Source organism: Bos taurus, chromosome 8 (genome assembly GCF_002263795.3).
Source record: "Bos taurus isolate L1 Dominette 01449 registration number 42190680 breed Hereford chromosome 8, ARS-UCD2.0, whole genome shotgun sequence".
Lineage (NCBI taxonomy): Eukaryota > Metazoa > Chordata > Mammalia > Artiodactyla > Bovidae > Bos > Bos taurus.
The window spans coordinates 48,888,187-49,032,365 of record NC_037335.1 but is presented as its reverse complement, the minus strand read 5'-3'; the positions used below and the strand labels follow the sequence as shown (position 1 = coordinate 49,032,365).

The 144,179-nt window shown below is 38.3% G+C and overlaps 1 protein-coding gene across 1 annotated transcript; it reads right to left on the bottom strand.

Annotated features, from left to right (window-relative positions):
- Positions 1-25,886: 25,886 nt before the first annotated feature.
- TMC1 (transmembrane channel like 1) lies at positions 25,887-141,861 on the bottom strand. Its single transcript, XM_024996018.1, has 21 exons — positions 141,823-141,861; positions 136,581-136,659; positions 134,346-134,393; positions 128,800-128,968; positions 122,478-122,606; positions 102,051-102,141; positions 100,266-100,347; positions 93,213-93,319; positions 89,209-89,307; positions 73,082-73,224; positions 67,832-67,976; positions 67,033-67,227; positions 63,753-63,932; positions 63,472-63,633; positions 53,973-54,101; positions 44,209-44,276; positions 37,961-38,200; positions 33,085-33,210; positions 29,519-29,597; positions 29,361-29,412; positions 25,887-27,660 (listed from the first exon to the last, which is right to left on the bottom strand). The coding sequence occupies exons 1-21, from the start codon at positions 141,859-141,861 to the stop codon at positions 27,638-27,640; spliced, it is 2,385 nt and encodes a 794-aa protein (XP_024851786.1). The 3' UTR covers positions 25,887-27,637.
- Between the last annotated feature and the right edge of the window lie 2,318 nt (positions 141,862-144,179).

Genomic DNA, 144,179 nt, shown 5'->3' with positions numbered 1-144,179 from the left:
AAATGTCTAACAGAGACTGCAGAGCGATTGGGTCGCTCCTGAGGGGACCTAGGGTGAGGAACACAGTGATGCTATGAACTCCCAGCAAGTGCTGCTCAGAACAGGTTGTCCTAGGTAGACCCCAAAACTGACAGACCTGTTGTGGAGAAGAAGAGAGAAGAAATTCTTTATCTCTATAACAAAGTCATAAATAAAGTCTCCATCATAAAATGAAAGTAATTCTTCCTTGCTCTCTTTTTTCATATATAAGGAAGACTGACCACAATCTCTAAATGTATCTGAGAGCAATTTTGCTTAATAAACTGAAGACCAAACTCCCTCTTTAATATAAATTTGTGAGCCTACAGAACCCAGAACACTTTCAAGGGGCTTAAAAGAGACTTGCAGGCTTTATAGTCATGCACCTTACTCCATTCTTAGAAGTCAAAATTGGGAACAAATTTGAGCTGGGAGGTTTGGAGGACCAAGCTTTTAAGCCAATGGAGGAGGTAACAGCCTGTAACATTCCCAGGTTGTCATCAGTGCGTCATGAAGCCAACTTGGATGACTGCCCTAAAGTGATCTACTCTTGCTGGGAAGGCAAGCAGCCTCTGGAACACTATGTCCAGGGTAGAGAGTATTTGGCAACAGTTCCCAGGGGTTTCTCATGCCCCTCCTATCCTGCTTGATGTCTCCTTGGGAGGTTTCCCATACAAAGAAATGCCTCTGAATCTCCCCCCTCACTCAGTTCCTTCTACTATCTGGGGTACCTGTCAGGGGTGTTCAGCCCTCAAGGACCTCTCTATTGGTCCTGAGACCCCAGGAACTGCTAACACTTCCCTACACTGCCTGCGTGGCTCTTATTTCCCCATGGCCTTAATGAGGCAGCCCTGCGCCCACACAATTGCTTACTGCGTGTGCCTGGCTTCCTATTCCCTGCCCCATTGCAGAGGTCTCCACACCAATAACCAGCTTAATCTGGGACCAATTGAAGGTGACAGCTCACACCATGTGCAACCAGTCTTGCTCTTTTAGTATAATGCCTCTTGCAGCTCAGTTTTGATGTGCTGGCTTCTAACGGATTATCATTCTTTGGCTTAATAGCATGGAGTCTTGTTTTAAAGGGACAATCCCCTTTCTAGTGCATTGGTTCTGGTTTGTGCAAATTGCCCCACAGACCCTCTTGGTGGAGCAGGACAGGAGGTGTTTGTGAGGCAAGACAGGAAATGGCCAGCTTCATTGGTTTGGAGAGCCCCTCCCACCCGCTCCAGCTCCAACAAGAGCATCTCCTTCTGCCTCTGTTCACATAGCATGCAATAGGTTTTTAGTTGAAAAAGGGTTAGAGAAAGGTTGAATACTTTTGGACTGGATTGACTTCCTCCCCCTTTTGAAACGGGCCTAATAGTTTAGGGTGGTGTGACTCAGTGATCACAGGAGCCTTCACATTCCAACCCTGCATCTCAGATTAAAGCTATGACTTCAACTTCACATCATCTTCCTTCATTCAACCAATAACAACTATCAAGAATGTATTCTGTGCAGTGGATCTGAGCAGGACATGATATCTTCTTCAGACCAGAGTTAGGCCCTCTTTTGTGTGAATGTCTTAATTCTGGTTTCCAGGGACTTAATTCTAGGCCCCCAAAGACCTTTTTAAAAGTGTTTCTCTTAGGAAGTTTTCTGGCTCTCATGCCTGCCTGGGTAGCCCAGGGTCCCAGTGGGATGCACTGTGTGTTAGACTCTGAAAGACCCTCAGGGTCACGAAGAGCAACTTCGTGGCATCATTTAGTAAGTTTACCACTAACAGGTGCTTCTCACATGCACCAATAGATTGTTGTTTTTGTTTAGTTTCTAGGTTGAGTCCTACTCTTTTGCAATGCTATGGACTACAGTCCATCAGGCAAGAATACTGGAGTGGGTTGCCATTCCCTTCTCTAGGGGATCCTCTTGACCCAGGGATTGAATCTGCATCTCCTGAATTGGCAGGCGGATTCTTTACCACTGAGCCACCTGGGAAGTCCCCAGTAGATTATGATGTTTTAAAATTTCTCATTTCTTGCAATGATGGATATGTCTCATTGGAGAGATAATAAACTGGGTCTCATACCACAACAAAATTAGAGAAAAAAGAGAAGAAAAGATTAAAAAGGGAAAGATTTGCAGTGGGGCCTGTAATATCCTCTGGGCACGGTGATGAAATCTAGTCTCCTGCCGGAAGGAAAGAAAAAATACTCCATCCTTTTTCCTAGAGATTTCCCCAGGTTTGAACATAAAACTCAATCTAGCCTGAATAGAGTCCATCCCATGGTATGGTTCAGTGAACCAGTAAGTTACTTTTTAAGAGGTATCTCTGACCTGAGAAAAAAATTTTTTAAACATCAAATTCTTACTCTCTCTCACTCTCTTTCTCTCACACTGCCCCTATATACACACGCTCACACCCACCGCGGCTGCTAAGTTGCTTCAGTCGTGTCAGACTCTGTGTGACCCCATAGACGGCAGCCCACCAAGCTCCGCCATCCCTCGGATTCTCCAGGCAAGAACACTGGAGTGGGTTGCCATTTCCTTTTCCAATGCATGAAAGTGAAAAGTGAAAGTGAAATCGCTCAGTCATGTCTGACTCTTCGCAACCCCATCGACTGCAGCCCACCAGGCTCCTCCGTCCATGGGATTTTCCAGGCAAGAGTCCTGGAGTGGGTTGCCATTGCCTTCTCACACCCACACTCACAATCAAATAGGAAACATTCCCATATTATGTTAGTGGCAGTATAGGCTCCAAATTTCCTGCAATATTTCTTCTGCCCTGTACTCCCATATGTTTGATATATACCACTTTTCAAAGTTTTGGCAGCTTCATCTATGCATAATAAAAGAGAGGGGCTGTAGATGATAGTAATCATCACCAATGATTTCTTCTTTTCACATGTCCCAGAAAAGAAAGAAATCATTCTGGGATAACTCAATACTTTGAAGAATGACCCAGAAACACAAGCAAAAGGTCTCAGTGCTTGTCTAATTGCTATTGCTACAAGAACAAGGTGTTCAACTCTTCTTCTGAAGAAGCATTAAATGCACCTCACTATTTTGGAATATGTCAAAAGTATTTTAAAATATCACCCTTTGATTTCCTTGTTTTGGTTTCATCCCGGTGCTTTCGTGGGACAAGAATGAAGGAGATAGAAAAAGTGAAAAGGAAAAGACAGAATTGTTTCTCTTCCTGAGTTCTTGCCACTAGAAGAAAAATGGTATTATAATAATAATAGTTACTGTGTATTAAATTCTGCTAAGCACATCATGGCTTCATCTAATTCCTGAAGCTAGTGCAAAGAAGTTATTATCTCCACTCCAGAGATGAAGACTGTGGCTGGGACGATGAGGATGGAATTAGCCCAAAGTTATGGCATGTTCTAGCTGCTAGGAATTACTATCCTGAACTAGCCACTTCACATTGACTGTCTGGTGAAATCTTCAGAGCATCCCTAGAATAAATATATGACTGAAATTAAAAGATGCTTCCTCCTTGGAAGAAAAGTGATGACAAACCTAGACAGCATATTAAAAAGCAGAGACATCACTTTGCCAACAAAGGTCCATTTAGTCAACGATATGGCTTTTTCAGTAGTTGTGTACGGATGTGAGTTGGATCATAGAGAAGGCTGAGTGCCAAAGAATTGATGCTTTCAAACTGTGGTGCTGGGGAAGACTCTTGAGAGTCCCTTGGACTGCAAGGAGATAAAACCAACCAATACTAAAAGAAATCAACCCTGAATATTCCCTGCAAGGACTGATGCTAAAGCTGAAGCTCCAATACTTTGGCCACTTGATGTGAAGAACTGACTCACTGGAAAAGATCCTGATGCTGGGAAAGATTGAGGAAAGGATGAGAAGGAGGCAACAGAGTATGAGACAGTTGGATGGCATCATCGACTCAATGGACATGAGTTTGAGCAAACTCAAGGAGATGGTGAAGGACAGGGAAGCCTGGCATGCTGCAGTCCACAGGGTCACAAAGAGTCAGACACAACTGAGTGGCTGAACAACAACCAACATTTTTATAACTGGTCAAAGTTGCAGGCTAAGTGGTGAATTCAGGGTAGAATTCAAACCTAGGTCTTTTTCATTCCAAAACATACACTCTATTGTGCCACAAACATTCTCATACCTTGTCAGAATAAATATCCTGAGCTTAGTTTGAAATGTATAGTTACCATGCACAGTCCACAATGAGAGGATTAGCCTTTTGCTACAGAGTTTCTAAACAGCATTTTTAAAAACATCCTTAAACAAGCATTTGCTGAGGAGTCCTTTGGGCCAAGCCTCAGACTGGACAGTGGAGGTTGGGCTGTGATAGAGGTGACCCAGAACTTGACCCCAGGGAGATCATGGTCCAGGAGAATTTGGGGTGGGGGTAGGAGAGGAAGGGAGAAGAAGGAAGTGAGAGCAGAGAACACAATACAATAATAGAGAACACACACAGCATATACTTACACAACAGTAGGTGGCAGAGGTGGAATTTGAATCCTGGCCTGTCATCTTAATCAATGCACTGAGATGAACAACATTTTTAAAGTCTTACTAGGCTCACTCACTTTCTTTGCACATCCATACACTAAATATAGTACTATCAACATAAGAGAATGAATATTTATAAGCTTATATGTAGTATAATCTTTTTGTGGATAGTCTGTCTTATCCATCCTGAAACTAATTAACTAGTTTATTTTGGATGATTCAGTTGGGAGTCATGCCCATACAACCAGGGAAAATAATTTTTAATTTTGAATAATAGAATAAGTTTCATATCTTGGTTTATCTTTTTGGCAGTCCCAACCTCTGTGTGGAGACCAAAACAATCCCTAAAGATAATAAAATACTATTGACTGAGGAGACTAAATATATTGAGTTGTTTTTATTGGAATGACTTAACAACAGGCCAGAAAGCAAACCTGGAAGTCTCCTCTTCTTTAAATAAATACCTGAAAAGATCGTAAATCAGGGTTACTAGAAAGTTTTCATTTACATTGACAATTCTGTCATTCAAATGATGCAAGTAAATTTACATTAGTTATATTGTCTAGGTATTTCTCAGAAAATTCTAAGTGGAATAGTTCCTTTACAGGAAGGGTATTTAAATAGTCCATATGCTTGGCTGAGATACCTAGGAGAGAATACTGACCATTTTATATTCATTCTTTTACTCCAGTAGACACTTAGGATCTGCTTATTGATTATTCAATTTTTTCCTTTGTATCTATGGTCTATTAGTACATTATCCAAGATCTAGTAAGTAGGTGTTCCTAGGAATATCAACATAGGAATTAGAATTGTCACTGAAGCTGTATGAAATCGGTGAGTTTGAGACTCCTGTCTGTGAAATCAGGACTTGAGGAAAAATAACATTCTGGCTCAGGGCAGCCAACCCACTAATTTATAAATGGCCCACTACATGTGAGGAGTCAGAGAGGACCAGGACTGAATGTCAGACCTCTGACAGTCAAGTCCACATTAGTGGATACAGTGATACCAGATGCATGTCAGGTGGTGTCTTGGGATTCTCAACGACTTGATTTCAAAGAAAAATCATCTGCAGGTAGAACACTGTTTATCTACCTGGCTGAAGCTTGCCTTTGTGCCATTTTAGTGGTGAGAAAACGAACCAGATTTGCTAGTTAATGAAATAAAATTCCCCCCAAAAGCAAGGAGTTTGGCCAACTCAAAATGCAAGGCAAGTGATCTTCATGCATTTTAAAATTATTAGGAACAAATGTTAGGGAAAACTGTGCTAATAACAAATTTATGATCTCTACCTTCAATATCCATATAAAGCAAATATAAAGTGAAGACCCAATCTGAATGGACGAGAATTGTTTATTTCACAGATTTCCACAACTAAGGGCTTTCCCTAATTCTGAGAGGATGTCCTCTGTTCACCACAAATGTGTTCACCCATATTAAAATAATCAGCTCTTTAAAGAATAAGCCCAGTGCCCATGTATACATAGGAACTGGTTAAATTTTGCTCAAACACTTTCTAGCTGAGCAAATTTCCTGTTCCACTCCAATTGTGCTGACTGCTAGTTGTCTTTTTAGGTCTATGTTTAAACGTCCCTTAAAAAACATTTTTCCCCAACCTCCTAATTGCTGTTAAGTTTCCATATTACACTCTATCTTAAAAGCTGCATATTTTATTCATAGCATTTATAGTAATTTATAATTGTATGGATGTGTATTTATTTGTTTAATGACTCTCTTCCCATTTAATGTTCATTTAATGCCATATGCATCCTTGTATCTCAAGTCTTCAGCACCAGAGTGGAGACTCGGTGCATATTCAGCAAATGAATAATGAATAAATGAGAAACAGAAATGAGAGTGACCATGTGTTCCCTAAGAGAGGCAAAGAGCAGCCCCTGCTCCCAGTAGGCCTTTGCTATATTTCGTTTCTTTTCCAAAAATGTCTGTGATATTCCTTCTTGTGTATTTATAATAGTATTCTCTTTTCTTGAGCCAGCTGGAATGAGTCTCTATCCCTTGCAACACAAGTATCCCAAGTCACAGCCAGAGAATTGTGCACTTTGACATAACAGACAAAGCAAGTATGATAATAACAAGGTAACATTTTAAAAGGAAATGTCAGAGGAAAGTAGTCCCCTTGGTATTGTTTATCTTTGCTTCATCCAATCTGAAAATGAAAACTCTCAACTTTCTAAATTTAACCCTTTAACAAACTAGCCTCTAACTCCACCTGGTGGAGACATAGAAACCTGGGGAGACGAACCAATCCAAAGCAGGATAAAAAAGCACACCTAGTGGATTTCTCAAAAAGAAAACACATACTCAAAAAGCCAAATAGATGACCTCCTGGGGTGTGTCTTACCCTGAGAAGAAAAAGGTTGTAATGATCATTTTCGCCTTTTACTCTTGGCTCCCATTTTTGCCCTTTTATGTACTGCAAGGTAGTCTAAGAGTCCAGGGACCTGCATATTCCATTTTCCCAGATTATTTGCCAACAAGCTTCTGGTTAGTTTCTACCAATGGGAAGTACTGATGGAAGTTCAAAGGGCGGGAGTAGGGAAAGGGGGTTTGCTTCCTGTTCTAGAATCTGTTGGTATTTTTCAACAACTAGAGCGCTAACCCTCTATCCTCATCTTTCAGCAATCATGCAGCAAAGAGTCTTAGCACTGCTGAATAGCAGCCTCTCAGCTGTCCCAGCACCCTCTTCATTTGTGGTTTCAACAGTGGCTCAGGCAGGCCCCTTTCTCCATGATCTTGTGTCTTGTAAAACCATTGCCCTCATTTATGTCTTCAGAAGGGTTGTTGATGCTCCCAGCAGCTACTTTGCATAGAGTTACTGGGCATAACCAATTCAAAGAGGCTAAATTAATGTTTTCCTACCCCCACCACCCACATGTATCCAGAATCTAAATTTTGGTCTTTAATACTATTGTGGACTATAGGGGAACAGGGTCCCTCGGAGAGTAACTCTTTCCAAGCCATAGAGAAGGAAGATGAAAGTCTATGTAAATCTGGATTACACTGCTTTTGCCAAAAAAAAAAATCTCATAACAACAGGACAATGAATTAGTACTGTTGTCCATTTTAAAGTATACATTATTTCTAGAATTTTAAAAACAAATTTCATAATATTCATAAACTAAACTATCCATAACCAAACAAGAGAAATCCATTATTAGAAAGGATATATCCCAAGTAAGTGACTCGTTTTGTGTCACTTTGGGTTCTGCAAACTACTAAGAATCAACTTATCGAGAGAGTAAACCCTAGACCTTGGCAAGTCTGAGTATTCTTCTGCTTTGGGGTTTGGAAAGATTATTTCCTCCTTAAAGGAGGTATAAAAGTCAACATCTCCCCATGTGCTATTCAGTGAGTTGTTATTGATTATCCATTTTAAATATAGCAGTGTGTACATGTCAATCCCAAACTTCCTAACTGTCCCTCCCTTCCCCACTTAACAATCTAATTGGGAAACGAATTTGAAAAAGAATAGATACATGTAAAACTGAATCACTCTGTTGTACACCTGAAACTAACACAGCATTGTTACTCAACTATGCTGAATGCTAAGTCGCTTCAGTCGTGTCCGACTCTGTGCGACCCCATGAACAGCAGCCCACCAGGTTCCTCTGTCCACGGGATTCTCTAGGCAAGAATACTGGAGTGGGTTGCCATTGCCTACTCCAACATAAAATAAAATGGTTAAAAAATTAGCATCTGGCACGATTACTACGATCTTGGAACAGTAAAGCAGAAGAGCAAAAATAAGAATATAAATGTAAAATGAAATTATTAGTAGTGTAGTTATATGTTTTCATCATCACATTTATAACTATTTCAGTTTTACTGTAATACTTGTAATTAATATATTTTATGTGTAGATTTTCTGCTCTTCAAATTGTTTAAAGCCTTTAAGAGAATTTTGTATTTCATGTTTTGATTTCAACTAAATATTTAGAAGAGTAAAATTAAATGTATTCACGATCATTTAAATATTTGAGATATTTTTAACTGAACTCTGTAAGTACTGATGGATTATCCTTGTAAGTAATATAAAAATATTTAGAGAGATTGTGAGTGTTCAATGTTTAAGTGAATGTTTATAACAAAATGGTTTTAGGTTTAATGAATTAAGCATTAAAAAAAATAAAAGAGAAGGTTGCATTTTCCTTCATGGAGCTAAAGGACCCGTTAACACCTTTAACTCTCTGTAAAATGTCACACAGTTAAAGGAGGATGTATTATTCACTGCGGTTGGGGGAAGGATTTGTCAAAACATTAGTCTCCCCCAGCACCAACACTACGGATACTTAAGAGACCAGGAACCTAGCAGGCACGTGGCTTCAGCTATATTCGGCTTTGAATCTAGCCATGCCTTTTGAATTTCTTATTTTTATATTTTACCTATCATTGTTATATGTGTGAAGTAGATGTGGCATTGCCCTCATATTATCTAGTGCCATCTTAACTGGGAAATTCTCTCTTACTGAACTTTTAAAATTAAACTGGAAATACATACTTTTAAGACATCTGTCTCTCCTACTTAATCACAAACTCCTTTAGACATTGTTCTTCTTTGTATATACAGACTCCGGCACATAGTAAAGTGATCAATAAACATTTTTGAATAAATTATTGAGAGGGTAACATTTTGTGAATCCTGGAAATGCTGGAAAGGGAAGACAGAAGCTATTGCTTATGTATTATTGATGGGAAAGTAAACTGGTGCAACTCTTTGAAACTGAAGTTAGCAATGTCTTATAAACTTGTTCAGATAAGCTTTGACTGCCTTTATAGGAATCTGGCCTTAAGTAATAATGAAAAAGAAGCAAAACAACAACAACAAAATGGGAAACAAGCTGCATGTTCACTTACGTGGAATTGGTTAAATAAATTATAGTTTATTCATTAGATAGAAAATTAGCCCTCCAGTAAAAATACTTTAAAATATGATATAGAAATTAGAAAAGAAAATATTTATGGCATCAGCTCATTTTAAAGGCAGCATTTGGAACAATTATGACATTATAAAACACATGGGTTAAAAATTAAGGGAAAATAACACAAAAATTGTAGCAGTGTTAATCCCATCCCCTTTCTGTTTTTCAAATTATGTAAAATATGGCTCTGTAAATTGGCCTTATATTTACATTATAATTAGCTGAATTTTAAAAATTTTTTCCTCTAACTATATATTCAATTGCAGGAATCAAACAGAATATACATTTTTTAAAATGTGATGTTTAATCTAGGAACAAACTCTACTTTCAGTTTTTAGCTCATAACAAGCATGAATTTCAGGGATCCTATTATATACTTTGATATTTTTTTAAACAATTTTTCTACATATGGTTAAATGTAAGTAGATGTTGCAACAGCCTTTGGGAAAATAAAAAGAAAGAGAAAAATACTAAGTTGAAATCACAATGAAATAAGGCTTAGCGAGACTTAAAAATATTATGAAGCCTTTCAACCAGTGACCACCACCATCACAAGAGTGAGGCCATCTTGGGCCTTCCAGCCTAGCCCAGTTATTACTTGCAAACCATGACTACATTTTCAGTCAACAGCAGTTTCCCTCTGAAGAAGAGTCCCTGTAGTAGTCCACAGTATTTAATGTTCTCATATGATCTTGATAGTAGAGATCGTTTGGCACTGCCTCAACACTACTAGCAACTGAAATTCTTAACACAGGCTCAACAATCCAAGCAATTCCAGGCTCCCTCTAACTTCACCTCTTCTTGGGATTGGGGCAGGGGTTGGGGGTGGGAGCAGTGGAGAACACATTTTTTCCAGGGACCTCATTTTACATCATCCCATTAGTCTAAATAGACAGGAGTAATTGAATGTTTGGGCACAAATGCATCTACAGAGGCCACTAAAAACAGATTTTAGGGCTCCACTCAGCAGAGATTGAAAAACTATAAAGGTAGAGGTATGAAATGTATATATTTAATGAGCATTTTTAATGACAATTCCCACCCTTATCAGTGAATCTGATGAAGATGATGGGAATCATTTGTTGTAAGTGGCCCTCATTTAATCAGTTGAAAGTCTGAATACAAGATGAAGGCTAACCTTCCTGCAAGTAATAGAAATTATGCCTACCTGACTGTCTTGAGCTTGGACCTCAGCTTTTCCTGCCTTCAGGCTAAAAATGAAACACTGGCTTTTCCCAAGTCTCAAGCCTGCCAGCTATTTGACAGAAACTACACCATTGGCTCCCCTAGATCTCCAGCTTGCCAACTAGAGATTTTGGGGATTTTTCACCTCCATAATCATGTAAGTCAAATCCTTATTATAAATGAATAAATACACATGTTTATAGATTCAAGTACACACACATGTACACACATCTAATTGCTACTGCTGCTGCTGCTAAGTCACTTCAGTCATGTCCAACTCTGTGCGACCCCATAGATGGCAGCCCACCAGGTTCCCCCGTCCCTGGGATTCTCCAGGCAAGAACACTGGAGTGGGTTGCCATTGCCTTCTCCAATGCATGAAAGTGAAAAGTGAAAGTGAAGTCGCTCAGTTGTGTCCAACCCTCAGCGATCCCATGGACTGCAGCCCACCAGGCTCCTCCGTCCATGGGATTTTCCAGGCAAGAGTACTGGAATGGGTTGCCATTGCCTTCTCCAACACATTAGTCCTGTTCTTATTAGTCCTGTTCTATTTCTGTTTCTCTGAAAAACACTGATTAATACAGGCAGGACACTTGGATACCAGATACCCACAAATTGACAAATGTCTACTACATTAAAACTTCTCATCATTTTGAACAGATTCTTATCCATCTCAATTCCACACCTCATTGAAGAGCTATGAATAGATTAGGATTTACCACTTAAGTATCTCAATAAGTATCTCAGTACCATTAAAGATCTCAATTTTTATCTCAAGCTTATTGTTACTTGTTCCCTTTCAAATTTGTTTGTAATTTTTAATAAGATAGATAAAAATGCCACAGTTTGCAAAACTGATTTCAACAAAAAAATTCAAAATTGTTTCAAAAGGAAATAAGCTTACAGAAAGCAATATGTATTCTTATACCCAACTTGAAGATGCTTTTGACAAGTGAACAAGTATCAATGTATGTGTTCATTGCATTATCAATGCAAATATCAATGCAAAGAAAACAATTTTTGTCATGAAACAAAATCAAGAGTACTGGATAAGGCAACTAATGCTTTGATCTTAGAGTTCAAGAATTTTAACTGTAAACATTAAGTAGATATGGTATAATCTTTACATTTAAAATAATTTTTATTTGACATTTTTCTTTTTCTGTCTCCTCTTTCAGTGTTTTCTATAACAAAATATAAATATCAGGTAGAGATGAATCTATTACTAGAACATAAAATTTTTTTTCGATATACTGGCTTATAAGAATAATAAAGAAAACCTCTGAACTTTTAGCAAAAACCCTATGAGAAAAAAAAGGGCTTTTGTTTACTATTATGGTCAAACACTACTTCCTAAGGCCCACTTGACTTCTCATTTCAGAACGTCTGGCTCTAAGTGAGTGATCACACCATTGTAGTTATCTGGGTCATTAAGATCTTTTTTGTATAGCTTTTCTGTGTATTCTTGCCACCTCTTTTTAATATCTTCTGCTTCTATTAGGTCCATACCATTTCTGTCCTGTATTGTGCCCATTTTTGCATGAAATGTTTTGCATGAAAGATCTCTAGCTTTTCCCATTCTACAGTTTTCCTCTATTTCTTTGCATTGATCACTGAGAAAGGCTTTCTTATCTCTCCTTGCTATTCTTCGGAACTCTGCATTCAAATGGTTATATCTTTCCTTTTCTCCTTTGCCTTTTGCTTCTCTTCTTTTCTCAGCTATTTGTAAGGCCTCCTCAGACAACCATTTTGCTTTTTTGCATTTCTTTTTTGGGGGGATGGTCTTGATCACTGCCTCCTGTACAATGTCATGAACCTCCATCCATAGTTCCTCAAGCACTCAATCAGACCTAATCCCTTGACTATTTGTCACTTCCACTGTATAATTGTAAGGGATTTAATTTAGGTCATACCTGAATGGTCTAGTGGTTTCCCCTACTTTCTTCAATTTAAGTGAATTTGTCAATAAGGAGTTCATGATCTTAGCCACAATCAGTTCCTGTTCTTGTTTTGCTGACTGTATAGAGCTTCTCTATCTTTGGCTGCAAAGAATATAATAAGTCTGATTTTGGTACAGACCATCTGGTGATGTTCATGTGTAGAGTCTTCTCTAGTGTTGTTGGAAGAGGGTGTTTGCTATGACCAGTTCATTCTCTTGTTAAAACTGTTAGCCTGTGCCCTGTCTCATTCTGTACTCCAAGGCCAAATTTGCCTGTTACACCAGGTATCTCTTGACTTCCTACTTTTGCATTCCAGTCCCCTATAATGAAAAGGACATTTTATTTGGGTATTAGTTCTAGAAGGTCTCGTAGGTCTTCATAGAACCGTTCAACTTCAGCTTCTTCAGCATTACTGGTTGGGGCATAGACTTGGTATGATATTGAATGGTTTGCCTTGGAAATGAACAGCGATCATTCTGTCGTTTTTGAGATTGCATCCAAGTACTGCATTTTGGACTTTTTTGTCGCCTGAGGGCTACTCCATTTCTTCCAAGGGATTCTTCCCCACAGTAGTAGATATAATGGTCATCTGAGTTAAATTCTCCCATTCCAGTCCATTTTTGTTCACTGATTCCTAAAATGTCAATGTTCACTCTTGCCTTCTCTGTTTGACCACTTCCAATTTTCCTTGATTCCAATTTCCCTGAATGGACCTAACATTCCAGGTTCCTATGCAATATTGCTCTTTACAGCATCAAAATTTACTTCCATCACTAGTCATATCCATAACTGGATGTTGTTTTTGCTTTGGCTCTGTCGTTATTTCTCCACTGATCTTCAGTAGCAAATTGGGCACCTACCGACCTGGAGAGTTCATCTTTCAGTGTCCTATCTTCTTGCACTTTCATACTGTTCATTGGGTTCTCAAGGCAAGAATACTGAAGTGGTTTGCCTTTCCCTTCTCCAGTAGACCACATTTTGTCAGAACTCTCCAGCATGACCCATCCATCTTGGGTCGCTCTATACAGCATGGCTTATAGTTTCATTGAGTTAGATAAGGCTGTGGTCCAGTTTGGTTAGCTTTCTGTGATCGAGGTTTTCAGTCTGTCTGCCCTCTGATGGAGAAGGATAAGAGGCTTATGGAAGCTTTCTGATGGGAGAGAGTGACTGAGGGGGAAACTGGGTCTTGTTTTGATGGGTGGGGCCATGCTCAATAAATCTTTAATCCAATTTTCTGTTGATGGCCAAACTATGGTGGAGGTAATGAAGATAATGGCGACCTCCTTCAAAAGGTCCCATCATGTACTGATGCATTCAGTGCCCCCAACCCTGCAGCAGGCCACCTCAGACACACGCCTCTGCCGGAGACTCCTGGACACTCAGGGGCAAGTCTGGGTCAGTCTCTTGTTGGGTCACTGCTCCTTTCTCCTGGGTCCTAGTGTGCACAAGGTTCTATTTGTACCCTCCAAGAGTGTTTCCCCAGTCCTATGTAAGTTCAGGGAGCTCTGTGATGAGATTAATGGCAACCTCCTCCAAGAGGGCTTATGCCATACCCAGGTCTGCTGCACCCAGAGCCCCTGCCCCTGTGGCATGCCACTGCTAACCCATACCTTTTCAGGAGACACTCAAACACAGTTCTAGCTCAGTCTCTGTGGGGTCTCTGAGTCTTGGTGCACACAAGGTTTGTTTGAGCCCACTGAGCATCTCTGGCAGGTAAGGGGTTTAATTCTAAATGCGATTTTTGCCCCTCCTACCGTCTTGCTGGGGCTTCTCCTTTGCACATGGACGTGGGGTATCTTTTTTTGGTGGGATCCAACATTCTCTAGTTGATGGTTGTTTAGCAGCAAATTGTAGTTTTGGAGTTCTCGCAGGAGATGAGTGCAGTCCTTCTACTCTGCCATCTTACACCCCAAATTCACTACTAATTTAAAATATGAAAATAAGAATTTTTAAAAGTACATAATGATATCATTTCAAGAATTCCTGGGAATCCTGATTCTTCTTTCCAGACCCCAGAAATACTAATTTTGAAACCCTATAAGAATCTAAACCCAGAAATGGTGAAAGCCAGGAGGCACACAGTACACGGGAGACCAGATAGACAAGTCCATCACGACTCCTACCCATCTCATGAAGCAGTGCCTGAGGAGATGATGGGCTGCCACCAGGGGGCAGCAGTGAGCACAAGCGCTTAGTTCTGAAACCCGACATGGCCAAAGAGAACTTGAGAGAACCCACATTCAGAAGCCTCTTAGGTTTTTAGTTTTAAACTATCAAGATATTTAACCTGTCAACTGCCTTAATTAACCTATTATGATTATCTTTTCACTTGCTTTTGACTGTTAAACCAAAAAAAAGTATAGTGGTCTCTTGTTTTCAAAGTAGGAAGCATGCCTTAGCTAGAACAGTGGCATATACCTGGCACTCAATAAATAGATGTTAAGAAAATTAAAGTGTGACATTAATTAATGAGAGGAACAGAGAAAATTTTTATTTGGAACTGGCGTTTTTCCCATAAGTCAAAATTATGCAAAACCAAATTACCTGTAAAGAAAATGTAATTGAATGTTAGATTCTCTGACATAATCCTCATATACAAACTTTTATACAATAACTACACACGATTTTTATCTTTTTAAACTTCAACCAATTGGGTGAGTGAAGAATCAGCTTTAATAGGAAGCTTTTAATTTCTTCAGGGATATGGTAAGGATTATCTTAGCTGAAGTTAATAGGAGATGCAGATGTATTGATTAGTTATAAGAAAAGCAGGTTAAAGTAAATAGTCTTGTTTTCTCATCATAAACTTACCTGTTCATCCGAACATAAAATTAGATACAGACTATACTGCATATCTGGCTTCCCTGGTGGCTCATATGGTAGGGAATCTGCCTGCAATGAAGGAGACCTGGGTTCAACACCTGGGTGATGAAGATCCCCTGGAGAAGGGAATGGCTACCCACTCCAGTATTCTTGCCTGGAGAATTCCATGGACAGAGGAGCCTGGCGGGCTACAGTCCTTGGGGTCTCAGAGAGCCAGATGTGACTAAGCGACTTTCACTTTCACACTGCATATACTGTATATAAAAATGGGATCTGGTTATTCAAAACTCTATGTGGTTTTCTTTTTTTGTATGTAAATACATCAGAGTATTTGCCAAGATTAGAAGTATATATCAAAGTCAAGGCCTGTGTTAGCACTGCTAGTCAACGACTAATTCTTAAATTTCATTACGCTAAAGATAATTCAGAACATAATATTAACAATTTAGCTAGGTATTTTTTTTTAAAGTTCTCTTGAACACTGTGAACTATGTCACAGTTTGAATCCCAGGAATGTCACTTCAATAAGATGCACTCCTATCAAATGTCTGCTATAATAATTCCTAGCACATATGGAATTCCATGTGTCAGACCCTGCATGGAGCACTTCACAGACTTCAACTCAACAACCTCTTGTTAAGCCTGTGAAGTATTATTATTCTCCTGGCTTTACTGCGGGGGATGCAGGGGAGGAAACCAAGAAAAGAAACAACAAAGAAATCACACCTCCATTCAGGGCTTGATGTGTGGGCTGATGAGAAGTTCATGGAGACTCCAAGAGAAACAGGGCAGATAAAGCTGGAAACCTATGAAAAGACCACGTTCTAAGCCAGAGTGGCATCTTTGGATACCTCAGCCCATTAGGGCTAACCATTGGTTTTCCTTAACATATTTCCTGTCTCAGAGAATCCTGGGTTGTTGTTGTTGTTGTTGTTTCCCTTTTTTTCTATTTTAAATTTAAATTTGAATTCTAAGTTATAGGACTCTATAGAGTGGTTCCAAACTCTATATTGTTTTTGCTTCTTTACTTCTGCCTTGAGAATATATCATGATATAAAAAAGTTAAATTGAATATATAAAGTAAAAACCATAAAATATAAAATAAAAATTAGACTACTAGGCTTTAAGATGAGTTTTAGGGGGGTTTGTAGTCTGTTTTTATAGCTAGTGAAATAGTTCTTAATAAAATCAAGTCACATAGGCAGTTTTAGCAGGAAGAGGTAACCTAAAATGTAGTATGATAATAGTTTCAGGTTTTGCATGAACTAACGTTGATTTCGGAGAAGGCAATGGCACCCACTCCAGTACTCTTGCCGGGAAAATCCCATGAATGGAGGAACCTGGTAGGCTGTAGTCCATGGGATCGCGAAGAGTCGGACACGACTAAGCGACTTCCCTTTCACTTTTCACTTTCATGCATTGGAGAAGGAAATGGCAACCCACTCCAGTGTTCTTGCCTGGAGAATCCCAGGAACGGGGGAGCCTGGTGGGCTGCCGTCTATGAGGTCGCACAGAGTCGAACACGACTGAAGCGACTTAGCAGCAGCAGCAGCAGCAGCAACGTTGATTTCAGGTAAAACTTTAAAAAAAAAAAAAAAAGAAGTTTGAGCTCCCCCTTGTGGTAGTTGATGAGAGCTAAACTCAAATTTCTGGTTCCTAGTGAAAGAAAGTACAGATATGTCTTAATGAGCCAGGAGAGAAACCTGCATTCTTTTCAAAGGAGAAAAAGACCTGAAAAATATTGACAAATGGTTTCTAAATGTGCAGAAGACGACTCTTTATCTGAGGGACTTCTAGTATAAGAATATCAGAGCGCACCCTTGGACAACATCCTGCCGAGAGATGGAGTGTATGTGTGTATTAATTTGTGCTAATTACTAACATTTAAAATATTTTAGTACCTGCATGAAAGTCCAGGTTTCCAGCTTATCTTTGACAAATCAGAAGATCTGGGAGCCAGAGGTCTGCAATAGTTAGCAAGAACTGAGTATTCACGTTCCCTAAATACAGGACAGAGCTCATTTCTCCACGGTCCCACTGGATAACTGCACTTACTGTACTGTTCTCTTGACTGTTGCTGGCTTCTGGGTTTGAATCCCTGTTAAAGGAGGAAGACGATGACAAAAAGGCTCAGATATGATTGAAAAAGCATAAACCACGAAATAAAAGACCCTTCTGCTTCCCAGCTTTGTCATATGTTGGCTGGATCACTTTGGTGGTGGGGGTGGGGGGTGGGGGGCGGGGAATGGTCTATATCTTTTAGCCTCTACGTTTTCATCACTTTCTATGCTCATCCAATCATGCTGAGCTTTTATTTTTACTAAATAGAGTAGTTTGTAGAGAAGGTATGGATTATTCTCTACAATACTATTTTTAAAGTGATGCTGATTTCTCTAAAACGTGCAAATTATGGTCTTTTCGAACTATCTAAATTCATGGTAATTTAAACACTTTTTGTAGCCCCCCCCCCTTTATCCCCAAGGGATCTTAAGGAGAAAAAAATTCAAAGAATTTTTTTGTTTGTCCCTTTTTCATCAGTTATCTCTCAACTCTAGTGTCATCCTCTCAAACAAGCTTTCCTGGTTACCTTGCTAAAGCAGCCCTCCCAGCCATTTACCTTATTTTACCCTTTTCTTAGGGCTTCCTAGGTGGCGCTAGTGGTAAAGAACCCACCTGCCAATGCAGGAGACCTAAGAGACTTGGATTTGATCTCTTAGGTCAGGAAGATCTCCTGGAGAAGAGAATGGCAACCCGCTCTAGTCTTCTTGCCTGGGAAATCCCGTGGACAGAGGAGCCTGGTGAGCTACAGTTCATAGGGTTGCAAAAAGTCGGAGGTGACTTAGCACAAACAAGCACCTTTTTCTTAGCCATTATCAGCAGAAGCAGTGGCTGAAACCATGAGTAATGAGTAAATTAATAAGTCCATTTCACCTGCCTTCACTAATTAAGGTCGGTTGACAACTTACACATTCTTCAAGCGGCAGGTAACCTAAACAAGAAGTTTGCTTGTATTGTTTTCCAGAAACTGGCAGTCAGCTGTGTCTAGTTAGAGCTAGGCTGGTAACGATTGGACAGGACCACCCAGCCTTCAGCGGGGCATGTGCCTTTTGACCTCAGCAATCAGGAAAACTCCACCCCCCAGCATGGAGAGGCCTGTCGCCCAGTTACGCCTGCGCAGAACAGCGACTCCCACTGCTTTCTCCAATCACCCTTCCCCCGCTTCCCACCTCAGACCACCTGCTTCGTTATTCTTTATTCTGTATCCTCTCAATATACCCTGAGCCCCCTGCCTTCCAGGAGGTGGATGTTTGCCCACCTGTCTGCTTGGCCGCCTGGTGAATAAACCCTCTCATTGCTACAAACCTCGGTATCTCAGTGTTTTGTCTTTCTGAGCATCAGGCAAGCGAGCCTTTCGGGAACCTTGTTCTTGTTTTAATTTAACTCTTTCACTTATTTGGTTCATTAGTTTGTTTTTGTAATGGTTTCTTGTGTGTAATACTTTGGCCACCTCATGCGAAGAGTTGACTCATTGGAAAAGACCCTGATGCTGGGAGGGATTGGAGGCAGGAGGAGAAGGGGACGACAGAGGATGAGATGGCTGGATGGCATCACAGACTCGATGGACATGAGTTTGGGTAAACTCCGGGAGTTGGTGATGGACAGGGAGGCCTGGCGTGCTGCGATTCACGGGGTCGCAAAGAGTCGGACAAGACTGAGCGACTCAACTGAACTGAACTGAACTTGTGTATTTCCTCCCTATGGAAAGAGATCTGCTATGTTCAGTGCTGTGTTCTAGAACCTATTCCAGTGCCTGATACTAACTGCCCACAGATGCATCAGTGTCTTATGAGGTAGTGTTTCCCAAGCTATACTGAAGACTCGTTGGTTGTACAGTCTCACATGCTGTCTCCAAAGAAATTAGAAGAGGAGGGACAAATGAGTATGTCAGAAGTCAAGCTGATGTTCTCAAGGAAGGCAAAGAGACATCACCTAGAATCAAGGTGAGGATTCATCTTGCTGGGCAGTGCACAAGCAGGTGGGGTTCACATCTCAGCAGTCAGTCTGACCCTGAACCTGACACCAAGATTCCTCCTAAAAAGGCTTATTGGATTCACTTAGGAATACTCGGTATCACTTGTGACTGACTGAGTTGTTACATTTATTGTTGATAATTTTTTGGATCTGGTTCTAAACTTCAAGATGAGTTTTACAATTAAATAACTTGGAAAAATGGGAAGAGAGCTAGTCTCTTCATCCCTAGGGCCAAATCTCTCTTATTAATCTTTTGCAGTATATCACAAATCAGTGTGTATATCAACAACGGTAAGAGGCCAATCAAAAGCCATGTGACCAACGTGCTTAAGAAAAATTAACCACAGATGCTTGTCACAAAATGATAACTTAATTTTTTTTATGAGAGGCTCAGGAAATGGTATGACTTAACATTCAACCTTGTCATTGACTCAAGAATATTACTCTTGTATCCCAGAAAACTCTATGATTCCCCATTTATACTCCACTGGTTATAAAGCAGTAGAAAAGACAGCACAAAAACGACAATGTATGTTTGTCAGATCTTCCTTCACACCCTGGACAAGACATTTCCCTGCCTCCTTCACACCCCAGACAAGACACTAAGCATGCTGCCTTCCCTATGACCTGAAATGTCATTGCTTTTAAGACACTTTGATTTTAAAAGGTTGTTATTGCTACGTAGCTGAAAAATTTCCCTAGACTTTACCAGGCTTAGGTCCAAAGGAGGTATTCATTAACATTAACATCCCTAGTATTATTGTGCCCACTTTGGGGGAAATGAACATTAATACTCTGTAAAGGGACACTTGTTTGTTGAGCTGTAGTCTATGGACTGATCAGTGAGGCTCATTCACTGTGAAGCTTGCTCTGAACTCTTATTTTGCTCCTCCAGTTCTTCAAACCAGTGCCTGAGAAGTGCCTGTCATGGACGTCTGCCTTGAGGACACCAGAATCCCTTCATGTGGACCATCTCCCCATGCTCCAAAAGCTGTCCCTTGATGATGGTTTCGGAGCAGTGACATGCTCTGTGCGCTGTGAGCAGAATGTCTCTCTTCCCTTCTGTACGTTATGTGTGCTTTCCAACAACCAACAGAACGTCAAATGTACCCCAGAATCCTCTCTCTACCAACTGGCCCCATCTGATTGTCTGCAGACTCTGTCTCTACAGGACTCTGATTGCCGTTCTTCTCTCCAGCTTCCTGAAAGGCGGCTTCCCTCCCCCTACCCAACCCCCCAGTGCAAATCGACTACTCCAGGTGAGTAGAGGCCACTAGCTCTTATCAGCTTATCAGAAACATCTTCGTAGCTCTGAAGCCCAGCTCTGTGTACAATTTAATTGAAACCTTCACTAAAATTTATTCTATAAACTCAGGTTTTAGAGCAGCACTGTCCAATAGAAATGGAACACAACCACAAGTGCCAGCTATGTGTCATTTAAAACTCAGTAGCCACATTAAAGAAAAAGAAACAAATGAAAAGAATTTTAGTAACTTTTTTATTTAACCAAATACATGCAAAATAATTTCTCCAATAATCAAAATGAAAAAAATTATTAATGACATATTTTACATTAGTTTTTCATATCATCTTCAAAATCAGTGTGTATTCTATATTTACAGCACAATTTAGTCTCGTGTTTCAAGTCAATAGTCACATGTGGCTAGTGGTTACCATATTGGGTCTCTCAGCTTTATAGCACAGGAAAGAATTTTGAAAATTTTGAAATATTTTGCAAATGAGACTTTACAAGGTTACATGACTTCTAACAAGTCAGACAGCTAACCAGCAGCAGACACATGGCTAGAACCCCGAGATCCTGAAGCTCAATCATATGCATTTTTATTCATTTAATGCTGCTCATCTTAAATTTGTTAAGCCACTCTATTACTAAAACAGTTCTATGTAAAAAATAACTAAGAATGTGGCAAAATAATTTGGACCACTGTTTTTGTTGATCTATAAAAGATTTGGTTTCTCCAACTGAATAAAATCTTCCTTGCAATTGTTTTTTGATATCTCCTTACAGTTAGAACTGGACATGGAACAACAGACTGGTTCCAAATAGGAAAAGGAGGACATCAAGGCTGTATATTGTCACCCTGCTTATTTAACTTATATGCAGAGTACATCATGAGAAATGCTGGGCTGGAAGAAGCACAAGCTTGAATCAAGATTGCTGGGAGAAATATCAATAACCTCAGATATGCAGATGACACCACCCTTATGGCAGAAAGTGAAGAGGAACTCAAAAGCCTCTTGATGAAGGTGAAAGAGGAGAGTGAAAAAGTTGGCTTAAAGCTCAACATTCAGAAAACGAAGATCATGGCACCCGGTCCCACCACTTCATGGGAAATAGATGAGGAAACAGTGGAAACAGTGTCAGATTTTATTTTTTGGGGCTCCAGAATCACTGCAGATGGTGACTGCAGCCATGAAATTAAAAGACACTTACTCCTTGGAAGGAAAGTTATGACCAACCTAGATAGCATATTCAAAAGCAGAGACATTACTTTGCCAATAAAGGTCCGTTAGTCAAGGCTATGGTTTTCCCAGTAGTCATGTATGGATGTGAGAGTTGGTCTGTGAAGAAAGCTGAGTGCCGAAGAATTGATGCTTTTGAACTGTGGTGTTGGAGAAGACTCTTGCAAGTCCCTTGGACTGCAAGGAGATCCAACCAGTCCATTCTAAAGGAGATCAGTCCTGGTTGTTCTTTGGAAGGAATGATGCTAAAGCTAAAACTCCAGTACTTTGGCCACCTCATGTGAATAGTTGACTCATTGGAAAAAACTCTGATGCTGGGAGGGATTGGGAGCAGGAGAAGAAGGGGATGACAGAGGATGAGATGGCTGGATGGCATCACCGACTTGATGGCATCACCGACTCGATGGATGTGAGTTTGAGTGAACTCCAGGATCTGGTGATGGACAGGGAGGCCTGGCATGCTGCAATTCATGGAGTCGCAAAGAGTAGGACACAACTGAGTGACTGAACTGAACTGAACTGAATTAAATCAATTAATATCTCATTTTAAAAATAGAACATTAATAAATTTTTCAAAGGAAAATATTTTACAAAAAAGGAAAATGAGAGGTAATATTTATCCAGCTTTTAACTAGGTACTAAATGATGTGCTACATGCTAAATGGTGCTCAGTGATTTTCAGCTTCATCTCATGTAATCCCTGCAGCAATTTGAGTGGAGACAATTATCTATCTAAAGATGAGATAATTTGAAGGCTAGTAAGGATAAGTGAGTAGCCTGAGTCAGAAAACCAGTAATGACTACAAAAAAATTACATGGACACTGAGTGACACTCTTTAAAACAAAACTTAAGCCTTGGCCCGGAATCCCAGGCCTGTACTCTTTCCCTCCACCACCCAGCACCCACAATTATTTAGTTGTCTGTGGACTTGAAAAACATGGAACCTTTTCTGTGACACAGACCCAAAGGCTGAGTGTTTCCACTGGCCCTTATCTACTGTTTCCCTGTGGAAAAACATTTCCCATGGAATCAATTCATTCCATGTTCCATTGAGATCAGCTGTAATTCCAGCTCTTGACCCCTTTTGCACCGGGTTAATTTTCATCTGCTGTTGGGTTATTCCATCATATTCCACTACAAATGTATTCATTAATTCTGAAGTCAATCCCCTAAGCACCTTACCCTTCAGGCCTGCTAATCTACCATCTTTTTCAGGGTTATCCTCTCATCACTCATAATAATATAAAATGTCATAAAATGTCATCATGCATAAAATGTCTCTTAATTAATGTCATTCAGTTTGACCTGCCTTAACACATAGAGTCATTTCTAAAAATTTATAAATCCACTTCCTCCATTTATTTCCATTATCAAGTCATGTGGGAAATATTTGATCCCAAAAGGAAAAAAAAAAGCACTTTAGGATTTTAAAATTTTAAAATACTCTCTGCTCCTGTTGACTCACAGTCCTTATGTATTTAGCCCATGTATATAATTCCTGAAATACTTGTCATGTCTATAGGCATATAGACATATGCTCTCTAATTTATAATCACATCTGCATTATGTACATGTGTATGTGCTCAGTTGCATCCAACACTTTTGTGATTCCATAGACTGTGGACCGCCAGGCTCCTCTGTCCATAGAAGTTTACAGGCAAGAATACTGTAGTGGGTTCATTTCCTTCTCCAAGGGATCTTCCCAACCCAGGGATCAAACCCATGTCTCTTGTGTCTCCTGCCTTGACAGGTGGATTCTTTACCACTGTGCCACCCGCATTACAGATTGCTAATTCCATGCCTGGGTTGCTTGACAAAACAAGTAAGTGGGTATTTAGAGACCCAACAAAGCGGAATTTTTTTTTTTCCAGAAAGAAGCATCTTCTAAATGACTTTCAGGAGTCAAAAAGCATGACTTCAGTATACTTGAAAGTTTAGAGTTTTAAGAGTAATATTTTTTTTAACTTAAAATTAGATATTGGGGATCACCATTAAAATTTCATTTTCCCATTCATAAAAATAATATGACCTTCACAAATTCTCATTTTAACAGTGTTCTCAATTTTTTCCCAGAGTTCAGAAGTACAGCCTAGCAGAAAAAAGGCATCCGAAATGGTTACCAATAATTAGCAAATTGGTGGCTGTGCTTTCCTCTCTGAAGCATTAAATGATCTCTTAATTACTCTTTACAGTTCATCCTCATCATTCCCTTAGTGTAATGTGTTGGCTGGTGTGGAACATTTTTGTTTACAAATGAAAGCTAACCCATAAGATGGACTGTAATAAGGGGTCTTATACTGTCTAGACCTTTTAAATCCACTTTTATCTACAGATAAGAGACTGCTCTTAATAGTGGCTTTGATGTTGAGAAAGTAATCAATGAACCTAATCAGTTATTTTCAGGCAATTTATGGAGAGTTACCATTTTAGAATCTTACAAGGAGCATGGGTATTTCTAATCCACTCTCAAGATGCTATTTTCCCCCTTAAAATTCTTGGGGAAATCTTCAGAGGGTCAGTTGGGGATTTCAGAACTTAAATCACCTTCTGAATTTAAGCTGGATATATTTGAATGTCATGATCCACTTGACATGATCGACTACTAATCTGCTATGTTGTGGAATATTCTATTACTTCATTTGGATTTAGGGAGTTTCTATTAGTTTACATAGATGCACAATGAGTGATCCAGAAATTAAAAAAATGTCCTGAAGTAATTTTTGTGACATGGGAAAATGTTAAATAAGAAAATAGGATAAAAACTAAATACATCTTGTGACTCAAAATATTTTATCAAGTCTGTGTGTGTGCGCATGAATCTGAGAAAAAAATACACCAAATGTTAACAGAAGTTATTCCAGCTGCTGGAATTAAGGATTCTTTTGCTTTTTACATTTTATTAAAATTCTCTAAATTTGTTTTAATGAAAATGTACCACTACTGTAGGTTTTTAAATGACCAAGGATTTGTATGAAAACTTCTGGGTGTATAGGAAGATGTGTGTTATATGTGTTATATAATATTTAAGTTCCCAGAAGAGGTCAAGTATTTCAGGTCCAGAGTTTCACAGACACATTGTTCCATTATTCATAATTACTAAGTCACCAGGACCCATTCTGATAAAGGCAGCTGTAGCATCCAAGGCAATCCATGACAAGAGAACTTTGAGAAAAACAAATTTTATATAGGAGCTTAAGAACTCCTGTCACGGTCCTATAATGCTGTTTCCTTCTCTTACTGGTTGTAAAAACAGGTTCGGAAGTGGCATTCCCTCTTTTAGATGCTTGTCCATGTCATAGGATGGGAATATTGAATATTTTCAGTAGCTCTCTGGAAACTGAAAGAACTAAAATTTCTAAAAAATGTTTAATTTAAATCAGGTAGATACTTAGGTCGGAGAAGGCGATGGCAACCCATTCCAGTACTCGCCTAGAAAATCCCATGGATAGAGGAGCCTGGTAGGCTGCAGTCGATGGGGTCGCACAGAGTCGGACACGACTGAAGCGACTTAGCAGCAGCAGCAGCAGATACTTAGGTGCTATAAAAACCTAACTTAGTTTTTAATTTATAGAAAGATTGAAAGTTAGCATGTGGTGTCCTAATGCTTCTTACACCACGAGCACTTGTTTGGAAAATACATTGCCTTGAGAAGGGTTTCCCTTGTTGCTCAGACGGTAAAGCATCTGCCTACAATGTGGGATACCTGGGTTCGATTCTTGGGTTGGGAAGATCCCCCGGAGAAGGAAGTGGCAACCCACTCCAGTACTGCCTGAAAAATCCTATGGACCGAGAAGCTTCGTAGGCTACAGTTGGACATGACTGAGTGACTAACAAAATTAGAAGGTGAAGCCCTTTGGGGACAATTTGTCATCTCATATCATCTTCCTTGTGAAGCAGATCAAGACAAGGGAGTTTCATCCATATTGTAAACTTGGCAACATGTGTAAATCAATTATCTAATCTTATTACTACACAGTACAAAAGTAATCCAAGTAGAAATAAGCACTAGCTTTATTTACTCATCTGCATTATAATCTGAGATAATAAATTCAGCCCATCAACAGAATTCCATTTTGTACAGCATAGTAAAGTTTTTCATACAGATAACAGAAGGTTCTTTTCACAGTGTTATTGCTGTAAGTTAAATTGATTCAATTTAATTAACAAGCATTTATTCAGTGCCTACCTGTGCACAGCACTATAACAGGCATACAAAAATTAGAAGATATGATCCCTGCTCATAGGGAGTGTACAATCTGGATAGGAAAGATGATTCATGCATATAATTTTTTTAAATTACAAATTAAAGAAAAATCAGTAGAATAACAAACTCTAAGTTAAAGACAGGCGAGTCCAAAGGGAGCCTATAAAGAGAGTTATATGATTGGTAATGGAGGCTAGTTAGGCAAATTTGACCAGAGGAAGTAATCTTGAATTTGGTTTGATGGAAGTGATGAGCACATGGATTGGCAGAAGAACAGAGTGCTCACTCTATGGCCAGAAAGAAAAACTCAAAGAGAGAGTAATACAAAATTAGTAAATCAATTGTAGGGAATGGCAGGCAAATTGGCTTAGCTGGGGATGGGGTAGGGGTGGTGGTAGAGACACTGAGTTAAGAGATATAACTGAAGTCATGAAACAAAGTTGGCTGAGTGCATTGATTGTTACTAGTCAAAGTCAATTTAAATTTTAACAAGATAATAATGTTTAAACATCGGTATAAATCACCCCCCTATAATAGTATGTATTTTCCTAACCTTAACAAAAAAGCAAAGAAAAGGTATAGAATTTTAGACTCCAAACTCAGGAGATATGATTATTGGAGGTCATGATCAGACTGTGATGGAATAGTACTCACTTAATGGTATCATTTTTCTTTTAACTCACAAAGTTATATTTAAAGTAAGCTGCTGCTACTGCTAAGTCACTTCAGTCGTGTCCAACTCTGTGCGACCCCATAGACGGCAGCCCACCAGGCTCTACTGTCCCTGGGATTCTCCAGGCAAGAACACTGGAGTGGGTTGCCATTTCCTTCTCCAGTATTTAAAGTAAAGTAAGACTTGTATACTTCCTCACAGTGTCAAGACCTTCAACCCAGTGTTGATCAGGCCCCTAATTCACTTGGGATTTTTCTTCTAAAAAACCCATTCCTTCTCATACTGAATCCAGCATAAACAAAAAGGTTTTGGGTATGCATTTGTGGATGAACCATGGATGGGGAGACAGAATGAAAAAGGAAAACAAGATAATTTCAAAAAAGTGAGTTAATGAATGATTACAATGAATACTTTATCAAGATATTTCTGAATTCAGAAGAAAAAAAAGGGTGAAATACCCCCATTTCCAGACTAAGAAAACTAAGGCAGAAGAAATGTATAAAATGTAAGTCCATATGAGCAAAAGGTTTTTAAATTAACCCAGCAAGTAAGCTAGTGATCCATACTGCAGGATCACCACACTTTTAAACTCAATTCATTAAAGAAAATGTCAGGGGAGTGGTTCAGGGGAGAAAGTGGTGGTGGGGGAACAAATCCTTAATTTGGAATAAGGTAGAGATCCTTGTTTTTTAGTTAGGGCAAGTGATGCCTTGATTGATCATCGAGACCGTGATAATCCATCAGGTTTAGAACAGGGTAGAATCAACTCTTCATGCTTTGTCCTCTGGGCCTTCACGAAAGTCACTGACTTAGAAATGCGTGATGAGGAATACTTCTGGGCCTCCAGAATATCCATGAAAATTACTGGCCACCAGCAGCTGCAGCTATTCAAATTAAATAAATAAATAAGAGAGAGGAAGAAACAGAGAAAGAGGAAGAGATAAGGAAAAACTCGTTTCAGTGTGCATAATGGTTCTGAATGAGATGGCTTAAAAACCTGTCTATCTTCTAAATGTGCTCCATGTTGCCATAATATTTTTTGCCAAATATCTCTATATTTCTTATTTTACAAAATCTGCACAAATTCTAAAGACAAGAGAATAAAAGTTCTCTTTTGGTAACATTTATTCATTCATTACTGCTTATGTAATTAATATAGAAATGTATTCCTTTCAAATTTTTCCCAGTAAAAGAATTCCTCATTGTCCAGTAGATATTTAGTAGGTATTTATTGAGTGACTGATATACAAAGTCCTATATTAAGTCCTGAGGAAACAACTATAAATTATATAGTCTCTGTCTTCACAAAGGTTATACACATTTTTAAACAAATTATGGAAAAATATCAGAAAAACAGCATGCAATAACATCATATCACTATTTAAAAGAATAAAAAAAACCAATATGCCTTAGCTAGAATTCAGATCTTAGAAGTCAGAACATTTTGTCAATTATCTCAACAGAGCTAAAAAAAAAATTAATGCAGTTAAGAAACAAGTAGCAGAATGCAAAAAAAAAAAAAAAGCACACAAAACATAAGACAAATATAATCCATGGATATGGCATTGGAAGTTGCTATATCCATTTATGCCGCCATAAAGGTTGGCCAACATAATAGGAATGTAGTATTGAAAGACCCACAGAGAAATGGGGCTCAGTCCTGATTGCTTCTAAACTTGGGGTAAAATGTGACTGGAAGTATTACATACCACACTCCTGTTCATTTGTGTGAGCTAATACTTTTCTTTTCTACTTAAGCTAATTTGGATTGAGGTTTTTTATTATTAACATTATTAATTATGGGGGAATGAGGAGTCCTACTAATATAAAGAGTTTTAGAATTAGAAATGAGGGAAGAGTTAGAAAAGATTTTCAAAAAATTCATCACTTTTCCATGTATAAGGCAAAACATATCAGTAATTTTGGCAAATAGTTTAAAAATTAAGAAAGATAGCACTAAGTCATGTCTGACTCTTTGTGACCCCATGGACTGTAGCCTACCAGGGTCCTCTGTCCATGGGATTCTCCAGGCAAGAATGGGTTGCCATTTCTTGCTCCAGAGTATCTCCCTGACCCAGGAATCAAACCCAGGTCTCCAGCATTGCAGGCAGAGTCTTTACCAACTGAGCTACACAGGAAGTTAAAAATTAAAGAGGTTAATGAATTCGAGAACGCTCTGGGAAATCAATAAGAGGATTCTCTTAGTATCTTCCCAATGTGTCCATCTATGTATAAAAATGGTCAAAATGGGCAGGAGAGATTGTATATCTGTCTCTGCTATTTGCATAACTATATGGATGTTTTCTTAATCTTCCATCAATTAGTAAAAGCCCTTTCCTATCACTAATGCTACTTTTATGTTCCTGAATTTTTCTTTGTCTTTTCTTTCTCCCACTGGAAAATAACTGAACTCTCAGGATATGAAGCCTGAAAGGGCTGAAAAGGTGGACTGTAACAAGTATAAGATGACTTGCTATGGCAATAATGCCTCTCTGCACCAAATGCCCCATTTTGAGAGGGGGAAAAAAAAGGAAGAGCATACTGTTCATAGGGAAAAAGAACGCAAACATGACAGAGCTCAAACCTGCTCGTGCAGCTGCCATTTTCTTGTTTCGCATTTTGTTCTCCAAAGCTTGCTAGCAATAAAAAATAGTAAAAAAGAAGAACATGAGATTTCCTGGTGTTTTCTACAACTTGACATGAATGAAGACAAATATTTCTCTGAAATATATTGTATCCTACCTGTTTCATCTTCTTTTTTAGATCCAAATTTGCTGCCTTCTGGCCCTTTGCAGTAGCATTGAGATAATAGATGGTCAAACTAAATTCAAAAAAATAAAATGTATGGTATTTTTCAGTTCCTCAAGATTCTGCTTAAATTTACATTAATTAAATCATAGAATATTGGCCCTGGAGCGACTTTAGGATATTTTCTACTCTGAACTTCTGTTATGTAGATAAAAGACTGAAGTACAGAGAGGTGAAGAAGCATGTTCAGAACTACACAGTGACTACAGTGGATCTGGGAAGTGGCACCTAAGGCTCCTCCTTCACAGCCCAGGGCATTCTGTCTGATATACCTTACTGCCTAATTTTAGCTGTTCCTTGGAAATGTAGCAATATCATTTTATGTTATAATTGAAAATAGCATTTTAAATCGATACCAATGGCATCCAAGGGAAGAGGAAATCTCTTGAAGCTTAGGGAATGTGTAGAATAAAAAGGAGACTGACTCTCCACTTTAAATTCCCTCCTTGGGCTTTTACAACTAAGACTATAATCCTCAGTCATAGTTAATTAACATGGCCTTTTTATCCATAGGATGTGTTGTTTGCCTTTCTCTCTCCTTCAAAAGAAAATGTCTCAGAAAAGAATAGTCTTGGCATATAAGTGACATTTACATTTTCTCAAAAGAGCAAATTCCAGCCAAACATTTTTGCAAAAATAAACACATTCATCTTCACTTAAAGCAAAATAAACAAAGGGGAAAATGCAGTTAAAAAAAAAGGTAACTGGCATTGCCCTTTATTGCAAATAACTGGATACTGGACACATTGCCTCTACTCCAACATGTCAGATCATAACCTTTATGAGCCATCTGCTGCTAGCATCACAATTATTAATATCGTTTCTGCTGGGTTTATTTCTTACACAAGTGTTGGGAGTTTGAATGACATTATATACCTGAAAACATCTGGTGTAATATCTGGCATGAAGTAGGTGCTTGATATATGTGTGTGTGTATTACAAGAATTTTCTTAGAAAAGTGTCTGGATTTGGAGGAATAACTCAAAGACCTCACAAATCATTTGCAGACTATAATTCTCTATTCATTCATTACTTTTTCTGTCTTGAGATACACCTTCAGTGAGGAATACTCATAGATCTTTTTTTAGTCTCCAAAGGAATGAAACTGCCTGCAGAATTAGCTTAAACTCAGTTACCCCAAAACCATCCAAGCTGATTGAATGTGATTCACTGGGGAAATTCAAAATGCTTGTAAACATTCTCTAATTAAAGGTAATAAAAAGCCAAACCAATTATATGGACACCATTAAGTGTTGAAGATGAGATCTCAGTATCTGAAATATCAAATCAACAATAAACTGAAATTCAGGTTTAAAATCAGAATGTCATAACTAAAATCAACCTTGTGGGACATCTATTTGATCTTACATCCTGCCAGGTTCCATCTGCTGCTGCTGGTGCTGCTAAGTCGCTTCAGTAGTGTCCGACTCTGTGCGACCCCATAGACGGTAGCCCACCAGGCTCCCCCATCTCTAGGATTCTCCAGGCAAGAACAATGGAGTGGGTTGCCAGTTCCTTCTCCAGCCTATATCAGGGGTTGTCAAACTATGGCCTCCAGGGCAAATCTGACTCCCAGCCTATTATGTATGACCCATGAACTAAGATTGGTTTTTATATTTTTAAAATAGTTCTAGAAGTATTTAAATCATATCCTCAACTTTGCCTCTTGGATCACAAAGCCTTAAGTATCTACTATTAATATCTTGGGCCTTTAAGGAAAACTGTGCTGACCTTGGGTGTAGAACATCTCAGACAAGTGGCTTCCAACTCTTATGAGCATAATCATTCAGCCTGAACCAAGTGTTCGGTGCTAAATAAGTAGAGGGTGGGGAGGTGGGGAATAAGAAGACATGGGCTTGAATATACTTATTAGCCATTTGATTTGGGGCACATCTTCCATGTGCTTTCAATAATATGATTAATGTGGCCAACTTCTTAAGGTTATTGTGGAAATTAAATGGGTTAATAAATGAATCGTGCCTGGAACAAGGGCAGTGTTCATTCCTCTCCTATACCCCCAAGGCAGCTTATTAAATCTTTAATTAGCGGCATTAGAACAATGTTGCTCCTTTGTTTAGAAATAAATCTGTCTCTCACTAAGTTAAGAATATAGTCATAAAATCTGACATTAAGTTTTGTGTGTGTGTTTTAAAACAAGACTTCCTTTATACCACTAAAGCCACATGATACTTAATATGGTCTCCGTAGCTGCTGCATCATAAAAACTCGGAGAAGGAAAATCACTTCCAGGGCTATCTGGGGAAACATGCTGCCTCCAAGCAGGTTATGTTCTAACACATCTGCACCAGAGATTCACTATCAGATTCCTAACACCACCCCATGATCAAGGTTCTGTAATATAAAATAATCTGTTTTACTGTTTAATTATCCCTACAAGCTATTAGCTCTCCCTCAAAAACAGCACCGTGGTGTAACAGGTGAGTGCTGGATTTACTGTCAAAGGCTTCCTATCATTTTGCTGTATTCTCACCTAGGGAAAAACCAGTTCCTGCCTCTAAGTCCATTTCTCAATTTATAAACTTGAAGATGACACCTGCCATCACAGATGTGGCTTGTGACCACAACCATTGCAGAGACGATCACAGCAACTTGGCCCAGACCCAGTTCATTTACTTAAATTACTGGGAGTTCTCCCCTAGTTTTACCTTTATTTAAACAAATCAGAGTGTCAAGAGAGTCCACAAGAGTGGTTTCACTGACTGAGAGCAGTAGCAGTTCCAGACTTTTCATTTATGAGGGACTTGGGGTTTGAAAGGAAGGGCTGGGGCACTTTTTGCAGCTCTTCCACAGGAAGCATATTTTCTTTGCTTAGAATGTAAGTTTATCTGTGGTGGCCAAGAGTCAGAAACCAAAGAAAGTCATATGGGAACAAAAGCACCCTCTCAAGTTGCCCTTTGGGCATCACCTCTGACTTTGAAAGGAAAGACTAAATGACCTTTCCAAGAGCCTTCTGGTCCTCTGATTCTATTATGGGCAGACACAGTTATTGATGGCCTTCTAGGAACAAGGACAGGGTAATTTTTAAGACCCTTTAAGCCTTCAGCCCTGAAACACAGCCCATAGGGCCCTCAAGGGGAATATTAACTTAGAGGCTCATCATTTCTATGTGTTTACAGCCATCTGCTTTATGGAAAAAAAGGTGGGGGGCAGGGGCGGGAGGGAAGCCTGATGTGCTGATTAGATTTAGCATTTATGTTTCCCTTGCTTTAGCTGTTTACTGATAATTATTTTGGTTACTTGGGAACAAATCTTATAATCCTAGGCTGGCAAATATAGATGCAGATGGCTATGAATTACATGCAATAGGATGAGAATATGGCTCATGAATTTTAGCTTCTCACCACCGTGTAATCAGTGCTGAATTTGGTTAGGTTACAGCACAACCCCTGGGGAGAAAGAGAGAGTTGAAAACACTGAAATTTAAAAGGAGCAGGAAGAACATCACAAAGGCTCTTTCTATGAGGAGGGAAAGCACATACGCCATGACCAGAACAACAGCAATAACCAGTCCAGGATTAGAAAGCTGTCTCAAGATCTTTGCCATCCAGCTTGGGAAATCATGCTCCAGCGTTTCTCCAATGACTTCAAACATCCTATTTTTGCCACTGAAAAAAGAGAGACGTTTGTTTTAAACAGATGTAAAAACCATGGTTACATCAAGAAAATGAGAAATCCTTCTCAAACACTGCCTAAGTACTCTTTCAGGTTAGAAATCTGCTGTTTAGCTACAGCTTCTGATACTTCAAACTCATACTGTCAACATATGGATAAGATATGAGAAATGTTATACCAATGCAAACACAGAGACCAAGCAGTTAGGAAATTAATCATAGAATCAGGAGGGTTTTTTTTGTTTTTGTTTTAAATTTTTATTGGAACATAGTTGATTTACAATGTTGTGTTAGTTTCAGGTGTACCTCAAAGTAAATCATTTACACATATACATACATCCACTCCTTTTTAGATTCTTTTCCCCTGGAGGTCATTGAGCAGATTTCCCTGTGCTATACAGTAGGTCTTTATTAGTTATCTATTTTATAGATAGCAGTGTGTATATGTCAATCTCAATCTCCCAATTTATCCCTTTCCCTCAGGAGAAGACTTTTTAAAGTTATATTTCTAAGGTTTGGGTTACTTTGTGAATAAATATATAAAATACGAATATATAAAGTAATATCCATCATGCAAAATTATTTTTTTCTGAATATGCATATAGATTTTGCTATAAAATGTGTCATTTTCAGAAAAGATATTGAATTTTTTACCAGCAAATTGTATGTATCATGAGAATAAAGGTTGATATAACACTGAGTAGAATATTTTCACTTTACTTTTGTCTTTTGATCTTTATACATTCTTAACCTTTAAATAAACATGACCCACAAGTTCCAGATCAGATTTTTTCTCTCCTGATCTAACTAATTGTATCTTTTAGTAGAGTGAAAGTGACTTCAACTATCTTGTTAGGAGTCACTAGACTACAGAGATATAAATTTTGCTTCACAAATTATAGATCTACACACTAATTAGCAAAACCTATGATACATAAGAGGGAATGAAGCTTATTGACAATTTAAGATGATATCAACCTATCCCACCAAAATTTATCCTTCCTCATCCATTCTAGCTGACCATACTTTACCATGACATATGGAATATAGCCAAAGTGAGGAGACAGGCAGGGAGGACAAGAGAAGATAGAACTCACCCCCAACCCTTCTCCAGCCTCTCAGGCTGTGGCTAATGAATATCAGACTGGAGAAACTGGAATTTTACAAAATCATTCTTACCCCAAAAGTCTTCTCTGCATCTAGTGTATAAGAAATGTGAAGCTATTAGCATCTTTGAGGATTCTTGGGTGCCTTTTCCAGGTTAGGTCTCTTAGCAGGAGTCCAGATCTTTTATTATACACAAACTTTAGAAGCATCTACAGATCCCTGCAGTCCCTTTTTCTGACAGGTTAACCAAAATATGCCACTTTATCATACTCCCAGAAGTCTCTTCCAATCTGTTGTGAGTATACAGCTAAGTGAAATGCTACTGAACTTAAATTTATAGCTCTCTTGGGCACAGCTCCATCCACCCCAGATTAAAATAGTCTGTGTCTGTCTTTTCAGCCAGATGGAAAGGCCCACCTGACCATAATTGATGCCCAACATACCCCTACATCTCCTCTAATGCTAGGTGCACAATAAACATTCTTCATTCATTAATTCAAATTACAGGCCCACACTCTACTGTGTTTGGACTTTTGAAATGAAAATATTCTGTCCCCAAGCTGTAGGACTTCCTTTGTGGTTCAGCTGGTCTCAGGAGCCTGGGATTCGATTCCTGGGTTGGGAAGATCCCCTGGAGAAGGGAAAGGCTACCCACTCCAGTATTCTGGCCTCGAGAATTCCATGGACTGTACAGTCCATGGGGTCACAAAGAGTTGGACATGACTGAGCAACTTTCACTTTCAAGCTGTAGAAGTCAGCTACACTATTAAGAAAAACTGATACATCAAATGAGTAATGTAATAACAGTGTCATGATATATAATATAAACCTATACATATTATATGATCTCAGTTTGAAGTCTGCATAAAAAAGAACACCATAACACAAAATGCCAAAATGCTGAGAGTTGTTATTTTGGGTCTTTGGGGTTATGGCTATGTGTATTTTCATTTGAAAATATTTCTATAATTTTCAGGTTTTCTAAGATAAACACATGTTTTCTTTGCAGCTAGATGAAAATACATAAAGTTATCATTACCATAACGTAGCAAGGAGGTGTGTGAGAACCTGTGTGTGTACGCGTTCAGTCGCTTCAGTCATGCTTGACTCTTTGCGAACCCATGGACCGTAGCCCCCCAGGCTCCTCTGACTATGGGATTTTCCTGGCAAGGATACTGAAGTTGATTGCCATTTCCTTCCCTAGGTGTGAGAAACTAGAGAACTAGAAATTGTTCAGAATTATTAGTGAGGGCACTGTGGGGAGAAGCATCAAGTATCAGGAAATGTGGTTGAGCAATTAGAAAAATTTTCTTCATCTGGACACCAAAGAAATCATTTTTTAATTGTCAAACTGTTAAGGTAAATTCACTTCATGGCCTATTGGAATAATTTTCTGGAAAATTCACCCTCCCTGACCAGTTGTTATGATACCAGAACAAGCAGAATATCTCATCAAATTGCTTTGCAGAATTGGTCTTCTAAGGTATTGTAGTCATCTTACCTGAAAATGTACCTGCACTTGGGAAAGATTGGCCATGACTGTGTCCCCATTAATTTACTTCAAATGCATGTTTATCAATTTGCTGCCCACCCAGGTGCCAAGTAGGGTCAAACCCCTCTCTAGGCAGGCTGGGCAGACCACCTCGAACTCAGGATCCCTTAGGATGGCAAGTCATGAGGTTCCTACTATTACGTGCTTTCTCATCTCACTACCACGGTAGGAAAATGCTTTAAACTTTAAAATCCAATGAATAAACCAAGTATACATTCTTTTGCTCCAGGAAAAGTAGACTAAATAGTACAGATATACCCCTTTCCCAGTGCCCCACTAAAAATATTTACATTTCCTTCTTGATCTCAAAATAGTCATATATATATGACCATATGTATATATACACACACACACACACATACACACACACACACACACACACACACACACACACACATACACACACACACACATACTGTTAATTTGCCAAAGTTTGCCAATTTGCCAAAGTTTGCCAATTTGGAAAGAGTTGGTCAAAATCAGATACTATTTCTTAGATACAGAATAATTTTTATTAATTAAAATAATAGTAACTCAGTGTGATTTAAAGAGAGGAAGAAGAATTAGGCTTCAAAAGCTAAAACTGTGCAGTAACCAGCTCAATGATATTTTTGTCAATGGACATTTCTTATCACTGCCCAGCTCCATGTTGGCCTTGTAGGGTTTCTCTTGAAGACTTCTCTTGAAGTGGATCCTGAGAAGGATCCGCTTCCAATTAAAAAGTTAAAACTTATCCCGGATATTTACTTGTGTGGGTAATTTCCAATTAACTAAAGTTTTTAGATGGCTTTCTATCCTGAGCAATTGCTTTCAAAACTGAAGTTTCACATTTAGCCTCCAGATGTCACTGTTTGCATTATTTATTTCAGCTCACCTGGGTGGGGCAAGGAAACAGGACTTGACAACTTCAGCTTTCTGAATAAATGACAGGACTCCAGCAGTTTTGGCTTAATCAATAGGCTTAATGTTTTCTTTCTTTCTTTTCCAGTAAAGCAGTAATAACAGACTATTATTAAAATGAAAATATCTCCTTTATACTTAAGTCTGTGAGCAAGGAAATTTGACCTTAACAATTTGGTTCTGACGGCATGAAGGAGAAATTACGTATGCCCATTATTGCATCATGTTTGTCATTCACATGACTTTTCACCTTCTTATTTCCTCACTGAAAAGTAGAAATAACTCAGATGCATGCTGATCAGTGACTCAACATGCTGAGATTCATGGGGGCACTGGTGGTAGAATGAAATCAATCCTCCAGACCTGGAGCCTTTGCTTTCTTAGGTAAGTGTCACAGACAGAACTCTGTCATAGAGAACTGTAGAGAAGTATATTTCTAAGTTAAAGAGCCTTCTTGACTCTTTATTACTGACTTGAGTGATTTATCCTTGTTATTTGAGGAGCATATACATGAGGAGCATCCTTAAATTTTTTACTAGCATGTAGAATTTGGATTATAAATGATGTGACTATCTTTATATACATTATTATCTAATAAGGATCCCACTTCCTAAGTATCTGGTGGAGTAATCTTTCTTTCTTTCTCCTCCCTCCCACCTTCCTCTTTCCTTCCCTCCCTGCGTTTCCTCCCTTCATTTCTTCCCTCTCTCTCTCTTGCCCCTTCATCCTTCATCCCTCCATCCCTCTGACCCTTCCTTCCTTCCTCCCTTCCTTCCTATTTTTATTTTTTCAATTAAGTGGTTCATGTTAGAAGTAATGGTAGCTTTCCAATGTCTGAATGAGATGACCTAGCACCAAGAAAATGTTCACATCTAGACTAGTGTAATCAAACCTTTCTCTTTGCTATCTCCTTACATGCAAATAGCTCAGATTCATTGTACATATTTCATGTGGGCAGAGCCTGAAGCAGTTAAATTAGTTTCCCTTTTATGACTGCCAATGAAAATAGATGGATCTTGCTTAAGAATTTCCATGCCCTATACTGAGTCTGAATACCCCAAAGATATTCCTATAGACCAAAATGTTTTTTTGGGGGAAAAATTATTGCTTATACAATGAGTGACCATTTTTTATCTCCACCTCTGAAAGAAAACTATGCCCAAAAGGAATCGCAAAGGTAAGAACCTGAAGGGGCCACAATCAAAAGATGGTGGGAGGGACACGATCATGTACAGGACGGGCATGGTGGACAGGAAGAGGATGAGCAAGAGCATTCCCAGGTAGAAGTTATTCGATCTGGAAGCCTTGAAGACCCTGGCCTCAGGAACATTGCAGCACATCACAGCCCAGCACTGGAAGTACATGGATGTATGGAGCCGAAGGATATTGATGCCTGGGAGGCTGGGAGCGAAGAAGGAGCCCATCCTAGAAAGAAGAACAGAACTCTTCTCACCATGGAGCTTCACTCCACAACGAAGTCACCAAGCATCTGTTTATTTTACATCGTGTTTATTTGCCAAAGGCAGAAATGTGTTGCCACTTTTAGTCACATAAACCCTTTACATTAATAAACTTAATTTATTTCCATCTCTTATACACATTCTACCAATTCCCTGATTATTTCAGGTATTGCATATACGTCTTTCACAGAAACTATGTTGATCACTCACTATATCCACTTAACACTGGTAAATTTAAACAACAGACCAAACAATATATTATATTAGTTTTACTTCTCTCTTCTACTTCTAAAAACAGTTTACTTTACCTTAGTGTTCATATCATTGATTAATATATCGAAAAATTTAGCTTCAAAAAAACTGAGTTGGACGCGACCGAGAGACTTCACTTTCACTTTTCACTTTCACGCAATGGAGAAGGAAATGGCAACCCACTCCAGTATTCTTGCCTGGAGAATCCCAGGGACGGGGGAGCCTGGTGGGCTGCCATCTCTGGGGTCGCACAGAGTTGGACACGACTGAAGCAACTTAGCAGCAGCAGCAGCAACAAAAATTAAAAATTACCTTTTTTTTTATAAGTAACTCTTAAAGCTATATTATATTCAAATAAACTGCAAATGTGTGTTAATTATTTTGTCATGGCTAGTTAATGTTTACTTAATGAAAGAAAAAGTTAAAACAAGTTTTTCTTATGTTCTTTTCTATTTGTGGTGGTTATGGTATTTTAGAGCTGATGGGAATAATCTGTGCCTAATAAGGACTATGTTTCTTTGATATTCAATTGTAAGCTTTATGTGTTTTTGAGATGAAAATTCGACACATCTATTTAATTTTGTTTATCTGTTTATTCTTTTACTTTAGTTTGTCCTGGAAGTCCACTGATCTGTACATGCAATTTTTTGAAAGTATTTTAAAATGCCACTTTTAAACAGGAACCATTTGGGTAAGGTCACTCTTGCTGACTTCAGTGGTTATTTCAACAAAATAAATTTCAGCTTCCATTGATGAGAAAATCCATTAGCACCATAAAGCCACATTAATTGCAATTTATTAATCCAAAATCCAAAAGTGGATACATGTACACTTTTTTCAGAAATACAAGCAGTGTCCTATCTTTTAAACTGTCCCAAATATAATAAAATCCAGCAATTCTAGTTAGGGTTTGCACATTCTATTTCCTGGTTACGTGGAAAAATTGTTTTAATTAATCCAATATAGATTTTGTATATTATATGGCAGAGACATTACTTTGTCAACATTACTTTGTCAAAGGTCTGTCTAGTCAAGGCTATGGTTTTTCCAGTGGTCATGTATGGATGTGAGAGTTGGACTATAAAGAAAGCTGAGCACCAAAGAATGGATGCTTTTGAACTGTGGTGTTGGAGAAGACTCTTGAGAGTCACTTGGACTGCAAGGAGATCCAACCAGTCCATCCTAAAGGAGATCAGTCCTGGGTGTTCATTGGAAGGACTGATGTTGAAACTGAAGCTCCAGTACTTTGGCCACCTGATGTAAAGAGCTGACTCATTGGAAAAGACCCTGATGCTGGGAAAGATTAAGGGCAGGAGGACAAGGGGATGACAGAGGATGAGATGGTTGGATGGCATCACCGACTCAATGGATATGGGTTTGGGTAGATTCCGGCCATTGGTGATGGAGAGGGAGGCCTGGCATGCTGCGGTTCATGGGGTCACAAAAGAGTCGGACGCGACTGAATGACTAAACTGAAGGCATAAGGGGTTGAGTTAGATGAAGAAGTTATTTTCTGCTATAATTGAACTTGTGCAACCCAATATTAAACCATTTCATTGAAAAGTGATAATTTGTTACAGTTTGTGTTGTCTTGTTGGTAGTTCCCATATAACAGGTCTGAAAATATTTAAACATACTAAATTGACCAAGGACTTTGTAAAAATGGACTATTTTTTAAAAAATGGTATGGACTTTGAGTGATGATGATTTGTCCATGTAGGTTCATCGATTATAATAAAGGTACAGCATTGTGGAAGATGTCAACAGAGGCTGTGCATGGGTAGGGGTAGGAGGTATATGGGAACTCAGTACTTTCCATTCAAAGTTGCAGTGAACCTTTAACTTCTCTAACATATAAGGTTCATTAGTTTTTTAAAAATGAAGGTAAACTTTGCAACAACCTGGAACCCCAGAAATGTTAGCAGGTGAATGAGTGACAGTCCCAGCTGAAGAGTCATAATTACAAAGCACTAGATTATATTCCCAAATGTCAATGTTTGTAATGCAATATACTTACAGATGATTATGCTTGCCTTCTCAAAGTCAGGCTTAGCCACGTGATTTATTTTGGCCAGTAAATTAGAGATAAAAATGAAGTGTCTCACTACTGGATGAAAACTTTAATAATGCTCTGGGTTTTTGTTCTCTTCTTTCTCTACTGCTCTGACCAGTGATGCTCCAGAAGGATCCTGTTCTGTCCCGATCTATGAGTCCATAATGAGAGTAACTTACAGGAGCAGAGTCCTTTACTAACTCACATTTCACATGGAATAAACAAGAAATAAACTTTTCCTTTTCTAAGTCACTAAGATTTGGGGATTGTATGTCATTGGTACACAACTTAGTCTACCCTAAGATACAGTTTTGCACATAATTCAGGGTGCAAACTTGCGTAATTTCACATACATGTGTATCTATACGTAGGCATGTGTCATTTATCTGTATGCACACATGTACACTCATATACGTAAGTGCATATATAAGTAAATAAATTTAAGAATTTAAAAATAAATATCACACAGGCATTTCAAACAAATGACTCAAGAACATTAATCTAGAAAGAGAGATGCCAGCACAGTGATATCTGAATCTTAAAGCTCATTCCATCTTTGCCTGCTACTCACTAATCAGCTCAGCTCACTAAGTCCCTTACTCAGACCTGATCCCATCATCTGTCAGTTGAAGATCACTCTAATACCTTAGCCTTATAAAATGCTTTTCTTCCAAGAAGATCAAAGCAAATGAAAGCTTCTTTTATTTAGCTCTCCTTATTATTCTAGTGACATGGTACAGTGTCAGATAAATTACTCACATTTGATCAAGTGAGAAAACAAGATAGCAGACTGTGACAAGACTGGCAGGAAGATACAGGAGACGGTGTTGGAACAATGTCCAAATCCATCTTCTTTCTCACTGTGTGTTCTCTGCTACTACTATATCCTGCTCTGATAGAGACATGATCTTATTCCATCATTTAAAAATATGATTACAAAATCTGTGCTGTCTGTTTTAAAAATATGTGTGTAATATAGTTTTACTGATCAGTTCATTTCAGTCGCTCAGTTCTGTCCAATTCATTGCGACCCCATGGACTGCAGCATGCCAGGCTTCCCTGTCTATCACCAACTCCCGAAGCTTGCTCAAACTCATGTCCATCGAATCAGTGATACCATCCAACCATTTCATCCTATATCGTCCCATTCTCCTGCCTTCAATCTTGCCCAGAATCAGGGTCTTTTCTAATGAGTCAGTTCTTCGCATCAGGTGGCCAAAATATTGGAGTTTCAGCTTCAGCATCAGACCTCCAGTGAATATGAAGGACTAAATTCCTTTATGATTGACTGGTTTGATCTCCTTGAAGTCCAAAGGACTCTCAAGAGTCTTCTCCAACACCACAGTTCAAAAGCATCAATTCTTTGGCACTCAGCTTTCTTTATAGTCCAATTCTCACATCCATACATGACTACTAGAAAAACCATAGCTTGGACTAGACAGACCCTTGTTGGCAAAGTAATGTCTCTGCTTTTTAATATGCTGTCTAGGTTGCTCATAGCTTTTCTTCCAAGGAGCTGATACTGATCATATTAGCTAATTCGTAACAAAATGGATTTTACCTATGATGGACAATTTTTTATATCTGTGTAAATAGCTTACACTACTCAGAAACTCCTAAAGCAGTTATTGAATGTCTCCAGTCACAAACCAGTAACATTGAACACAAAATCTCCATAATATTTCAATTGTTTCTGTAGAAAATGGCCAAATTTGGGTATCAGATCCTTATGCCTCATAAAATAGTGTGAGTACAAGGGGGCCTACTAAACTTGGACTACACACTCCCCACACCATATCCCTACCCCCTCAGCAATGTTCTGGGAAGGAGGAAAAGACCGTTTGTACAAAGGGTTGACCCAAAAGTGAATGATACTTTTTTGCTTTAGAACTCTGGGAAGCATGTAAATGTCTTATACACTCAAAAAACAGAATCACTTTCTAAAGTCCTCTTCAAACTAACCAGAAGCAAGATTCATCTGAAGGGTGAATATAGATAAAGTGAGAGTATAATGGTACTGCAAAGATTCTGATGATGGGTTTGCCAGAGAACTGAAGAGCATTTTTTTTTTTTTTTTTGGATATTTAAGAATTTCAGTATGAATAATAGTGGACTAAATAAAGAGTGGCAAAATTACAGGTGAAACCAATCAGGACACAATTTAAGAGCTTTGCTCACAATGACAACAAATTTCTAGGTCAATCTGTTGTCTTCACTATGAAAGCACAGGAGAGAGGCACGCAGCATATGTCTGTACAAATGGTGCCCACCAGGCCTGAGGGATTTATGACACTCTGCATAAGAGCCAAGGAATTTTAAAACTGGTAGAAGGCAGTGGTTTCCCATTACCCCAACAGCAGTGTTAGCCATTTTCTGCCATGACAGCAGAATCCCCTACAGGAGATAAAAGAGCAGAAGGTGAGCCCTTTGCTGTCTCTGTAGACAGTCACACATTGAGCCACCTTGACTTTCCTCTCTGCCTGAAGAAGGATGCCTTTCACTCCTTAGTGACTCTCTGGACATATGAGCCATAAATAATGTGTAAAACTTGGAGCAAGAGAACAGAAATCACATTTTAAAACATACCTGACAATGGAGAAGAGGATCTCTTTATAGTCTTCTCTTCACAGGGCTTGACCTAGTGAGGCCCAGGAATTTGATGGGCCCCAACACAGGATAATGGAACCCTTGACTATAGCCTTTAGTTTATTTAAGCAAGATCATTTTAACATTTGCAGAGAGGTCTGCTTTCACAAAGGTTTAACGATTCAGAATAGCCGTGGTTATAGGAGTTGAGTAATATATGAAGCTAATGCAAAACTGACTCCAGTAACTAGCATATGTACTTAGGACAATGTTGTGATCACTGGCACAATATTTGCCCTGTGTCAATGGGATAAGGAAACTCAGTTATAACTGCTTGTTGGTTGATATGTGTTAGTTAATTGTGACAGATTTCCAAGACACATGGGCCCCCAGATGAATTTCCTGCTATGATTCAATTTTTATAGTCAAAAAAGTTTTCTACTGTATCAACTCATCTTAACATGTCAGGATTTACAGTGAAAATGCTTTCATTTAATAAAAGATATGACAATCCTTTGTACAGCAGAAGAAATAATTTTGATGTGCAAATGGCCCCATGAAACAAGTTACCAAAAAAAAATCATATTTCTAACTAAATCTTCCTAAAACATGTGTTTCATCTCTATCAAGTATTGAATTTGGTAAGGTAATATTTTTTTAAAGTAGCCATAAATTCCATTTAAAACATATTCAATAGTGACCACAAGTAAGTTTCTCAGAAAGGTCTTATATTAATTTCTTTCATTCTTAACATGCATCCATGGAATCATTAACATTTCCCTGTAAGATCCTAGTGTCACAAGATATAAAACTATAAAAAGCATTCAAATAATCTAGAAGCCAGAACCTAGACTCCCAGTATTTGATGAAAAAGGGCTCTGCAAAACAGGAAGATGCCTTATAGAATTATTAAGACTTCAAATCTGGGCAGAAAAGTAAACTCTACACAGCCATTCACTCTGAAAAACACATGCTGAGTTAGGCACTGACTGTGGACTTCTCTGACACCAGGCTACAGTGCTTTGTGCAATAATGATCTTGCAGGCTCATTTCAAGTGATGAATTGTCCACAGTTGGCTTACCAGATCATTCCTTGATTGAAGATCAGAGCAAGGACATTGCCGCTGATGTCAAACTCAGTGTATGAAGGCTAGAGGAGACAGATATTCACATATGGATTAGCATCTCAAATGGCAAAAATTGAAAGGCAAGTTTTTCATATTTTTATATAATAGGTATGATTAGACTCTCAACTTCTTTCTAGAAGCAACAACAGCAGAATAATCAATATAATAAATAACTAGCAATACATAAAGCATCCTTTTTAACACCCCAAAACTCATTTTTAAATGCTATTGTTTGATGTGGAAATGTGGTGAGACAGGCTCTCATACATTGCTGGCAAAGGTAAAACTCGGTGTATGTTTATAGAAAACAATTTGACAATATCTGATTCTCTTTGACCCTGTAAATTTACTTCCAGAAATTTGTTTTAACAAATTAATCCTAAATGCTGACAAATTTTAAGAAGCAGAGATGAAACCATCTAAATGTATAACTATGCTATGAGATATATTGCAGCTAATACAATCAGTGTTGGAATGATATTTACCAGAGAAAACTATGCCCTAAGGTTAAACAAAAAAAATTTTAACATTATTTTTTCAACTCAATACAGAACTATTCATAAAGAAAAAACTTAAAAGTAATCAGTATATTAATAGTTGTTATACGTAGGTAATGGATTATACCTTATTTTCCTAAGTTTGCATACTTAAAATACTTTTCAACAAAAAATGTGAATTTCTTTTACAATAAAAAAGAGCTAAAAATACAACAAAGTTAAAAAAGTTATTCAAATCAATGTCCAGTGTTCATATCCTAGATAATACCAGCATGTTCAGGGCAACAGCACCTGGTTGTTCGTTGTATGCAGACACCACCAACTGGAAGTGAGCTGGGCTTCTCAGCCAAAGGTTTCCTAGCAACACATTAGGCTTCTCAGAAGGAAAACTCTACCCATGGAGTAATGCTAGTTAGCCACAATAAAGCAGGCTTTATTTAATTTGATATAGGGAATAATCAATCAGGAAATCGGCTAATTGGTACCAAGAGAAGAGAACAGCAAAAAATATAAAGTGAGAGGACCACGAAGACAGAGTAATAGAGTGGCAGGACCCGATTACTGCCCCAGATCCTGACATTGGCAGATGTGGCTTCAGACCATGTGTATCCTCATAATAACTCCTCCTCAGCACACACACACACACACACACACACACACACACACGCATACACACAGAGATAACCTGAGAGTGTCTCAGTTCTTCTTAAACCCAAGAGTCCAAACATATGTTTGTAAGAAGACAGAATAGGTCTCTGATTTGGAACCGCAACAAATATTTCACAAATTTTGAACACTCTGCCTCAAGAATTCTTGAATCCAGGCATCAACTTTGTCATTTCCCCAAAGGCAGCAGTACTCTCCTACTTAACTGAAAGATATGGATGATGTGCCTCGTGACAGATTCAGGGAGTAAATGGCAAATCTGACACAACAAGAATGGTTAAATAGCAAAATATAATAATAATATGATACATAATGAAATAATAAATAGCCCTATATATTTGGCAGAACAAAAATGACAGATGATTTCAAGGTAAGTTCACTAAGGATATTACTAAAGATTATACAGTGTTTCACTTAGTTTGCAGATGGAGAAGCTTAATGTAAGATGCAAAGAGGTTCAGTTGACAGTGTTTGTTCTAAAATCAACAACGAGAAAAGTGTGGTTTTCATGGAAAAATGAAGAAGATGAATTGCTTCTAATCTGGAGAAATGTTAGCTCTGAGTCTTTCTCTTTTTCAGGAGCCCTTTGCTCTGCATCAACTTCCCTTTTCTCCTGGAGCCCTGTGAGATCACAGAACGCATGTGACAAACGCTCAGTCGGTGGCCGGCACCATCTGTGGCCTTGAAACGGCTCTTCTCTGTGTCCATTTACGAATCAAACCTTCAACCTTGGCCTCTTTAGAAGAGTGTCAGATTTAGCCCACCAAACTGAGGAAAATGAAAAAAATTCAAACGTTCAGAAGTACATTTCTTTTATTTTCATAAGCACATAAACCTCTTAAAGGCCATTTGAGATGAGATATTTTTATAACCAAGTGACTAGAAAAGCACAAAGGACACACTAGGAACCCCTGGCTTCATACCGTGTGTGCGGCAGGGGCAGCTGAAGGAATGACAGCTTTGATGCATAAATTGATTAACTCGATTCAGAGAAAGGGTAGAGGGCCCCTACTGTGCCAGCCGGTTTGTGCTACAGACACTCGCCTGGGATTTGGATCCTAGTATGAGACTTTGCCTGCCATTTCCTAGCTGGGTGAGCTGAGCCAGTCACTGATTAATTCAGGCCTCAGTTTCCTCACAGATAAATTGATGGAATGAACTAGATCAGGGATTGGTGCATTATGGCTTAGGAGCCAAATCTGGCCACCACCAATTTTTGTGGATAAAGTTGTTTTTTAGAACATAGCTGCATTCATTCATTTATGTATTGTCTATTGCTGTTTGGGATGAAAACAGGAGTTTAATAGGTACAACAGAGATCATATCACTTGATACAAGGAAAATCACTCATTTTCCTCCATAATTACACTTATTCATGATACTCCCGCCACCCCCAACCCTGCAAACCAACCGTTTCTCTCTGTAGGCATCAACTGAATGTCCTACAATTTAACTCAGTTCAGACACTAACAAACCCCACAGGTTAAGGTCTCGTCCCCACAAGACCCATTCATTGAAAGCTCAGGTTGTCATCTATGCTGATTAGAGATTCCCATGACTCCCTCCTCAGGTTTGATCATTTGCTAGAACAGCTCACAGGTCTCAGGAAAACTGTTTACTAGATTACTGGTTTATTATAAAAGGACACAACTCAGGAATAGCAAGTTAAAAAAAAAAAAAAAGATGCATGGGCAAGGTGCAGGGGAAAGAGTACAGTGTTTCTTTGCCTTCTCCAAGTGCACCCTCTTCCCAGCCCTTCAGTATATTCAGCAACCTGGAAGTTCTCCAAACCCCAAGGTTCAGAGATTTTTATGGAGACTTCATCACATGGACAACACCAATCATTAACTCAGCTTCCAGCCTCTCTCCTTTCCCTGGTGGATGGGGGAATAAGGTTGAAATTTCCAAGCTTCTAATTATGGCCAGGTCTTTTGCTAACCAGCCTCCTATCCAGGAGCCCATCTGGAGCTGCCTCATTGGAACAAATAATGCTCCTATCATCCAAGATATCCAAAGGAATTTAGGAACTCTGCATCAAGAGTCAGGACTAAAGACCAAATATAAGAATACAAGATGTTCTTAGAACCTTCAATGCTTAGGAACCTACAAAGATTTTAGGAGCTCTGACCAAGAACTGGGATGAAAACCAAAATATTTTTCTTACATCACAATAACATACCTGCAGAAGTGAAAATACTTACTATGCAGTCTTTTACAGAGAAAGTTTGCTTACTTCTAGATAATTTCTAAGATCCCTTTCTAATCTAAAATCTATTATTGATTGTCTCAGTTATTAAAGAATTGCTTCTCTCTAAGCACCTTAAAAATGGAATTTATATTCTATGTATTAAATTCAGAAATCCACACTCTAAAAGCAGAACAAATGTAAGAAAGCAAACACACACACACACACAGAGTGTGAAATTCAAGGCTCATTCTTTTTGAGGTGAATTTTTTTAAAATATGAGATAACATTATAGTTTCATTTTTAAGACAATGCATTCATGAGTGTAAACCAAATTGCAAAGTTTGCCTCTAAAATATACTAAGGTTAAAAGTAAATGATGCTTGAGGAAAAAAAAAAAAAACAGGTTTTCTTGAAACCTGAGATAACAAAATGATTCAAATGGAATAAATGTAGAGAAGTCTCTAAGGGCTGCTCACCCGAAATAAGATTTTTAGGAACTAGCAACAGGAAAACCTACTTGGATTTTGGTTGAGGTCCATAATAGTCAAGGAACTAGAAATTATCTTGCTTTATTTTTAGGCCTTTGTTTGCGGTGGGCTAGAGTCACAGTTAGCTACCCAGAAAGAAGACATATGGTGCTCACTGGACTAAAAAGTCTGAGAAAATCCATTCTCTCTCTGCGAGTTTAGTTATTTCTGGCAAATCATCAACCTCTGGATATTGTGACATGAAATTCAGGATCTCAGAGGTAATTCTGTCACTGCAGTGACCTGCTTTCTTCACACAAATCTCATTCCCCACAGCTGGAATCACCCTCCTGAGAGCTGCAGGCTGGCCTGGCCTAGGGCTCCGGGGCAATAGTATGCGATGGTGGTCCCCAGACCATCCACACATCAACACCTGGGAAGTTCTTAGTAAATTCTCAAGCCCCATCCAGATCTACTGAATCAGAAACTCTGTGTTTTCATGTGCCTTCAGAGCACTCTGATATACGCTCAAATTTAAGAACTACTAACCTAGGGCAAATCCAAGCCTCATCTTCTAGGATAATTCAGCACCTCAGGGCTTTGTCTAACCCTCAGTGCCTGTAGATAGATTCCATCCAGCCCAGGCTGTTCTTGTCCCTTTGCGCATGTTCTCATCCCCTCACTGGGGACCCATGACTTCTTACTGACTCTTTATCATACTCTCTTTCCTGGACCCCTGAATAGTATCTCATTCCCAGATAAGGAATATCTCCCTATCTCCTAATTCTACATCCCACCTCCTCCTGCCATTTCCATCCTACAGTAAGAAACCTGTCTAAGCATTTGAGTAACAAATGCCATGGGCTAGCTCATGAATTAGTCATGCTTTGGCAGAGTCCTTGATGTTTCTAGGGGTAAGCATTACAGCAAAAATTCAATATAATGGAAGGCTGGTTCATGGCTTTGAAGTCAATTAGATGTGGGTTTCAGTCCTAGCTCCACCACTAACCAGTTAAATTGTCTTTGAGCAAATTATTAAGCATCTCTAATTCTCAGCTTACTGTAAAGGAGGAAAATATCTACTTCATAGTGTTGCTGGCATGATTATACAGAATAACATAGGTATTTTGTAGATGTTCTAACACATAGTAAGCACTACAGAAAAATATAATACAGTGTAATATAACTAGGAATATCCTCTGATGGTCTGTGAATCATATGCCTCTTATTTATAGGTAATCTAGTACTCCTTTCATCAGATCTCAGGGAAATCTTCCATATTTTCCACTTACATAAAGTGGAATTTAGTGAGGACCACCTTAAAAATGATGGGGGAGCCTGGTGGGCTGCCATCTATCGGGTCGCACAGAGCCGGACATGATTGAAGCGACTTAGCAGCAGCAGCACCTTAAAAATGTAATTTAAAACAAAACACTGAGGTTTTAATTTGATTGAATATACTCTTACCTCATGCCATGTATTCAGTCCATGTCTTCCTGGATGCTCTTTACTTACTTCATTGACAAATGGCAAGGATGGTGTCAACATAAATTAAAGTGAGAGTAGTGTCGAGCCATTATAAAATCCAGAGTTTACAAGAGGCCTCAGGGTGATTTTGCTGAATCAGGGTGGTTAAAATTCTTTCTGTGAGCAAAGCATTCCACTTCCACGAGCCAGTGAACTCTTTAGAAACATTGAGAACCATCTGCTATGCTCAGAGAAACCTTACAGAAAGATTAACTTACATTACATGGTCTAATAGTCTGCTCCTAGCCAGTAATTTTCCTACCTCAATTCATCCTCTTAGGTTTGTTGTGATGATACTTTGGCCGTGAATTTACAACTGGAAAAATATATAAGGTCACTTTAAATCCAATTTACTCAGATTTAATCAGTATGTAATTCGGTATACTAAACATAATAACTTTCAAAAAAGAAAAGAACACTTCATTGTCATTATTTATCCTCTGACTAAATAACTTAAGCAACTCACTTCAATTCACAGACTCTTGATTTTTTTTATGGGTAAAATAAAAGCATTATGATTTATTTTGTCAAAATTTCACCTAACCTTAACATTTTATGGATCTCTGAGTCTAATGCTGGAGTCTGCAGAGTTTACATTTTATAGAGGTTAGCTGTAGAAAATGTGAATGTACTTTTTCAAAAATATCTTCTCTATGAGTGGTCAATTCAATTTAGAGAAATTTCTCATAAGGAAATAATTTGTGCATACCACTATGATTTATCTATGGAGATATTTATCTGCATGGATATAAATAAATGTGATCACAGTGTTTATTATAATAATAAACCATTAGGTACAATTAACTGACAACAAATAAAAAATAGCTAATTATAGTAAATTCATATGTAGAATCATACACAGTCATTTAAAAATTATAAAAGACCAGTTAATAACATAGAGAAAGATCACCATTAGGTGAAAAATGCAAGTAACTAGTCAATAAGATACATGCTTATATGTATTTACAAAAGTCTATAGTAAAACATATAAATCTACAGTATGTGTTTATCCACACCTAAATAAATATTTATTTAGGTATGCTGGCGTGCTGCGATTCAGGGGGTCGCAAAGAGTCGGACACGACTGAGCGACTGAACTGAACTAAACTGAAATAAATATTAATACTCTACAATTCAATGAAGTAATGTCCTGAATGATAGTATAACCTGTTATTTTTATTTTCATAGTAAGTTTCTATTACCTTTTACAGACTTTTTAACAATGAACTGGCATTATTTTTAAAGTTCAGGAAAAAAAAATTCTTTAGTAGCAGAAATGGACATCTTTTCTCTTTCATTCCTGAAAGGATTCTTAAAAGCATCTCTTCTGCCCATCTCAGGTTCTCCTTTGCTTCAAGCAAGGTACTTTCTGGACTCATATTGCCAGTCAGGAAGTCCAGAAGATCAGAAACACATTCTCATCATTCTCTTCTTCGCTAAAGCAGCACCATTTAGATTCTGCATCTCTATCTGCACTGTCCATACTTGCTAGCTGCTGGGCCCTGCCTTCCATCAGTCCGTCCACCGAGAATGCGTTCTTCCATCTCAATCTTTTTAAATTTTGATTTTTATTCAATATTTGGCTCAAATGTTTCTTAATTCATCCTGTCTTTGCATTTCTATTGATCTCTACCTCACAACCCCAACAGAAGTCATGGTGTCTCCAATGTGCAATTACATTTCCTGCTCTGTGCTGACAAGGGAAGCTTGTAGCAGAGTGTGAAGAATTGGTGAATGAATATTTTACCGAAAGAGGGCAGTATCCTCAGCTCCTGCCATTTTCTCCAGCGTGGGAATATGGGCCTTACAATATGTCAGGAAAAATAAGAGATCCATATTTTTTAAATGTAAAGCTCCAAGATTTAAAATATTAGCTCATCAAAAAAAGAAAAAAGAAACAATACTGCAGACCAGAATAAAAATATCTGTCAGCTGACTCTAGCCTGCAGGCCCACATTTGCAACCTCTCCTTAGGCTTACAACTTTTACATCTCTGTATCCTCCTATCTGGGGGCAGGAGGAGAAGGGGACGACAGAGGATGAGATGGCTGGATGGCATCACCGACTCGATGGACGTGAGTTTGAGTGAACTCTGGGAGTTGGTGATGGACAGGGAGGCCTGGCGTGCTGCGATTCATGGGGTCGCAGAGTCTAACATGACTGAGCAACGGAACTGAACTGAACTGATCCTCTTATCAGCTGGCACAGAGGTTTGCTCATGATAGTTTGTGACTAGCATGCACTCAGCTCTGTAAACTATCCACCTGGTGGGTCAGTGATAATAAAATCCATATTAAAGATCCAGCATCCAACTTTAATGTTTCAAAACTTGTTTCACCGCTGAGTTTCTCTCTGATGAGCCTTCCAAAGGTAACATGGAAGAAAACTCACTCGCTGTGACCTCAAACAGATTTTGTCTGTTTTCCTATACTTCATACTAACCCAAGAGCACTGTCAGCACTCAATAAACATTAAACTAGTGATTTAATTACAGCTTTTATGCATACAGGTCATGTTATATTGACTTCATATTTGAAGCAAAAGTTTCTAGCACTTCAGAAGAAAAAAGGGATAAAAGGCAAGCATAAGCTGAGTGATGGTCTAAGAAAGAAATAGCAATTTTTATGCTTGCTTCAGAAGAGCTGAATCAGGCCAGGAAAATAGAAATGAAACCAAGCCAGCTGAATACTTCACAGCAGAGAACGGGGAAGCAACACAAGAGCATTCTGGATCTATAGCATTACCTCACCATCGTCTACCAAACAACATGACCTTCTGGCTCCTCCAAGAAGCACTTTCCGGAAGAAAGACAGAGATGACCTCATAAAAGGTACAGTCTCAAAGTCAGGTAGAGGATCTAGCCTGGAGTCTTAAAAATAGTTCTGAATATAGGACTTGACCAGAAACTAGAAGGCATGAGACAAGAAGAAGACCAGCAGGGAAGAATATCCCTTTACTGGGGAGAAGAGAAACATTAGCTCAAGAATACTAGGGCAGAACTTGACTCCAGGGCACATCCAGGAAGCAAGCAGAGTTCTGTCAGCAGACAGTGTTGCCTTAATGGTGTTGAAATGTGGAGGTTCAACACTGAGTCAGCCAGTCAAAATAACTCCTGCTATGTGACAAGCACAGCTCAAAGCATGAGGTCAAGGCCTCTGTTTTGAGAAAGCTTTCATTCCAACAGAGGGAGACAGATAATAAGCACTTTCAAAACAGAAGATGTCAAGTAGTTATACATTGTATAAAGAAAATAAAACTGTGCTGAAACAGAGAGTGCCTGATGGGCCACCTTAGATTGGAAGGTCAGAGAAAAGCTTGAAGGAGGTGACTTATAAGCTGAGTCCTTAATGATAAGAATCAGTCCCAGCAAATTCTAGGAAACTGCACCCCCAGAGGAAGAACAGCTAGGGCAGATGCAAGGAGCATCTGTGTTTGAGCATAACAAAGAACCCCAATGTTTATAGATTTTACAAAGCAAGAGCAAAAGTGGTAGGAGATGAGTTCAGAGGGAAAAAAGCAGAAGATCACAAAGGGTATCGATAGCCCTGGACAGAGATTCAAATTCATTCTAAATATTTAGAAACCGCTGGAAATATTTGAGCAAATAAGTACTATCAACTCCTCAAGTCCTGTTTCCCAAGATAACAGTTTCATGTGCAAAAGGAGGACACAGAGATGTATGTTCTGCTACCACTCTCAAGCTTTGTAGGGGATCTGGCGTTGAACAAAGACGGGGGTTAATGATGGAATCAACACCAATGGGGCTCAGAGAAACCTGTGCTGTTGCTATGGGGAAGCAAGTCAACTTGCTGGAATTCTACCCCACCACTTACCAGAGCCCTAGCAGCACCCTGGGCCTTTTACAGCCCCCTGCTGTGTCTCTGCTGAGTGCTTATTAGACTGTGAGCTTTATGAAGCAAGCAGCATAATCACTGATGCCTTCATCCCCCAACATACTGCACAGTGATGCACTTGATAAGTGTCCAGGAGTTTGCTTGGTAGAATTCAAAGGAATTAACAGAAAATGTACAGTTGATACTACTCATCTTGCCCTGCTTCTAGAAATGCCAGCAAACTTCATGGGAAGGGTACAGACTGTGGACCCAAGATTTACTGAGTTCACCAGTTTAACATATGGGTTAAAGTCACTGCTTTTGCCATCTATAATTTTACTAGAATCTAATTTTGTTAGACTACTGCAAGCCATGATATTCAAGTCTTATCTCCTTCTGAATCAGAACTGTCCTCACTGGTCTTTGCTTATTGACATCTGAAAGACCATCCTACCTCCTAATTCTTCTTCTTGCACTGTATGTATAAATGATGAGTCACAAAGGAATGATCTGCTAAGAGAAAGATGAATATCACACTTACGTATCCGTATTCCAAATCCCAGCACCAACAGTAGTTGCAAAACCTCACAAAACATGCTCGGAGAAAGTCCCCAATGAGAATTGTGACATAGGTGGTCAGAACATCAGAAACAGTCAGTCGCACAAATTCCTGTTGAAATAGTATGTGTATTAAAACAAGCATTTCTCCCTTCACGTGGTCCTAAGGTTGACATCAAATTTATCATGCTTTCTAAGCAGTATTAACTTGAAACTGCAACTAATGGTAAACTAGTTAAGCATATCGAGCCAGTTAAAAATGTTTCACCCCTATTTTACTAGTTTAAAAATAATTATTTCCTGTGCTCAAACCACTGGATCAAAAGTCTTTTTACTGAGAAACTTTTATAAGCCTGATACAAGAACACAAAACAGGAAAATACTGACAACACAGAAATTTAGCAGTTTAATCTGACAAGCAGCGCTATTTATAAAATTAAAAGACAAACTTGTAAAAAGTACTTGTGGCATATATGATAGAAGACTAGTTTTTCTAACACATTAAAAACTTTTACAAATCAGTGCAATAGATGGGCAATTCAATAAGGAAAAGAATGGCAAATGGCACATATAAAAAATAAGAAAATATACAGTTAATTAAAACATTCAAAAGTACTTAATTCCTTATAAAAATAAAAAAGGATTTAATTCCTTATAAAAATACAGTTGTTATTTACACAGTGATAACTATTTAAAAACCCATGCTCTTCCATATTGATGAGAGTATGGTGAAACAGGCACTGCCATAAACTGATGGGGAAATTAAACTGGTGCATCATTTGGAGTGGTGGGGGCAGGACTTTTGTGAAGATCCATCCCATTGTAAGTGTGTGGAATTTGATCAAGAAAATCCACATCTAGAAATGTATCTTATGGCAAGTGTCAATCTATACATATAATTATGAAAGCATTGTTTCTCCCAGATCAAAACTGGAAACAATTTAATAATACTCAAGGGGAAACAAAAATGGGTGTCAACACAAAAAAATATTGTGAGCTCTTAAAAAACAAATGCCATTGTGATTAACAACATCAGTTCAGTTTAGTCGCTCAGTCGTGTCTGACTCTTTGCGACCCCATGAATCCCAGCATGCCAGGCCTCCCTGTCCATCACCAACTCCGGGAGTTCACTCAGACTCACGTCCATCGAGTCAGTGATGCCATCCAGCCATCTCATCCTCTGTCATCCCCTTCTCCTCCTTCCTCTAATCCCTCCCAGCATCATGGTCTTTTCCAATCAGTCAACTCTTCGCATGAGGTGGCCAAGTATTGGAGTTTCAGCTTTAGCATCAGTCTTTTTTTTCCCCCAGATGTTCAAGCTGTTTTTTTTTTGTTTGTTTGTTTGTTTTCTTTTTTTTTAATTTTATTTAATTTAACTTTACAATATTGTATTGGTTTTGCCATATATCAAAATGAATCTGCCACAGGTATACATGTGTTCCCCATGAACACCCAGGACTAATCTCTTCTAGAATGGACTGGTTGGATCTCCCTGCAGTCCAAGGGACTCTCAAGAGTCTTCTCCAACACCACAGTTCAAAAGCATCAATTCTTCGGCGCTCAGCTTTCTTCACAGTCCAACTCTCACATCCATACGTGACAACTGGAAAAACCATAGCCTTGACTAGATGGAACTTTGTTGGCAAAGTAATGTCTCTGCTTTTCAATATGCTATCTAGGTTGGTCATAACTTTTCTTCCAAAGAGTAAGCGTCTTTTAGTTTTATAGCTGCAGTCACCATCTGCAGTGATTTTGGAGCCCAGAAAAATAAAGTCTGACACTGTTTCCACTGTTTCCCCATCTATTTCCAATAAAGTGATGGGACCAGATGCCATGATCTTCGTTTTCTGAATGTTGAGCTTTAAGCCAACTTTTTCACCCTCCTCTTTCACTTTCATCAAGAGGCTTTTTAGTTCCTCTTCACTTTCTGCCATAAGGATGGTGTCATCTGCATATCTGAGGTTACTGATATTTCTCCTGGCAATCTTGATTCCAGCTTGTGCTTCTTCCAGTCCAGCGTTTCTCATGATGTACTCTGCATATAAGTTAAATAAGCAGGGTGACAATATACAGCCTTGAAGTACTCCATTAACAACATAAACATTTACTAAAAACCACTGAATTCTGTACTTTAAAGCCCATGCAACCTTCTCAGATGGCATGCACTGCATTCTTGTAGTGCTTTGTTGACACTATAAAATTGTAAATGTTATCAATTCAGTTCAGTCACTCAGTCATGTCCGACTCTTTGAAACTCAATGGACTACAGCATGCCTACCTCCCCGTCCATCACCAACTCCCAGAGTTTAGTCAAAATCATGTCCATCAAGTCGGTGATGCCACACAACCATCTCATTCTCTGTCATCCCCTTCTCCTCCCAATTCAATCTTTCCCAGAACCAGAGTCTTTTCAACTGAGTCAGTTCTTCGCATGAGGTGGCCAAAGTATTGGAGTTTCAGCTTCAACATCAGACCTTCTGATGAATATTCAGGACTGATTTCCCTTAGGATGGACTAGTTGGATCTCCTTGCAGTCCAAGGGACTCTCAGCAGCCTTCTCCAACACCACAGTTCAAAAGCATCAATTCTTTGGCACTCAGCTTTCTTTATAGTCCAACTCTCACATCCATACATGACCACTGGAAAAACCATAACCTAGACTAAATGGACCTTTTTGGCAAAGTAATGTCTCTGCTTTTTAATATACTGTCTAGGTTGGTCATAATTTTTCTTCCAAGGAGCAAGCGTCTTCTAATTTCATGGCTGCAGTCACCATCTGCAGTGATTTTGGAGCCCCCCAAAATAAAGTTTCTCACTGTTTCCACTGTTTCACCATCTATTTCCCATGAAGTGATGTGACCAGATGGCATGATCTTAGTTTTCTGAATGTTGAGCTTTAAGCCAATTTTTTCACTCTCCTCTTTCACTTTCATCAAGAGGCTCTTTATTTCTTCTTTGCTTTCTGCCATAAATGTGATAACATCTGTATATCTGAGGTTATTGATATTTCTCCCTGCAATCTCCATTCCAGCTTGTGCTTCTTCCAGCCCAGTGTTCCTCATGATGTCCTCTGCATAGAAGTTAAATAAGCAACTGCTTGACGTACTCCTTTTCCTTTTTGAAACCAGTCTGTTGTTCCATGTCCAGTTCTAACTGTTGCTTCCTGACCTGCATACAGATTTCTCAAGAGGCAGGTCAGGTGGTTTGGTATTCCCATCTCTTTCAGAATTTTCCACAGTTTATTGTGATCCAGTCAAAGGCAGAAATTGTCAATAAAGCAGAAATAGATGTTTTTCTGGAACTCTCTTGCTTTTTTGATGATCCACCAGATGCTGGCAATTTGATCTCTGGTTCCTCTGCCTTTTCTAAATCCAGCTTGAACATCTGGAAGTTCACGGTTCACGTATTGTTGAAGCCTGGCTTAGAGAATTTTGAGCATTACTTTACGAGCGTGTGAAATGAGTACAATTGTGTGGTAGTTTGAACATTCTTTGGCATTGCCTTTCTTTGGGATTGGAATGAAAACTGACCTTTTCCAGTCCTGTGGCCACTGTTGAGTTTTCCAAATTTGCTGTCATATTGAGTGCAGCACTTTCACAGCATCATCTTTCAGGATTTGAAATAACTCAACTGGAATTCCATCACTTCTACTAGCTTTGTTTGTAGTGATGCTTCCTAAGGCCCACTTGACTTCACATTCCAAGATGTCTAACTCTAGGTGAGTGATCACACCATCCTGATTACCTGGGTCATGAAGATCTTTATTGTACAGTTCTTCTGTGTATTCTTGCCACCTCTTCTTCGTATCTTCTGCTTCTATTAGGTCCATACCATTTGTGTCCTTTATTTAGCTCATCTTTGCATGAAGTGTTCCCTTGGTATCTCTAGTAATCTTGAAGAGATCTCTAGTCTTTCCTATTCTATTGTTTTTTTCTATTTCTTTACACTGATCACTGAGGAAGTCTTTCTAAGCTCTCCTCGTTATTCTTTGGAACTCTGCATTCAAATGGATATCTTTCCTTTTCACCTTTGCTTTTTGCTTCTCTTCTTTTCACAGTTATTTGTAAGGCCTCCTCAGACAGCCATTTTGCTCTTTTGCATTTCTCTTTCTTGGGGATGGTCTTGATCCCTGTCTCCTGCACAATATCACAAATGTCCGTCCATAGTTCATCAGGCACTCTGTCTATCAGATCTAGTCCCTTAAATCTATTTCTCACTTCCACTGTATAATCATAAGGGATTTGATTTAGGTCATACCTGAATGGTCTAGTGGTTTTCCCTACTTTCTTCAATTTATGTCTGAATTTGGAAATAAGGAGTTCATGATCTGAGCCACAGTCAGCTTCCAGTCTTGTTTTTGCTGACTGTATAGAGCTTTCTCACCTTTGGCTGCAAAGAATATAACCAGTCTGATTTCGGTGTTGACCATCTGGTGATGTCCATGTGTAGAGTCTTCTCTTGTGTTGTTGGAAGAGGGTTTTTGCTATGAACAGTGCGTTCTCTTGGCAAAACTCTATTAGCCATTGCCCTGCTTCATTCTGTATTCCAAGGCCAAATTTACCTGTTACTACAGGTGTTTCTTGACTTCCTACTTTTGCATTCCAGTCCCCTATAATGAAAAGGACATCTTTTTTCAGTGTTAGTTCTAGAAAGTCTTGTAGGCCTTCATAGAGAGATTCAACTTCAGCTTCTTAGCATTACTGGTCAGGGCATAGACTTGGATTACTGTGATATTGAATGGTTTGCCTCGGAAATGAACAGAGATCATTCTGTCACTTTTGAGACTGCATCCAAGTACTACATTTCAGACTATTTTGTTGACTAAGAGGGCTACTTCATTCTTCTAAGGGATTCCTGCCCACAGTAGTAGATATAATGGTCATCTGAGTTAAATTCACCCATTCCAGTCCATTTTAGTTCGCTGATTCTTAGAATGTTGACGTTCACTCTTGCCATCTCCTGTTTGACCACTTCCAATTTGCCTTGATTCATGGACCTAACATTCCAGGTTCCTATGCAATATTGCTCTTTATAACATTGGACCTTGCTTCCATCACCAGTCCCATCCACAACGGGTTATTGTTTTTGCTTTGGCCCCATCCCTTCATTCTTTCTGGAGTTATTTCTCCACCGATCTCCAGTAGCATATTGAGCACCTACCGACCTGGGGAGTTCATCTTTCAGTGTCCTATCTTTTTGCCTTTTCATACTGTTCATGTGGTTCTTAGGGCAAGAACACTGAAGTGGTTTGCCATTCCCTTCTCCAGTGTACCACATTTTGTCAGAACTCTTCACCATGACCTGTCCTTAAATGTTATATATTTATTTAATTAATGGTTTTGTTCTTCCTAAGAGATGGTAATTCTCACAAGGACAAAGAAGAGACCCACTTTTGTTCCCCATTGGACCTCCAGTGTCTAGCACAATGCCCACCACTTAATATGCACTTAATAAACATGGAGTGAGTGATTGAGTAACAGTAAATTCTTGCAGTTATTACTGAACATAACTTTTCTCTTCCCTACTCTTGTTTATTCTTCTTTCCATTCCCCAGGAAACTTGAGTTCAGATTCTAATAATTAGCATCCATTAGTGGCAGGCTATGAGGGATATTTTTAGGTTTCCACCATGAGCTTGAAAAGACTTCCTCAGTAAGAGATAATTTCAGAGTGATTTTGAAGTCCTCCACAAACTCCTAAGCACCCTCATCCCAATGGTTGAAGTCTGATTCTTCCCCTAACCAGTGTCCTAACTTTTACATAAAATAGCAGAAGAGGATTCCAACATTATGTGAAAATATTTATTAACACACCATAGAAGGAATATACTGCTTTATAAGAAAGGAAATTCCCAAAATGGTGGTCTAGCCCACCAAGGGAACATCATTCAGTCCCAGTTCCTAGTGTGCTAGTCAGGATGGAGCATGGCTTCCCTGCAGGCCTTCTGCAGACCACTGCACTCCACACCTCACACTTCACACTCCTGACATGTAGTAATAAAATGCTTGGGAAGCTTTGATCAATAAATCTAAGACTATCATTAACTAGTAGTGTTAGTGTTAGTCTCTCTCAGTTGTGTCTGACTCTTTGCAACCCCATGGACTGTAGCTCATCAGGCTCCTCTGTCCATGGAATTCTCCAGGCAAGAATACTGCAGTGGGTAGCCAGTTCCTTCTCCAGGGGATCTTCCCAACCCAGGGATCAAATCCAGATTTCCCACACTGAAGGCAGATTCTTTACTGTTTGAGCCACCAGGGAAATAATAGAGAAGGCGTATCACAAAGACTATAGATTTTCCATGGCAGGATCCTGGGGAGCATGCACTGATGCTAGTTATGTTTCTGGAGGATGATTTGGCACTGTGGAGGATACAAACTCTGATCAGACTCTGTAGGTCAAATTTGGGTTCCTATCACTGGCTTCCTTTAAGGTCTCCTTTAAGGTCTTCCTTTAAGGTCCCTTTACTTTTCTAAGTTATGGTCTCCTCATCTATAAAACGGGGATAATGATATAACTTGGAGGGCAATTTATTAATAAAAATTCAAAGAGATAATGCCTGGCACACAAGAATTTGATAACTGTGAGCCATTGTTGTCATTATCTTCAGTAGTAGTCTGCTTTCTCTCTGTCCCCAAAATGCAGACCTCAGTATACAGCTTCAAATAGTGATCTCCCAAGAATTGTTCTGCTGCCTACCTATCAAATGCCATTGGAGATGAGACTAAGTGACTACATCTTGAGATTTCCTGGAGACGTAAAGGAGTCACCAAATCCTTATAATCAAAGAGAGCCTGAGTTCCACGGTATCCTTGAAGGAAAACAGAGGAGAGAACATCCACAGAGAAGAAGAGGAAACATCTGGAATGTTCTCAGAGAACAATGAATAATTCTTTGGGATGCATCTCTAGAAGCTGCTGATACTATTTCTTCTGGAATGACTTTGTTTTAAAAGTGCTTAAAATTAATGTTTCCAGGTACATGGATATACCTATTGATCTCTTAAACGCCAGACCTTCCCAGCACTCAGGGTTTTTACATCCCCTGTGTTCTCTTTGCCCCCATGGATCCCACCTCCCTCATCAACATTCTGTTCAGAATCACAGCCCTTCCCTCCTCCAGCTCCCACAAGCTTTCCCACTAGTGCTGCCTGTTCCTTTAAAGAAAGGAAGGTGAAACAGAAAAGGGAAGCCCAACTACAAACAGCAGTCAGAAAAGATAATGAAGCAAAGAAAACCACTAGGGACAGGATCTTAAAAAAAGAAAAAGACAAGCAGCATGGTACAGGGGCTCCAAGAAGAATAATTAAATAAATATTTTTTATTTATTTTAATTCAGGATGCAGAGGACTATCCTAGAAGATTCTGAATAATCAGAAAGATGTTTTCTAGATTACATTGACATTCATGTCTAATTAGTTGCTGCTTCCTCTTCAGAAGTGAGCAGCTTCCACCTTATTCTTTACAGTTAGTTCTATTAATCCTGTTTAATTCAGGTGTTTTCTTGGTAAAGAATACGTTTCTTAGCCCTCATGCCAGTCTGCATTCTGGGATGTCTATTAAGAGAATGTCTCAAACTCTTTGAGTCTGTGAAAACTACTTTTTTTTTTTTTTCATTTCTCTCAACTTTTGCTGAAGATTTAGGGGACAGCTTAGAAGTGATAAAAAAAGACTCAGTAAAAACAGGCTCATGGCCCCCTTCCTTCACTTTTAAAGAGCATCACTCCAACCTCTGTTTCCACTGTCACATCCAGTTTTTCTCACTCTTGCCTCCCATGTATAAGCATGTTGCGATTTTGTTAGGCTCACCTATATAATCCAGGATACTTTTCCTATCCCCAGATATTTAGCTTACTCACATTGGTAAAGTCCATTTTGCTATGTAAGGTAACATATTCACAATTTCTAGGAATTAGAACATGGACATTTTGGAGTAGCTTTTATTCTGTCTACCACACCATGTATCACAAATTTCTCTCTACCAAGTGCAGGCAGTTTTCCTTTCATTTATTACTTCATACACTGTATGATCCTATACACATGTATAAAACATGGATGTCTGAAAACTGAGAATTTAATAACATGTAACTGGAAAAGGAAGGCCTATCTGGTCCCTGAAAGCTTAAAAAATAGAGTCCTTATTTATACTCTTCAGACTTGGTTCTCAATGATGTCTGTCTAGCATTATACACATTTTCCTTATTTTTTTCCACAGTTGAAATCACAGATGAGTTGCTTAAGTCAGATGAGTATCTGAAGCTAAGGACATCATATCTATATTTGTTTAAATTAGTTTTATAAAACTAATGCTAATTTTCAATTTTCCATTTATCATACAAAATGTATACAAATAATAATATGAATAATTAAAAACTAAAAAAAGATATATTCAAATAATTTCCCAAAGATTACATTACTACTGAAACTGAGCTGTTGTCTGACAGAAGCACTGTGACATGTCTTTAAATGTCTATTCACCATAGTCCAAAATCAGTTTATGAAATGCACATGAGGAATGTCAATTCTAATGAGATAAAAGTAAAGGCATTTCAAAATATAAATTGGATTTGTATAGATATAAGAGACCTGAAGTAGGTTTTTGTTTTTGTTTGGTTTGGTTTCCCTTTATTGAACAGAAAGCCATAGGAAACACTATTTCTTTTATCTGCTAAAATACCATTAGTCTTGGACTGGGGTCATTTACACAGTCATCTGAGAACAACAAACCTAAAATAGCAGTTCCTTTCATGCTTAAGGGGCAATTATTTGACAAAACTCAACATTATTGAAATAAACTTTAGTGTATGCTCCCAAATGAACTTTTCTCTTCTTTTATAGAAAACAGGTAACACTAACTAGAGTGCCATTTAAATATTTGCTTGGGCCTAGGTGCTAAATCTGGGTGCTTTATTATAATATATATAGAAAATATCTCCTCAGGCCATTTTAAAACATTCTTCCTTTATATGCTACCAAACTGTGGTGTTGGAGAAGACTCTTGCAAGTCCCTTGGACTGCAAGGAGATCCAACCAGTCCATCCTAAAGGAAATCAGTCCTGGGTGTTCATTGGAAGGACTGATGTTGAAGCTGAAACTCCAATACTTTGGCCACCTGACGCGAAGAGCTGACTCATTTGAAAAGACCCTGATGCTGGGAAAGATTGAAGGCAGGAGGAGAAGGGGATGAGAGAGGATGAGATGGTTGGATGGCATCACTGACTCAATGGACATGGGCTTGGGTGGACTCCAGGAGTTGGTGATGGACAGGGAGGCCTGGCGTAAATGGACTACTTACCTGAATGGATGCTTGTGACGACTGCAAGAGTTAATATATGTGAAATTCACAGCCAGCATATAGTGAGCAGTCAGTAAGTCTTAGCAATTTTCATTAATAAGCAATATAAACCAGGTCACACTTACAGAAGAAATTTCTACTCTGCTCCTTTTTAATCCAATAATTGTTATGCACTCCTGTGTGTGACATTACCTGCCCCACCATTGTTTCCCAGCAGGGTCCTCGAGGTACATCTGCAGGGTGCACAAAAAAGGGTGGCCCAGTGGTATTTCCAGCAAGGGAAGCATTGTAGGCCTTGATCATGTTGGCTTCCCATAGGGTAATATTGGCCTTTACTAGCTTCTCCTCTTCAATCTAGAAAGGAGAGTATTGGAAAGAAAACTGAAACAGATTTCAAAGGCATTTCTGGCAATCTTGAGACTGGGAATGTAACAATGTGCTGATGGCAAGGACAATCCAGACACAAGATTTACCTTGTTGTTAATCTCATCCATCAGGGCAAGAATAAATACATACAGGTTGCCTAAAAGAAGAGCAAAAATGCGTCCCAGTAGCCATTTCAGAGCAATGAGCGGATGGTAGTCTTCCAATTCAGCAAATAAGTCAAATAGTGTTGGACAGAACATGCCCAGGAGGGACATGACCATGTTCATCTATAAGAAGACACAAGGGTGAACCAAGTTGATGGTGTTTAAAAATTATTATTGTTTTCTTCCAAATTTGCAAGATTCCAACTAGATTCCTTTGATATTCTATAAGACTAAAAATTATTTCATGCATTTTTAAAATTTGATCTTAATACAATAGGGACCATATTCAACTCACACTTTTAAGATGTACATGTGCACGAGTTTGTGGACATGCCAGTAATAATAGTCTGTTTCCTAGCATATGAGGGATGTGATTTACTTTACTTTTTATGCAGATAATATGTTGGTCTACATGGTACCAATTCTGCACTTCACAACAAGATTTCCAAAGAAAATGAAAAATTGTCTGCTTGAGGAATGGGTTCAAATAGGAAATACTAATTTGACAATCATCAACATATAGGCTAGTTTAATCAACTAGAATGGATGAATTCCTTGAGATGGGCTCAGGACTACTGAGTTAGGGGGAACACAAATTGTTAGGGGCAAAAAGAAAGAAAATGGAATAGATTTTATCAAAGAAAACAGAGAGGACATTCAGAAAATATAAAAGGAGAATACATGGCATAATGTCATCAAAGCCAAGGCAGAACAGTTTCAGAAATGAAGGACTGACTTATAGTGCCAAAAGTAAGAAAAGTATGAAAGACAGAGAGAATGAAAATATGACAAGCTGGAAATTTGTGGTCCATATCTCCAGATTGATTGACACACTTATGAATATATTATTAGGGTAAATTAAGCATGTGCCACATTTATAATAGGGGAGAAAAACCTTTAAATAAAAATTTAAAAAAGGTTCCAGTTGGCACTGGCAATTTCTTTGCCTGAATATCTGGCTCAAATTGTCACTTCTGTGAGTTCCCTTTTCCCCTGGTGAACTCCATGTTTTGAATGATTAGAACTACCAGGCTATATTTAGAAAATAATTATCAATATTTTTTTTTGCTTTTGACTAAGAACATTATATAAGTATGACTAGCGGGAGCTAAAAGTCAGCATGATGTATATAAACTCAGCATAATATAATTTCAGCCTAAAGTAAAAACTTGGAAGAGCCTATGCAGTCTAAGGTAAGTTTGAATTGTTTCATCAAATTTGTAAAGTTTTTCATGAATCTGCATTATTACCTTTGTTGGCCCCTAGAATCAGGGGTCCCCTAAGATGGATGTTTTTTAATCCACCTGGGCTGGAGGAAGCACAAGCTGGAATCAAGATTGCTGGCAGAAATATCAATAACCTCAGATATGCAGATGACACCACCCTTATGGCAGAAAGCAAAGAAGAACTAAAGAGCCTCTTGATGAAAGTGAAAGAGGAGAGTGGAAAAGTTGGCTTAAAGCTCAACATTCAGAAAACTAAGATCATGGCATCCAGTCCCATCACTGCATGGCAAATAGATGGGGAAACAGTGGAAACAGTGGCTGACTTTATATTTTTGGGCTCCAAAATCACAGCAGATGGTGATTGCAGCCATGAAATCAAAAGACACTTACTCCTTGGAAGGAAAGTTATGACCAACCTAGACAGCATATTAAAAAGCAAAGACATTACTTTGTCAACAAAGGTCCATCTAGTCAAGGTTATGGTTTTTCCAGTAGTCATGTATGGATGTGAGAGTTGGACTATAAAGAAAGCTGAGTGCCGAAGAATTGATGCTTTTAAACTATGGTGTTGGAGAAGACTCTTGAGAGTCCCTTGGACTGCAGGGAGATCCAACCAGTCCATGCTAAAGGAAATCAGTCCTGGGTGTTCATTGGAAGGACTGGTGTTGAAGCTGAAACTCCAATGTTTTGGCCACCTGATGCAAAGAGCTGACTCATTTGAAAAGACCCTGATGTTGGGAAAGATTGAAGGCAGGAGGAGAAGGGGATGACAGAAGATGAGATGGTTGGATGGCATCACCAACTCAATGGTCATGAGTTTGGATAATCTCCGGGAGTTGGTGATGGACAGGGAGGCCTGGCGTGCTGCGATTCATGGGGTCGCAAAGAGTCGGACACGACTGAGCGACTGAACGGAACTGAACTGAACTGATGAAATATCTGTCTTCATAGTCTCTTAAGTGTATGATCTCCCATCTTCAGCATTATTGCTTCTGAAATACCTAGAATGTTTTTGTTTGGAACCTTCTGTTTTAAGTGTGTTATACCATTTTCTGTCCAAGATTTTTCTAGGAAATTCTATGCTTATGAATACTTTCTTAATCTGTTTGGCCTATAAAGCTTTGCAGAAGTTTCAGTACTGTAAATCTACACTTCCCACTGCTTAAATCTTCATATTCTTTGAGAACTCCAGTTCAAAATGATGTCAGATTGTATTATGGAACATTTTATGAAAGGGAACAGTCCCAAGAAACAACACATGACCAATGATCTCCTGATTCTACATGTCTATTTCTGACCTCTTTTCTTGGACCTGCTAAATGGGCAGATACCCTGAAGACAAATCACAATGATAATATTTAATTTCTGGCAAAGATCTGGCCTTCCTCATTTAACTAGCTTTTGGAGGGGGAGGTAATAAGGTAGGGGGACAAGGAGTTGGAGTAGTTAGGCTGCTATAGAGAGGCCCGGTTTTGCCCAAAGTATGGGAGGCAATCTGAATGTTTCCAATGAGATTAATATAAGAACCCAGGGCTTTATCATCCCCATTTCAAAGAATTCAGGCAACAAGTGGATTTTTCAAAGACAGAAGCAAGATCTACAGAAAGCATAAAATAGGGTCATGGAAAGGGTGTTGGGCTTGAAATCAAAATTCTTAAATTTTAACTCTCATTGTTCTCCTTGGTTCTGTGACCATGAACACATCACCTAACCTGAGATTCATTATCTCTGTCTATAAAACATACCGGTTGGAATATATGTGTTCTAATCTCTCTTCCAACTCTGCCTAATGTCATAAAGTAAGAAACAGACACACATTAGACAGATGTGGAAATAAGGCTGGAATAAAGAACTGTGTGCCAAGGCTGGTTCACTCTCAGGGCAAGATGACAGGGGTAGGTAAAAAGTGGCTGCATTTTATGTTCCAGCACTGAAACACAACCCACAAAACCTTAAATGTCAGATGCTAAGCACATAAAAAACACGCAGAGACGAACTTCATTTTTTTCCCACCACCCAAGGGTGTCAGGATCTTGCTGCGCAAATTCCTGGGATCGCTTCACAGCCCAAAAGATGAGGTATCCACTCCCGCCAAGTGTTAGAAACACGAAGAAGTTAGCAAGAAACCTCAGGAATCTGATCAAGTGGATGTTTTCTTCTACTTGGGCTGCTCTTTCTTCTATTATAGCTTCCTGTATCCAAGGAAAACAGGAAAAAAAAATTATCTGATTTACAAAAAATATCATGAACTTAGGAATTATTTTCACAAACATTAGAATGTGAGGAATGAAAATGTAAACTAAATCTGGGATTCCACAAACCAGGTGAATATTGCCAGCAAGTAAGAAAATGTAAGAGAAAAAAGGAAGAATTCTTACAAAGTCTGGTTGATCTAATATTAAGACAGTCTTCATTCTAAAGTCTCTTCTAGTATGGCTTTTTAAAATAATTACAAAATAATACTTTAGAGTTATTTTAAATATTGAGCTGATGTATTCCTATAAATAATAAGTTAGCATAGTTCTATTATTTAAAATATCTGATTCTGATTACAAATGGTTAGCTATTCCAAGCCAATGGTGTTTTATTACCAAATTTAGAGAGAAATAGTGCTGTCACCAGCCATCAATCATTTTCCAGTCATATTCAGAACCCTGCCCAGATCCTGGTAGGAAGAAATGATGAGTTAATCTTTCTTTTAATTGTCAAGATACTTGGCTACACATACCATTTGGAATGATTCCAATTTTACTTTTACAAATACCAAGAAAAGTCTCTTGAAGTTGTTATCTTTACCTTAAAGTTCATTGTGATAGAATTGAATTTGTTGTCTGCTGTTTCAGGGTTGCCAATAAGGTAGTCCCAGCTAGTGAACACCTTCCAGCTAAAGTTGAAAGTGTTATCATCACCACCTCCATCATCACCAATATTTTTGGTCATCCTATGCAAACAGGAGGTTTAATCCAGCAGCCAGAATACAAGCAGAAAGGGAGAGATTAGGGAATAGCAAGACATCATAATTTTAGGGATATTGGAGAAGCAGTATCTAAAAGACATATACTTTCAATTAAGTTTGTTCTAATAACCAGAAAAGTTTGTTTTAAAAAAAAATTGGTTTGTTTTAATTTTTTAAACTTCATTTCTAGGCTTTCAAGATTAGAAAACTACTAAGCATTGACGGTTTTAACAATTAATTTATAGGTTATATAAAAATAGTTCTTTATTTGTTTTCCTAAACTGTTTTCTTAGGGTCATATACTGTACTCTGAACCTTTTATGGGACAAGGATCTCTTTAGAAATCTGATGAAAACCAATGGACCCCTACCCAGGGAGAAAATATGTACAGGCTCTAAAACAATTGTACACAATTTTAGTTGGTTTACAGTTGAAAGCCTAGGAATAGATTAACCCAGTTCAGATCAGGAAACTTCTTTATAGGTTTTAAGTCCTCTAAGAATCTCCTCCCAAAGAGTGATTACACTGAATGCATGAAAGTTTTCCATACTCTACAACTCTTGACCAAAAATCAAGATTTTTATACAACTTTAATGCCAAGTGGTTACATATATTCTAATAATATATGTTAAAAAATTTTTTTTTGCTTGGACCATTTAAAATACATTTACTTAAAGGTTTATTTCAGTGCTTAAAAATCTATATCCTACTTACTTCACTTCCTTGTTTCCCCTACCACCATAAATAGCAAAATTAAAATTTTATATGATATATATTACAGAATGGTCCTATAAGGTTTTGGTTTTTTACAGTGCTATGGAATTAAAAAAGAAAGGACAATGAGGACATAAAGATGACATTATAATTTGGCAGACATCTCTCAGGTCATCTGAATTCCACCACTGTTAGTCCTATCTCTTACAGAGGTTTATATATTTCAAATGGGCTCATGTGTTTGAAAAATAACTAAAAATAATTATTACTTACCTCAGTCTACCACTTTACCCTCTGCAAATGGTATTTATGTGTATTATCATATTTGTCCTTCTCAAAAACTTAAAGAGGGGTCAAGGTAGTTGATATTGTTCTCTGTTATAGATGAGGAAGCTGAAGGGTAAAATTATGAAGTGATTTCCTGGATGTAATTCAGAAGTAAACCACAGGGGTGGGTCAAGAGCTTGGGTTTTCTGACTTCACTCTAGTACCCAAGCTAGGACACCATGAGATATGTTGAACCATACAAGACGCCTTTTTGTAGGTCAAAAAGTATTGAAATCAAACATTCCTAATGATTTAACCTAGGGAGAAAATTATTTTTTTTACTAAGATGCCATCATTCCTTTTGTGCATAGTCATTGAGCAAAGGGCAGAGCCTCAGGTAAAACTGACCACTTGACAGATGATTTTGCATGGACCTTTATCACTGGCAAGATTCTATACCTGTAGTCAGCCTCCCGGAGAAGGGAGCTCAAGCTTGACAAGTAAACTGGGAACATCTAGCATGTGAGAATTGTCAAGAAAGGGAGTAGAATGCTAAACACATAAGGAAGGATACTGAAGACAAACTCTACTAACAACACATTTTTATTCAGATGGCCCTGACAGCTATAAAATGTTCCATGTACAGCTCCACCCCTTGGTTGCAGAGAAAAAATAAAGTGTGCATACTTAAACAAAAATTCTTCCTTTTTCAAGGGGGCTATAGTTTTTAACAACTGTATCTCAAGCTATCTCAACATATAATTTGCAAGGACGGAAGGAGTGGAGGAAGAACGAGTGACCAATCATCTTGCTTTGTTAGGGACTGAGTCGTTACCCAGGACAAAAGACTTTTAGTGCTAAAGCCGATGGAGTCCTGGGTCAACAAAGTTAGCCATCCTATCTTAAAATTTCAAAGTACTTTCTTGTATATCTATCTAATATTCCTTCCAATTTCCCCATTGGTGTTGGTTTAGTTGCTAAGTCTTGTCCAACTCTTGTGATCCCATGGACTGTAGCCCACCAGGGTCCTCTGTCCAAGGGATTCTCCAGGCAAGAATACTGGAGTGGTTTGCCATTTCCTTCTCCAGGGGATCTTCCCAATCTTGGGATCAAACCTGGGTCTCCTGCACTGCAGGCAGATTCTTTACTGACTGAGCTACCAGGGAAGCCAATTTCCCCATTAATTAATCAAAACATGTATCTGCTTCCCTTTTATGGATGAGGACTCTGCGATAAACAGTATGAGCAAGAGGACAAAATCCCTCAGTTGCCTGATTGATTTTAAGTACTCAGTTTTAGTTTCACTTGATTTGAGGCATGTATCCCATAAAGCCACTCATGTTTATTCCAAGAATGCATTTGTTTGGCACTGGTGGGGGACAGGGGGAGAGATGATAAAGGATTCTGTGCAATCACTTATATCCCACCAATTGTTTTTCTACTAAGCTCTGCCCCCAGGGCTAGGAGCAGCTAGGAGTCATAAATGGCTTTGGAACTGTCTTGCCATAAAGGCCAATGAACTTAAACCACTTGCCAATCATGTATTGAACAACCAAAGGTCCCCTGCCAGAGGGAGGAACCACAATCAAGCTGGTTTAGGTGGTATAACATGGATGACTTTGAGGGCGAAATGTGGAACTGGTGCCCTGCAAGTATCCTAAATGGTGTCTTTGAGTTAATTCGAAATAGCTTCCATTTCCTGGAAAGCTGCACTAGCTAGTAAGTTTGCCATCAGCAATATATGGTTACTGAGCACTTAAAATGTAACTGGTGTTTCAAAGACTTAGTATCAAAAATAAACAGAGAATATCTCAATAATAATTTTAGATTGATTATATGTTGAAGGAACTGTTTTGATATATAGAGTTAAATAAAATATATTATTAAAATATATATTCTACCTATGTATTTGTTTAGGATAGCTGCCAGAATATTTAAATTACATGTCCCTTGTCTTATATTTCTTTACATAATGCTATTCTAGATGCTTTATACTCATCTGCCAGAAATTATAATAAAGTTACAAATCTATTAATGTACAACTACATAACCATGCATAACTACTTTATGAGGGCTATCATATGGCCTCACTTGCTATCATGCTGGCTTTGTTTGGTTTATCAGTAAGCCTATGAATCATAATCCTAATAAAACAGTTAAATTAGCATATGCTAGCCATGTTCTAAGTGCTTTTACTGTATTAACTCATATTGTCCTCATAGCCATCCTAAGGTGTTATTACACCTCTATCAGAAATAGGAAAGGGTTTCCATGGTAGCTCAGCTGCTAAAGAATCTGCCTGCAATGCAAGAAACCCTGGTTTGATTCCTGGGTTGGGAATATCCCCTGGAGAAGGGATAGGCTACCCACTCCAGTATTCATGGGCTTCCCTGAATACTGGGCTCAAACAGTAAAGAATCTGCCTACATGGTGGGAGACCTGGGTTTGATATCTGGGTTGGAAAGATCCCCTGGAGGAGGGCATGGCAACCTACTCCAGTATTCTTGCCTGGACAAGAATTCATCTCTCCTTGGACAGAGAAGCCTGGCAGGCTACAGTCCATGGAGTCACAAAGAGTCAGACACGACTGAACGACCAAGTCACTAAGCACAGCACAGAAACAGGAAAACAGAGCAGTTGAACAATTTGTCAACGTTCTTTTATAATGGGCTAGAGCTGGTATTTGAATTCATGAAGAATGGCTCCTGCTAACCCACTCCAGTATTCTTGCCTGGAGAATCCCATGGACAGAGGAGCGTGGCAGGCTACTGTCCACAGGATCCTAAGAGTTGGACACAACTTAATGACTAAACCACCACCAGAATGGCTCAAGAGACCACTAGAGTATATAGCCTCTGCAGAGTCACTAAAAGCTGAGGAATTGGACATCCGTAAACATGCTTCCTCAGGGAAAATGGAGACTAAAGGACCAATTTGAAATGACACTCACAAGGCCTGTGTGATGTAACTGATACCCCTGACTTTAATCCTGCCAAATCTAAATGGCTAAAAGACTAGAAATATGTTAGATTTTTTGGAATGAGGTACTATTTTAGCAGGTAGACAGTTATTTTACATACTTAGGCTCTCTGATTACACTTGGACAAGTAGATAGAGATTTTGGATACAGGGTCTCCATTAAGGCCTTTTTCAAGTTCTGAAAGGGCTTAAAAATCTAAATGTGATAGTTTTTCTGGAGGAACCAATAAGTTTGGCAGGGACAGGACACAAAGCATGTTTCAGACTGCTCCAGAGAGCTCCTGCTGAAGAGGACTTGGACCTTCAAGTAAAGGTCTTCCCTGCAATGAAGCAAAAGCTCAGTTTACCTTGTGCATGGTTAAATAAAAGGAAGACTTCATTGAGATGTTTCAACACTTCTGCTAAACTGGTTCAGAAAATTAGCTAAAAGTTGGGTTATTCATAACCCTAAATGACTGTGTGAGGTTTCTGCAGTGTCTTCAAGTGAGGTTTTAACAATATATTTCAAACAAGGGGAAAAAATAAGCTGCAGTTTCATCAGTTCCCCCAATGAAATTCTTTCCCATGCTCTAATAAATCCTCTTCCAAGATAAAATATGATTACACAGTTGATCATGATGATCTCGTTGAGGGCCATTTGTTTGCGCTGTCTTACACAGCTGAAATTTTTCGGATGAGTGATTATTCTGCTTTTTTGTGGGGTTTTTGTGTTGTTTTTTAATGAACAGAGAACAACAGATTCTGCCTATTGAGCTGATCCTGCAAGTCACAAACCTCTCTGCACACTAAAAGAGGGGTCAGCAGCTGTTTTCCTGTCTTGTTTGCAACACTGACTTACACCTTAAAATACAAAAGAGCACAATTTTAAAATATGCTTAACCACAGAATAGGTACACAACCGTCACTCTGACCCAGTGATATGATCAAAGGCTTGCCCTTATTTTCAATCCTTTTGCGTGGGAAATGTAATAGTCTAACATTAGTACAGGTATTAAAACCACATTTTATCTTTTATATACTCTGCATTCTCTAGACATGAAGCAGAAAAAAAAAAATACAATTCCCAGATTAACTTTCCCATTTGATTCCAGCAATCATTGCTTGCTTCCCAGGAGATCAATGAAACTTACGCTTTAAGGACAACCAGAAAACTGTATCCAATGCACATGATCCCCACGAGAAAATAGGAGAGTGGCAGTCTGAAATTCATCCATCCAATTGTTCGTTTATTGTCGTAATAGCCATAAAAGAGGACGGAATATTGAGCCAAGCCCTAAAATCCAAAAACAAAGCCGTTTAACAGATGCTGTGAAGAGCAACTCAAAGAAAAAAGATCGACTTCTAAGAAGAATAACAAAATGACATTAATTCTCAAACTTGGGAGATGGCTCTGACATGAGCCCTATTGTTTTGTTTCATGGAGTGACTGTTTCAGCTGCCACATGGACTGACAGCCTCTTGGTTTACTTGAAATTCAGGGACTTCTAAATAGATCAGATTTTTAACCAAATATAGGCTTGCTCAGCTGTGGAGCCATTACCGTGAAATGCCCATTGATTGAAACATCAAAACACACTTCATGGTGTCATTAGATTTACAATTTTAAGAGCTTGCTTAATATTGGGGGGAAATCTGAAATGTGCTTCCTCAAAGTTTCATGGCAGGTTTCCACTTTCAGTCACCTAAGCCACAGTCAGATTTGTTCTCCATAAGGTACAGAGGCCATGTCTCAGCTCATACTTAGAAAAAACAAGGAGCAGATGAGATGACATTGGAACCAATATATACAACCTTCTATTCATCAAGATTATTATCCCCAAATGAGCATGTTTATTCATACAACTACATGCTCTTTCCCAAAAAGTATCTGCCAGGGTTGGCATCACTGTCTTCCAAAGCCAATTAGGTAACTGCTCTCTGTACATAGAACATGGCATATTTTGATGCTGTTTCCCTTATAATATTCTTCCTCTTTCTCTCCTCTCATTCACTGTGTTCTTCACTCTTAGTTTGGAGGCATTGTTTCTGTATTACTATGCATCTACTTCCCCCTTTTCTCTTCAATTTCATCTCTTTGGCAATAATTTAAAACTTCTATGCTTTGTGAAGTGAGAGGATAATTGCAGTAATAATATCAATCAATAAATTTGACTGAGCAGGGACTTCCCTGGTGGCACAGTGGATAAGAATTGCCTGCCCGTGCAGGGGACATGGATTTGATCCCTGCTCTGGGAAAACTACACATGCCATGGAGCAACTAATCTAGGGGCCAAAACTACTGAGCCTAGAGCTCCCCAGCAAGAGAGGCCACCACAATGAGAAGCCCCCACACCACAACAAAGGCAAAATATAGCCAAAAACAATAAATAAAATAAATAAATCCTTTTTTAAAATAAATAAAAATAAACCTTATTGAGCAGTTAGAGTTTGCTGAATACTTCATCTTACAGAATCCTCACAAGCACCCTCTTGAAGTGGCTCCTGTTAGGGGCAATCATTTTCCTCCAGTTTTGTTACTGTCCACATAGAGAAGACCCATGAGTGCAACACTCCCAGCCTCTCTCCACTGCCTCATACTAGCTCCAGGGAGGAGAACCTCATCTGATAGTAGAGCATGGCTGAGGAATGGGGACAAGCTGGGGCACCACTCTTCCTCCTCCTTTGAGATCACCCTCTGTGTTCTGTCCCTGTGAGGGGTACCCTGTCCTGGTCTAGGACAGCTGGATAAGACAGTCTGTTCTGAAGCTCACTTGCCCATGAAAAGATGCACATTCTTCAATATCCCAGCTTTAACAATGGTAAACGTAACATGTTGACCTCCATCTGTCTGTTTGTCTTATTTCTGGTGAGCTCACAACCTGAGTTGACAACACACGTGGTATTATTTACCATGACTCTCCCCCTGCAAAAAGACACTATAGCTTTATATCTACTTTGCTGATGAAGAAACTGAGTTTTAGAGCAGTTAAGTTACTTGTCCATGTTCACGCAGCTAGTAAGCAACAGTCTGAACCTGAACTGGGTCTAATTTTAAATCTGTATACTTAACCACTGTGCTATACTGCTTCTCCTATGTTCTCTTTTCCTACCAGGTCTTGCATCATACTAATGTCTTATTTATCCAGGAAAACAAAGAAACTGAAGCCCCAGGACCCCTGGATTGATTCAGAGTGGTTCCAGGATCCCTGGACACTCCTTTTGAAAAGATTTCAAAGGGCCTCATCCCCATCCTCGAAGGGCCTCATTCTCACATGTATAAACATTACAAGCTGACTTCTTTTTCTAACTCACAACAACAGTACTGGGATTAAAAGCCACCTTCAAAACAACATAAAAGGAGAAAGGAGATATGTAGCAAACATCTGGTGAGCTTGTTAGGTTAGCACAATAGCTATCAAGGCAGCTAACTCATCTGGCATATGTATTATTCAGTATATGTTCAATGGTGGCACTACATAAATATTAGATCACAACCAAAGTGGGTAAGGTCCCTTTTTTTGGAATCCTGATTATTTCACAAAGGTTTCTTCAGTTGGTCTATTTCTACCTATGCAGTGAAGCATGTAAATGAAAGAGGAGGTACTATTGAAGAACACAATTTTTAAAAGCTTTATCCAGTCCCTCTCAGTAGCATATCGAGGGGTGGTTTTAAAAACACTGAAAGGCTTAAATGAGGATTTCCCCTTCCGTTCCACCCTGTGGGCCCACCACAAGCCATACGTCATTCCCTTTCCCTTAAAACTCCAACAGCAGACATCTGGAAGTGACTAAAATAGCAATGACTCCTAGCCTAGCCAAGGTTCCATTCGGTTTCCATGTCAGCGCACATGGCTTTTCCTGTGGGAACACTCTTCCATCCCCAAATCTGTGACAGAGAAACCACAGTCAGAGCCAAGTTTCAAATGAGCACAGAAAATTCTTGTGCAATTCTGGGTTCCATGCTTGCACATCATCTACTAAGTCTCTAATTTCGGTCTGAATGCTATGCTGCATAGTCTAGTGCATAGTCACCGACACACATCTATGAGAATGTTATGATGTTTTGATGATGTGGTCACAGGTAATCATGTACTTATTTATCTAACTAACTTTTAATGAGCACTTATTTGCTAAATGTTATACGTAGATACCACAAACTCCTTATTGCCAAATTCAGACTTAAATTGAAGAAAGTAGGGAAAACCACTAGACCATTCAGGTATGACCTAAATCCCTTATGATTATACAGTGGGAGCGAGAAATAGATTTAAGGGCCTAGATCTGATAGATAGAGTGCCTGATGAACTATGGAATGAGGTTCGTGACTTTGTACAGGAGACAGGGATCAAGATCATTCCCATAGAAAAGAAATGCAAAAAAGCAAAATGGCTGTCTTAGGAGGCCTTACAAATAGCTGTGAAAAGAAGAGAAGCGAAAAGCAAAGGAAAAAAGGAAAGATATAAACATCTGAATGCAAAGTTCCAAAGAATAGCAAGAAGAGATAAGAAAGCCTTCTTCAGCGATCAATGCAAAGAAATAGAGGAAAACAACAGAATGGGAAAGACTAGGGATCTCTTCAAGAAAATCAGAGATACCAAAGGAACATCTCATGCAAAGATGAGCTCAATAAAGGACAGAAATGGTATGGACCTAACAGAAGCAGAAGATATTAAGAAGAGATGGCAAGAATACACAGAAGAACTGTACAAAAAAGAGCTTCACGACCCAGATAATCACGATGGTGTGATCACTGACCTAGAGCCAGACATCCTGGAATGTGAAGTCAAGTGGGCCTTAGAAAGCATCACTACGAACAAAGCTAGTGGAGGTGACAGAATTCCAGTTGAGCTATTCCAAATCCTGAAAGATGATGCTGTGAAAGTGCTGCACTCAATATGACAGCAAATTTGGAAAACTCAGCAGTGGCCACAGGACTGGAAAAGGTCAGTTTTCATTCTAATCCCAAAGAAAGGCAATGCCAAAGAATGCTCAAACTACTGAACAATTGCACTCATCTCACACGCTAGTAAAGTAATGCTCAAAATTCTCCAAGCCAGGCTTCAGCAATATGTGAACCGTGAACTTCCTGATGTTCAAGCTGGTTTTAGAAAAGGCAGAGGAACCACAGATCAAATTGCCAACATCGCTGGATCATAGAAAAAGCAAGAGAGTTCCAGAAAAACATCTACTTCTGCTTTCTTGACTATGCCAAAGCTTTTGACTGTGTGGATCACAATAAACTGTGGAAACTTCTGAAAGAGATGGGAATACCAGACCACCTGATCTGCCTCTTGAGAAATTTGTATGCAGGTCAGGAAGCAACAGTTAGAACTGGACATGGAACAACAGACTGGTTCCAAATAGGAAAATGAGTACATCAAGGTTGTATATTGTCACCCTGCTTATTTAACTTACATGCAGAGTACATCATGAGAAATGCTGGACTGGAAGAAACACAAGCTGGAATCAAGATTGCCAGGAGAAATATCAATAACCTCAGATATGCAGATGACAGCACCCTTATGGCAGAAAGTGAAGAGGAACTCAAAAGCCTCTTGATGAAAGTGAAAGTGGAGAGTGAAAAAGTTGGCTTAAAGCTCAACATTCAGAAAATGAAGATTATGGCATCCGGTCCCATCACTTCATGGGAAATAGATGGAGAAACAGTGGAAACAGTGTCAGACTTTATTTTTCTGGGCTCCAAAATCACTGCAGATGGTGACTGCAGCCATGAAATTAAAAGATGCTTATTCCTTGGAAGGAAAGTTATGACCAACCTAGATAGCATGTTCAAAAGCAGAGACATTACTTTGCCAACAAAGGTTCGTCTAGTCAAGGCCATGGTTTTTCCTGTGGTCATGTATGGGTGTGAGAGTTGGACTGTGAAGAAGTCTGAGCGCCGAAGAATTGATGCTTTTGAACTGTGGTGTTGGAGAAGACTCTTGAGAGTCCCTTGGACTGCAAGGAGATCCAACCAGTCCATTGTGAAGGAGATCAGCCCTGGGATTTCTTTGGAAGGAATGATGCTAAAGCTGAAACTCCAGTACTTTGGCCACCTCATACGAAGAGTTGACTCATTGGCAAAGACTCTGATGCAGGGAGGGATTGGTGGCAGGAGGAGAAGGGGATGACAGAGGACGAGATGGCTGGATGGCATCACTGACTCGATGGATGTGAGTCTCAGTGCACTCTGGAAGTTGGTGATGGACAGGGAGGCCTGGCGTGCTGCAATTCATGGGGTCACAAAGAGTTGGACACAACTGAGCGACTGATCTGATCTGATATGATACATAGATGGAATGGGAGACTGGATTACATAGACCCTTAAGAAAAGTTTTACATCCAAATCCCTTTTTAACCGTACTGGCTTCTGTAAAGAAAAATCCCATTTGCCTTTTGTGTCATGATCCACAATAACAAAAATATGGAAATTCTAGACCATATGCTCAACACCTATTACACATCTCACTTCATTTGAATGTTCCACAGGAATCTTGACCTTAGTATATTTTAAAAGTTTTCCCAAACATTTTAAAAGCTTTTCCCTCCGACCTCAGGAAATGATCCATCAACCCATGATTACCTCGGCCAGAAACTTGGACATTTTCACTATCTTCCCATGTGTGTACCATAAGATGCATGCAGCCACTCACTAAGCCCTTAGTTTCTGCCTCATTACATATCTGATACTCATCCCTTCTCTGTACACCACCACCATTTATAGGACTCCCTGCCTTCAACTTATGAAAACAAACCTGTACCATATTGACAGAGAGTCTTCTAAAGGGTAACTCTGACCATGTTTCTATCCTAATTCAAAACCATCATGTTCTCCACTGCCTAGTGAATAAAGTCTGAGTCTTCAGCATAATGAATGAGACTGTCCTGCCTGATTATACCCTTTTTTTTCATATGGCATGCTCATCTTCCACCACTCTTATCTCTCCTTACATACCAGCTTGGCGGAATCACTCATAGATATTGAGTGCACAGCACTGTTTATTGCCTCCACACCTTTGTACATACAGATCCCTCTGCTAAGAATACTTACTATTCCCTGTTACTCTCCCCATTTCAGAGCCTAGGTTATTCCTACTATTTCTTTATTTTTTTTTTTTTCTTCCAATTTTATTTTATTTTTAAACTTTACATAATTGTATTAGTTTTGCCAAATATCAAAATGAATCCACCACAGGTATACATGTGTTCCCCATCCCGAACCCTCCTCCCTCCTCCCTCCCCATACCATCCCTCTGGGCCGTCCCAGTGCACCAGCCCCAAGCATCCAGCATCGTGCATCGAACCTGGACTGGCAACTCGTTTCCTACATGATATTTTACATGTTTCATTGCCATTCTCCCAAATCTTCCCACCCTCTCCCTCTCCCACAGAGTCCATAAGACTGTTCTATACATCAGTGTCTCTTTTGCTGTCTCGTACACCGGGTTATTGTTACCATCTTTCTAAATTCCATATATATGCGTTAGTATACTGTATTTATGTTTTTCCTTCTGGCTTACTTCACTCTGTATAATAGGCTCCAGTTTCATCCACCTCATTAGAACTGATTCAAATGTATTCTTTTTAATGGCTGAGTAATACTCCATTGTGTATATGTACCACAGCTTTCTTATCCATTCATCTGCTGATGGACATCTAGGTTGCTTCCATGTCTTGGCTATTATAAACAGTGCTGCGATGAACATTGGGGTACACGTGTCTCTTTCCCTTCTGGTTTCCTCAGTGTGTATGCCCAGCAGTGGGGTTGCTGGATCATAAGGCAGTTCTATTTCCAGTTTTTTAAGGAATCTCCACACTGTTCTCCATAGTGGCTGTACTAGTTTGCATTCCCACCAACAGTGTAAGAGGGTTCCCTTTTCTCCACACCCTCTCCAGCATTTATTTCTTTAAAATTAGGTGAAAAAACCTTTGTAAAGGCTTCACTGATTTCTAGGCCACAGTCAGGTGAATGAGGAAATGAATGATCATTTCTTTCATTTGCACAGAGTGCCACTAGATGAACTTCATCCCATCCCTCCTCTAGCTTTTTACTCACTCCACCCCAGGGAAGATATAGTGGCGTCTCTGATAGATCAATGAAGTAACTTGGCTCGCCTTTCAAATTTAGAATTCAGATGAGAAACAGAGTTACTGTTTACTGGATCCTCTAAGAAAGCCAGTAAACTGAATCTCAGGAAATTCCAACACTGAATCCTCCTTCATTATGCCTCCACTTGCCCAGGACACACATCTGTGAGCTTGAGATTGTCACCTTGTACGGCATTCATTTGTTTGCATGTCCAAAGAGACCATAATGTCCCTGTAGACAAGGAGTATATATCAGCTTTGTATTTCTAGAATCCCACACTCATCTTTGTGGAATGATTAAATGAACAGAGAAATTGCTTCTCGTAGTCATTAGCAATCCTCAGTTAAGTTAAGCTCTTTCAAATTATCATCTAAACTACCCTTTTCTATCATTCTGCTCTCTACTACTCATTTTAATAAAATAGAGTAAATCATTCAAGACAGAAACATGAAAATAATGATCTTATGTTGGGATTAAATGAGTCAAAACACCAAGAAAATATCTGACAAAACTCTTCAATTTTTCCTACTGTTTAATTGCCTAAAACTCATAAATGAGACAATCCGGGTGCTGTAAAATGAGATGCTACATGTGATTTCTTTCCACATAGGAAAAATGATCTTTTGTTTCACAAGAGGAGATTAAAGGGATTATATTATGGGGTTTTGTCATTCTGTATAAATCTGCCCACTACTTCTTTCAAGTCATGAAATGTCAAGTCATACGTGAAAAGTGATGTGTGTAGTTATCTAGACACAGGTTGTACTGGGAACACTTTAGTATTATCTAGTACTTAAATATTATCTTAGTATTTTAAAAGGAGTTTTTGAGGAATAAAAATACCCCCAAAATGTAGAGTAAATATTGAAATGGCTTAGAAAAAATTTAAATCCCCAGGTTTTAAAATCCAATATGAACAGCATACATTTTATTTCAAATATTTAAGATTATCAAATGTAAATAATTTCAAGTACAATATATAAGCAAATAATATCCATAAGTGATATATGATGATGAAATATCGGATAGAGTTTTTACTGAATTGCTTTCAAAAGTTTGTAAACTTAAGTAATCTATTTGTCACAGCTGAAGTTAGACTCATAACTTGGGGTTGCTTGTTTATATTACAGAATATAATTTAATAGGTTGTAAGGTTCTAATCTAACTCAACAACTCAGCCTTTCAGCTGAATTTACCAAGCTCAGCCTACTAGGTTGGTGCCAATATTTAGATATCAGCAAATTCCTCCCAGGTAAACTGAGCTCTTCTTCTTTTTTTTTTTTAAATTTTATTTTATTTTTAAACTTTACAATATTGTATTGGTTTTGCCAAATATTGAAATGAATCCGCTACAGGTATACACGTGTTCCCCATCCTAAACCCTCCTCCCTCCTCCCTCCCCATACCATCCCTCTGGGTCGTCCCAGTGCACCAGCCCCAAGCATCCAGTATCGTGCATCGAACCTGGACTGGTGACTCATTTCATACATGATAGTATACATGTTTCAATGCCATTCTCCCAAATCTTCCCACCCTCTCCCTCTCCCACAGAGTCCATAAGACTGTTCTATACATCAGTGTCTCTTTTGCTGAGCTCTTCTAAACAATCTTAGTCTCTCACCTCTGGACATATTGATAGACTCTCCTTTGGTCTCCTCACGTTAATCTTGCCTTTCTCCAACCTGTTGGTCTTTTCAAAATCCAAGTTTGATAATGTCACTACTCACTCACCACTCAAATTATGTTCAATTACTCTGAGAAAAAGTAAAGTGTTATGGTCTAGATTCTAGATGGTCTAACATGTTTTAATATCCTTTTATCTCTCTAATGATATCTGTCCCTGATGCCCCTTCACACTCTCAGCTTTAGTTTCGCCAGCTTTCTCTCTGTCCTTTAAATAAGGCAGCCCTCTCTCATCACAGGACATTTGCAGATGCTGTTCTCACTGCCTATAATGTCTGTTTTCCCTGGTTCTTCAAAGCCCAATTCAAATGTTATTTTCTCAGAAAAACTCCTGCTCTTATCCACCTCCCTCTCTTAGGCCATAAACCAAGTTTCCTGATACATGTTCTCTTAATACTGTTTAGCTTTCTTTCATAGCACATGGCACAGTTGCAATCACATTTATTTTTATGATTATTTGATTACAGAGATTTTGTTGGTTTTTGTTCAACTTTGCTTAATGCCTGGCACACTACCTGGCACCTGGCAAATCTTCAATAAATGTTCACTTAATTAATGAGAAGACTTGTTTCTGTGACGGTTTCTAAAGAAGAAAACAACGTTTTCATGTATTAGTATTAGTATTAAAAACTAATACTCCTATAGTATTAGTACTCCTATAGAAATGTTTTCATGTATTAGTACTAAAAACTAATACTAATTATTAAACTAATTAGTATTAGTTTTCATGTATTAGTATTAGTTTTCATAGTATTAGGATCATAGGCATCCCAAAGTTTTGCAAAAAGAAAGCTCATCTTTGGTTTGGCAGGTACAGCTTAAAGGAGATACTTAAAAATAGGAGTTGTTGCTGAAGCAAAGAAAGACGATCCCAAGGAATCAGTTCTCCAAATTCAGGATAACAAAAGGATACCAAGAAAGCCAAGAGTAGACCCAGGGATCTTTCCTATTACAGGCTATAAAAGTGTCATAAACAAGTCCTTAAGAAGCCTATGAAGCAAGAAAAAGACCTATGAATGGGAACAGAATTTGATATGCCTCATTTTAAACCATACTGAATGAGCCTGTTGAATCAGAAGACCTGCATTGGACATTGAGGAAGTGAAGCAAATGTGGGAGCCAGGGGTGAACAGCCCTTAGATGCTGCCAATCCCAGCACCATATGCCCGAGCGGCACCTGCCTCTGTTCAGTGCAGCCTTTATAGGAGTCGCATCATGTACACAGGTGAGAGGATGCTCACCCCTTCCAACCTTAGGATCTCCATTCCAGGGAAGAGCCATATCTCTGGATGGATTTGGAAATCTACAGGAGGCTTAGCAGCCTGGCATGGGGTACTACTTTTGCCCTCACTGGGGAATTATTTATGTTCTAGGAGTTCAGGGTCTGCTGAGTCAGCTTTGAGCTAGGCTGAGACAATAGCTTTGGCTAAGGGGCCATGCCTTGAAACTTGTTGAAACTAAGTAATCCCAATATGGGCTTCCTTGGTGGCTCAGTGGATAAATAAGAGACTGCCTGCAATGCAGGAGACACAGGCTCAATCCCTGGGTTGAGAAGATCCTCTGGAGAAGGAAATGGCAACCCACTCCAGTATTCTTGCCTGGGAAATCCCAGGACAGAAGAGTCTGGGGGGCTACTCCCCATGGGGGTCTCAAGAGTAGACACCATCAACAACAATATAGCAGCTGCTCAGACCCTCTTCAAAAGACAGTGACATGGGTAAAGGGAGGCAAAAAATACAAACTTCCAGTTATAAAATAGGGAAGTCATGGGGATATAACATACAGCATGGTGACTGTAGTTAATAATACTGTATGCATACCTGAACATTGCTAAAAGAATCATGGACAAAGCTGCCTACCATTTCAGTAAACAGAGGACATGGCAGCCATCAAGCCATTTGCTGCTGCAGGTACCCTCAACCATACACTTTTAAGACAATTCAGGAGAGAAAAATAGGATACCAGTCCTAGATAGTTAAGAACCATATAGTTAAGAAATGAATCATTTCAATGAAACCAGACTCTTGCATCTTCCTCACACAAACAAATGCACTAAAATTATTAACTTGAGAGGTTTGTACTTTTGTGACTAGCAGCAATCCTTTTATGTTCCACTATATGGGCTACGTTTTGTTTTTGTTCTTTCCCAGCAAAGATTCCTATATATCCTGACTCTTCCCTTACCTCGTTGGAACAATCCCCAGAGCAATCTGAGAGACTGCCACCCCAGGCTATGAATCTCAGTAAAGCCACCGAATAAAGCATAATTTTAAACTTTTAGGTTATGCATTGTTTTCAGCAGACAGAGCGAATCTTGAAATTTCTCATCACAAGAAAAACAAATTCAGTAACTATGTTATGTACAGTAAAAGTCATTACTAGACTTATTGTGGTAACCATTGCAACATATATAAAAATACTAAATCATGATGCTATATACCTTAAAACGAATATAATGTTTTAGTCAATTTTACCTCAATTTTAAAAAGGGGAGCTCTCTAAAAACAAAGATACATTTGAACTACTGAAACATTTCTAAAGAAAGAATGCATCATTCCATATGTGAATCACAAAAATATCTCTTCTAAATGTGGCTGGTACAGTAAGAGATGAAGGAACTTCAAGAACTGAGACTGTCTGAGAGAGGATGCCCTGGCTTTAGAGGATCACTACTTAAAAGAAACATTGATGCCAATAAAACAAGGGCCTGAACTGCTGTTTATTAACATTTAGACTGTTTGTGACAGTCTCCTTTGAGGATAGACCTCAAAAATGAGATGTGGCAAAAGTGGGCAGAAGGCATAGGCTTGGGATGATATGTTAGAATAAAACAAACAATTTTACATTGTCAGCCACATTTTAGTTTGAATTTCAATACCTTCTTTAATTATCTGTGCCGTCTTTGGGAAACCCAGTGAACCTCCCTGAGTCCCAATCTCCTCAAATATAAAAAGATTATTGATCTTCATCTTGAAGCATTGTTATATAAAGATAAAATTTAATGTATGTGCCTGTTTAATACATAATGGGTATAAACTCTCCTCTTCTCACCACATCTCCCTATCTGTGATGACCAGGGGAAAAGGGAAGACAAAGTTTGACTCACCGTTTGTCTCCATCCACAATGTATAAAATGCCCTCAAGCTGGAAAGCTAAATGCATTTCCCTTTACTCACAGCTCAAATCTTTACCCACATGATCTCACTGTCTGATAACAGCTCAAGCTCATTCCAAATTCCACCTCAGTTGCTCCCTGTCTCTCTCACAAGAATATCAAAGCTCTATAGTCTCTTCATCATTCCTACATCATTCTTGTATCTCCAAATATCATGCCAACGAAGACAGCCTCTTACTGACTTAAATCTGTTCTTCTAATTCTATTGCTTCAAATAATACTATTTCTGTCAATTTGATTCATAATATCCATATTATACCACCTTTCTATTTCTTACTATTTTAATAAAATATACTTTTCTCTTACCCAGTAAGACCCACAACAGGGTATATAATAAAAATAAATTAAAAATATGGTGCTTTGTAAATGGTGACTTTGAGAATCCATAAGACTGGCTGGCCTTGCATATATCAAATGGTACTCAACTGCTATTAATTAAAGGGAATTTGGATGAGCTCCAAAGGGATACTTCTGAGTGAGGAGGGGGAGTGTCCAGAGAGACATTACAAGGTTCTAACATAAACTCAACAGAGAAGCAGCTCCCCACAAACTTGCCACCTCCACCCTGAAAATTTTCTGATCCTTCTCGACTTATAGGATCTTATACCACAAGAGGTCATGCTTGCATCTATTTTACAGTGTTCTGTAAGTTGATTGTGCTTTTCTGTATCTGTGTCTATATGATACTGCTTAACTAATCTGATATATTAACATTCTTAAATGAAGGGAAAAAATCTCATGTTCTGATTGGACCATTTAGGCACCAGTCATCTCTACCCTGGGCCTAAAACTTTTTCTCCTGGCATCTCTGGGCTCTTTGGAAGTACAGAATTCTGGGTTTCCAGGGACCTCAAGGATATCTGGCCAAAGGTTTCTGCCATGGTACTATGATAGATGAAATAGTGGGCTGTCGAGTTAGATCACTTGATAATACAGAGAGGGCACCTCTATGAGGTAACTGTTCAGAGCAGCAAGTAAAGAATTCAGGCAAGGTTAAATATTGAACCTTTCTACTTGAGAAGCTAATTTAGAATTGCATGTTTATTACAAAAGGTGGAAAAGGGATCCAACCACTCAACTCCTTTTCCCCTTGCAAGATACAGCATTAAATGGAGTCAGTTTTTGTTCCAGAAACTGTCAATGAGAAGGATGTTAGAAATTATGACAAAAAACTGACTGATGTGATATAGGACAGAGAAAGAACACTAGATTAAGAGGGTTTTATTAGCCATAAGACCTCAAACATGCTTCTATGACTCAATGTTTCCCTAACTTTATAATGTGAGACATGGGATAGAAAGTCTGTATGAGATTAAAATTCTCATTACTCTCTTAAGTCTCTTATTTGTGATATGTCAAACAATTGAGTGATCATGGTCCTCAGAAAAAAATTAAGAAAGAAATAAGTGCATACCATTACTTTAATGACTTTTTTTCTTGACCTTTCAATAATCTCTCATGGCCTTAGAATAATTTCTAGGTTGGCCTAAGTGAATATTATAGGATCTTCCTGTTTCCATCTTCCTCTAGCCACAGTAAATAGTATTCCACCAAACTGGGAACTTCCTTAGTGGTCCAGTGGCTGAGACTCTGTGATCCCAGTGCAGAGGGCATGGGTTCAGTCCCTGGTCAGAGAGCTAGATCTCACATACTGCAATGAAAAGACGCTGCATGCCACAACTAAGATCTGGTGCACAATCAAAAAAGAATATTTCACCAAACTGAACAGGAGAAAGCTGTTGAGGGCAGTAATAAAAATCTTAGAAAGCATACTCATTGCCCAAACCTTTCCTCTAGTCTCCTGTGTTCATCTCCTAGACTCTCTAGTCCACTCCTTAGCAACTCTCCCAGCGCCACCTTCCTCTTTGTCTTTCTCAGTTAATTAATACCTCTAAAATCTCAAACAGACATTGTTTGCAAAATGGACATTGTTTCATTTCAGTTACTTGACAAATTTGTAAGTGTAGAAACTTCAAAAATATGTGTTTAAAAGTCAAAACACCTTTTATTCATACTTTTAGTTCTTCCTTTCCCTGATATGACTAAAACATCAGAAAATGCCAGTAATATTATTAGTTCTTGGTCTTATTAACCAGACCGGAAGCTTATTATGTTACTAATCAGAGGAGAGAATGAGAAATAAAAATAGCATGGGGGATGCATAGTAATAAATTAATTGAAATGTAAATGAGGGGGGAGGAGAGAGAGGGAGAAATGGAAGAAGTAGAAGTAATAGAAAGAAGAAATAAAAGAAAAGAAGTCAAATCTAACTCAAAGGCCATATCTTCTCTGAAACCCAGGCATGCAAGCAAAATAAACAACCTGCTTCCCCAGGGCTCCCCGGTATTTTTTTCTCCTTCATTTTACTAAGTGCAGAACATATTGTATACTAGTTGCCTGTGTAAGAGCTTTCTTCTACTGTCATAGTTACCTTGAGGTCAAGAACCATGTCACATTCATCTTTGTAAAACCAGGGCATGTTTATATTTAATAAACATTGAATTTAAGTGAAAATTCCAACTGACAGGTGTGAATTAAAATTACAAAGGCCACAAAGTTGAGGCTGTCACTCTGCTTGTGCTTATTCTATAGCTGCCTTGTTGAGTCAGAGGCTGGGAACGTTTCCTAAAGTTTATATTTGCTGGTACTGCTCACATCAATTAAATTCTTTGGTTCTTATTTCAACGCTCTACAAATCCTCCCCCTTGCTCAGGATTCCCAGGAAACAAGATTCATTAAGTCTCTACTGGTTGAGTATTATGTCAAGGGCTTCAACGAAGATGCAGCAGATGTTATCCTTTCTTTAGGAAACTCAAAATTTAGAGAGGTTGAGGGTAGAATTCAAAACATCTGTGAAATATGCATATTAATAGTATAAGTATGAAGACCACTATTTTTCTCTCCTTCCTTCATTCCCTACTTTACATAAAATTTTATTCTCATTTGCTACCCTTCAAAGATTCCTGAAGTATTAATTCCCCAATCTCCATCTACTTTCTGATCCTATACACTTCAGAACATCTCTAATCTGGCCACTACACATTTAAGAAGAATGTGTAGAATTGAATCATTGTCACAGACTTGAATCATGCTCCAAAATGATTTTTCAATAGGCAAAAACGAATCCCTGCCATAATAATCCCCACCCAAGGGAGCTCAAAATGTAATATACTCATTTTAGTGCTATGATTGAATAATGCTCATTTGGGTATAACAATCGAGTGATAATCATTTTCATTTTATATAACAGTTAGAATTTGGTATTGTTTAGTATTTACTATCTAGTTTTATTTAGTATTGACTCTTCAATAATGCTAAATAGACATGTGTAAGAGGGGAAGACGCTAATACAAAATATCAAAACCTGAGGAATACAACAAGATTTTCCAAAAAGCACATTTGCAAACTCTTGCTTTGTCCTTTTCCAAACAGTGACAATAATATTTACATGAGGAAAACTAAGATCATGGCATCCAGTCCCATCACTTAATGGCAAATACATGGGGAAACAATGGAAACAGTGAGAGACTATTTGAGGGGGTGGGGGGGCTCCAAAATCACTGCAGATGGTGACTGCAGCCACGAAATTAAAAGACACTTGCTCCTTGGAAGGAAAGTTATGACCAACCTAGACAGCATATTAAAAAGCAGAGACATTACTTTGCCAACAAAGGTCCATCTAGTCAAAGCTATGGTTTTTCCAGTAGTCATGTATGGATGTGAGAGTCAGATCATAAAGAAAGCTGAGCGCTGAAGAATTGATGCTTTTGAACTGTGGTGTTGGAGAAGACTCTTGAGAGTCCCTGGAACTGCAAGGAAATCCAACCAGTCCATCCTAAAGGAAATCAGTCTTGAATATTCACTGGAAGGAATGATGCTGAAGCTGAAACTCCAATACTTTGGCCACCTGATGCAAAGAGCTGACTCATTTGAAAAGACCCTGATGCTGGTAAAGATTGAACGCAGGAGGAGAAGGAGACAACAGAGGACAAGATGGTTGGATGGCATCACTGACTCGATGGAAATGAGTTTGAGCAAGCTTCAGGAGTTGGTGATGGACAGGGAAGCCTGGCGTGCTGCAGTCCAGGGGTTAAAAAGAGTCGGACATGACTGAGTGACTGAACTGAATGTTCATTCAATAATCTATATTCCCATTTAATCATCTTATCATATTCCTAAACTCCATTTACTTTTCCTTCCTTTTTCTTTTTTTTTTTTTTAAAAGGTCAGAGCCCTCTCTCTTAAGACCTTTATTCAGTTACAGAAGAGGGGCCATGGAATTACAGAATATGGAAAAATCTGTCATCACACAGCTATGTGGAAATACTTACATTGAAGTCATACAGGACACCAAAGTTGGCTGCTGATGCCTCCTCAGCCCTGGGAACCGTTTTCCTAGGTAAACTGCCATATGGCAAACCCCAGAGGTACTACATGGAAAAACAAAGAAAGCAGTTGACAATTGGAAACAAAGTCTGAGCCACACATGTGATCACAAATGGTTTTGGTTAGAACTCTTCTGAAACTTTTTCATGGGGACTCTGTGGGTCTCCATGTGGGGTCCCCTTTTCTGGGAACTGACTACTAAATCCAGAGTTAAGAACAAAGGACCCTGCATTCTGACTTCAGCAGACCACCAGCAACCTAACCAACCACTTTTCCCAGAGGCTTGCTGAGAGCCCTACTACCCACCACCACTGCCATACTAGTCTCATTTAGGAGGTCAGGAAAGGAGAGAGGTGGCCTTTGGGGGACAATAGTTTTCAAAGAAAAACATACTACCCACATAGTCAGATGGGAATACCCCTCAGGGCTGGGGGTGGAGGAGAATCTCTCTTTCATGTCAAGGAAGAGAAGAACAAGGAGATCACTCATACAATTAGAGGGTGTCAACTAGCAGGGGCTTCCCTGGTGGCTCAGATGGTAAGGAATCTGTCTGCAATGCAGACCTGGCTTCAATCCCTGGGTTGGGAAGATCCCCTGGAGAAGGGAGTAGCTACCCACTCCAGTTTTCTTGCCTGGAAAATCTCACGGACAGAGGATCCTGGTGGGATACAGTCCACAGGGTCACAAAGAGTCACACGACTGAGCAACTAACACTTTCACTTTTTAACTAGGAGGGAAGACTGCACCCTGACTGTGATGTCGGCTTCATCACTGATTCAGGTTTACTGCCCAGACCTTGTGCTACCAGATTAGAAGACATGTGATTAGGGGTGGAAGAAGTCAGTGATGGAGCAGAGTAGGGAAAAAACTACCCCTCTAGCCCCAGCATAGGCATGAAGTTGGCCAAGCAGATGCTGCTTCTTGTGCAACATGAAAACATCCCTTCTCTGGGGCTGTGGCCGGAGGAGGAGGAAGAACGTGGGTGGAAACCTAGGTGCATAGATTGACTGGGCAACGGCTGCGAATCAGCCCCTGCTCCTTCTCTCCACCCAAACTGCACAGCTTCCACGGCAGTTCTTCTGGCTTCCTTAGACAGAACAGAACAGAGGGTGGGTTCTATTCATGCTCTTTTTCCCCAGAGTTGGAGGCCACAGAAAACAGAGAAGATTAGGGTCTCCTGTTTGCACAGGGAGCAGGAACTTAGGGCAAAAGGGCAAATGCATCGGAGGAATGCTGAGTAAGGCTGCTGGGTGGAGGCCCCTGAAAAATCCAGCATTGCAGCCAGGAGGCAACCAGTCCTGCCCTCTGTTGATTCTGTAAAGTCAGCAATCAGCAAGCCCATCCTCTTCTGTTTGTTTGCTGGAGTTGATAATCAATGCCCAGAAAACAGGATGCCCCTCAATATCTAACACAACCTGGAAAAAAGCATCCAAAACCAATATGCTTCCTAGTTCTGGGAACACATCGAATTGAACACATATTGGCTTCCTGCACTACATATGAGTGCTCAGTGCTCAGTCACTCAGTCATGTCCTATCCTTTACAGCCCCATGGACTGTAGCCTGCCAGGCTCCTCTGCCCATGGAATTTTCCATGAAAAATACTGGAGTAGGTTGCCATTTCCTTCTCCAGAAGATCTTCCCAACCCAGGAGCATCCTACAATTTTCTACGGTTGGAATGAATTAGCAATAACCTTTCATTCCTCCACATGGAGGCAGCATGGTGTAGGGGGAAAGAGTAAACGCAGCTGATAAGATTCCGTGTATACCCTGCATCTGACACGGAGAAGGGTCATAGTAACTGGTGATAGAGTTTCAGGTTTCCTTAGAGAAGAGCAAAAACAAAGTTGGGGTTAACTCAAAATAGGTGAAGTACATTCTGCTGCATTGCTTAAAGTTTTTGCTTAGGAGTTGTACTATACTTATGACCTCAGACATCTTAGGACTTTTGATCTAAGTCCACCATCTTTCACGAGCCAGATAGTCATATAACCCCCCAAATTATCTCAAAGATTATAAAACTAGCAAAACAGGGTGCAAAAGCTTGTTACACAAGATGAACGCTCATTCCAGATAAGCTTAAAAAAAAAAAAAAATCTCTTCACTCTGTGATATCAGCTAAGTCCAATGACCATTATGTGACTCAGATTCCACATTTTTAAAATGGAGAAAGAAAACTCGACTTTATTCTACTTTATAAATTTGTTGTGAGACTCAGTAAAAGAAGTGAAAGTACTTTGCACATTAAAAGCTGAAACTCATTAAGCATATAAGACACTAGTATTATTCTTGTGGGGTGGTGGCTTGATGCAAAAGCTGGCTCTGATTTGAAACCACAGGGATAAAAAGTCACTCAAAACAATTAGTTTTGGCTGTTGCCAATGGTGTATTGAACAAATTGGCTTTTGAAATACTGATATCTGGAAAGATCCTTTGTAGGTTAAGTAAAGCCTAACCCAACATGTATGGTAAGCATCCAAAGAAGTCAGAGTCATTTAACTTCTTACAATTAAATACACAACCTCAGTCTTGTTTCTTGGTCTTAGTTAATTGGTCTTAGTACAGCCTTGATGTACTCCTTTTCCTATTTGGAACCAGTCTGTCGTTCCATGTCCAGTTCTAACTGTTGCTTCCTGACCTGCATACAGGTTTCTCAAAAGCAGATCAGGTGGTCTGATATTCCCATCTCTTTCAGAATTTTCCACGGTTTATTGTGATCCACACAGTCAAAGGCTTTGGCATAGTCAATAAAGCAGAAGTAGACATTTTTCTGGAACTCTCTTGCTTTTTCTATGATCCAGCGGATGTTGGCAATTTGATCTCTAGTTCCTCTGCCTTTGCTAAAACCAGCTTGAACATCTGGAAGTTCATGGTTCACGAATTGCTGAAGCCTGGCTTGGAGAATTCTTAGCATTACTTTATTAGCATGTGAAATGAGTGCAATTGTGCGGTAGTTTGAGCATTCTTTGGCATTGCCTTTCTTTGGGATTGGAATGAAAACTGACCTTTTCCAGTCCTTTGGCCACTGCTGAGTTTTCCAAATTTGCTGGCATATTGAGTGCAGCACTTTCACAGCATCATCTTTTAGGATTTGAAATAGCTCCACTGGAATTCTATCACCTCCACTAGCTTTGTTCGTAGTGATGCTCCCTAAGGCCCACTTGACTTCACATTCCAGGATGTCTGGCTCTAGGTGAGTGATCACATCATTGTGATTATCTGGGTCATGAAGATCTTTTTTGTACAGTTCTTCTGTGTATTCTTGCCACCTCTTCTTAATATCTTCTGCTTCTGTTAGGTCCCTACCATTTCTGTCCTTTATTTAGCCCATCTTTGCATGAAATGTTCCCTTGGTGTCTCTAATTTTCTTGAAGAGATCTCTAGACTTTCCCATTCTATTGTTTTCCTCTATTTCTTTGCATTGATCGCTGAGGAAGGCTTTCTTATCTCTTTCTCTCTTTGGAAATCTCTCTTATCTCTTATCTTTCTCTTTGGAACTCTGCATTCAGATGCTTATATCTTTCCTTTTCTCCTCTGCTTTTTGCAAAGTTGCATTAAATAGTATCTTTTTCAAAGCTAACTTGGCAAAATAAATACATGCAACTCACAAGATGTCAAAGTCTTTCTCTTGAGTAATTAATATTTGGGCATAGGGACCACCTTATGAATCTGATAGAATCTGTGAAACTTTCCACAGATAAATGTACATTTAAACAGGCACACACATTTTATTTATTATTTCAGGAGGCCACATACTCTTCAGAGAAGAATTAGGACCTTTGGTTGATGGACACCATTTTGAAGATTAATTTGTTACAAATACTATTACTCTAACAGCATAGGTAGCTAGATAGGCATTCTGCTCTTAAAGAGTGGAGTTTTTTTAGTAGAGTGCTTGCATAAGAAGCTTGTTACAGCATGTTTTATAAACTAGAAGTCAGAATCTTACCTCTGGCAACATGATAAGGCTGAATGTCAGGATAAAGAGAACCATGTTTACTCCATACATCCATCTCAAAAAGAGGAAGTATGAAGCCACTGATGAACCAAACTGACCTATTAAAAAGAAAATAAAAGTTTGAGAGGGGGCAAAACAAGACAAAAGCCAAGTCTTGGTGTCTTCCAAATTGAGTCATCTCATTGCATCATTGCAACACATTGATTTTTTTTTCACTTTTACAGGCTCTAGCATTTTTTTTTTCCATCCAGAAAGAGAAAATGTTAACATGATAAAAGTAGATGTGCATTCTGCACAATTACTACATCTTTAGAGTCCATCTTCCTGCCTTTTGCTCAGCAGCCAGAGTTGCCATTTGAAGAGTTCATTTTATTCTTTGAGTTAACACAGTTAAGTGAGAAAATCTATATAAACTGGTTATGTTATTGAGCCCAAGCTCGTACTTCTCACCACACAACAGGCCAATAAACCAAGAGATGAGTTGTTGGTAATGACTTTATTCAGAAAGCCAGCAAACCAAGAAGATGGTGAAGTTATGCCCCCAAAGAACTATCTGGCCTGGTTTAGAAGTTAGGTTTCCTTTATACTAAAAGCAGAGGGAAAAAAGTCAAACACTTCCTAATTCCAGCTAGCTTCCAGAGGGAATGTGTTAATTTCTTCCTTCCTTTAGTCATTCATAGGTAGACCTGATGAGAATGTTCCTCATGAGCTAAACAGAGATATTTTAGCTTAATGCTCATTACCTGGAAGGCAGGATTCCCAGAAACAGGCCATTATGTATAATTTAAACTTACAGGCAACGTCCCTTTAGTGGTTAACATAACAGAACACAAAAATTCCTCCCTATTACAGTTACTACAATGCCTGGCCAGTGGTTAGCTATCATTATAATTACTGTGCTTCTTCCTCTTTTTTCCTCAAGCAACAATATTCTTTCCATAGTTTACCACATCTTTTATGGAGAGGAGCCTGGCAGGCCACAGTCCATGATGTCACAAAGAGTTGGACATAACTGAGTGACGAACACACACACATCCTATAGACCATTCCGTGCTGTTCTGAGCAGATGGGGCATTTCATAGATAGTGTAGAAGCTGAAGTCCATTCATTCATTTTTCACATGTTTACCTTCTGTCAGGAATTATCTTAGATGTGAAACATAATATCAGAGACAGGATTGCTGCCCTAATACAAATTATATTTTATTGAGGTGTGGAAATAAGAAATATGCAATAATTTAAAAAGACATAAAGAAGTATACATCCATCATAATATATACTACATTACATTATGATCATAAATTTATGAAAGTATATATAATAATTTATCCAGATCAGTCCTAGAGGGAAGAAGGTAAAATATTGAGAGGGGTTGCTTTATGGGTTTGTAGAGGAAGGTATGACTCTCATGTGAGCTTGGCCTCATCTTAGTAAGCAGAGGCTGAAATGAAAGAAGGTAACATTTGAGCAGAGATCTGAAGTTGAAGGAACAGGCAGCAGTGTCCAGAGCTGGGGAAGAGCAGCTCAAGCAGAGGAAAATGCAGGGACAAATATCATGAGGGAAGCCAGAGCCCAGGACAATTGAGGAACAAACCTAAAGGCTTCCGGTTGGAGTACAGTGAAAAAAGGAAAATGGAGATGGATGCAGATGAAGAAACCAAATGACAGTGGGTGTAGGGCCTCTTAAGGAAAGGTAAAAAGTGAGCGTTTTATTTTAAATGTGACGAAAAGTCATTGACAAGTGTTAAGCAGTGGGGGTGGTCAGGGAGACTTCACATTTTAACACTCACTTCAGGCCTGGGGAATTAATTGGGAGGGGACAAGCAAGAATGTGCTGTCAACTCACACCTCAGGTAAGTAAAGTGATCTGTCCAATTCTTATTGACGAAGAAAAACCAAATAAAAGCATTCTCTTAAATCAGAGAATGGAAAAGGAAGAAAAAACTGAATTTGAGTCTCAGGTTGAAATTTCACAGATTAATAAAAGCCAATGTCCTTTGATAATCATTTAAGATTCAATAGCAAGTTGCTAGTTTCCCCAGTCTTCCTAATTTTCATTTTCATTGCCCAAGAAAAACCAGGGAACATTCTCAGCTACTATCTGCATCAGGCCCTTTGTCCTGACTCATTCAGCAAAGCACCTCCTGGGGAACACTGGTTTTCTTGGGGTCTCTAGCTTTGAAGCATTGCTGATGGGGAAGCATTATTACCAGAGGAGGGAAGTTAGTGTGGAGCAAATTTCAGCCTCTGCTTACTAAGATAAAGCCAAGCTCATATGAGAGTCAGACCTCTATTTCCAGAATTTAGTCCATTCTTTAGGTACCATCTTACTTACTCTCAGAACACAGTGACAGTTTTTATAGAAACTTAAAAGGAATTCAGTGTCTAATTGGACATTGTGCATGCATGAAGGCATGTTAAATTGCTTCAGTCATGTTCAACTCTTTGCAACCTTATGTATGAACTGTAGCCCGCCAGGCTCTTCTGTCCATGGAAGTTTCCAGGCAAGAATATTGGAGTGGGTTGCCATGCCCTCCTCCAGGGCATCTTCTTGACCCCAGGATTGAATCCATGTCTCTTATGTCTCCTGCATTGGTAGGCAGGTTCTTTACCACTAGCATGGCCCGGGAAGCCCCAGTTGGACATTTTGTATTTGGATTCATTTCATTTTGTAGAGGGGTACTGAGTTCTACAAAATTTCAAAAAGTGTATGCTGTTGATAAACATGCCCGCCCCCTGCCAGGTGTTGTAACTGGATGCACTGGTCTATCTGCAGAAATGCTGGAGCAGATCCTCCTCTCCGGGGACATCTGATCATCCACCTGGCTCCCAGTGATTTCATATCATTTCATGGTTGTTATCTGTGTTCTCTGGTAACAACTACCCAAGGGCTGCCTCAGCCAGGTTCACTTATCATGTTTTATTGAAGGCAGTGGACTTCCAGCTTATTAGTCATTACAGTTATTCATTAACTGGAGAATATTTGTCTCTAGGTTTCCGTGGCAAGCTTTTCCCTGAAAATACATGTGAAACCCTCTGATATAGAGTTCTGAGCATAGGATACTGACCCATCCTTCCTTCTTTCCCTCCCTCCTTTTTTCTTTCCTTCCTTCCTGGCCTTTTATGCTTTTGCTCTTCTAATTAGCACCATGGACCACCCTTTCCCACTCCCCCATACACAATCCCTGGCAGATAAGTGTAAATATACCTAAAAGCAAAAAAGAAAAGCAAATTAAAATATTTCAAAAAATACCCCTTACATAATATATGGGCTTCTCTAGTGGCTCAGATAGTAAAGAATTTGCCTGCAATGCAGGAGACCTGGGCTCAATCCCTGCATCAGGAAAATCTCTTAGAGAAGGAAATGGCAACCCACTCTAGCATTCTTGCCTGGAGAATTTCACAGACAGAGAAGCCTGGCAGGCAAGCTACAGTCCATAGGGTCGCAAAGAGTCAGACACAGCTGAGCAACTGAGGATGCACAAACACATCCACCCTATATATAATCCATATATATTATGGGTGAAATATACATTCGACCCCAAAGCTTATAAACTCGAGTTTTTAGACTTGAAAGTGGCTTCACCACAATTTTTTTGGAGGTAGAGAAGTGAAAACTAAGGCTTTTCTCTGCAAAATCCTAGGTATAAAGAAAATGAATTGTAGGAAAATAGATTTCATCAAAGAGTGATCGTAGGAAAGATCCAGACACAGGTCAAAGAGACCGAGAAGTCCAGAAGGCAGTGTTCCTTCTGTGTGACATCTACCAATGGCAGAGGAGGAAAGAACACTAACAAAACAAAAACAAAGATCACAAAGAAGAGAAAACAAATCCATGGGTTGACATCAAAGTTCCATATGCCCTTTCCCTTTCTCAACACAAAAAATGAAAAAGAAAACCTTTTCCCTCTTCATATTCACTTAGCCCAGTGGTTCTATCCTCCCAGGGATTGTTGACTGAAACTGGCATTTCCTAAAAAAAAGAAAAGAAACCTTTCTACAGTGTAGCTAAATGAGCATAATTAAAAGAACAGTAATTTCCATGTGCTTAGACATATTCTTGTAGAAAGTGAAAGTGAAGTCACTCAGTCGTGTCCGACTCTTTGCGACCCCGTGGACTGTAGCCTACCAAGCTCCTCCATCCATGGGATTCTTCAGGTGAGAATACTGGAGTGGGTTGCCATTTCCTTCTCCAGGGGATCTTCCCAACCCAGGGATCGAACCTGCAACTCTTATGTCTCCTGCATTGGCAGGCAGATTCTTTACCACTAGTGCCACCTGGGATAACCATAGTTAAATTCATTTTAAAAATGTTTTTTTTAAATACTATTTTATGCTATATAGAATAAATATGCAATGAATGTGTGTGTGAGAGAATAGATATAGGTAATATCCATCAAACAGCTAAGGCTGATCAAATTTACAAATCTGGATTGTGCCCATCAATGACCAATTCCTTTCTCTTTAATCTAATGAATAAATTCTGTTTCATTAGTAAATTATTAATATATTAAAAGTCTTTGGTATTTATTAAAATGAAGTCTAAACCTTATACAATATTCTTTTTCCTGAATTTTCTTGTGTATCTTTTAAATTAATGTTAAGGTTTCATATCTCCCTCTGGATATTTATTATTAAGACAGAGTAATTTGTAGTCTGTCATCGTGATAATTTCCTCTTGAACAGATGGGTAATAAGACAAGCAGATAAATATGAGCATTTCTAAATGGGAAAAGACCAATTAAATTACCTGCTGTAAAGTACAATATAAATACCATCTTGTTAGGCAAGGATTCAGAGCACAGTTTCTGTCAAACTGATCTAAGGATGGGGAATTAAATGTGGCAAATTTAATTTACATTTTTCTGGAGCCCTTAGGCCAGCAGGGAAACATGTAGTTTAAACTCTGTGCTTAAGGTTGCCTGTCTAAAGCTATTTCTGGTCTTAAAAAAAAAAGTAGTCTATCACACCTTAGTTTTTTTTTTTTATGTCTCCTGTTTCTGAAAACTGTCTTTTTTTCAACTTTTTATTCTGTATAGCTCATTAACCATGTTGTGATAGTTTCAGGTGAACAGTGAAGAGACTCAGCCATATACATGCATGTATCCATTCTCCCGCAAACTCCCCTCCCATCCAGGCTGCCATATAACATTGAGTAGAGTTCCCTGTGCTGTACAGTAGGTCCTTGTAAGTTACCTATTTTAAATATAGCAGTGTATACATGTCCACCCCAAATGTCCTAACTATCCCTTCCCCCAACCATCCCTGGCAACCATAAGTCTGTTCTCTAAGTCTGTATCATACTTTAACTTTGATGCTGTAATTTACTATTAGGAAGAAGTAGATTTTGATTCTGAGAAAGGCTTGTAATCTCCAGCTTGAAAGAATTCAATGATTTAATCCATGGTTTTCATAGTAATACAGGAGTCAAGTAAGTATAGGTTATATTTGTACTCCTGGAGTACCAATGTATAGCTTCTTCAGCAAAATATGCAATCCAATGTGGTTGATAAGGTGCTTCTCAGCAGGTAACCATGGGGTTTTAGGCAAGGTCCTTTTACAAGGTTGGCATAACAGTTAAACTCCATGGCATCACCATATGACACAAAACTTCACAGCAAGAAGTATCAAATCTATTTTTCATATGAAAAAAGTTGAAAGTCAACAAGTGAGTACCTGGTCCACAGTAGTATTGGGATCCAGGCCCTACTGGGATCAAAATGGAAACAGCAAGAGTTTTAGAAATTTATTTTTCCATTTCCATTTGGAAATTTAATTTTATTCAGCACATTCATTAAGATCAAGCATATTCTAGGTCTGGGGGTCCAGGAGTGAACAAAACAAATGTTCTGCCTTCATATCTATTGGAAGAAATGAACAAGATGAAGTGAAATGACTGTATCTTTCATTTAATTATTTTATTTATTATTTATTTAATAATTTATGTTTAAATTAAATGAAAAATACTGTATTTTAGATAGTGATAAGTGTTGAGAAAAATACAGCAAGAAAGGGCTGGTATAGGAATATGTGGGAGGAATTAATGAGCTGATTTATTTTATTATGTATTATGTATTCGATTAATAAGCTGACGTATTTTAATTCATTGCCATCTGATGATGAGAGACAGAGGACTGAGAGGTAGTCACTCCTAAAACGTGCCCAATCTTGTCAGTGAAATATCCATCAACTGTGTTATCTCCCTATGGAGCCTCCACTTTAATTAGGCAACACCACATTTAGCCAGCAGGAAAATCTGCCCTGCTATCTGGAGGGGTATGGAGGAAAATCAGATTCTACTCAAAACTATTAGAAATCAGAATATAACAAGGTTATGCTCAAAATCATATTTACAATATTAAAAAATTTTTATCTTCCTTATTATAAGGCTAGAGCACTATAATAAATAGGTTTTTGATTGGTTATATTCTCCTGCTTTCTCTGTACACTATGAACACTGTACAAAATGAAGGCACAATATGATATTTGGATAGTGAGTTTCTGGATGATTATTGCTTATTCTCCCTTCAGAGGTTTGAAAATGATGCTTTAAGATTTCTTCACTATTTTTAGATATGTCTCATTTTGATTATTGTCTAACATCCAAGTGAATGTATATTTTCTTTTTTTGATATTTCTATATGAATTTATTTTAAATTGAAGTACAGTTGATTTACAATATTTCAAGTGATTATGTATTTTCAATGTCATGTTCATTTCCAAAATAAAATCTCTGCTTTCCCAATGATATGACTCAATGTCATTGTGCACAATACTGACTTTCATGTGTAGAAGAAAATACAAGGTCAAAATGAGAATATTTTGGTCTAATGCAGAAAAGGAGAGTGGAGTCTCCAGTGCTGCAGTTAGTAAGTGCTAGCAAAGCTTCACAGTGAGCAAAGAGGTCATAAAAATGTCTTTATTTGTTTGTTTTCTTGTTTTTAATCTTTTCAGTAGTACAGGACTGAGAAAACCACCTGATAAGCTTATGAGACATTTATCTAGGACAGTATTCCTCATCTAATGAGATAGAATGAGCACTTACTTTCAATTGCCTTGATTTTATTTTCCCACGGGACACAAGCAGCTTTGAAGTTCTCAAAATCTCGGAGAAATTTTGCCCATTTCTGAAAAGAAAGCCAAGTACAACAGTAAAACCCAACTGCTTGTTTGTTAAGATGTTTATCCCCCATACTCATCCCAAAATATCACATGACAATGAGCTTGGAAAGATTGCTCTGGCATCACACAGTGCTTTTTGTAAAAGGGGAAGATGCTAGGTTTCACTTGTTCTCCTGTTCCCCACCTGCTCCTGGACCAATTTAATTAAAAGATATTTACTGGCTCTCTGTTTTACAGAAAACATGCCAACCACTGAAAATGATCTGTTTATTCTGCTACACAGTAAGAGAGCAGGACTGAGTTAGCACCTAATAAGGTATGTGTTTAATTAAGTATTCATTGCATGAAGAAATTAAGGAACTATAAATAAGGCATAGTTCCTGCTTTGAAGGGCTTCTAGGTCAAGTACACTGTACAGTATGTTAAGTGCTATGACTTTTCATTCTGGTAGAGATAAAACAGTTGTCTAAATGGAAAGGCATGGTGTTATAGGAGAGGGAAGGAAAAAAAAATCATAAACTAGTTTTTGTAAAAGATCTTCCTTCCACTTTATCCAACAATGTTGGGTTACCCATAAGAAGAAGAATGAGGATGGGACAGATAACTTTGCATATGTATAGATGATGCTGGGATAATGGATGAGCTAAACAGGCATGTTTAGGAGTAGCTAAATAAGATTTGATACGAGTCTGAAGTTCAAAAGATTACCTAAACCAGAAACAACTCAAATATTCATCTATAATCGAATGGATAAGTAAATTACAATATCTTCATATGATAGAATATAACATATAAATAAAAATGAACTATAACTCCCACGACATGGACATATTTCATGCAAATAACATTGCTCAAAGAAGCAAGAAACAAAAGCATAATCATACAGTAGTATGATTCCATTTATTTAAACTGTAAAAACAGGTAAAACTAATCCATGATATATAAATATGTATCAGATCTACCTATAGATTTCGTATTTAAGATAAATAAACTTTATTCACAAAACTCCATCTCTATGGGAACATATTTAGCATCAGGTGGTATAACATTTGTAAAGAGGAGATAATAATGTCTACATACCTACTTTGCTGTGAGAATTAAATGTGGAAGGACTTTTATAATAGGGACTCAATTTTTATAGAAGGATTTAACTCAGTGCTTGGAACATAGTAAGTGCTAAATAAATGTTAGTCTCTTTTCTATCTTTTCCAAAAGTTTATATTGGCATATCATTTGTTTTCTCTTATGTTCTATCCAATTTATAGTTGATGTACCTAGTAGAGAAGAGTTATATGGCTCTGTAACTTGTAGACATTTTGAGAAAGAAACCTTGATCCAGAACCACATAACTCCCAGGGAATGAAAATGAAAGAGGCACAGTCCATTACATTTGGAAGTGATAAAATTATACAAGTCAATCTTTTGCCATAAATCAATGTTTCTCAACTTATTTTTCACTTTAACTCCTTTAAAGAGCCTTTCAGGACAAAAAAAAAATTTTTTTTTTTTCTGAATCACCCCTTTCTCCAAATTTCAATAACACAGAGTAGTGAGTATCTAGTATAACGTGCCTAAGTATACACGTAACATGTTGGATTTTTTTTTTTCACTCTCTCAGAACAGAACCAATTTTACAACCCCTTGGGGGCAATGTGGCTTCCACAGAGCTTATATGGCATCAAACTGACTGAGCTATGAAAATACTTACCTTGGCCATCATCATCTTAAATGCAAACCACTGTTTCCCTTTTCCTTTCCCAAGAGCCCCTTCATTTTCACTCACAAATTTTTTTGCTTCCCTGAGAAAATAAAACAAAATAAAATGTGGGTGGAGATTTATATAGTATATAGGTAGTGGATATTTAATTTTATTAGGTCTACTGCTTTATTTCTCCTTGACCCTTTTAAACTCTTAACAAGTGACTGAATTTCATAATCTTGGGATTTGTAAATGATGTTTAAGTTTTAAAATCTAGCCAAGTGTTTAAGTTTTTAAAATTCTGTCCAGGAAGAATAAGATGTTTTAGTCTCACTTATTAATCAGCTGGAGTTATCAAAAAGCAAGGAATTTATGCTAAACATCAAAATAGAGAACCCCAGTTCTCATTTCTACCACATGTAAAATTGAATCTGAAGTTTATTTCAGATTCTGGCAGTCAGAATGTTTATTTTAAAATACTTTCCTTCTTTTTTAAGGATTGCTTAAAAAAAAAATAGTGCAGAGAGTTTGGGACAAACTGACATAGAACACACTTATTGACCTGGTATTTAATCTCATAAAAGCAATTATGACTTAAAACAGAAAAATCATACTATATAAAGCAAAGGGGTTTAGGGAAGAGAGAAAAGGAAAGGAATAATCTTTGGCCTCACATTCTCAAAGGGTTTCAAATTTAAACTTTAACATTATTCCCAAATATTTGTACTTTTACAGTAGTCACATCAGTGTCTTTGTGTGCGTTAAAAAGCATCAACTCATCAAAATGGATAAAGTGAACATGTTAAATACGCTACAACTTTTATAACCTTTTTTAGTCATTTTTGCTATCGTTGCCTATTTGCAATTTGGAAAGAATTTTACAAATAGAGGCAGTCCAGGCTTGCCCTGACCTCTCAGGGGCCATAAAAGGCATAACCCAAGAGAACCAAGAGATAATCCAAACCTGGACATTGGTTCTACAACACTGTCATCAGTTAGGTGGCCCCTCAATACATGACTACAAACAACACACAAAGTATTCTTTAAAAGGTGAAAGATGAAACTTCATCCTTAAGTTGATGAAGGATATTTTTGTGTTCCTCAGAATCAGTGCTAAACTCATGATTTTACAATAACCAGTGATCAAAACAGCACATGCCTGCTACTTTAGCCGATAACTAAACAATGGTGCCCTATTATTCACCCATACATGGGCACCTACCCATGGTCTGCCATAAAAACACAAGCAAAATGGAGAAGATTCTCTTCAGACGTCAGACTCCCCACATCATTTCTTTGATGGCAGGGACAATATCTTACCCTTTTTTTCTCCCACAGCACTGCTCACTACTTGGATCATAAGACGTGTTTAGTAAACTCATTTTCAAGTAAACTTGAAATAGACATGACTGGCATAATTCAGGTAGATGGAAACAGGGAAGTGTCTAAAAACTGTATTATCCACATCAATTAATGCTCAAAGGCAGTCATTCCTAGACTTTGGAATCACACCCTTCTCTCCTGCCTTCTCAGAAACTAAATAGGACAGCTTCCTAGAAATGAAGAAGAGTTATTAGGCTGGCCTTGTGAAACACTCTGACATTCAACAGGACTTCTGGGCTGTGAAGATTAATTGAAAAACAGTTTCTAAAACATTCTACAGTCTAGGATGTTTGATAAAGCCATATCAACAAGTATAAACTGAACTCTCATGGCTGGGTTTTAAATGCAGGCAATCAAAAACAAGCATATCACAGTTAAACTTTAACTATGTGTTATAGAGATGAGAAGACAGAAGTGAGTATGGTACCTAACAGACACTTTATAAAATGCTGAACTAATATAAACTGAAAATCAAGTAACCTGAGTTTAACCCAGCCTCTGTGATTTGTCTCTATAACCTGTCCATGTTTTTGTCACTCTCTATACCCGTGCTCTGAGAAGGCAATGGCAACCCACTCCAATACTCTTGCCTGGAAAATCCCATGGACAGAGGAGCCTGGTAGGCTGCAGTCCATGAGGTCGCTAAGAGTCGGGCACGAATGAGCGACTTCACTTTTACTTTCCACTTTCATGCATTGGAGAAGGAAATGGCAACCCACTCCAATATTCTTGCCTGGAGAATCTCAGGGACAGGGTCACACAGAGTCGGACACGACTGAAGTGACTTAGCAGCAGCAGCATACCCATGCTGGGGCTTCCCTGGTAGTTCAGACAGTAAAGAATCTGCCTGCAATGCAGGAGACCCAGGTTAGATCGCCTGAAGGAGGACATGCTGCTGCTGCTGCTGCTGCTAAGTCGTGTCAGTCGTGTACGAATCTGTGCGACCCCATAGACGGAAGCCCACGAGGCTCCCCCGTCCCTGGGATTCTCCAGGCAAGAACACTGGAGTGGGTTGCCATTTCCTTCTCCAATGCATGAAAGTGGAAAGTAAAAGTGAAGTCACTCAGTCGTGTCCGACTTTTAGCGACCCCATGGACTGCAGCCTACCAGGCTCCTCCACCCATGGGATTTTCCAGGCAAGAGTACTGGAGTGGGTTGCCATTTCCTTCTCCAGAAGGAGGACATGGCAACCCACTTTAGTATTCTTGCCTGGAGAATTCCATGGAGAGAAGAGCCTGGCGGGCTCCAGTCTACAGGGTTGCAAAGAGTCAGACACAATGGAGCAACTAACACTTTCACTTTCTTTCATACCCATGCTGAGGAGAATCCTGTTTTTCCAAAGAAAGTGCACTTGCTCAGGACTTGCACACACCTGAGCAAGTTCTGCACAGATTCCTTCAGTTACTGTGTAGCTTTTAACAGGTCCAGGATTCTCAAACAAACAAAAATTGAACAAATGCTTCCTGCTTGCTTGGGTGGTGGTGAAAATCTAAGGTGTGACCATAGATGTGAATGCGCTGAAGGCATTACTACACTGTCAGTTCCACTGTAACACTTGTTTTGAAACCAAGAATCTGTTCTAACATGATTGTTATATTATGGAACAACCTGAACATAACACAAACTTTGTGTTTGCTTATGTGTGATTTTTATCTACAAGAAACGCTAAGTGAATGCAAAAAAAAAAAAAATCACATCCACCTAAACCTAGAAGGGTATACACAAAACGTACACACCTCATCAACCAGCTACTTCATGACATCCCATGTTTCAGAAAAGCCACATCCATTCAGAGCTGACTTACAATGACCCTGCTTCCAGGCTTCACAATAACTCAAAAACTGAAGTTTTACCATTTCCACAAGCAAACTTCAGATCTTTTTAAAGGTAAACAGCCATATTTATTGCAATATTTATGCATTTCTCAGCCATTTAACATGTGTAAAATGTTGCTGCCATTTTCTTAAATTTCTCTTTTTAAAATATGTCACCTATGATGTTCCTGAATGTTATGCCCCATTCCCATTATTCTGTAAGCCCTGTAGTTTTCATTACCCAATTTTCAAGGTATGGTGATTTTTAGGAACCCATTCATCATGTTATAACAATTATTTGGCATCAAGAATTTTGAAATTCTTAAGACCAAGTATATGTAGGAATTATCACATCATTCTCTATAAATGGAGAACCAAAAATTCTTCTTAGTAGTAAAATCAAAATTTGTTTTTCAAATGTAATAAAGTGACCACTTTACAGACATATCCATAGCTCTTGATATTTAGGAGATAATTAAAGAACATCAGTTTGGCCTATTAGAGTTATATTGCTTTCTATTTGAGTGGCCAATTAGAAAACAAGACTGCTCTAAGCAATCAGAAGTGTAAAGGAATAGCTAATCTACTCCATAGGTTTTAAATTTTGTGAGCTGATAATTATGTTACAGGAACAGTAAACTAGCAAAATTTAAGAGACAGGGAAGTCAAGGTTATAAACAAATTGAAATCACCAAAAAATTAATTGTAAATTAAATTATAAAATACAGAAATCTAGTGTCAGTGGACTGACACTAGAACACTAAATTGTAGGCTTGATAAGAGCAGAGTCGCAAGTCAAAGAGAATTTTACATTTGACTATATTCAGTCACCACTACATGAAGGAGAAGAAGGTATACCAAATGCTACAGGCAGTTCAGAGAAGTATTATTTGAAAAGGGAATAGTAGAAGTAAAAATATCCTATTATATCATATTAAAAAATATATCGTTATTTTTTATTAAATATAGATAATATGTTTATATTTTCATTCTCCCTTTAAAAAGTCATATATTTACATATTTTAAGACTATAGAATAATATGATAAGGTAGTAAAATTTAAATATCAAATAAAGAGTTTAAAAGTTAAAATAAATTGCTGTATCAGAGGACAAGAAACATTATAAAAATATTGTTAAAATTTTCCCACGTATATGTTTAGTTAGTCTTATGATTAATTATTGTTAACTGCCACTATTAACTAGTCCTCCTTTTTGGTTAAATTATAGGATTTGGGTCGATGAAAGGTAAATAATATAGAATAATATGTGATTTCAAATACAAATGAATTCTTCGTATTTTTATGTTAAAGTAATCACTTCATAAAAAAAAAAAGAAATTTATTTATATGGCTTCCATAAGAGTTTTTAAATCAGTTATTACATACATACTTCTTTGAACAATCTAAACAAGTTTTTATTTTTTGTCTCTTAAATTGCCAAATTCTCCCTGGTGCTAGGCATAGTTTCATATTTGTCTTCCAGTATTACCCTACCCCACCCTCAACATACATACACATTCTGAGTTTTCAAACAAAAGTCTGGACTTCACTCCACTCCATATAATTTCAAGTATGAATTTTTTTCTCCCGGTAGCTCAGCTGATAAAGAATTCGCCTGCAATGCCGGAGACCCTGGTTCTTTTCCTGGGTTGGGAAGTTCCCCTGGAGAAGGGCATGGCAACCCACTCCAGTATTCTTGCCTGGAGAATCCCCATGGACAGGGGAGCCTGGCGGGCCACAGTCTATGGGGTTCCAAAAAGTCAGTCACAACTGAATGACTAAGCACAGCACAATGCCCTACCCCCTCCTCTATTCTCCAAGAGGTCTTCTCCAAGTTTCATAGTTTCATACCTAAGGGCTCCTTGGCCAGCCATTCTAGCTCCTCCTGCTCCCCACTGCCTACCAAGGCCAAATAACTACCAGGGGTAGTGGGCAGAGAATTGTTAAGCAAGAACAGAGGGGTATAAGCATCTTGCTCCTTTCAAGCATAGAAGAAGGGAAATTGAGGTGGAAGAGCTCAGAGAAAGAACAAACCTTTACACTGTTTTCAGGGCTGACCTTTACAATTAGCTGGCATGATTTTAGGATGGAAGAAACTAGCATCACCCAATCCCATCCTTCCTGATAACAGATTTCTTAACCAGAAGACAATATCTTCTAACTGTGCTGTTAGAAACAAGATAGAAAAAGAAAATATCCAATATGGAGATAAACACTAAGTGATACTTATCACACTAAAGTAGCCATAACAGATGTCAGAATGCAAGAAAACAAACAGCAGAGTCTTTGAAAACCAAAAGGCAAAAAAAAAAAAAAAGTTTTTTATATTTTTCTTGTAATGAATCTACTTTCCTACCCATTTGTATTGTTCTAGATAATTTAAAGGGATTTTTCTAGCCATTTTTTATGGCTAACATGAAATAGGTTTTTGTGGATAAATTCTGAATACCCACTAGCCTCAAACCAACCAAATATCTAACTGAAAAACATGTGTCATCTCCTTGAACTGCATTCAACAAAAGCTGCCTGCCAAGTCTATAATGCAGTCTCCATGTCTCAGAGCTCAAACCCCTGGTACAATATGCACAGCTCTCTGAGCTGTAACCCCAGACCCAGGGATAAATAATTGAGCAAGGTCTATTTAATGACAATAATACCTGGCTTCATCATTCATTTATCAACCCCTTTTGTTGGTAATTAGAATAATAAGGTTTCATGGGTGTTCAAGAATGCTTTCACAGTTAGTTGAAGGAGCACACTTTGGCCTAACTTACAAAATAGATAATTTACCCTTAACACGTGATACAACCCTGATTCCACAAGAGAGTTAGGACACGCTATGCTGCCTTTGACACATTCTCATCCCAGGAAACGTGCTCCTCATTTGGGTTAGATTAAGTTGACTTTTCTTTCCTCTTGTTTTCAGTTTGATGGTATCATTGAGCAACCCATTTATTGCTCAAGTAAATGAAAGACATTTCAAAACTGGTCTTTAAGCCAACTGTCATCAAAACTTGTGCTCATGAACACTACTTTCCAATAAAGCAACCAGAAGAATGAAAAGTCTTTTTCTAATAAGTACCACCATTAAAAAAAACAAAAAACAAAAAAACTGACCAATTTAAATTGACTAAAACTTAGAGCTCTGACTTTTCCTAAAATATTACTGAGTAATTGAAAGAAAATTGAGGAGATAAGAAGATAGTCTAATGTACAGAAATGGAAAATAAGGATTATAGGCCTTCTTAGATAATATAACTCCATAATTAGACTGATAGAATTCTTTTAAATCATCCTAATACTGGAACTGATGATCAAAACATGTGCTTTTAAAACAAGGATGCTGGTGACAGTAGTCATAATGGGTAAGATGTTCAGCTGCTTCATCTTTAAAATAGAGATAGTAATAGCTATCCCAAGGGTTGTTTATGCTTTATAAGAAAGAATGTCTGTAATGTGTTTTGTAATAATGTATGTAATGTGTCCATGGCAAACAGGAAGATCACCATAAACAGTAACTATCATTAACAGCAATAGAACTAATAGGGCTGACCAATTTTGTGCTGACTCTCCAAATAAGTAAAAAGTTGAGGACTAGAAACTTCCAGGCAGTTGCAGAAAGCCAGTCCATTTCCCCTTAGACTGTGACCCTAGTGAGATGTGAATATAGTGGGAATTCATCTTATTACCAAAAAAGCAGGAGAGAATTCAGCTTTACATCTGAGACCTGATGAGGGGGCCCAGGTGTCTGGTTTCAGAAGCCCCAGATACAATGCTCCTGGGAGGAACGCTAGGTGCCAGCCCAAGTTCTGCTCCTGCCATTCTGTGCTATTGCAGAGAGTACAGGATGCTTGGACAGTGAGGGAGTCTGTGATAAGAGACAAAAAGAGCCTCCCTGTGGCTCAGGCAGTAAAGAATCTGCCTGCAATGCAGGAGTCCTTGGTTTGATCCCTGGGTCAGGAAGATTCCTTAGAGTAGGGAATGGCTACCGACTCCAGTATTCTCACCTGGAAAATTATATGGGCTACTGTCCATGGGGTCACAAAGAGTTGGAAACGATTAAGCAACTAACACACACACTCTATTGACTAGGACCACATTTCTATTCAATTCTGTGATCTGTATCATATAACTGAGACACAGATTTGAATCTTGGCTCTGTCACATAATATTAGCCGTGTGCTTTTGGGGAGCTGTTGTTGATCCCAAACTTTCTCGCCTATAAAATATGACCAGGGAAAGTCACAGCAATGACAGTTAATGTACTGAATGTTTGCCATAAGCCAGGCAGTTTACATCCATCATCTCATTTAATCCCCACCAAATCCTGCAAGGTGGGAACTATTTTTATCCCCATTACAGAGATGAGGAAACTGAGGATTAGGTCAGTAAAAGAGGTGTCCAAATTTACCCAGACAGTAAGTGGCACAGCACAGCTAGGAACTGAGCTCAGTATCTCCAGTTTCCTCAGAATAACATTATTACTTACCTCATGGGATTGGTATGCTGCTGCTGCTGCTAAGTTGCTTCAGTCGTGTCCAACTCTGAGACCCCAGAGACGGCAGCCCATCAGGCTCCCCTGTCCCTGGGATTCTCCAGGCAAGAACACTGGAGTGGGTTGCCATTTCCTTCTCCGATGCATGAAAGTGAAAAGGGAAAGTGAAGTCGCTCTGTCGTGCCCGACTCTCAGTGACCCCATGGACTGCAGCCTACCAGGCTCCTCGGTCCATGGGATTTTCCAGGCAAGAGTACTAGAGTGGGTAAAGACATATAAAAGTTGAGACAGCATAAACAAAACAGTTTCTTGGTATACCACGTTTATATGGTACTTTTGATTAGTATTCAAAAATATTTATTATTTTTCTGGGGAAATGTATTTGATACACTGAGTAAAAGGCCAGAATAAAGAACGATTCTGACATGACTCAGTAACTGAGCATGTATGTACGCTATCTTTACAACTCTGTAAAAATTGTATGTGCCAATGACCAAAGACTGGGCAATTATGCAAATAATTAGTTCCTCTATCTTCTAAACGTATAATATTGTCATACAGTTTTGTTTACAGTAATAAAATAAGATTTACGGTAATAAAATACAGGTTTTTTTTGTTTCAAGGCACTGTGCCATATGAAGGAAAAAAAAGAATGTGGTTCTGTGCTTTTCTGTAAGGCATTTCTAATTTCATAAGAAAGCTAAGACATAGATAAATATTAAGGGAATCATTTAATTGCTACCAAATGAGTAAACTGTGGTGTTGAAGACTCTTGAGACTCCCTTGGACTGCAAGGAGATCCAACTAGTCCATTCTGAAGGAGATCAGCCCTGGGATTTCTTTGGAAGGAATGATGCTAAAGCTGAAACTCCAGTACTTTGGCCACCTCATGTGAAGAGTTGACTCATTGGAAAAGGCTCTGATGGTGGGAGGGATTGGGGGCAGGAGGAGAAGGGGACGACAGAGGATGAGATGGCTGGATGGCATCACTGACTCGATGGACATGAGTCTGGGTGAACTCTGGAAGTTGGTGATGGACAGGGAGGCCTGGCATGCTGCGATTCATGGGGTCGCAAAGAGTCGGACACGACTGAGCAACTGAACTGAACTGAGTAAATAGTAAAATTAAGGGCTGGAAAAAGTCAGATGAAAGAGTAGGCTGGTTAGAAGGAAACTTGAACAAAAGGATTCAGATACATAGTCAAGGTTGCTGGAAGGACATTACAGTGCAGGGAACTGGTGTGAACAATGGTGAAGAGATGGAAATATATCTGGGGCCTTCAGATGGCTGATGAAGAAAACAGTCTAAGTGCTTAAAGGAGGAGTAGGCACGCCCAATGCCAGGTTAAGCAGTGCAGAATTCATTCTGATGTTAATAAGGACCATGAGCATTTTTTTAGCGGGAGACTGATAAGTGCAGTACAGTATGCTATCTGAAAAATGTTGCAACAATGATTTGCAAGATGAATTAGAGGAAAACCAAGAAAGGCTGGATGTATTAATAACTTGTTTTCTAACGCCTTTATACAACCTGCTTCCTCTTTCTGGAATGCCCTTCCCCTCTTCGCCACATGATTTCCTCCTTTTCATTTTCAGTTCAACAGCCAGGTCCATACTACAGCTCTTCCATAAGCTCTTTCCTGGTTTTCCTTTCTAACACTTACCTCCAGCCACATGTCAGGGTGATTTAACCTCTGCCCTTTACGTAGTAATTACATCACATACTAAAGTTAACCCATGGTCCATTTTCACCTCTGCACTGGGATTTCTTTAAAGCAAGGTCCATTGTCTCAATTTCTAATTTCCCAATATTTAATATAGCACCTGGCATAGAAGTAAGTTTCAACAAATGTTATTTGAATGAATGAACACCTCCAAGACTAGATGATAGTCTGCTGTGGGATACCTGTGGGATCTTTTAAAAATTCCAAAGGCCAAGTGTCCCCATCTCAAGTCCACTTAAGTCACAGTCTCTAAGGATGGGACATAGGCATCAATACTTTTCAAGGTCCTTAAATGATTCCAATGTAAACAAGTTGAGGATCAAATTCAGAACTAAACTAAATTTTATTTGTTGAGACTAGTAAATTTAAGAGATTTTTATGTGGCCACACAGTTGCTGGAGGGTTGGGCTAAAAAGTTACTATATCAAATATGATTATTTTGGTGACCCCTGGCATTGACAATACTCCATGTATTTTGAAACATGATAAATTTATTTTGGTGAATAACTTCATCTTGAAAAATAACTAGCTCACTCTATCTTGTATCCCTAAAGGACAACTGAAAAATTTGTTTTTTCAACAACTAAAAATTTCTGAAACAATCTGAAGACAAGCAACAAAGAACACCAAAAACGCTGGCTGAATATTCATATAACCTCTTAGCCTGTATGTGTGGCTTATTTTGGTCTGCCTCCTTTTAATAGCATCATTTCACAGATTCAACAGATTTTACATATATATTAGAGACAGAGAGATCATTAAGACCCCTAAACATTTCATCAGCAATAAACATTACAATGATCTGTTTTTACCAGCTCTGATGACATTCATGAAGATATGTCAAAGCTAGCTGCTGGTATTAGTGAAAAACTAAAGCAAAGCTTGGGTAGGTCAAACCTGTATTAAGTTCAAAGTTACTACCCATAGAAATTCTTCAGAACTAAGATAATTTCTTTGCTCCCTGTGAGTATAAAACAATGCTAATTTTCATGGCTGGCTTAAATGTCAATTAAAAACTCAAACATAATTTAGTTGTACCCTAGAGGTCAGTCAGGCATCTCAGAGTAATTTTAGATGAATCAAGGGAGAAACAACATAGCTGGGCTTTAGTAGTTTAATAAAGAAAGAAAGAACACTAGATCCTCTTTCTACTTGCTGATTAAATGTTTTCCTAATTCTATTCTACCTGATTAATTTAAAAATCAATTTATGTTTAACAGTATTCCTCCCATGGATGGAGGAGCCTGGTAGGCTGTAGTCCCTGGGGTCGCTAAGAGTCGGACACGACTGAACGACTTCACTTTCACTTTTCACTTTCATGCATTGGAGAAGGAAATGGCAACCCACTCGTGTTCTTGCCTGGAGAATCCCAGGGACGGGGGAGCCTGGTGGGCTTCCGTCTACGGGGTCGCACAGAGTTGGACACGACTGAAGCGACTTAGCAGCAGCAGCAGCAGCAGAGAGAGGAGAAAGAAGACAATATAGATTTTCCCAGGAGGTAAAAGTTTGTGCTGAGTTTTAGATATTGGTCACAACATAAACTAGTTTTCTGCTTTATGAGGACACCAAAAAATTTTAAGATTTGTAAATTGTCAGCAGAGATGATGTGCAAATGAGTTGCTAAAAAGAATTCTTTCTCCATCTAAAACAATCTATAACAGTAACTTTATAAATATCTCTCCAGATCTTATTAAGCTCTATATCAAGGATTTTTTGTTTTATTTTTGTTTTTGTCTTGTTTTAATGAATCAATGAGCATGCAATTAGCAGCACTAAAATCTGAAAGTAGGGGTGGCATTACATGGGCTGCAGAGTTCTGGGCCATATCCCTAAGACATCTAGGTATATCCCAGTATATTGCTATTGCTTTGACTTTAGGGCAGAAATGAGATTTAGGAAGACCAAGTCCTTAAAGACACAAATGAATCTTAAAATCAAGAGGTTAAGAGTAATAAGAAAAGTGAAATATAAAATCTCATCTTGACTAATCTTAACCCCAAAGATTTTCAAAATGGCAGAGTATCCTCTCCCTACCTTCATTGTGGGAAAATTATACTCACAATTAGGTAGAAATAGCACTGAAAATGTAGATTGCTACACATAGATGTAAGAAAGACCTATCTGAAATTCTGATCAACAAGGAAATTTATTTCTATAATTTTTTATTCTCCTTTTTACTCATTTTTTCTAAGTATTCATTGAGTGTGTTTTATGTTTTTAGCAGACTTAAGTGGTTCAAAAAACTAAAGAAACATGGAGATTCCTTCCTGAAGCTTAAACCCTATTAAGAAAAAATGAGATATAGGCCCACAGAACTGTTATACAACAGTACTAGACAGCCTTGAAGTGAAAAGGGAGAGGTTAGTGGAGGCTTGAGAGCTTGTTGAAGACATTGTAGATGAGATAAGAACTAAACAAGACATTAAAGGGCTGATAGACTTGAGTAGGCAGAGAAAGACATTTCAGGCATAAATTTGCAGAAATTTCCTCAACAAAGGAGACATTTCCACCATGAATATCAAGTACAATCTCATATTCTTAGATACACTAACATCCAGGGATTGGCAGACAGACTGTGCTAATTTCGCTTGGTTGGTTTATATGCATTCTAATGAAGCATGTTTAATGAATTCTGAATCCTGTGAAACAGACGGATTCACAGGGCACTGCCTCAGAATGAGAGGAACCATTCTGTTTTGAAAGTTTTGGTAAAATATTTCTGCATAACACCTGTGTGTTCATATTTAGTCCCTGGTCAACATTTCTAAGTATCATGAAATATTTTTTTTCAAAATTTTGTGTGATGATATTTAGGAATGCTAGAAAGCCTTAGCTTTCTGTTAGAACAGTATGTTCTGTCTTGATCCAAGAGTGGGCAAGAAACTTTAAATGATGGCAGTTCAGTGAACTCTACAAATAATGAAGACTACCTGGTAAATTGCTTGCTACAAGATACACTTAGATCTAGGTCTCTCCTGAGCATTTGTCAACACAACTTACTCAAGGTCATCCACAGAGCATAGTATATTCCGATGTGAATTAATCTTTCTGCTGAGCTGACTTGGAGTCTTACTATTTCACAGTCTCCTTCCATAGCCTTCCTTCTAAGCTTTCCTGACCCATATGACCAACCACTGGCCAAGAAACACTATAATAGTATGCTTAAAATATAAAAATTAATTCATCCAAAGAATCATGTATCTCTTATAGATATTTGAATGTGAATATGTATGTATATGGTCAGTAGCATATACATACACGTGTGTACATATATTACAAAAGCATAATTAACAGGACTATTTGAAAGAAATAATTTATATTTAGTTTAAAATTCTCTAAAATCAGGACGTCTTAGACATAATATACTGAATATGAAAGACTATTCTCCTTTCTTCAGCTCATCTTATTTTTTATGATATTCTAATAGACTGCTCTCCAAATTTACTTTTAGTATATGCATTTTAACAAAATGTAACCATTTTTGTTCTATAGCAATAAGCTTATTTAAGTCCCCTGAAATACTGTTCTACCAGCCATTTCTTGGTTATATAGATAAAAACATTTTCAAAAATGCCTTAATTATTCTCTTTTATTATAAACCTGATAAAGTTAAGGGTTGTCTTCATAATTAGTATCTTATCTGATATCTGTATCATACTTTCCCCAAACAACAAGGACACATTTCTCAAATTAAGTTTATTTTGTGCTCATCATGTGCACAGTTGCTTTCTTTTTACTGTTAATATATTACATTAAATATATTTAATAGCATTCCTAAATACTAGCAGAGACATTACTTTGCCAACAAAGGTTCGTCTAGTCAAGGCTATGGTTTTTCCTGTGGTCATGTGTGGATGTGAGAGTTGGACTGTGAAGAAGGCTGAGCACCGAAGAATTGATGCTTTTGAACTGTGGTGTTGGAGAAGACTCTTGAGAGTCCCTTGGACTGCAAGGAGATCCAACCAGTCCATTGTGAAGGAGATCAGCCCTGGGATTTCTTTGGAAGGAATGATGCTAAAGCTGAAACTCCAGTACTTTGGCCACCTCATGCGAAGAGTTGACTCATTGGAAAAGACTCTGATGCTGGGAGGGATTAGGGGCAAGAGGAGAAGGGGACGACAGAGGATAAGATGGCTGGATGGCATCACGTCGATGGACGTGAGTCTGAGTGAACTCCGGAAGTTGGTGATGGACAGGGAGGCCTGGCGTGCTGCGATTCATGGGGTCGCAAAGAGTCGGACACGACTGAGCAACTGATCTGATCTGAAATACTTTTAAGTCATAGTCGATGAATTTCTCCTTTTAATCAGTTTCCGAAGATCATGTAATTATAGATAGTCTAAGAACAAGTTGTGAAAATTAGCTATCACTTACAGCTAAAATTCTAAGGAGTGCAAGTTAGGTAAACTGCTATTTATCAAAAATCTTAGGAGGCTATGTTACTTTGGTAAGCTGGAAAAACTAACTCATTGTGTCTTACCATATACAAAACACTGACTGATAATACCGTGAGAAAGTAGTGTACAATGAAACGCAATTAAGAAGATGAAAATAACAATATGTCACCTATCTAAAAGAAAACTTTGGAACTTCTTTATTGCTAACATTTATTTTAAATCATTATCTTATAGTGTGCCATTTTAAAAATCCGTGTTTCTTTGAACTATAGGATTATTTGAATTCTGGATAAGCAGATGTTCATGGAAGGTAACAAATAAGATTGCCAAGAATCTTGGTATGCATCCTTGAATATTAGCATTTTTCACCCATTTTTTCGGTGACTAATACCTTTCCACCAGCCATATGGGCAGAATTTCAGGCTGATTTAACTAGCCTGTATGCTCAGGATTTTGAGATAGAACAGTCATAAATTCCTTCACAGCTCTCCAAAAGATACAGGAGCATGGACAGGTCCATGTGCCACCGGCAAAGCTGGCCAAACCAAGATGAAGAACACAACGTCTCCAGGAAACCATGGTAAAATGGCACAATATGGATAAAAAAAATTCAATGAGTCATGAAACAAATAAAGAAAGAGAATTCTTGGTAGACAAAAGTATGTTTCTCTCAAATAATTCAGAACTATTTTAACAATTGAAAAAGTTTCCAGAACATACAAGTCCCAAGCAAAAAAAGTCACTTTCTCATTTGGTTCCTTTCAATATCCTTCAAGGGAGAATTCCAAAATATTATTAGAAATTTTTTGTGGTTATTATTAAAATAACCACAGTAATTTTCTAAGGACTCACAATAAAACAGCAAATATTAACAGTCTAAATCCCAAGACAGAAAGACTTGTTGGGGACACTGTTCTTATTTAATATGGAAAGATTCCTTCTAAGACCATGAAAATGATGAGACAGACAATTGTGGCAGGTGAACTCTAAGGTAAACAATTTCTGAAATCAATCAAGAACTGAATACTCCTGAATAAAAGCTTTTCCTCTTTAAGATGAATTTTGAAAAGAACAGAATAGGAGGAAAGAAGAAAGAAAGATTGAAAATCTCTAGACATGTTAAAAAAAAGAAATTGAGCATGGTGATAAGATAAAATAACTAGGATAAGAGGTTACTAATGCATGGCGGCCAACAAACAAACAAACTGCTGTCACTTCAGTGAACAAAGAATGCTGCCTGCTATCAAGCCGTCAGTCACTGCAGCCATCTCCTAACTTTGCACCCTGAGGGAACTTCAGGTGGAGAAAAACTGAATACTGACCCTAGATAGTTCAGATGCACATCTAAGGAATAATTTCAGTGAGCCTGGACTCTTGGATCTTCCCACACATAAAAAAGCACTAAAATCATTAAAGTGAGATGTCTGTTTTTCTGTGATTAGCAGTGATCTTCTCATGTTTGACCACATTTTTTGTTTGTTTTCAGCAAAAACTCCTATATATGCTGGCTCCTCCATAAACTCTTTGGAATAGTTCCTCAGACCTGTCTGAGAGGCTGTCTCCCAGGCAATAGTACTCGGTAAAGTCCCCAAATAAAGCATAACTTGCAACTTTGGGGTTGTACGGGGGACTTTTTGTTTTTTATTATCAGTTGACAGCACTTTTGAACTTTAGAGTCCAGAAATTATAGAATAATGTTTTTTTCTCACAGGTAGTCCTAATTTAAACATTTCATTGTTGATTAGAATTTAAATAAAGGAAATATGTTCTATCATAATAAATAGGTTCTATTCTTTAGCTTCTCCTCTTAACTGCTCCAGATTAAGATCTCTCTAATATAAGCTTAATCAAAGGGCATCACTAGATCCCCCCCGCATTGGGGTGCTGCAGCTGACTCAGCCACTGACTGTTAAATTTTCAGGACTTTTGTGAGCTGGTTCATAAACTGTTAGTAGCTTGAAATTAATCATAATGGGGATATTTACACCATGGAAATTGGCAAACACTATGAATCAAAGTTTCAGCACATTCCTGCCTTTTACTCACACATTTATCTAGGCCTTTAACAGGTCTCAGTCATGTTAATGATTCTCTTGCTTTGGGAATGTGTGTCCAACAACAAAAGAAATCACCATGAACAGTGATACTCAGGGGACAGTAATTGAATGCTTATGATGTACAGAGCACAAGGCTAGACCCTGAAGTAGTAAAGAGCTATCAGACCCCTGTCACATTCTTAGGAGTTCAAAATCTATTCTAAAGGAAAAGAGATTTATATACAATTTTAAAATGAGATATAATGCAGCACAACAACAGAGCCAAATGAATAATAGACAGACTATCTGAGTTCTCTTTCTATAGGATTTGGCAGAGAAAAGACCACAGGGAGACAATAATTCATGAAGGGGATAGAACTCAGTTGGAAGAAGCATAGGCTGCAGACAAATGGAGAGGAGACTGAAGCAAAGTGAGAAAGGCCACCAGAGTGTCTAGGGAAGACTGTTTATTTTGCTGGAAAACATGGTTCAAATGAGAAGCAGTATGAGAGTAGGAAAATTATGAGGTTTTGCAGATGAAGAAAACTCGATTTGAATGTTCACCTTAATAGTTATTAGCTGTGTGAGGCTACCTTACCTCTGTAAAGTTTTCTCATCTGTACAATAGGAATAACTTTGCATTTTAAGTTTCTTTTGAAATACCACTTTGAATATGTCATCTCTATGTTCAAAGCTTTCAATGTCCCTGGTAATTACAATAACAAAATTTTAAAGTTTTTGATTAAAAAAGTCAGTGAGCTCCACTATCTGAATTCAAAATCTGAATTCCAGCTCTTTGATTTAGAAATAATTAGTTATTGACAATGATGACCATGAGGGTTTGGAGATGGACAAGACCATCTCCAAAAATTTTTGAGAGTCCCAAGATGAATTATGGCTTATGAGAACTATACCTGGGTCTCCCACAATATATATCCTCAGAACCATAAACCTCCATTCCTGAGGCTTTACTCTAAGACACATCTTAAAACCCCTACCCTCTGTAAAAATCTGTTTTAGAAGTTTCACAAGTTTTTCAGAGTCCAGAGCCAGATGGGAAGACTTGGAACCCAGATACAGATCCAAACCCATGAGGAAAATATCTGTTCCAGTTATATCGAGCCTAGTGTCTTGGATTCCATTGACTTAACCAGAAGTGATGACTGGAGGCTGCTTCTGGGAATAACATAATCCACTGACACTCTGTCAGAGTTTGAAGTCTCTGAAAGGAATAAATGGTGGGAGGAAAGACGCCTGGCTCCCATGTTTTAATAACACTGGGGTAGGGAAAACTTTATTGTTGTTGTTTAGTCACTAAGTCATGTCCAGCTCTTTGTGACTCCATGAGATTTCCCAGGCAAGAATACTGGAGTCGGTTGCCATTTCCTTCTCCAGAGTATCTTCCCAACCCAGGGACTGCATCCATGTCTCCTGCACCTCAAGCGGATTCTTTACCTCTGAGCTATCAAGGAAGCTCCAGGGAAAACTTTACCTGCATGTAAATACTATGAAGTATTGATTCCAGTATGTAACTGGGACCCTTGGGGGAGAACCTCAATACAGCATTCAGAAACCTGCAAAGGGAAATAGGTCAGGCACTGTAGTACCAACAATTTTATCACAGAGGCTGAAACCAAGAGAATCAGGCTGATCATGGCCAATGGCACCAGCTGTGCAGAATACTGCAAAGCCACAAAGCAGGAGCCATTTCTGGCTATGGAGAATCATCACAAGACAATGGGCATTGCTGTCAGGTGAGAAGCCACAGTTGTTTCTTATCTGGGCCTAAATCTGTGCTTCCATTCTGCAGTCTGGCTTTCACCCCAACTTTCTGAATCACTGTCTTGGTAGCATGCCTAACTTGCTCCCCAGATGCATGTGTAGGAGGCAACAAATGAATGCTTATAAGGTCCAGCTAAGAAGCATGAATAAGTGATGTGGATTGTTTGGGAACTGTGCACACTGAAGAGTGAATACCCTATTAGTAGGGGATAGCAATTGCTTAGTCTCAGTTATTATTTTCATGTAGGAATGTGGACCACACTTTCTTCTTATCCAGGAGATGAATATCTGAATTTTAAAATGTGAAATCTTCTACTTTTTAAATTTAAGAACAAAGAAAAAAATTATTATTTTTATTAAATGATTAAAATGTTAAATTTTATGTTACATATATTTAATCATAATTAAAATAATAATAATAAAAGAAAAAGAAACAAAAAGCATGTGGGCCAAATAAAAACCATTTATAATCTAGATTCAGCTGCAAACTCCCCATTTTTGACCTCTGCTCTAGTAATAGGACCTGTGTTGCCCTTCCTTCCATCCCAATCTTTATCTCTCCCTGTGTCTAAAAATGGCTAAATCCCTGGACTCCAGTCTAAGGCCCCAGGATCCAGAATCTGCTACAAGATGACTTTGTGGGTACATTTTGAAAAATGTAGAAGTGGCTGACAATAGATTCTGCTGAACTGTAAAGATACCCTCTTTTCTTTCTTGGAGCATCAAAATCAGTTGTCCATCCTGCCAGACTGTCCAGACTGCTATACCGATGTGCCACCATCCCCCAAGGCTCCTGGGGTTGCCTATGGCTAAGTCTGCTCCCACCCATTCCTGCCAAGCCCTATACCCTCCCCATCGCTCCTGTTATACTGCAGGAAATCAGGCAACACTGAGTCTGTCCTGAGATACAATGATAATTACAAGTTGTGTTTCCCAGCTTTGTGCAATATTCTGGCACACTGATTAGTGTTTCATATGAAATAACGTACTTTATGAGTCCAGTAACCCTGTAAAATAGTAAAATTTCATATGAAACCTGAGGACTACACAGTTCATTCAAATTTGCACAGCCTTTAAATGGGAGATCTGAGATTCAAACTCAAGCCTGACGCCCATCCCTTCTCCACTGCTCTGTATGGAAAATGCAGACAAGGAAGAGCAAGGGCTATTTCTACACCTCCATGCAGATGGAAAGGGAGGATATATTTCCTGGCATTTTTACTCAATTTCACACCATGCTTTGAAAGTTCAAAATATTATTACTATATAATTTTACAACTTTCCACATACAGTTACCTGTGGTTTCAGGTTTGGGGATTTCATGGTCAGCAATATTTTAAGACATATTTTGGGAACCAACATAAGGTTGCCAAGCATCTATTTTGCTAAGTAAGGATATTTTTTAAACCTATTATTTAGCATCACTATCACTTCATTGAATGAAAACTATTTTAACACACATACACTCACACACGGACAGGCACATGTATATACATTAATAGCTTCATAGAACCAGAAATGCTACTTGTCTTTGACCTCATTTATGACTGGTGTACATGCACAAACATAGGGAGTTCCCAGCCTACAGCTGTGTGGTGTTCCAGAAATTTTCTGAGAAGACCACTCTTTGGAACTCCACAAAACAATACTGTTAGAAATGATACCTAGGTTCCCACCTAGGTATACCTAGGTTACCTTTCCCATAGGGTAAAGCTGGAATATCTTGTTTTATTTTGGATACAGGGTGACTGAGGTCCCAGAAATTTAAGCTATTTCCTTAAATAATGCACAGCCTCTTGCAGAGCCAAGATTAGTAGTGAATTACCCTGATAGCTGCTTCAGTTCTTTTTTCATCACCCAAGACAGAAACATTTTCCCCTAATTTTAACATTATTATATATACACTAAACATTTAATGTTATTATTTAAATAGGCTTGTGGAGGGATAGCTTTGGAAATTTACCACCGTTTATAAAAATGATTCTGTGGGGAAAATGCAATCAGTAGCACATCTGTGAGATGCAAACACGGTTGTTATCACAGACACGTCCTTTTTATTCATGCCCCGCTTCCCCAACCACTATGGCAAGGAAATAAAGTGTGATCCTCAGAGGCAAATCTGCTTGCAGTCCCAGGAAAGGGATAATCATTTGACTTTTTTTATCAGGAGTTTATAAATCTATGTGTCTCTGAGTGCATCAACACTCAACATAAGAGTGAAACTGGGTTGCTGACATGTTACCAGGGAATAGCTATTAGCATAACCCTTAATTGGAATCCCATTTACTGTTCAGTTGGCTTAGTATCCTCCCTGTGCTTTAATAAGAGCTGTCACATGAATATATCATTTGATGCCGGAACCCTGCAGAGAAACTAGAGTGTGCAATCCAACAAACTTGTAAAATTCAAATGTAGTATCTTTTTCAGAGAGATAGTAATGAATGTATTAAACTAAGGAAATTCTCAGTTCAAGGAGCAAATAATTAAAGGTGATCAGAGGTTGTAAGATTCCAAAAAATGAATTTAATTATGGCTGTTTTCTTTTATAATCATTATCCCAGCCTCTCTAGTTATATATATATATGTGTGTGTGTGTGTGTGTGTGTGTGTGTGTATATGTACATATATGATATGTTAACATTTGATACATTAATTATGTATATATGGCCATGAACATTATATATAATGAGTGCTTTATATAAATGATGTACTACATATAGTATTATCTATAATGTATAGGAAATAGAGAATTTTGGAAATCAGTAGCAAGGAAAGTGTTTCTAATTATGAAAAGTGGCATCATACTTGAGAACTTCAATTTTCTTCTCCATTTTCCAAGGCTTGCATTTGACAGTAGCGATCATTTGTCTTTTCTCATCTAACTCTGCCTTCAATCTTTCCAATTCCTCTGCATCTATTTCTTCTTCTTCTTCCCTTAAAAAAAAAAAAGAAAAAAAAAAAAAAACCTTCTTTAGTAAAGTTAAGATTTGCTTGACTTCCAAACTTAATGAATGCTATCAGATACTCAGCTGATTAATGCATAACAACTTGGTTGTATACAATGAATGCTGAGATCCATAAGCCTTAGAGCTTACAGCTGAATGCTGATGCAGGGTTTCTGGAATTACTGTAACTTTAAAAAATAGTATTTATTTTCTCAAGTCCTGAAACCTTTTTATGTCCATAGTCTCAAATTTTCAGAAAATCCATGGAAATAAAAAGCTATTAATATATTTTCTTCTCTTCTTTGTTCCCCTGTACATCTTCCCCCTCCAATTCTACATTTCATTTGAAAACTTTATTTTTCAACAAGGATAGTAAATTAGAGGTGAAAGTGTCTTTGAAGTGCCCTTAAAAAATTTGTTAGCCCTGTCTCAAGAGAAAGAGAAAAACTGAAATAGGAAAAAATAAAAGGAATCTATTCCTCTAAGGTAACTTAATCTGTTAATTAAGCTCAAAACTTCAATTGATAAAATTGAACTCAAAGTGTACTTGATAGAAGTCAATCCTTTGAAGAGGGCTTCAAAGGAATTTAGTTTCTCACTGAGCAAATGAGATGGATCTTTTCTCTTCTGTGTTCCTAGTATTGCAAAAAATATCAAAGGTTCCAAAACTCAAAGAAAACAAAATCTAAACATGAGCGACAAAGTTTATAAATTGAAGAATATGATGCCCTGTTGTAGAGAACAATGTTTTTGGTAAGAGATTGTTTCAGTTATGAGTTATTGTTGCAAAGAGATCAAACCAGTCAATCCTAAAGGAAATCCACCCTGAATATCCACTGGAAGGACTAATGCTGAAGCTGAAGCTCCAATACTTTGGCCACCTGACGCGAAGAGCCAAACTCACTGGAAAACACCCTGATGCTGGGAAACACTGAAGGCAAAAGGAGAAAAGGGTGACAGGAGATGAGATAGTTAGATGGCATCACTGATACAATGGACATGAATTGAGCAAACTCTGGGAGTTGGTGATGGACAGGGAAGCCTGGCGTGCCGCAGTCCATGGGGTCTCAAAGAGTCAGACATAACTTAGTGACTGAACAACAACAACACGGTCACTTAACTTCAAATTTACCCTTTTAGACTTAATATTGTGATTCTGTGGCTGTGACTCTGTAGGACACATTTCTAGTTTGTCAGTTGGCTCAATATTCTGCTGTCATAATTGGCTGCCAATAGAGTATACTAAGAAGGGACTTGGTTTTTCCTTTAGCTTCCCGTTTGCCTCTTGTGGGATGCTTACTCTTCAGCAATTCTTTTTCACCCCAAGAGCTGCAGGGCCTTCCCATAGCTGCAGGTGAGACTGGTTTGCCAGTTTTTCCAACATTAGCAGAACCAGCTTCATCACTCACCCTGTAGACACCAGCACCACTTGAGCATCGCCCCCTCTGCAGTAGTTTCAGCTCCCCGGGTCTCTCCTCTATGCTTTTAGGTTTTAATTTCAACCTCTTTCCATTGTTCCTCCAGCCCATGGTGTGCTATTTGCTTCCTATAGTTGCTATTACCATGATGCTTAGTGTTTTCATCTTTCCAGTAACCTATTTATTATTAGCCTAGTGATTATTTGTACCTACTAAATCAGTTAGTGCTGGGAGAAATATCAATAACCTCAGATGTGCAGATGACACCACCCTTATGGCAGAAAGTGAAGAGGAACTAAAAAGCCTCTTGATGAAAGTGAAAGTAGAGAGTGAAAAAGTTGGCTTAAAGCTCAACATTCAGAAAAATGAAGATCATGGCATCTGGTTCCAACACTTCATGGCAAATAGATGGGGAAACAGTGGAAACAGTGTCAGACTTTATTTTTTGGGGCTCCAAAATCACTGCAGATGGTGATTGCAGCCATGAAATTAAAAGATGCTTACTCCTTGGAAGGAAAGTTATGACCAACCTAGATAGCATATTCAAAAGCAGAGACATTACTTTGCCAACAAAGGTCCGGCTAGTCAAGGCGATGGTTTTTCCTGTGGTCATGTACGGATGTGAGAGTTGGACTGTAAAGAAGGCTGAGCACCGAAGAATTGATGCTTTTGAACTGCGGTGTTGGAGAAGACTCTTGAGAGTCCCTTGGACTGCAAGGAGGCCCAACCAGTCCATCCTAAAGGAGATCAGTCCTGGGTGTTCTTTGGAAGGATTGATGCTAAAGCTGAAACTCCAGTACTTTGGCCACCTCATGCAAAAAACTGATTCACTGGAGAAGACTCTGATGCTGGGAGGGATTGGGGGCAGGAGGAGAAGGGGACGACAGAAGATGAGATGGCTGGATGGCATCACCGACTCGATGGACAAGAGTTTGGGTGAACTCTGGGAGCTGGTGATGGACAGGGAAGCCTGGCGTGCTGCAATTCATGGGGTCGCAAAGAGTTGGACACGACTTAGCAACTAAACCACCACCAGAGTTTTTAATCAGGTCATGGTTACTGAAACAGAAATTTAATTAACCCTGTAAAATAACATCTGTCATTGATAGCTTGGTTGGGTTTTTTTTTAACCAATTAAGATATTTTTCTTAGAATAGTAATCCTGGTTTAAGTGAACTATGGAAGTGCACTCATACTAAGATACAACTCTGAATGTCGTTAAGTTGTTTCTATTTTAAACATTTGATGTTTATTATATAAAATCCTTCCCTGGTAGCTCAGATGGTAAAGAATCCTCCCGCAATGCACGAGACCTGGGTTTGATCCCTGACTTGGGAAGATCCCCTGGAGGAGGGTATGGCAACCCACTCCAGTATTCTTGCCTGGAGAATCCCCATGGACAGAGGAGCCTGGCAGGCTACCATCCATATGGTTGCTGAGTCGGACAAGATTGAGCGATTAAGCATACATACATATAAAATCCTATGGTGCTGTACAAGGATAACAAAATACTTACACAGAATGAAAGAATGATCTATTTCATGTTTGGATTTACCATGTAATTAAAGCTTATTTCTCTACATTTCTCTACGTTCCTAAATACTAATTATGTAGTTTCCTGCTGTCTTAAACCCAGTACTTTACATGTTTAACATATTCAGATTCTATGACTCCTTCAAAAATCATATGAAATGTCTTCAATACCCTTTTCTGATTGTCCTTACGAGATAGTTTTCTTTAAGACTCTAAATCACTTTTTACTTCCCTGGCACATTTATACAGCCTTATTTCATAATAATTGTGTCTAAGTGGCCTCTCCCTTACTATGTTATTAATTTGTAGAGAATGGAGGCAATTTCACATTCATATCCATATCTTCCAAAGAAATTAGCAAATTATCTTTGACAGAAGTGGAGCTGAATAAATATTTATTAAATAAATGTTTATGTACAGAATTTTTCTGGATGACAGGATTACCAACAAGTACACTAAAATAAAATATAACAATGTCTTCCAAGTTATGGAAAGATATTTATTCCTACACTAAAAGATCTCAGACTGGTATATTTTTAATCTTTGTGTTGTTAATTGTCGATTGCTCCAGTACGATCATGCTGTGCTACAATGTATAGTTGTTCTCAGCTAAATTACCTTCAAATATGCAGGTAGTTAAGATATTACATTTTTTGTATAATTTAAATATAATAATGCATGATTAAACATTGCATTACAGGGAAACAGCTTTTCCAGGAACCACTCAAAGAAAGTGCTAATCATATTAAAAAAGTGTAGCACAGGCATGCTTTGCTTCTAAAATGTAGGGCTAATTTGTGTAAGAATGGCTTTCTATCTTAGTTTTGATTTATTTAAACAACAGTTGTTAGGAAAAAAGGAGGCATAATGTGCTGAATTTCTCACTGCTATAAACGTATTACTTATTCACTTAAAACTGGGTCAAGAAAAGCATATAATATTATTAGAAATACTTCAAAATGCCAAACAAGGCAGTTTTTGTTAACCATCTCCAAAGACAGTTAACATTACAACCTTGGATTTAGTTGTTTTCAAATGTTTTTTCAGTGCAAGAAAAATTCCCTAAGGTGTTTTACATGAAAATTTAAATAAAAGAAGATCATGAATTAGTTAACCTAAATAAATGTGCCATGATTTGCCTACTAATCTTTCTCAAAACATATTTGCTAATACATTTTCTTAAAAACAGAAGGGCTTATCTTCAAAGTGAACAATGGAATATGGACCCTGAAATAGTGATCAGAACTGTCAATCATCATAAGTAATTTATATTATTTAAAATAGTTGTAAAAATTATGGCGATAATAATATAATTTACAAAACCTATGGAGAGAAAATTCATTTTAGTCAAGACTGGTTCTGCAGAGGAGAAGGGAGGATGGGAGACGGGTGCTTCTGGCTTCTCAGAATCAGGATGAGAGTGGGACCAGCTAAGGACAGACCCTGTCACAGGGACAAGATTGCCCCAGGTAACAGGGGCCAAGACCCAGTTGATTCACATGGTCCTATTTCTAGAGGTTGAGCCTTGACAGGAGGCCCTTGAGCAGACCAAGAAAGCAAAGGAATTCCCATCTGAGTCATCTTTTAAAAGCGACATCTCTGAAGCACAGGTGGAGAGGAAAAGGTAAATTCTGGAACACAATCTATATCATTTATATGTCTATTGGTGATGTTTCCTCAATGAAATACCATGGTCAGAAAGCATCACCTTTGCTAGTAGGAAATATTACTACCTAATAATAGAAATAACAATCATAATAAGACATGAAACTTAAAAGGGTGTTTTGTTTTTGAAAAGAATGAAACATAAAAATACTTGAAGATAGACATAAAAAATATCAGAGTAAAACAGAAAGCAGGTGATGTCTTAGTATTCAAGGATAGAAGAAAGAAGAGGAGATTGGGGAGAGGGAGAAAAAGGAAGAGAAGGATAAAGAAGAGTAAGAGAGAGATTTAAAACCTTAAGTCAACAAAAATACAATGAAGAAATGGGTGGGGTTACTCATTATAAAAGGAACCATCAGAGGGATGGTATGGGGAGGGAGGAGGGAGGAGGGTTCAGGATGGGGAACACATGTATACCTGTGGTGGATTCATTTTGATATTTGGCAAAACTAATACAATTATGTGAAGTTTAAAAATAAAATAAAATTTTAAAAAAAAAGGAAGCTAAAAAAATGAAAAAAAAAAGATAAACAATAAATGCAGGAAAATGACAATCAAAAAATAAATAAATAAAAGGAACCATCATCAACTAATGCTAAACTTCTCTGTTGATAAAATATTCACAAATAATAGTTAGTTATTGAATACCACAAGGTGTCATCTTGGGAGGAAATCTTGGAAAGTTTCTCAGCATTTAAAGTTCTAGGACTGTTTCAGAGGACAGAGCCTATCACCTCATGGTGATTCCCATGCCCCACCTAGGGGTGGCAGAGGAGTTATTCTCTTGAATCCTGTCCAAGTGGCCTAGGTTTCCTATTAGTAAATGAGTTTCACATACACAGTTTTTCCACCTTCCTGCCATCTGCCATTTTCCAGGAAGCAAAAACCAGAAAATTACTTTCTTGAATTTTTTCCCTAAACAGCATTTAATATATTACTCTAGACAAAGGTAGCAATCAGAAAATCATTGGCCTGCTAGAAGTGAAAGTCATAGAGTTATATTAAAAAGGAAAGGACAATCTAATCCTCTGTAGGGACAGATAGTTAATACTTTAGACTTTGGGAGCTACATACAGCTCTGTCCCATATTCCTCTTTGTGTGTTTTTTTTTTTAAATTACAGTTTTATTAAAATGATAAGAACCATTCTTGGCTCTTAGGTTGAAATTAACCATAGTTTTCCAACTCCTGCTCTGTAAGATACGTGATTTGGGATCATGTTTATAAGTTTTTCATTTAACTTCATTAACGATGCATTTAACTAACGGAATAACTTTAAAATATTTAAATTAACTATAATATGTTAATGACCCATGACAATTTAGATCTCTCATAAGGAAATCTCTCATAAGTCCATTCTCAATATATATTCATTTAAAAATTCTATTTTAATATTAAAATACATTTAACTAAGTGGAATAAAATGGTGGCATCAGACTAAGCTTGTTTTTCTGAAAGTAGTTTTAATTACCAATTTTAAGGCTAGGGAGTGCCTAAAGAGTGATCTTTCCACATCAGGCACTTTTGAATGAAAAAGAATGTCAATTATAGATCAGAACTAACTTACGCTCCTCTCTTTAACCTCCTCCTTCTCTCTTTCTCTCTGGCCTTCCTTGTTTCTTCATCCTCTGGTTCAGGTTCTGGATCATCTTCATTGATAACATCTCTGGTCCGTTTCCTCTTTGGTCTCAAGCTCTGTCTTCGAGGTAGTTTGTTTTCCTCCTCTTCCTCTTCGCCTAAACACAGCAGTTAATGCTTCAGTGAGTAGTTTCAGAAAAGTGCTTTCCTGATACCAAATGTATTCTTACTTTTTAATTATCATTGTCACACCTCTGAAACCATAATCTAGACATTTGTCATATCAAGATAAAATGCACCATGCCATATATATTTCATAGTCTGCCACTTAAATACACTTATCTACATTCTCATTCTTGTGGTTTAGCTACTCAAATAAGTGAGTATCAATCCCCCAATTCTAATATGCTTAGAATTCCAGCCTTCATTTACTTGCATAACTACATGACTTGGGAGTTTAATATCATACCATGACCTCTCAGACCAAGTTTGTAGATTATCAACTCAATACATAAGGGTGGAGTGTTTAATCACTATGTGCTAATATTACTTCTATCTTAGAACAAATGATAAGAATGCAAGGAAATGCTATAAACTAGAATAATTTTGAAGAAATTAATTTATACCTTGACATAATTCAAATTGTAGATTATCAATTCAATACATAAGGGTTGAGTGTTTAATCACTATGTGTTAATATTACTTCTATCTTAGAACAAATGATAAGAATGCAAGGAAATGCTATAAATTAAAATAATTTTGAAGAAATTAATTTATGCCTTGACATAATTCAAATACCTTTCTAATTCAAATCATTCTCATTCTTTTCTTTTTAACTTTTTAAAAAAACTTGAAACATAGTTGATTTACAATATTGTATTACTTGTTTGGGTGTACTGCAACTGGTTCAGTTTTATATATATATATATATATAAAATATATATATATTGTAGATTATTTCCCATTATAGGTTTTTACAAGATATTAAATACAGCTCCCTGTGTTACCTGGTAAATCCTTGTTGCTTATCTATTTTATGTAAAATCATTTTCATTCTTAACTTCAAATACTTATTTTTCCTAAATTTCTTTCTCTTCCTTAGATGAAATTGATAGTAAATAACTTTGCTTGATCATTCTATCTTTTTGATTAGAAATAGATAACTAATAAATTTAATACGAGATTGAGAGAAATAATATTATTTTATTTTATTCACCAACTGACAATTAATGCCTCACATGTCCATAACTTCTTTGGAAGCTTTCCAGTAAAGAGTAGGAGGAGAATTCAGTTCCTTCCTTCACTGTTTATGACAGACAATCCTACTTCACCTTCACTTTTGCTTTTTAACTTCTGATATTTAGAGTTAATTATTATTAAAAAACAAATATTACTCGTAATTATCACTATCTTTTTAAATAGAAGCTACTATAGGGAAAAAAATTGTGCTTTAATGGAAAACTATGAAATGTCTGTACCATACCCTTTTATGTTGTCTGATGCTAATTCTATGGAAGCTATCTTGTAACTTTGTAAATTGTAGATCACTAGATAGCAATGGAAAATAGTTCTTGTCCGTAGACAAGCAAGTAAACTCAGTGCAGACAACTTTCCACCACCAAAAAAGAAAGGAAAGAAAAAAAACCCCCACAAAACAGTCATGTCTTCACTTACACAATCAGTTCAATATTCCTGATCTATAAATGAATCTGTTCTTTGAATTTTCCTTTGAATTGGTAACTGCTATAAATAGCTCACCAGATTCCTCATTTATTAGTTAAATATGTTCATTTTTACATAGTGTGTGTCATTTTATTTTTTTATAAATTTTGTTCTTTTTAACACTACTTATTAAACTTTAATTGATATTCCAAATCTAAATAAGATCTAAACATTACCAATATTACTAAAGTTTGACTAGCACAGAGAAACAGGAGAATATCTTTTCTAATTAGGTTTTGAAAACTGTACTCTTGTCATCAAGACCAAAAATTTATTAAATACTGTGGCAGATGTTGCATGATTCAAACCCCACTCTGGCATTTTGAAAATCTACCCAGCCTTTATTGTTCATTTTAGTCACTAATCATAGAAAGAACAAGGGCCTCATAGGAACTGAGAAACAATTTCACCCTCAAATAACTCAAAAATTCAAGAAGCCACTTGGTATTCTGCATTTTAGTATATTTTACATTAAAGCTAAGATATTAAACTTGCAGAGTTTTACCATGGATGAAAAGTATATCATTATATTTATCTTTTAGCACTTAGGACAAAAAGGCTATCTTTAGTGTTTTCACTAGTTTCCAAATATTCAAATTCTTAAAAAAAGAAGTGTTTTTACAATTGCCTACTAAATGTGGATTTACATAAACATTACCTTTTGGAATGGGCTCAATTTAGTTTTGAAAGGTAGCAGAATATACCACCTCAGAAAGACATTCAGAATATAACACCCCAAAATATGCCACCTCAGTGTATTGACTATTTTGAGATGTGGCACTTGAAAAACAGCAAATGCAGAAAGAGATTTTCTCTGAATTCCTCTTGTCTGCCTGAAAACAGAGCTTCCTAAAGGAACTCAATTGTCATAAATCCCCTCCCCAGGGATTTCATCCCCAAGGAACACTATAGAAGTGTTCTATAGAGGAGACTATAGGTCAACACCACATACAGACATATTGTATCATAAACTATCATACCTCCTATCTATCCTCTTAAAACTTATTCTCTCCCAAGAGACCTACATACCCCTCACTTTTCCCTATTTAGATGGCATTTAAGTCTAAATTTTAAGCCACCTCACACAATTACTCAGTTTTTTTCTGGGTATCATCCATGTATACATGAGGTGTATGTGTTAATAAACTTCTGTTTTGGTTTGGTTTTCTTGTTAAACTGTCTTAGACCATAGGAGTATCAGTTAAGAAACTCAGAAGGGTAAAGGAAAAATTACTTTTATTCCCCTATAGTAGTCAAGTCAGAGCCTGTAGGATCTGTGTGAGACTCTGGGCTGTTTACATGCAGAATGTACCAAATTAATGAAAACAACGGTCACCATGAACATTCACTGGCTGTCATATTGGGCTCAGGTTTTTAACTGATGGTGTTGATGTATTCTCTAATTGAACTCTCCTTGAAATGCTGCACTTTCAGTTTTGATCAACTCAAAACTTTAGCTCATAAAATAATCTTTCTCTGTTCTTGTCCATGAGTGGTTTGTATGCCTAGGAATGGGTCACAATTCAGGCTCTTGAGCTGAACCTATTCAAAGTAAAAACAACAGGGCAATTTAGACAAAATATTCATGAATTCAAAAGAACAGTTATTCATTTTTATTCAACAACCTGATCACTTTAGTCAAAAAGGCCAATCTGTTATATTGTAATAGATTCAGCCTAAGGGAAAACATTTTAACAAAGAAAATAGTAAAGAAATAAAAAAGCAAAATTTTCTGGACCACCATCCACTTCAGATCAGACCAGATCAGTCGCTCAGTCGTGTCCGACTCTTTGCAACCCCATGAACCTCAGCACGCCAGGCCTCCCTGTCCATCACCAACTCCCGGAGTTCACTCAGACTCACGTCCATCGAGTCAGTGATGCCATCCAGCCATCTCATCCTCTGTTGTCCCCTTCTCCTCTTGCCCCCAATCCCTCCCAGCATCAGAGTCTTTTCCAATGAGTCAACTCTTCGCATGAGGTGGCCAAAGTACTGGAGTTTCAGCTTTAGCATCATTCCTTCCAAAGAAATCCCAGGGCTGATCTCCTTCACAATGGACTGGTTGGCTTTCATTGCAGTCCAAGGGACTCTCAAGAGTCTTCTCCAACACCACAGTTCAAAAGCATCAATTCTTCGGTGCTCAGCCTTCTTCACAGTCCAACTCTCACATCCATACATGACCACAGGAAAAACCATAGCCTTGACTAGACAAACCTTTGTTGGCAAAGTAATGTCTCTGCTTTTGAATATGCTATCTGCATTGGTCATAACTTTCCTTCCAAGGAGTAAGCGTCTTTTAATTTCATGGCTGCAGTCACCATCTGCAGTGATTTTGGAGCCCAGAAAAATAAAGTCTGACACTGTTTCCACTGTTTCCCCATCTATTTCCCATGAAGTGTTGGAACCGGATGCCATGATCTTCATTTTCTGAATGTTGAGCTTTAAGCCAACTTTTTTACTCTCACCTTTCACTTTCATCAAGAGGCTCTTTAGTTCTTCACTTTCTGCCATAAGAGTGGTGTCATCTGCATATATGAGGTTATTGATATTTTTCCCAGCAATCTTGATTCCAGCTTGTGTTTCTTCCAGCCCAGCGTTTCTCATGATGTACTCTGCATATAAGTTAAATAATCAGGGTGACAATATACAGCCTTGACAAACTCTGGAACCAGTCTGTTGTTCCATGTCCACTTCTAACTGTTGTTTCCTGACCTGCATATAGGTTTCTCAAGAGGCAGGTCAGGTGGTCTGGTATTCCCATCTCTTTCAGAATTTTCCACAGTTTATTGTGATCCACACAGTCAAAGGCTTTGGCATAGTCAATAAAGCAGAAATGTTTTTCTGGAACTCTCTTTCTTTTTCCATGATCCAGCAGATGTTGGTAATTTGATCTCTGGTTCCTCTGCCTTTTCTAAAACCAGCTTGAACATCTGGAAGTTCACGGTTCACATATTGCTGAAGCCTGACTTGGAGAATTTTGAGCATTATCCTACTAGCGTGTGAGATGAGTGCAATTGTGTGGTAGTTTGAGCCTTCTTTGGCATTGCCTTTCTTTGGGATTGGAATGAAAACTGACCTTTTCCAGTCCTGTGGCCACTGCTGAGTTTTCCAAATTTGCTGGCATATTGAGTGCAGCACTTTCACAGCATCATCTTTCAGGATTTGGAGTAGCTCAACTGGAATTCCATCACCTCCACTAGCTTTGTTTGTAGTGATGCTTTCTAAGGCCCACTTGACTTCACATTCCAGGATGTCTGGCTCTAAGTCAGTGATCACACCATCGTGATTATCTGGGTCGTGAAGATCTTTTTTGTACAGTTGTGTGTATTCTTGCCAACTCTTCTTCATATCTTCTGCTTCTGTTAGGTCCATACCATTTCTGTCCTTTATCGAGCACATCTTTGCATGAAATGTTCCTTTGGTATCTCTGATTTTCTTGAAGAGATCTCTAGTTTTTCCCATTCTGTTGTTTTCCTCTATTTCTTTGCATTGATTGCTGAGGAAGGCTTTCTTATCTCTTCTTGCTATTCTTTGGAACTCTGCATTCAGATGTTTATACCTTTCCTTTTCTCCTTTGCTAATGATGAGCAATTTATAAATTAGGTGGAATGTGTGTTTTGCCAATTGAATGGACTCTCAAGTGAAGAGTCTATCTGATGGACTTGATCGCTCTTGTAAGACCATTGAAAGTCATCCACATGTGCTCCTGTGTTTGCATAGGGTCGCATATTCCCACAAGATAAGAGGACAAATCCCCTAAATTCACTGAAATTCCCCAGGAAACATATCCCAACTGGGTCCATCCCCACTTACTTGAACTTTCCTCAGTATCATCTTCTTTCTCCTCCACTTGGATTTGCACTGTCGAGGAAAGAAAAAAATATAGCAATTCTTTAAATGACAGCACAATTGTTAATAACTGGTTTTTACTGTTGTTACTTTCATTGTAAAGTTTTCTGTGCAGTTAATATATTTTTTCAATAAACTTGTCAAAATGAACATTGTTTATTAAAGATATACAGCTATAGCATCTTATAGAGTGTTGTGCAAGGACTTCTCTGCTTCATCACCTTCGACAATTTGCAAAGCATGTCAGTCATAAGCCTGTCAGTTCAATTCAAAATAACTTCAACCAAAATAAATTCTATTTTGCAGTAAGTCAACTTAGGGTTTGTTGGGTCATTTCATTGTATGATAAAGAAAGTTGTTAGCAAAGCTGTATCCACATGCACAAACCATTTGGTTATTATAACCAAATTAACTTATTAAGATAGAGAATATTTCATTCTAACCAGCTATCCAGTGTAAAAGAACGTTTCAAAAATGCTTAAAAGTTGATATTTCCTATTTTAATTTTTCTATACATATTATATGCAGCCTAAATTTTTCCATATATGATTTACCTTGACAATGTGGAGATAGGTGATTTAATAGTTCTTTCAAAACAAAGAATGTTTTTTCTGTTTATTCCTCCCCTCATCCTTAGGGTCTTGTTTTCAGATTAGCTCCATTTTTATAAAGGCATATACAAGTTTTATAAAATTTTAATGGTACAATAATATCAGAAAATATATTAATTGGCAGATTTTTCCCCTTGTCAACTACTATCTGTTCATCACAGGTTGAATCAGCCAGAGACAAAGATCTGTGACTTGCCATGGCAAAAATCAGAGCAGACTATTTGCTTAAAGCACAGTTTAGTAACTCATTTAAAATATGAATTTACATATTTTATTTAAGGTGGATGAGCCTAAGTCCAAAACAGCAAAGATAATAAACAATGCTGCTGTGAACAGAGGAAACAACCTCTGGTTTTGTTTCTGCTCAGCACTGTCAAAGGTTATTATTCAGAGCTTGACAGGCATATTGAAAAGGCAGCACATACAGAGTTTAAATTCTATTCACAAAGAAGATTGTTGTAAAAGCACTTTTTGCCTTTAAACAGCATATGCATAAAAATTTTTACGATATGCAAAAATGTTATCACTCAATGTCAGCCATGGAATAGGAAAATAAGTGTTCTTTTATTCAGAGTGGACATATGCCTTTGTCACTGGCTGTAACTGGATCTGCAGGGGACAAAAGTCTTTATGTCACTACTGAGAGTTCACAATGGTGACAACAGACACTTCTCAGAAGATATTTTATATTCAACAATAAGTCATGGTCTTTACTTGCAATTAATGCTACCACCAAATTTCTTCAGTCAAAGAGGAATTCACTTAGAAAGGCAACTTAATGATATAAGATTAGCCTTAGACCAAGGTCTGATCAGTGGCATAATATAGGAACAGCTGAGGACAAATAGCAAAGGCTGACACACAGCCTCTTTTGCACCATGCATACTCAAAGCAAAAAATCACACAAAATACTAAACTGATTTTTAATAATCAACTCACTAGACATGATTAAAGTTAAATAATGAAATGGAGGAAAATACTAAATAAATAGAGATACAAGCAAATCTTTAGGAAGGATTACAATCCTATTAAACAAAAACAACAAAATGAAATGTCCCAAGCCAAGGAGATGAGTGACAAATCAATTTCCTCTGCTAAGAAGAGAGAAAATGCAGGGCTGGAGTCATGGGTCATCTTCTAAGGTACAGGAAGGATAGTTACAAATTGCCATTAAGTAAAACTGCATAAGGGGAGATAACTCTGCTGTGGTTGCAAGTAGAGAAGAAAAAAAGAGCTATGGTTTCTGAGTGATGTAATGGACAGTATTGCAGAAATAGCCTCTTTGTTCCTCTTGAGGTGACTCTCCAGTAGCGATACTCATCTGTGCATGATCATCTACACGTTCTCAGTAGGTGCATTCTTTGTTTAGCAGTGTTTCTTTTGTCTGGCAGTTGAGTCAGGAGCTACGGAGCCATTGTTTTTATAGGTATTGTGACCATAATTGGTTTATTCTTGATTCAAACCCTCAGCAAAGGCAGCATCAGCATCAGGAACTAAATAGCAGCACCATGACCAGGAGATTGAAGACCATCAAGAGCCTCAGAGGAAGCTTGATTTTAATGTAACACTATTTAGTCTGAAAAGCTACTGTCAATGCTGATCTGCATCTCCTGAAACTCAAAGTAATGCTGAAGAACCAAGCTAAGAAGCCCCTCCCAAACAAAACCCTGTGCAAAAGAATAACTCAGAACATTTAAATGCGAGTTACAGACTGTCTTTCCCCCCTCAGACAATTTTTGGCATGGCTTGTTGCCATCCCTTCTCTCAGCAATCCCTGGTAGCTTGCTCCCAATCATATGACCTTCTCATGTTCTGGATGTTTCCCAAAGCCTATTGATTATGTACTTTAAAAATAACCTTTCTCCTGGGGAGTGATGGGAGGAGAGTGGGACAGTTGGGGGTGGGGGTGGGGGGTCCTGTCTAAATGTTGAAGGCAGCAAGCAAGACTACACCGAAGTATGCTTATTTAAGAGTAGAATATGAAATAGGAGCAGATGAACTCCTAGGCAACCCAGATCCTCACTTCATGCAAATAGACCCAGTAATTAGAAATAGTAAAAGGAAACAACAGCAAAATGTCACATTTTAGAGGCACTGGAATCGTTCAGAAAAGTGAATATTGTTCCAGGCTCTCTTTTTCAGTCTATAGCACTGAAAATATTGTATGGTTCTTCAGGATCAGAGTGGCCAAGTAGCTGAAAGAGCTGAATGATATCACCTGTTCCTCTGACCCACATTTAGCTCATGAAGGGATTATTGTAGCACCAGCTCATTCCTTTGGAAACTGAAAATTCATTTATTCAGTTAGCATTTATTGTGCATTTACAAGGGTCTATAGAATGGGGGAGCCTGGTGGACTGCCATCTATGGGGTCGCACAGAGTCGGACATGACTGAAGTGACTTAGCAGCAGCAGCAGCAGCAGCAGCATAGAGCAAAGCGTTCTGGACTAGGAGTTTGTAGACTATAGAGGAAAAGTGATAGTACTTAAGGAGTCTAGCTATTTGATGCAAAAGAACGACTTTATAACAGTAAGATTCAAGTTTAGGTATGAATATCTTATCTAGTTTACTTGGGTTATTCCAGCAATGTGCTAGTTATGTTTATTAGCAATGTAAGTGAGTGAAGTCATTCTGTCGGGTCCGACTCTTTGTGACCCCATGGACAGTGGCTTCCAGGCTCCTTCGTCCATGGGATTTTCCAGGCAAGAGTTCTGGAGTGGATTGCCATTTCCTTCTCCATATTAGCAATGTACTAGTGTTATTTGTTTAGGGTTCCTTTGTGTATGAGCAAATGTCAACATCAGTTCTTCCCATAAATGGGGTACATTTCAAGGGAATACAGTTAATATTTCATAATAACTGTAAATGCAGTATAAACTTTTAAAAATGGAAAAATGAAAAATGATGTAAAAAGTTACATACAATCAGATCAGTCGCTCGGTCATGTCCGACTCTTTGCAACTCCATGAATCACAGCACACCAGGCCTCCCTGTCCATCACCAACTCCCGGAGTTCACTCAGACTCATGTCCATCAAGTCAGTGATGCCATCCAGCCATCTCATCCTCTGTTGTCCCCTTCTCCTCTTGCCCCCAATCCCTCCCAGCATCAGAGTCTCTTCCAATGAGTCATCTCTTCGCATGAGGTAGCCAAAGTACTGGAGTTTCAGCTTTAGCATCATTCCTTCCAAAGAAATCCCAGGGCTGATCTCCTTCACAATGGACTGGTTGGATCTCATTGCAGTCCAAGGGACTCTCAAGAGTCTTCTCCAACACCACAGTTCAAAAGCATCAATTCTTCGGTGCTCAGCCTTCTTCACAGTCCAACTCTCACATCCATACATGACCACAGGAAAAACCATAGCCCTGACTAGATGAACCATTGTTGGCAAAGTAATGTCTCTGCTTTTGAATATGCTATCTAGGTTAGTCATAATTTTCCTTCCAAGGAGCAAGCGTCTTTTAATTTCATGGCTGCAGTCACTGTCTGCAGTGATTTTGGAGCCCAGAAAAATAAAGTCTGACACTGTTTCCACTGTTCCTCCATCTATTTCCCATGAAGGGGTGGGACCAGATGCCATGATCTTCGTTTTCTGAATGTTGAGCTTTAAGCCAACTTTTTCACTCTCCACTTTCACTTTCATCAAGAGGCTTTTGAGTTCCTCTTCACTTTCTGCCATAAGGGTGGTGTCATCTGCATATCTGAGGTTATTGATATTTCTTCCGGCAATCTTGATTCCAGCTTGTGTTTCTTCCAGTCCAGCATTTCTCATGATATACTCTGCATATAAGTTAAATAAGCAGGGTGACAATATACAGCCTTGACGTACTCCTTTTCCTATTTGGAGCCAGTCTGTTGTTCCATGTCCAGTTCTAACTGTTGTTTCCTGACCTGCATATAGGTTTCTCAAGAAGCAGGTCAGGTGGTCTGGTATTCCCATCTCTTTCAGAATTTTCCACAGTTTATTGTGATCCACACAGTCAAAGGCTTTGGCATAGTCAATAAAGCAGAAATAAATGTTTTTCTGGAACTCTCTTTCTTTTTCCATGATCCAGCAGATGTTGGCAATTTGATCTCTGGTTCCTCTGCCTTTTCTAAAACCAGCTTGAACATCAGGAAGTTCACGGTTCACATATTGCTGAAGCCTGGCTTGAAGAATTTTGAGCATTACTTTACTAGCATGTGAGATGAGTGCAATTGTGCGGTAGTTTGAACATTCTTTGGCATTGCCTTTCTTTGGGATTGGAATGAAAACTGACCTTTTCCAGTCCTGTGGCCACTGCTGAGTTTTCCAAATTTGCTGTCATATTAAGTGCAGCACTTTCATAGCATCATCTTTCAGGATTTGGAATAGCTCAACTGGAATTCCATCACCTCCACTAGCTTTGTTCATAGTGATGCTTTCTAAGGCCCACTTGACTTCACATTCCAGGATGTCTGGCTCTAGGTCAGTGATCACACCATCGTGATTATCTCGGTCATGAAGCTCTTTTTTGTACAGTTGTGTGTATTCTTGCCACCTCTTCTTAATATCTTCTGCTTCTATTAGGTCCATACCATTTCTGTCCTTTATCGAGCCCATCTTTGCATGAAATGTTCCTTTGGTATCTCTGATTTTCTTGAAGAGATCTCTAGTCTTTCCCATTCTGTTGTTTTCCTCTATTTCTTTGCATTGATTGCTGAGGAAGGCTTTCTTATCTCTTCTTGCTATTCTTTGGAACTCTGCATTCAGATGCTTATATCTTTCATTTTCTCCTTTGCTTTTCACTTCTCTTCTTTTCACAGCTATTTGTAAGACCTCCCCAGACAGCCATTTTGCTTTTTTGCATTTCTTTTCCATGGGAATGGTCTTGATCCCTGTCTCCTGTACAATGTCACGAACCTCATTCCATAGTTCATCAGGCACTCTATCTATCAGATCTAGGCCCTTAAATCTATTTCTCACTTCCACTGTATAATCATAAGGGATTAATTTGGTCATATCTGAATGGTCTATTTAAAACAAAAGCACTGCCTTTATCAAAACTGGGCGTATACACACACTTTCATGTCCGCCTGCAAAATGGTAAGAAACTGCTCATTAATACAATTAGAATTGTATTATTTAAGAAAAAATTTAAAAATACATTAAAATATAAAAAATTAACCTTTTAGCTCAGACTAAACTGCCCTGAGACAGACATTAATCCATGCCATAACAAGCACATTTCCAAGTCTTCAGTGAAGAACCCATGTCATCAGTATGTGGTATGATGTGGGATGTGAGAGGAAGAGAAGAATCAAGGATAATTCCAAGGATTTTGGCCTGGGTAACTGGGAGGGTAGAGATGCAAGAAAAAGAGATAGGAGGCTCTAGGGAAAATAGGTTAAGTAGCAACTGTTGAAGTTCAGGAGTTTAATCTGACTAGATGAAATCACCAAACCATATTGAGATATCATTTCCCCTACAGAGAGTGGCCCAGCACTCTGCTTCCATTAATTTATCAAAACACTATCATTGGTGGATGTTAAGTAGGGAATGGAAGCCACTGTCCATGAAAGTGAACAAAAATGATGGAATGTGATCTTTCTTCTTCTCATATATCATCTACCAAGGATATAAGATCTGATTCAGTTTAACTCAGCAGCTCCATTTATTTTTACTAGTTTTAGGTCAGGATAAGAAAATATTCAGGCTTCCCAGGTGGTGCCAGTGGTAAAGAACCCGCCTGCCAATGCAGGAGACATAAAAGACTCAGGTTCAGTCCCTGGGTTGGGAAGATCCCCTGCATGAGGGCACAGCAACCCACTCCAGTATTCTTGCCAGAAGAATCCTATGGACACAGGAGCCTGGTGGGCTACAGAACATAGGATTGTAGAGAGTCAGACACGATTTAAGTAACTTAGCACACATGCACTCAAAAAGATATTCAGGACATTTGTTTATAACAACCTGAAATCCTTCATGTCATGGACTTGAGCATGATATTCTGGAAGCCACAGAGTAAAAAGAATAATTATTTAGCTATTAGATCAATCAAATACGTTAATGAACTGGTAAACTATAAGACATTTAAAAAAATCCTCTGAAGTGGTAATAACAGAATGAGATCATTACACAACTGTCAGTAAGGTATCCTGGGAAAAGGTTTAATTTGACAGACCTAGGCTGATATTCTTTCTCCAGGTGCCAGCATCTTTCCTTAATACCATTAAAAACCTTAAAATCATAAGGTCTTCTATAAAACCACTGAAAAAATCATGGGGTGCATACGTTCAACAATACACTAATGGAAATTTGTATAATAAATGCCAAAAGACTGGTTATATTTTCAAACATTATAATATCTTGGAGATACTAAATAGTTATTTTACATTTGTGGCTACAAAATCACAAAAAAAGAATAATAATTTTGGTTTTTGTTAAGACTCACCTAAGGAGGGAGGGGGGCAGGCAAAAAAATGTGTATCACTGCCTCTAGTAACTGTCATTCTCTAATGTCTTTCCTTTTGAATTATATTTATTTTTAAGGCTCTGTGGCCCTTAAGAAATAGAAAATAAATAGCTGCTGATGCCTGCTTTATTAAAAACACAATATAAAATATTGTATTTGCCAAATGGAAGAGAATTAAGTCTATGGAGAAACACATTTTACCACAAGGTTCCAGAGAGACAACCCTGAGATAAACAAAGAGAAAAATAGAAAATTCACTCAAAACAAAGATAAAATAAGAGAGGATGCACACCAAATTTTTTGGCACTTTTTCCTTCTGTTTCCATAGTATATAACATTAAAATTAAACAGGCTGAGTGAAATGGGTAGCTGGTATTCTAAATTCTACCACTCACCCCTGAACTGTCAAGTACAAATATGAAATGACGAATCATCGTTCTTCAAATGGCAAAATATATACAGGAGTGTTTGCAAAAAGCTGCAATCAAATATTTCCTGACACCATGGTCTACAGAAAGAACAAAGCAACTCTTATTCTATGTGGTTTGGAGGGTTAACTTTATTTTAATTATATCCAGGAAATAAATAGGTATTTACAAAGGCATTAGAGCTCTCTATAGTTACAAAAAAGTAAGTGGTGTCTTTCTTCTTTGCATTTAGATTATTTTTGGGGGAAGGACATTTCTTATTTAACTATGCTGTCATAATATATATTCAGAGTGTGTGTTCTCACACTACAATTACCATGACAAAGGGCAACCGCTGTAAATAAATGTGCTAAAGTGAAAATACATTCTCCTGTGTGAGTTTTTGTGGCTATTAACCCAATGAAAATAGTGTGTTATACACCCTTGACGACGTTGCTTCTATATCCTTGGATTGCTTAGAACAAAAAGGAATCTTTCTGTCACCCATGAAATTTCTGTAATATTCCCAGTCATGAAGAAGAAGGGTTGTCCGGATTCATGGGTAAACAAACAAAACAAAACAAACAAAAAACTATGAAACAACTGAAAGATGACTGTTCTCAGAGCATAAAGAAGTATGAAGCAAGGCTGACTGAACTCTATACAATCTCTACCCATCCTTCTTAGCACCAGCCTTTGTTCACACAGAAGATGCTAATTAATACTCATTAGCATACATTAGCAAATGTTAATGAGTATCTTCTAAAGAACAAAAGGCACTGGGGGCAGAGAGTCAGGATGAAAGCTGAATGGTGAGAGAAGGGCTCCAACAAGACAGGCAGAAAAAAGAAAATGAGGGCAGCTTAGAACTGAATTTATTTTCTGAAATTTAAAATTTGTTTCTCTGACAAAATATTAATAGGATTAAGGATGAAATAATTTATTTTTCCTTAGAAAAAGTAAGTCATTGACTAGAATGAATCATTCTTTTTTCTGCTCTTTAGCTGTTTGGGAACAATTACACATTATAGGACTTGCTACTCAGCTAGGGATATTAGATAACAATGGAGAAGGCAATGGCACCCGACTCCAGTACTCTTGCCTGGAAAATCCCATGGACGGAGGAGCCTGGTGGGCTGCAGTCCACGGGGTCGCAAAGAGTTGGACACGACTGAAGCGACTTCGCAGTCATCAGTTAATGAAAAAGAATTCTGAATTCTAGGTGTCCTCAGGAGTTTATATAGCTGCCAGGCTCCTCTGTCCATGAAAGTCTCCAGGCAAGAATACTAGAGTGAGTAGCCATCCCTTCTCTAGGGGATCTTCCAGATCCAGTGATCAGACCCAGGTCTCCCGCACTTCAGGCAAATTCTTTATGATCTGAGCCACCTGGGCTTCCCTGGGAATGCAGGAGACCTGGGTTCAATCCCTGGGTCAGGAAGATCTCCAGGAGAAGGAAATGGCAACCCACTCCAGTGTTCTTGCCTGGAGAATCCTATGGACAGGCTACAGGCTACAGGCTACAGCCTGTCAGGCTACAGTCCATGGGGTCACAAAGAGTCAGATATGACTGAATGACTTAATACACTTAGGAATTTGTAAGTATTGCAATCAACTATCCACCCATGCCAATTTCTTCCTTACAGACTCAATTTATAATATTCAATAAGACCAAACACTTAAGTAATTTGTAGGTAGTCTGTCATTTTATTAAAATAGCTCACATAAAATGTGATATATGTGTTCATTTATATCCTAAGGGCAGTTGGTTAACATCTGAGTACTCTAGTTAGTAATCCACAATGGTAGAATGAAGTTTTAACATCCAAAAGACTAGTCAGAAGTACTTCAGCCATCTCTACCTCAAACTAACACTAGATGATTTGTTAAGTGAAGTCATGCTTCTTAGAAGTGAACTTCATGAAATCAAATGTAAGAGAGAGAGAACTATTGGTCTGCTTCTCTAAAGAACCTAATACAAAGAGCATCTGCCTTCAGGGTCATCTTGATGGAATTAGACAAACACTAGAAACAATAACACAAGATATAATGGCAAGTTCCCCAGAGACATACAAGCATAAATGTCTATTATAAATATCTATTAGATATTAGAACTCTATAAATATCTATTAGAGTTCATAAGAGAGTGAGATTATGCTCATTAGGACTTTCAGGATATTTGATTTTTGCAACATTTCTTCAAATATTTCTGGAAATAGGCAGAACATTAATCAATACAAATGAACACAGTTCAGTACTTAATTCCATTTGTATTAATTCCAATTCCTTCAAGATCATGGTCATAAAGAACAAAGTTTATTTCTATCACTGGCCTACTACTGAAAAAT

What these genes read in the sequence shown, in the direction of transcription:
- TMC1 (XM_024996018.1), bottom strand. Translation starts at nt 141,861, where the DNA reads ATGATTCGTCATTTCATATTTGTACTTGACAGTTCAGGG. An exon ending in GGGATTTGGAATACGGATAC is followed by an intron (nt 44,277 to 53,972) that starts GTAAGTGTGATA and finishes TGTCTCCTCTAG; the next exon opens with CCTTCATACACTGAGTTTGA. An exon ending in TAAAAAAGAAGATGAAACAG is followed by an intron (nt 29,413 to 29,518) that starts GTAGGATACAAT and finishes TTTTATTGCTAG; the next exon opens with CAAGCTTTGGAGAACAAAAT.